The sequence below is a fragment of the Rosa chinensis genome, chromosome 7 (assembly GCF_002994745.2).
Source record: "Rosa chinensis cultivar Old Blush chromosome 7, RchiOBHm-V2, whole genome shotgun sequence".
NCBI classification, from domain to species: Eukaryota; Viridiplantae; Streptophyta; class Magnoliopsida; order Rosales; family Rosaceae; genus Rosa; species Rosa chinensis.
This window is the reverse complement of record NC_037094.1, coordinates 62,888,728-63,032,906: the sequence shown is the minus strand read 5'-3', so window position 1 is coordinate 63,032,906 and position 144,179 is coordinate 62,888,728. Positions and strand designations below refer to the sequence as shown.

Genomic DNA, 144,179 nt, shown 5'->3' with positions numbered 1-144,179 from the left:
TCACTTGTCCTACCAACTGTTGCTCTCCACTCTCTGTCAGGTCCAAGTAATAGAGTTTCCCCCTTCTAACATCATAACTAAGAATCTGCCTAGTCAGAATGTCCTGAAACACACAAAAAGAGGGATAAAAGGTCACAATACATGTTAGTGCTAGAATAATTTGGCTAACAGATAGGAGATTATATGCCAACGAATGAACAACTAACACAGACTCAAGGGTTAATGTATTAGATAGAACCACAGAACCTTCTCCGGTAACCAGAGTTGGAGTACCATCCGCCGTAGAGACAATGTCTTGAGAGGTGGGTTTAAGCTTTTCTAAGAGACTAGGATCATTAGTCATATGGTCAGATGCACCTGTATCAATTATCCAAGAACTATTCATAGATATCTTACTCTTCATATCTGACTGTGCTACGTTAGCGGAGGCATCAGATAGGTGATCTTCCTCTGTAGTAGCAACGACAGCTTTTCCGAGGTTCTTTCGCGGTTTCTTGGTGAAATCCCACCAATCAGGGTAGCCAATTACTTCATAGCACCGTTGCTTGCTATGACCCAAAACTCCACAGAGCGGATACTTTGTATTTGCATATGGATTTATGTTACCGGGAGAATGGCGTGGTGGAGGAGTTAAGAGACTTGAGGAAGGACCCATTGAGTAGAAAGCAAGGGCCTGCACGTGACCAAACAATTGGTGCAGCAAGACTTTAATCAAATAGCAGAAGGTCTTGTCGGCTAGGAGTGCTACAGCTTGGCTTGGAGCAGGAAAGGTTGACGGCTTGTCAACTAGGCTTAAACAATTATGCAGGACGTTTAAACAATTATGCTGTGGCTTTCAAGATTGTCTAGGAAAGAAAAAAGAGTAAAAATATACTTGTGATAGTGGAAAAATAAATTGGATTGGGTGGGGTTTTTGATATGGTGATGATGTGGGCTACTTTTGATGCGGTGATGTCACTGTGGGGTTGTACTTACATAGGCATTTGCAAGCATAATTAGCTATAATGAGTCACGCTCATGCTACCCCTAGCGGTACATACTCCAGCCAAAGGAGTGACCTACAGGAACACAGCCAAGCAGGCTACCGCCTGAGCCCCGGCTTGCCCCCTGATCATCGCTGACGCGCCGTGCCAAGATAGCATCAGAAGCTGGGACTGAAACATATCAGTCCCACATCGAAAACATGGAGAAGATCAGCTCTCTCCTCACCTATAAAAGGTTCTCTCCTCTCTCCTCATAAAATTACACATTTAATACTTACCTACTGTTACTTTGTCAACATAAATACATTAACTAACTTAGGCATCGGAGAAAAGAAGACCGCCCAGCGCGGTCTCCCTTTGACGCCCTCTGTATTTCACTTGACAGGTAGTGGGAGCTCTGAGAGTATCATAGGTAGCGGTCCGCCCATCGGACTAGCGTTAACAAAGGTTTAGCTACTGCTGAACTTTAAACATTAACATTGGCGCCATCTGTGGGAATCCTTGAACAGAAGTCCATCCCACCACAACATCCACCATGACTAACGGTAGCAGGGGAAACGATGAGGAGCAAGCGGATCAATCCGCCAACCCCCATCCCACAAACCCAACGATCAACGTCAATCCAGCGGTTAAAGTTAACCGAGCACTATTCAACACGCCGGTCAACCCTAGCGGGGAACCCCAAGCTACTTCCCAGATCATACCAACCCAAACTACAGTGGAGGCTCAGCCGAGCGACAACCGCCCACCGGTGTAAGACCTCGCCCCGGTGTAAGACCTCGCCGCTATGTATGAGCTGGCACTAGCGGACTTTCACAAAGCAAATCGAGAGCGCGAGCAGGAACGCAGAGAAAAGGCCAAGGCCCAAAAGCAGGTGGCCACGCTGATGTCAAGATTTGATGAGCTGAAAAAGGTGCTGGAAGCAAACGGCAACCAAGCGCAAAGTGAGCAATTGCGGAGCACCAGGCGCAGTCAGCCCAACACCGGCGGGTTGGTACCCGGACCAATCATACAGATGCAGGTACCGCTGAACCCACCAGAGCTACGGGGAATGGGACCACCTCCTCCACCCCGACTAATGTTGGAGCAGGAGGAGGAGTCACAACCGCACACCAGCCGCTCGACAATCAGGGTTAGAACCGAGGGTAATATACATGTCCCTAGGCGAGAGCTGGTTCAACGAAACATCCAGGCGGGACCCGATGGAGACACAACCGCCTTAATAATAGAGCATATGCAACAACTAGAGCAAAGGCTAATCTGGGCCGAGGCAGGCACCCCAGCACCAATACCAAATCCACTCTTTGCGTCCAGATCAGGACCATTCAGCTCCAGGATCCTGCATGCCATCCGCCCGGCGCAAGCAAAGACACTAAAGATGTCACATTACGGCGGCATGACTGACCCCTTTGTCCATATGGACACCTTAAAAAAAGTCACCAATAACAAGGGGTTCGATGACGCCACCCTTTGCCACTTGTTCAGCAAAACGCTGGATAGTGAGGCAATGAGTTGGTTTTTTGAATGTCCGCCAGGGTCCATCGACTCATTCCATGCACTATCAAATGCTTTCCTCTCTCGGTTCATCCTGTTGGCGGCCGGACACCACAATACAACTCAGTTATTTAGCCTCAAGCAGGGGGCGGAGGAAACGTTTAAGGCGTTTGTCACCAAGTGGCAAGCAGCAACGTCCCAGTGCTGCGATCTTGATAAGACAATGGCGCTGGCAGCTTTCAAGCAGGGACTCCTCAAGGGGCCATTTCTCTATCACCTCAATTACAATCATCCAAACGCCGCTTACGACCATGTCATGAGCGAGGCTGTCATCCATGCACAGGCAGAATTAATCACATATGGAGAAACCCCCCCACCACCACCAACACCTGTAAAGTCCACCCAACGCTCCGCCAGCCATCAGGAAACTGCTACCAAAACCTCTGCTGCACCGCCAACTGATAAGAAGAGAGAGTGGCAACAGGGCAACCACCAGAGCAAGCGGTAGAAGGACCAACATTACAATATGGGCAACCGCTCATTCCATGGGGATAACCATCATAAACAGACGGAGTCATCCCAGCGGTACCCAGTGTTTACAGTCCTCACGGCCTCATACAAGGAAATATACGACCAATGCAAGGACCAGATCCCGCCACCACCCCCAAAAAAATACCCAAGGGTATGAAAACCCAGAAACACTGGCAGGTGGTGCAAATATCACGAGGAAAGTGGCCACAACATCAACAATTGCAATGCCCTCAAAACAGCCATTGAGACCTTATACCGAGACAGAAAGATGGAACAATTCAAGGTGCACCAACCACCACCCGTGATCGCCAACATTGTACTTACATAGGCATTCACAAGCATAATTAGCTATAATGAGCCACGCTCATGCTACCATTAGCCGTACCAACTCCCGCCAAAGGAGTGACCTACAGAAACACAGCCAAACAGGCTATCGCCTGAGCCCTGGCTCGCCTCCAGATCGCTGCAGACGCTTCGCCACGCTCCAACGCCAAGTTGGCATCAGTAGCTGCAGAAGCTGGGGACTGAAGCACGTCAGTCCCACATTGAAAACATGGAAAAGATCAGTTCCCTCCTCACCTATAATAGGTTCTCTCCTCTCTCCTCATTGATTACGCAATTAATACTTACCTACTGTTACTTTGTCAACATAAATACATTGACTAACTTAGGCATCGGAAAAGAGAAGACCGCCCAGCGCGGTCTCCCTCTGTATTTTACTTGACATGTAGCGGGAACTATGAGTATCATTGATGGCGGTCCGCCCATCGGACCAGAGTTAGTAAAGGTTTAGCTACCGCTGAACTTTAAACATTAACATTGGCGCCGTCTGTGGGAATCCTTGAACAAAAGGCCATCCCACCACATCCACCATGACTAACGGTAGCGGGGGAAACGCTGAGGAGCAAGGGGATCAACCCGCCAATCCCCACCCACCAACCCCACGATCAACGTTAATCTAGCGGTTAACGTTAACCGTGCACTATTCAGCACACCGGTCAACCCCAGCGGGGAACCCCAGGCCAGTTACCAGACCCCGCCAACTCAAACTACAGCTGAGGCTCAGCCAAGCTGCAGCCGGCCCCCGGTGCAGGACCTCGCCGCTATGTATGAGCTGGCGTTAGTTGTAAGGCCCCGTACCTTAACATCTTTATGAAACACGTTTTTATCGGGTTTGACCGAGGAGTTGACTTTTTAATTTGTCTGTTATGTCGGATTTTTCCTTGAGTACGTCGTAGGTTATAAAAAAAATTTAGTTGGTGGACACACACTTTGAATCGATCGGATTTTTTACGGGGAAGTTGTGAGTTAAGTGTTTAAGGTACTATTCCTTATTAAAATTATTGGTTTTGTTTAAAGAAAAGGGAATAGGAACTTTTTTTTAAAAGGAGAGAGAGAGAGAGTGAAATCGGGAGAACCCGATTCCAACCCCCCCTGTTTTTCTTCTCTTCCGTCTCTTCGCACCCGGAACCGATTTCCGGCCGATCCTCCGCCGCCGGACCTCGTTGGACTCACCTCCGGCCACCGCAGCTTCCTCTCTTCACTGTCTTTCATCTCAGGTAAGTGATTTTAGCTGGGTAGCCTTGATTTGATTGATTGTGGGGGAAGATTGCCGTCGGGTTTGAGAACCTCCGGCTGGGTTTTCGATTTCCGGAAATCCTTGTGTTTTTGGTTCGCTGGGAAGGATTGAACACTTTTCCGATCTCCTTGTGGCTTGTTTTGGCCGGAGGAGGTGTTAGGGATGATGAACAGTGGTGTTGAACAGTGGCGGTCGGGTTTTTCCGATTTTGGGTTGAATTTTCGACCCCTTCTGCCTAGTTTTAGTTGTTGTTGCAGGTATAAAGATTGTTGGGCTTGTTGAGGAGATTGTGTTGGTGAATTTTGGGTGACCGGATTTGAGTATTGGAGTGGTGGCGCGTGAAACCACGCGCTGCTGATAGTGGTGATGCTGAGGAGGCTCTGTCAGCCCCTCCAAAACCCATTAATGTGATTTTGAGTGTTATTTCAGATTTGAGGTTAATTGTTTGGAGTTTCTTGGGAATTAAATGTGGGATTTGGATGTTTTGAATTTTATAGTTGATGAATCTTTTGGCTAAATCTCTTGATAGAGTACTATTAATGTTATTGCGAAATTGTTCTATTTTGTTGAGGAGTTTGCAGTGGTGTTTGTGGTTTGGAAAAGAAAAATTTAGAGAGGATTTGAAATTTAGAGATGGATTGGTGAATGGAAATAGGGGAAGTTAATAAGGAATTTGGAAATTTTGGAAAGGATATTATGTTTATTTTGGTGTTTGATTTTGGTCAAGGAATCGAGTTTAAATAGTTTAGATTATCGAAACGATCCTTGTGACGGTTAAAGATTAGGCTAAGACGTTAAAGTGTGAGGAAATTTCCGTATTCAAGAATGTAAATTCCAAATTGAAGAGTGAGATTTCTTTAATAGAATGAATACTATTTCTCAAAGGAAGGAGTTTTGATCTTGAGATTGTTTCCGCTTTAAGGTTAATTATTATGTCCATTTATTTCAGGACGTACTGAGCCCTCGAGCGAGGAGGACACGAGCAGGCAGCAGGTTTAGCTGCGGGACTACTTGTGAGTGGACCTTTATTTTTATTTAAATAATGCATGCAGCATGGTATTAAGTTTTGAAATGGATTGTTATTTGAGTAGATGTGATTTTATGGAAAGAAAAGGATTTAAAAAGGAAGCAGTTGACAAGGAGGCCAGTTTGGCACATGCGTATTTTACCTAGTTGGCAGTCCCTTCTAGGTAATAGCCTGGTTGGCAGTCCCTTCCAGACTACAGCTCGGTTGGCAGTCCCATCCGAAGCGTCATCTGGTTGGCAGTCCCTTCCAGATGACATGAGGTAGTAGGCGGCAGTCCCGTCTACTACCCGTGGCTAGTTGGCAGCCCCATCTAACCACCGCCTCCTATTCCGGTTGGCAGTCCCTTCCGATGCTTCATCTGGGTGGTAGTCCCTCCCAGATGGCATGAGATGCCTAGGAAGCAGTCCTTCCTAGTCATCAAATGAGTTTTCTTGGAAAAAGGATTGAGTTGGAATTTCATGGAGTCTCGCTGCATGATGGTTTTGTTAAAAAGAGAAATGGGAAAGCATTCCATTAATTGTTTCAGATTTTGTTTCGGTTTCGTCCACTCACTCTAATGGATTTTATATGTTATCCCCTGGGCCATTTGTTTTCAAATGCCCAGATTTCAGATTTGCCGAGATCGCGTCCAGGCTCTAGAGACTTTGGAAATCAGCGCTTCCGTTTTTGTCCGTAGGTTATTACTTAACCTACCTTGTATGATATCGGCTTAGTTATTAATGTTGCTCTGATAACCCTTTTTAAATTTGATGGATGTTGTTGTTCGGATTGTTGTTGCTTACGGAGGTTATGTTGGGATTTGAACTTTCCGAATGTAATATTTGTGCTTGGATTGTAAATATGGTATTGTAGGTTGAGTAGAAGTTAAAGTTTTAATCATGTCCAGGTTTGTGAAATTTTGGGTAGCCCATATTTAGGGGAGGTTCTGCCAAATTTTCGGTAGGATTTCGCTTAACGTGGTCCCCGCAGGCTCGTATCCAGGTATTTGGGGTGATTCCTGGGTCGGGTCCTGTCAGTTGGTATCAGAGCACTAGGTTATTAGATTCTGTGGCCGATATCTTCTTATAGTTGTCTTACATGCTTGATAGTATTCAGTACCTTCCGAGTGATGGCCCGACTGCAGCGGTTCCCCATCATATACTCTTCGGTGCTGACGTACTAATCAAGTATGTAAGATAGTTGTTGTTGGTGTAAATATTTTGGTGTAACTCAATTATGGGAATTTCAGGTAGAATGAGACGCGGACGCAGATCTCGTGCTGGTAGGAACCATTCACCCGCTGGTGAGGGTGATGATGAGCAAGTCCCTCGTGGGTTGTTACGGACCGTGGAGCGGTTGTTTGAGCGTTTTGCAGCTGCCCTCCCCAACCCTACGACTGACTATACTGTGGAGCGTGCCAGACGCCATGGGGCGTATACTTTTTCCAGTGCTCCTACGGAGTCCGTAGCAGGAGATTGGATTACACGCATGGAGAGAGTATTTGAATCCTTGGGTTGTCCAGCTGCTAGGAGGGTTCCTTTGGCTATTGATCTCTTAGACGGGGATGCATGGCTATGGTGGTAGGGTACCAGGAATATGGGTTTTGACCCAACTACCATGACTTGGGAAGAGTTCAAAGCGGAGTTCTTAAATCGGTACTATAATCAGGCCTCCCAGCATCGTCTCCGATTTGATTTCATGCAGTTGAAACAGACTGAAGAGATGACTGTGTTGCAGTATGAGGAGCGTTTCATTGCTTTATCTCGATTTGCCCCTGCGTTGGTGGCGACAGAAAAGTTGAAGGTTGATCAGTTTATCAATGGCCTCCTACCAATATATCGAGATTGGTTGGCGCCTCACGATTATCCGACTTTTAAATTAGCTGTGGAGGCTGCTATGAGGTGTGAGGCTAGATATCTAGACGGTTCCCGACCTTTGGAGATTGGTGGTCCCAGTCAGGGGCCATCCAAGAGAATTGCCTCTAGTTCGGGTTCTGCATCGTCATCAGGCAGTAGACCGAGCAGTTCAGATTCTAGCTCTCGTCAGCGCTTCAGGGGACGCTTCAGGAGGCCTGGGCAGACAGGTAGGAGACAGTCCCGGGGTGGCACTGCTAGTTCCAGTGGAGGTTTTGGTAGACAGGCGATTCCGAGAGACTATCCCCAGTGCGCTACTTGTGGTAGACACCATGCGGGCCCGTGTCAGGCAGGTGTGGGGACTTGTTACCAGTGTGGCCAGTGGGGTCACTACAGGAGAGAATGCCCTCAGTTGACCCAGGGAGTCCTCACTACGACTGGTCAAAGTGTGGGTCAGACCCCTGTGGGTGCTGCTAGTACAGGTTCTCATGGCAGTTTGTCAGGCAGGAGCAGTACTCAGCCGGGTCGTGGACAGAGAGGGCGTCCAGTGACCCAGGCCCGTCTACATGCTATGACCCAGCAGGAGGGTCGCACTGCACCGAACGTCATTATGGGTATGTTAATTGTTTTTGGCCAACCAGCTTTCATTTTGATTGATCCTGGAGCCTCTCACTCCTTTATGTCTAAGAGGTTTTCTTTCTTTGCTAATGTGCCCCCATCTCTCCTACTCGGAGAGTGGCATGTTGTTCTACCATCGGGGGAAAGACATAGAATTGAATGGGTATATCGTTTTTGTGGAGTGTTTGTAGAAGGAGTTTGCTTAGAGGCGGACTTGATTCCATTTGAGTTAGTGGAGTTTGATGTAATCCTAGGGATGGATTTCCTTCGGATGCATCATGCCTTAGTGGATTGCTTTTGTAGTACTGTATTATTTCGGAGTCCGGGTAAGCCAGTTGTCACCTTTTATGGTGAATGGGAGGTTCTTCCATCTTGCATAATCTCAGCTTTAACTGCTAAGAAGATGTTGAGTAAGGGTTGCCAAGCTTATTTGGCACATGTGGTGAATTCAGATGCCGAAGTTATGGATCTTAGCCAAATTCCGATTGTTGGTGACTATCCAGATGTATTTCCAGAAGAATTGCCTGGTTTGCCCCCGGTGCGAGAGATAGACTTTACCATTGATTTACTTCCAGGTACAACACCCATCTCTCAAGCACCTTATAGAATGGCACCGGCGGAACTGAAGGAGTTATATATTCAGTTGCAGGCGTTAACGGATAAAGGGTTTATACGACCTAGTGTATCTCCCTGGGGTGCACCTGTGTTGTTTGTGAAGAAGAAAGATGGTACTTTAAGGCTTTGTATTGATTACCGGAAACTAAACAGGGTGACTATAAGGAATAAATATCCCTTGCCCCGCATTGATGATTTGTTTGACCAGTTGAGGGGTGCTAAAGTTTTCTCAAAGATTGATTTGAGGTCTGGTTATCATCAGTTACGGATTAAAGAGGAGGATGTAGCCAAAACTGCTTTTCGATCACGTTATGGTCATTATGAGTTCCTTGTTATGCCTTTTGGGTTGACTAATGCACCTGCTGCTTTCATGGATCTCATGAATAGGGTGTTTCGCCCATATCTTGACCGCTTTGTGATTGTGTTCATTGATGACATATTGGTTTATTCTAAGAGTGAGGAGTTACATGTTGAGCACTTGAATATTTTGTTGGAGACTCTGCGGCTACACCAATTGTATGCTAAATTTAGTAAGTGTGAGTTTTGGCTCGATCAGGTGACATTCTTGGGTCACGTCATTACAGCTGCTGGTGTTAGTGTTGATCCCAAAAAAGTAGAAGCAGTGTTGAATTGGGGGAGACCTACCAATGTAACGGAAATTCGTAGTTTCTTGGGTCTTGCTGGTTACTATCGACGTTTTGTGCAAAACTTTTCTAGAATTGCCGCTCCTCTTACCAAGTTAACGAGAAAGGGTGTCAGATTTGTTTGGTCTGAAAATTGTGAGCGGAACTTCCAAGAACTTAAGGGTCGGTTGACTAGTGCTCCGATTCTATCCTTGCCTGATGATAGTGGGGAGTATGTAATTTACAGTGATGCCTCTAGACAAGGCTTAGGCTGTGTTTTAATGCAGCATGGTAATGTGATTGCTTATGCTTCTAGACAGTTGAAGCCACATGAGTTGAATTATCCTACACATGATTTAGAGTTGGCAGCTATTGTGTTTGCTCTTAAACTGTGGAGGCATTATCTGTATGGAGCCAGATGTCAGATTTTCACTGACCATAAAAGCCTCAAGTATGTGTTTACACAACCAAATTTAAATTTAAGACAACGAAGATGGATGGAATTGATCGAAGATTATGATTGTACTATTGAGTATCACCCGGGTAAGGCGAATGTGGTGGCGGATGCACTTAGTAGGAACCCATCTGTGACCTTGTCATATTTGAGGACCACTCGAGTACCCCTATTGTCAGAGTTGAGGTCTACGGGGGTTGAGTTATCGGTTGATGAGGTTGGTACTCTGGTGGCTAGTTTCCATGTGAGACCAGTATTCATTGATAAAATACAGGAAGCTCAGCCTCTTGATCCAAGAATTGAAGGGATAAAAGAAGGTGTCCGTGGTGGTTGGCAACTTGAGTTTTCTATTCGAAGAGATGGGACATTGATGTTTGGAAAGAGACTTTGTGTTCCTAATGTTGAAGCACTTAAACGAGAAATACTTGATGAAGCTCATAACTCCGCGTATGCCCTGCATCCTGGTGGTACAAAAATGTATCGGACTCTCAAAGAGTATTTTTGGTGGCCAAACATGAAAAGAGAAATTGCAGCCTTTGTGAGTAAATGTCTTGTGTGCCAACAAGTGAAAGCGGAAAGGCAAAAACCGTCGGGGTTGTTGCAACCTTTGCCAATTCCGGAATGGAAATGGGAACATCTCACCATGGATTTCATTTACAAGTTACCTCGTACGCAGGATGGTAATGATGGTATTTGGGTGATTGTAGATCGACTCACCAAATCAGCTCATTTTCTGGCAGTTAAGGAAATCTTTAGTTTGGATAAATTGGCAAAGTTGTATGTGGACGAAATTGTAAAGCTTCATGGTGTTCCCGAGTCCATTGTTTCTGATCGTGATGCTCGATTCACATCAAAGTTTTGGAGGAAGGTTCACAAATTTATGGGAACAGAATTACAATTTAGCACTGCCTTCCATCCTCAAACTGATGGACAATCTGAGCGGACTATACAGACTTTGGAAGACATGTTGAGGTCTTGTTCTTTACAATTTAAAGGAAGTTGGGATAAACACCTGGCTTTGATGGAGTTTGCATATAACAACAGTTATCACTCGAGTATTGGTATGGCTCCCTATAAAGCTTTATATGGGAAACAGTGTAGGACCCTCTTGTGTTGGGATGAAGTGGGAGAGAGACAACTTATTGGTCCTGAGATTATTGAAATCACAACAGATAAAATTAAGGTGATTAGAGAGAGGCTCAAGACGGCTCAAAGCAGATAGAAGAGCTACACCGATAAACACAGGAAGCATCTTGAATTTCAAATTGGTGATTGGGTTTTTTTGAAATTATCTCCTTGGAAGGGTGTGGTCAGGTTTGGTAAACGAGGGAAACTAAGCCCAAGGTATATTGGTCCCTATGAGATTGTGGAACGAATTGGTCTTGTCGCTTATCGCTTGGCTTTACCTCCACAACTATCTCAAGTACATGATGTTTTCCACGTCTCTATGCTTCGCAAGTACATAACTGATCCTTCACATGTGTTACCAGCTCAACCCATTACACTTACAGAAGATCTAACATATGAAGAAGAACCAGTACAGATCCTTGATCGTCGTGAACAAGTACTCCGAAATAAGGTCATACCTTTGGTTAAGGTATTATGGAGGAATCACCTGATTGAAGAAGCTACTTGGGAACCAGAGGATCAAATGAGACAACAGTATCCACATCTTTTTCCTTGACAGGTATAATTTCGAGGACGAAATTTTATAAGGAGGGGAGAATGTAAGGCCCCGTACCTTAACATCTTTATGAAACACGTTTTTATCGGGTTTGACCGAGGAGTTGACTTTTTAATTTGTCTGTTATGTTGGATTTTTCCTCGAGTACGTCGTAGGTTATAAAAAAAATTTAGTTGGTGGACACACACTTTGAATCGATCAGAGTTTTTACGGGGAAGTTGTGAGTTAAGTGTTTAAGGTACTATTCCTTATTAAAATTATTGGTTTTGTTTAAAGAAAAGGGAATAGGAACTTTTTTTAAAAAGGAGAGAGAGAGTGAAATCGGGAGAACCCGATTCCAACCCCCCTGTTTTTCTTCTCTTCCGTCTCTTCGCACCCGGAACCGATTTCCGGCCGATCCTCCGCCGCCGGACCTCGTTGGACTCACCTCCGGCCACCGCAGCTTCCTCTCTTCACTCTCTTTCATCTCAGGTAAGTGATTTTAGCTAGGTAGCCTTGATTTGATTGATTGTGGGGGAAGATTGCCGTCGGGTTTGAGAACCTCCGGCTGGGTTTTCGATTTCCGGAGGTCTCCGGCCGGAAATCCTTGTGTTTTTGGTTCGCTGGGAAGGATTGAACACTTTTCCGACCTCCTTGTGGCTTGTTTTGGCCGGAGGAGGTGTTAGGGATGATGAACAGTGGTGTTGAACAGTGGCGGTCGGGTTTTTCCGATTTTGGGTTGAATTTTCGACCCCTTCTGCCTAGTTTTAGTTGTTGTTGCAGGTATAAAGATTGTTGGGCTTGTTGAGGAGATTGTGTTGGTGAATTTTGGGTGACCGGATTTGAGTATTGGAGTGGTGGCGCGTGAAACCACGCGCTGCTGATAGTGGTGATGCTGAGGAGGCTCTGTCAGCCCCTCCAAAACCCATTAATGTGATTTTGAGTGTTATTTCAGATTTGAGGTTAATTGTTTGGAGTTTCTTGGGAATTAAATGTGGGATTTGGATGTTTTGAATTTTACAGTTGATGAATCTTTTGGCTAAATCTCTTGATAGAGTACTATTAATGTTATTGCGAAATTGTTCTATTTTGTTGAGGAGTTTGGAGTGGAGTTTGTGGTTTGGAAAAGAAAAGTTTAGAGAGGATTTGAAATTTAGAGATGGATTGGTGAATGGAAATAGGGGAAGTTAATAAGGAATTTGGAAATTTTGGAAAGGATATTATGTTTATTTTGGTGTTTGATTTTGGTCAAGGAATCGAGTTTAAATTGTTTAGATTATCGAAACGATCCTTATGACTGTTAAAGATTAGGGTAAGACGTTAAAGTGTGAGGAAATGTCCGTATTCAAGAATGTAAATTCCAAATTGAAGAGTGAGATTTTTTTAATAGAATGAATACTATTTCTCAAAGGAAGGAGTTTTGATCTTGAGATTGTTTCCGCTTTAAGGTTAATTATTATGTCCATTTATTTCAGGACGTACTGAGCCCTCGAGCGAGGAGGACACGGGCAGGCAGCAGGTTTAGCTGCGGGACTACTTGTGAGTGGACCTTTATTTTTATTTAAATAATGCATGCAGCATGGTATTAAGTTTTGAAATGGATTGTTATTTGAGTAGATGTGATTTTATGGAAAGAAAAGGATTTAAAAAGGAAGCAGTTGACAAGGAGGCCAGTTTGGCGCATGCGTATTTTACCTAGTTGGCAGTCCCTTCTAGGTAATAGCCTGGTTGGCAGTCCCTTCCAGACTACAGCTCGGTTGGCAGTCCCATCCGAAGCGTCATCTGGTTGGCAGTCCCTTCCAGATGACATGAGGTAGTAGTCGGCAGTCCCGTCTACTACCCGTGGCTAGTTGGCAGTCTGATCTAACCACCGCCTCCTATTCCGGTTGGCAGTCCCTTCCGATGCGTCATCTGGGCGGCAGTCCCTCCCAGATGGCATGAGATGCCTAGGAAGCAGTCCTTCCTAGTCATCAAATGAGTTTTCTTGGAAAAAGGATTGAGTTGGAATTTCATGGAGTCTCACTGCATGATGGTTTTGTTAAAAAGAGAAATGGGAAAGCATTCCGTTAATTGTTTCAGATTTTGTTTCTGTTTCGTCCGCTCACTCTAATGGATTTTATATGTTTTCCCCTGGGCCCTTCGTTTTCAAATGCCCAGATTTCAGATTTGCCGAGATCGCGTCCAGGCTCTAGAGACTTCGGAAATCAGCGCTTCCGTTTTTGTCCGTAGGTTATTACTTAACCTACCTTGTATGATATCGGCTTAGTTATTAATGTTGCTCTGATAACCCTTTTTAAATTTGATGGATGTTGTTGTTCGGATTGTTGTTGCTTACGGAGGTTATGTTGGGATTTGAACTTTCCGAATGTAATATTTGTGCTTGGATTGTAAATATGGTATTGTAGGTTGAGTAGAAGTTAAAGTTTTAATCATGTCCAGGTTTGTGAAATTTTGGGTAGCCCATATTTAGGGGAGGTTCTGCCGAATTTTCGGTAGGATTTCGCTTAACGTGGGCCCCGCAGGCTCGTATCCAGGTATTTGGGGTGATTCCTGGGTCGGGTCCTGTCACTAGTGGACCTTCACAAGCCGAATAGAGAGCGCGAGCAGGAGCGCAGAGAAAAGGCTGAGGCCCAAAAGCAGGTAGCCACGCAGATGTGAAAATTTGACGAACTGAAGAAGGCACTAGAAGAGAACGCTAACCCAGCGCAAAGCGAGCAGTCGCGGAGCACTAGGCGCAGTCAGCCCATCACCGGCGTATTGGTATACGGACCAATCATACAGATGCAAGTACTGTTGAACCTACCAGAGCTACGAGGAATGGGACCACCTCCTGAACCTAGACTAATGTTGGAGCAAGAGGCGGAGTCACAGCCGCAGACCAGCCGCTCAACAATCAGGGCCAGCACCGAGGGTAATATGCCTATCCCTAGGCGAGAGCTGGTTCAACGGAGCATCCAGAAGGGACTCGATGGAGACACAACCGCCATAATACTGGAGCGGATGCAACAATTAGAACAAAGGCTAATCCGAGCCGAGGCAGGCGCCCCAGCGCCAATACCAAATCCACTCTTTGCGTCCAGACCAGGACCACTCACCGCCAGGATCCTGCATGCATCCGCCCGGCACACTCAAAAACACGAAAGATGTCACATTACGGCGGCATGACTGACCCCGTTGTCCATCTGGATACCTTTAAAAAAGTCACCAATAACAAGGGGTTCGATGACGCCACCCTCTGCCACTTGTTCAGCGAAACGCTTGATAGTGAGGCGATGAGTTGGTTTTTTGAGTGCCCGCCATGATCCATTGACTCATTTCATGCCCTATCAATTGCTTTCCTTTCGCGGTTCATCCTATTGGCTGCTAGCCACCACAATAAAACTCAGCTTTTCAGCCTCAAGCAGGGGGTGGAGGAAACATTGAAGGCGTTTGTCACAAGGTGGCAAGCGGCAACATCCCAGTGCCGCGATCTCGACAAGACAATGGCACTGGCAGCTTTCAAGCAGGGACTCCTCAAGGGGCCATTTCTCTATCACCTCAATTACAATCATCCCAACGCCGCTTACGACCATGTCATGAGCAAGGCTGTCATCCATGCACAGGCAGAATTCATCACATATGGAGAAACCCCCCCATCACCACCAACACCTATAAAATCCACCCAACCCTCCTCCAGCCATCAGGAAACCGCTAACAAAACATCTTCAGCTCCTCCAACTGATAAGAAGAGGGAGTGGCAACAGAGCAGCCACCATAGCAAGCGGCAGAAGGATCAACATTACACCAAGGGTAACCGCTCATTCCAGGGAGATAACCGTAATAAACCAACGGAGTCATCCCAGTGGTACGCAGTGTTCACTGGGTACGAGGAAATATACGATCAGTGCAAAGACTAGATTTCGCCACCACCCCTAAGAAAAATACCCATGGGTGGGAAAGCCCAGAAATACCGGTAAGTGGTGCAAATATCACGAGGACAGCGGCCACAACACCAACAATTGTAACGCCCTCAAAACAGCCATTGAAACCTTATACCTAGACGGTAAAATGGAGCAATTCAAGGTACACCAGCCACCACCTGTGATCGCTAACATTGAGCCCTTGGGCCGCATCAACACCATCGACAACGGTGCTCCAATCACCAATATGTCTCACAGGGCAAAGAAGCGTTACGCACGTGCCAACAACCCCAAGGAGGTGTGCAATATCCGCTATGAGAGGTCCGCTAATCTCCCTAAATCTGGTTGGGAGCCCATTACCTTCTCAGAGGAGGAGGAGCGCGGAGTACATCTACCCCACGACGATCCATTCTTGATCGACGCCATACTCGATAAATGGTCAGTGGGAAGGATCCTTGTCGACAGCGGGTCTGCTGTAAATGTCATCTTCAACAGGTGCTACGACAAACTCCGGCGGAACATAAAACTACTGCAGGATCATGAGCCATTGCTTAGCTTCTCCTGTGACGTCACACAGCCATTGGGCTCTGACTATATGCGACTGGTTATCAGCGCCAGTCCACGAACGGCGGAGATCCACACGGAATTCATCATTGTGGACTTTTTCAGCTCATACAATGCCATCATCGGTCGACCAGCACTTAACAAACTCAAGTGCATCATCGCCGAGTACATGCTCCTCATGAAGTTCCCCACTCCCAATGGAACAGGCTGTGTGAGGGGAAGCCAACAACTGGTACGAGAGTGCTATTCCACAACTGTGGCACGATCAGCACGCCGCCATGAAATCTTAACATTGGGAAATCATGCAGCGGCGCCAGATATCTTCGAAGACCCCAGAGATGACGAGAAGAAGTATGTCAAAAAGGAGCCTGTCAACCCGAAGACATCCTTAAGGGTTATCAGCATCTCTGACGAGCACCCTGAGCGAATAGTCCGCATCGGCGCTTAGCTCGATCCAGAGGTAGCGGCTGAACTCGCCCAGTTTCTACGTGACAACGTCGGCGTCTTTGCATGGTCCTACACTGACATGCCAAGCATCTCCCCCGAGATCATCACTCACAAATTAAGTATCAAACCATCCGCCTACCCTACCAAGCAGCGGCGGAGGGCCTTTGATGAAGAAAGATACCGTGCTATAGGAGAGGAGGTTGCCAAGCTCCAGAGCATTGGATTCATCCGCCAAGTAAATTACCCGCAGTGGATTTCCAACTTGGTCATGGTCAAAAAACCCAGCGGAAAGTGGCGAATGTGTGTCAACTTCAAGAGCCTCAACAAGGCATGCCCCAAGGACAGTTTCCCGCTACCCCGCATAGACCAACTGGTCGATGCAACCGCTGGGCACGAGCTACTCAGCATGATGGATGCCTTCTCCGACTACAATCAGATCAAGATGCACCCTGGTGACCAAGAGCACACCTCCTTCACCACTGACAAAGGCCTATACTGCTACAATGTCATGCCGTTCGGTTTGAAGAACGCCGGGGCAACTTACCAGTGGCTGATGAATTATATGTTTGCAGAGCATCTGGGCAAAATCATCGAGGTCTACGTGGACGATATGTTGGTAAAAAGCATAAAGGCCAGTGGACACGTAGCAAACCTCAGAATTATATTCGCCATTCTCTTGGCCTACGGTATGCGCCTCAACCCAGAAAAATGCTTCTTCGGCGTCACCGCTAGCAAATTTCTAGGTTACATAGTCAATGAGCGGGGTATAGAGGCCAACCCTAACAAGGTACAAGCCATCCTCAACATGAAGGCTCCAGAGTGGAAGAAGCACGTTCAGAGTCTCCAGGGAAAACTAACCGCCCTCTCTCGGTTTATCTCCAGACTCACTGACAGATGTCTCCTATTTTTCAAAGTCCTGAAGACAACCCACAAGAAGGTCATCGACTAGAACCCGGACTGTGAGACAACATTCCAAAGCTTAAAGGAGTACTTGGCGGCAGTACCACTCCTCTCCATTCCTGTACTGGGGGAGACACTATACATATACCTAGCGGTATCACAAACAGCGGTAAGCTGCGCCATTGTCAGGCGGGAAGGCCAGGATGAGCTCCCCGTATTCTATGCCGGCAGAGGCATGAACGGGGCCGAAACAAGATATCCACCCCTGGAACAGCTCGCTCTTGCACTCATCATCACCGCTAGGCGCCTCTGCCAGTATTTTCAGGCTCACATAATTCATGTCTTAACGAATCAGCCGCTGAGGCAAGTAATGCAGAACCCTGAGCACTCGGGGCGCCTCAGCAAGTGGGCCATCAAGCTCTGCGAGTTCGACATTGATTACAAACCAAGAGCCGCCATGAAGGGCCAAGCGGTGGCGGACTTCATTGCTGAGCTCACTAAGCGGCAGGATGATCCCAACATAGAAGCACAGCCCAGCACAGCAATGATAACCGCCGAGGAGCTAGCCCCTCAGCAATCAGACTAGAACCTACACGTGGACGGCTCCGCCTGCGCTAAGGCCAGCGGCGCAGGAGTTATCCTAACGGGACCAGGGGGACTAGACGTGGAATACACGTTGAAGTTCAATTTCAAAGCCTCAAACAACATGGCGGAGTATGAAGCCCTCATTGCCGGCTTACTCCTCGCCATAGACTCAGGAGCTGACAGCGTCAATATATTCAGTGACTCTCAGCTTGTCGTTAACCAGGTCAACGACAGTTTCCAGGCCAAGGACCAACAGTTGGCGGCATACTTGGGATACGTCAAGACGTTCCTCAAAAAATTCAAATTTCACACCATCACACAGATCCCCAGGGAAAAGAACGCCAAGGCTGATTCACTGGCAAGACTAGCAACCGCTCAGCCACACCAGAATCCAGCGGACACAAGGGTGGAGTATCTTGACAGGCCTAGCATCACAAAAACCCTAGCGGAAATCTTCAACATTGAGGTCAATCCCGGTTGGATGAAAGAGATCATAGAGTACAAGCGCAATGGAACATTGCCAGAGGACAAGGTCGAGGCCCGACAGCTCAAGCGGAGAGCAACCCGCTACAACATCCAAAATGGTAAGCTTTACCGCCAGGGGTTCACCCACCCCAACCTCCGGTGTCTAACCCCAGAGGAAGGAAAGGTCGTACTGACAATGATACACGGCGGAGAATCTAGCAACCACTCGGGCGCCAGGTCCTTGGCCAACCGCACAATGCGACGAGGCTACTTTTGGCCCGCACTCGGCAATGACGCCAGGCGGATATCAAAATCTTGCCACAAACGTCAACAATATGCTGATCCCCCACATGCCCCGGCGGAACCACTGTCGATCATCATTGGCCCATGGATTCACTCGACGTGGGCCTTGACTTGATGGGCAAATTCCAAACCGCCAAAGGCCAGTTCAAGTATATCATTGTTGCCATTGACTACAATAGCAAGTGGATCGAGGCAGAACCACTAACGGTAATAACCACCGCAAGGTAACTCACTTCCTCTGGAAGAACATCTACTACCGCTATGGTGTCCCCCACACCATCATCACAGATAACGGCACACAATTCAACAACAAGGAACTCATATCTTTCACCGCTAACTTGGGCACCAAGATGAGTTTCTCATATGTCGCTCACCCCCAAACCAACGGCCAAGTCAAAGCAGCAAATAAGATAATCAAGAAACTGCTAAAAAAGAAACTCGACAACGCCAAGGGTTTATGGGCGGAGAAACTGCCGGAAGTTCTATGGGCCATCAGAACTACCCCAACTTCTGCCACTGGTGAAACACCATTCTGCATGATGTTCGGAACTGAAGCCGTCCTACCCATTGAGGTAACTCAACCTACCGCCAGAGTCGAAGGCTACTGCCCCGAGACCAACGGCAAGGGCGTCAACCTCGACAGAGACCTCCTAGAAGAAAAACGACAGAAGGCCCATTTGCACAATCTGCAAAACAAGCAGCGGGTATCGCCTTTCTATAACGCCAGGGTCAAGGCCCTAAACCTCCAACTGGGGGACTGGGTAATGAAGGAAGTCATTCCACCACCAACGGCACTCCGCCCAACTTGGGAGGGTCCATACAAAATAGTGGAAATCGCTAGCCCTGGCACATTCTACCTGATGGACAAGGATGGCGTCACAACTACCCACCCTTGGAATACCGAACACCTTCGGTATTACTACAAATAGTCATGCCGCTACCCTAGAGCATCTTGACTTAGCTAAATTTTTGACTCAATATTTAGCTAAGGGAAGCTACCCAACGGGTACAACCCCGCTTTTTGTAAACGCTGACATATCAGCTATCAATGAAACGAGGAATTATTCAAACCATTGTCGCCAAGTCCAAGCACAAGAATCAACTGGCAACGCCAACAATATTCGGCGGACTCCGTCCGCTACAACGTGCACTTGAAACAATTTTAATCCCTTTAATGTTTCACTATCGCAAAAACAACAGTCAAAACTCTAGCGGTTCATAAGTATGCAAACAATACAATCAGCAAAGGCATCCACACTTGAAAAAATCTCAAGCAGTACAAACTTTATATTAGGGGTCGGGACTCCCCGCCCAAGAATATTGTTCAATTACAATAGACCTTAGCGGTGCAAAAAAAAGAAAGAAAGACAAAAGCCTCAGCGACACTACTTCAGGTACTGGAGCTATCTTTATGGCTGAGGGGTATCAGCGGCAGCCTCGCCCTCTGGCAGCGGTTGTTGCTCGGACTGACGGCTCGTCTGGTCGGACCCACGGGCGGTAGGACTCGGCGTTAAAAAGGTACCGTCCTCTCGGGTGTGGGCAGCCAAAAAGCTAGCGCGGGAGACCTCGGACTGAGTAGGAGGAGGAGTCCGCTGAGAGTCTTCCGCCAGACGCATACCACTCTCACCACTACTCAAGCGGGAACCTTCAGCCTCTGCGGGAACCACATCCCTCGTGGGCGGTGCATTCTGACTTGGCGGCCCGGCAGGCTGGGATGCCTTGACCCAATCGATAGCGCCCTTCTGATTCAGCAGTTCCACATTGGCCATGGCACCGACCTTCGCCGCCTCGGTCATGGCTTTCTTGTATTGCTCCGACTGCTTGAACTTTTCCACAGCGGCAGACGCCGCACGCTTCCCCTCCGCTCCCAGATGGCTAGCCTCATCCTCCAGCCTCTTCACCTCAGCAGACTTAGTGGCAGATTCCCGCTGAAGGATCTCAAATTTATTTGCCTTGGCCGCCACCTGATCCTTCAGCAGGGCCATGTCTTGCTCTAGCTTGGAGACATGGTCATTCCGCTCCACGTCCCTCGCAACGGCCATAGAGAGCTTGCCGCGGGCATCAACGGCATCACATTCTGCCTTGGTCAGGCGCTGCTCCGCATCCGCCAAACTGTCCTTGGTCTCCGCCAGCTCCCTCTAGAGACCCTCAATCTCCTCCCTGAGTTGCCGCTCCACCAGGGGCTGCTTGGAGGCTGCCAAGAACAACTCATGTAGCCCAACGGACAAGTGCCCGAAGGCTGAGCTATAGGGTGACTGTTCAATGGCGGTTGAGCGTACGATTCCCTCCAGCCCACCGAAACCCAACCGCTGGCAGAGGTCGAAGATAAACTCCCGCTCAAGCTCCGTCAGGAATTCAGCATATGCGGCAAACGAGTCGAGGTCACTCGGTTGCACCTCCAGCCCAGCAGCCACAGTTGCCTTCAAAAGGGCCTGCCTTGCCTTCTTCTGCTGGCGGACCCCAATGGTATCCTCATTGGCCGCATCATCCACGTCGACTAGGTCGTTTCGTTGCAGCTTCCCTTACGGTACCAACCGTGTCACACCGGCGGCGACAGGGAACTCTCCCATCTGCGGCTCCAGCCCCGCAATAGTCACTGGCTCCTTGGAGGGCGCCACCCTCTCCTTCCTCAACCCACGCCTAATGGCTGGCACCCTCTCCTTCTGCTGCACTAGCGCAGTAGAGACATTGCTTCCACCAGCTCCCGCCTGCACCACTGGCGAGCCGTCGGGGCCGAGGTGGGAGTGAAGCGGCATCGGTAACACCACCGGCGTCTCGGACTAGCTCACCGCCAATGTCTCCGGGTCCACAACTGTACGTTGGGCCGCCAGCCCAGAGGCATACATGCTCTCCAGAAAATTATTGATCTCAGCACGGTCTATAGCTTTCTAGAACGCCTCACGACTAGCTTTGTTGCCCAGCGGAGAATCTTAAAAAAAAACAACGAGTCAGCCCGACGGTAACCAGACTAAAACACTCGTCAGCGGAAGATACTTACCAAGGGCTCGTATCAACTATTGATCGACCAACAGCTCCCACCCGGTAAGTAAGCGGAGATCTGGGAAATTGCGGTTCTGCCAGCAACCGCGGATCCTTGCCAAGCGACACTCCTCTTCGCGCGTTAGACTATAGCTCAACCCCGCTACAAAAAAAAAAAAAAAAATCAAGTGGTCAGTACAACAATTACGCAAACAAAAATCAACTCTAGCCAGCGGCAGACTGACAACCTCGGATAGGTTGGAATTCCGACTTAATCCTGAAGGTCGGCTCTCCATCGTTGGACTCGGCCTGGTATTCCCATCCGACGGTGGCAACACAATAAGTCCCCCACCAGGGAGACATGGAATCCTTTAAATTTTCGATTAGCTTCGACGCTCCCTGGCGGCGGCTCAGATTCACTTGCCCGCTGCATCCTTGGCGCTTCACGTACACCAACTCATAGAAGTGCAGCACCTCCGCCACAGTGGGACCCTCACAACCACTCAGGCCCCATAGCGAGTTGAGCGCCATCAGCAATCGCCACATGTTAGGGAAAATTTGCCCAAAGGCTAGGCCAGACTCGCAAACCAAGATTTGGAGGTTGGGTAATAGTGGGAATGTCACGCCTTGGCGGAAGATCGCCTCATGCACGGCAGCGTGCCCCACTGGTAGGATCGACGCTCGCTTGTCCTTCAGCGGTGGTGGCAGCTTCACCACACCCGGCAAGCAGAACACCCGCTTCACACGGTCGACGGCGGCCACCGTCATCGGTCCTCCAGCCTCATTGACTGTTGTGCCGTCACTGAGAACCCACGCAGACTCAACTTCTTCCCCACCAGTCTCCTTCATCCCACCACCGGAACTGATCGCAGCGCTGTTGCTCGCCAGCCTCTCCTCCAGCCTGTCACGAGCGGCGACATCCTCTCTCACCCTTGAACTCTTAGGGCGACCAGCGCGACCCATGCCAACTTTCCGGGGTATGGTCTGTAAGGGCACGATGTCTAGCGGTTCGGACAGTGAGATTCCTGCAGGTGTAGACAGACGCAACGAGTCAATAAACACCCTATCCGCCACGTTGAGCGACACGTCAGATCCAGAATCCTCACTGCTCGAAATCTCTACGACGCTAGCCATCCCAATCCCTAAAACCCAAAGCCAATCAGTGCATACAAGATCTAGGCTATCCCTATGTCAGTTGTACCCAAGAACATCAAGAACAATTTCCCAGAAACTACCAAAACAAGAACACAACACATTCGTACAGTCAGCTCAGATTTGACCATCTAGGAAATCCCTAAAACCCCATCTCGCTATCAAACACCAAAAATCACCCCCACAACCCACCTCACACCCTCATACCATGTCAAAAAGAACAGAGCACCCTAAATCGAAAACCCAAAAAAATAGACGAAACCAAACACAAATTCAATGGAATAGGGGTGAGATTCAGGGTACCAACCTTAAAGATGAATGCTGTGGCGAAATCAAAGGTGTGTCTCTGCTTCAGATAACTTTCATGCTTCGACGGTCGACAACTTCACAAAGTACTAGTAGTCTACTTCTCATAACACAGGGCCAAGCATGAAGACGACGATAACAAGCAAAAGTTACAAAGTGTCAAACCTACAGATTTCCCCCCATTTTATGTCCACATCAAGTTAATCTCGGTCATCCTCTGAAAAACGACATCAGACCACAACCGTACACGTGCCCCACAAGTGCACTTACTCTCCGGATTAACCGAGGCACTTACAAAATCTATAATTACTCGCAATAATGACGAGGTGACGGGCGTGCTGAAGAAACGTTATCGCGCACGCTAATCCAATACATGTACGCCACGTGTCAGGAACCATCACACGAAGCGTCTGTCCAAGATAACTATCGAAAAAAGAAAATCAATCATCGGAACACTTGGCGAGATAGTCTCCGCTAAGCGCAACTCCGCTAGTGAAACTTCTCCCTTTCCATCTTACAACCGAGATAGTCTCTGCTAAGCGCAACTCCACTAGCGGGAACTTCTCCCTTTCCATCTTGCAAGCGAGATAGTCTCCGCTAAGCGCAACTCCTCTAGCGGAACTTCTCCCTTTCCATCTTGTAAGCGAGATAGTCTCCGCTAAGCGCAACCCGCTAGCGGAACTTCTCCCTTTCCATCTTGCAAGCGAGATAGTCTCCGCTAAGCATAACCCCGCTAGCGGAACTTCTCCCTTTCCATCCCTCAACACCTGGGAAGACAGTCGCCGCTGACCACAACGCCATGCACCAGGCCACTGCCAGGCAGGTCCTAGTGACAATTCCGGCCACTTATCATCAGCGGAGGGACTTCCGCCAGCGGCGATTCCCGAGGCAACACCTCACTTTGACAACGACCGCAACACAGCGTTGCAGTCAAAACATGATCCTCCGGGACAGGTAGGGGGATGCGTCAACAGTCTCCGACGGCCCTGATCAGGCATGTTGACCCCCGCCACTTAGGTATCACAGATTGAGTTCGCTACCCAACACCCTCTACTCAACGCAGCTCCCCTCAACAAACAATACGCCGGCCAAACGGAGGTCTATCTTAGCCGGGGAGTGGGGGACTCCCTAGGGGACTAGCAGGGGCCCACCCGGAAGGGTATAAAGCTTTTACTCAGTAAGTCCATGGTTGACAACGCACTAACGCTAATTATGCTTTGCAAGACTGGCGGAAGCAACGCTTCGAACCGTTAGGCAACTCCCCAACCAAGATTACCCTCCTTTACTGGGGACTTGGGGGACTTGTCCTTACATAGGCATTCACAAGCATAATTAGCTATAATGAGCCACGCTCATGCTACCACTAGCGGTACCAACTCCAGCCAAAGGAGTGACCTACAGAAACACAGCCAAACAGGCTATCGGCTGAACCCTGGCTCTCCTTCAGATCGCTGCTGACGCACCGCCACGCGCCAACGCCAAGTTGGCATCAGTAACTGCAGAAGCTAGGGACTGAAGCACTTCAGTCCCACATCGAAAACATGGAGAAGATCAGTTCCCTCCTCACCTATAATAGGTTCTCTCCTCTCTCCTTATTGATTACGCAATTAATACTTACCTACTGTTACTTTGTCAACATAAATACATTGACTAACTTAGACATCGGAGAAGAGAAGACCGCCCAGCGCGGTCTCCCTCTGACGCCCTCTGTATTTTACTTGACAGGTAGTGGGAACTATGAGTATCAGTGATGGCGGTCCGCTAAACTCCCAAAATCTGGTTGGGAGACCATTACCTTCTCAGATGAGGAGGAGCGCGGAGTACATCTGCCCCACGACGATCTATTCTTGTTCGACGCCGTACTCAATAAATGGTCAGTGGGAAGGATCCTAGTCGACAACAGGTCCGCTGTAAATGTCATCTTCAACAGGTGCTATGATAAACTTCAGCGAAATAGAAAGCCACTGCAAGATCATGAGCCATTGCTTATCTTCTCCGGTGACGTCACACAGCCATTGGGTTCTGACTACATGTGACTGGTTATCGGCGCCAGTCCACGAACGACGGAAATCCATACAGAGTTCATCATTGTGGACTGCTTCAGTTCATATAATGCCATCATTGGTCGACCGACGCTCAACAAACTCAAGTGCATCATCGCCTGATACATGCTCCTCATGGAACAGGTTGTGTGAAGGGAACAGGTTGTGTGAAGGGAAGTCAACAACTGGCACGAGAGTGCTATTCCACAACCGTGGCACGATCAGCGCGCCGCCATGAAATCCTAACAGTGGGAAATCATGCAGCGACACCAAATATCTTCGAGGACCCCAGGGACGACGAGAAGAAATATGTCAAAAAAGAGCTTGTCAACCCAGAAACATCCTTAAGGATTTTCAACATGTCCGACCAGCACCCTGAGCGGACAGTCCACATCGGCGCTCAACTAGACCCAGAGGTAGCGGCCGAGCTCACCCAGTTTCTACGTGACAACGCCGCCGTCTTTGCATGGCCCTACGCTGACATGCCAGGCATCTCCCCCGAGATCATCACACACAAATTAAGTATCAATCCATCCGCCTACCCTGTCAAGCAGCGGCGAAGGGCCTTTGATGAGGACAGATACCGTGCAATAGGGGAAGAGGTTGCCAAGCTCCAGAACATTGGATTCATCCGCCAAGTAAATTACCCTCAGTGGATTTCCAACCTGGTCATGGTCAAAAAACCCAGCGGAAAGTGGCGAATGTGTGTTGACTTCAAGGGCCTCAACAAGCCATACCCCAAGTACAGTTTCCCGCTACCTCGTATAGATCAACTGGTCGATGCAACAGCTGGGCACGAGCTACTCAGCATGATGGATGCCTTCACCGGCTACAATCAGATCAAGATGCACCTTGACGATCAAGAGTGCACCTCCTTCACCACTGACAAGGGCCTATATTGCTACAATGTCATGCCTTTCGGTTTGAAGAACGCCGCCGCAACTTACCAATGGCTGATGAATGCTATGTTCGCTGAACATCTGGACAAAATCATCGAGGTCTACGTGGACGATATGTTGGTAAAGAGCATAAAGGCCAGCGGACACATGGCAAACCTCAGAATCATATTTGCCATTCTCTTGGCCTACGGTATGCGCCTTAACTGAGAAAAATGCTTCTTCGGCGTCACCGCCAACAAATTTCTAGGTTACATAGTAACTGAACGGGGCATAGAGGACAACCCTGACAAGGTACAAGCCATCCTCAACATGAAGGCTCTAGAGTGGAAAAAACACGTCCAGAGTCTCCAGGGCAAACTAACCGCCCTTTCTCGGTTTATCTCCAGACTCACTGACAGATGTCTCCCATTTTTCAAAGTCCTGAAGACAACCCACAAGAAGGTCATCGACTGGAACCCAGACTGTGAGGCAGCGTTCCAGAGCTTGAAGGAGTACTTGGCAGCAATTCTGCTCCTTTCTATTCTTGTACAGGGGGAGACATCGTATATATACCTAGCGGTATCACAGTCAGCGGTAAGCTGCACCGTTGTCCTGCGGGACGGCCAGGATGAGCTCCCCTTATTCTACGCCGGCAGAGGCATGAATGGGGATGAAACAAGATATCCCCCCCCCAACCGGAGCAGCTTGCTCTAGCACTCATTGTCGCCACTAGACGCCTCCGCCAATACTTTCAGGCCCACACAATCCATGTCTTAACAAATCAACCGCTGAGGCAGGTAATGCAGAACCCTGAACACTCGGGGGGGGCCTCAGCAAGTGGGCCATCGAGCTTAGCGAGTTCGACATTAATTACAAACCAAGAACTGCCATGAAAGGCCAGGCGGTGGCAGACTTCATTGCTGAGCTCACTGAGCGATAGGTTGAACCCAACAAGGAAATTGTAACCGCTGAGGAGCCAGCCCCCTAGCAGTCAGACTGGAACCTACACGTGGACGACTCCGCTTGCGCCAAGGCCAGCGGCGCCAGAGTCATCTCGACTGGGCCAGGGAGACTAAACGTGGAATACGCATTAAAATTCAACTTCAAAGCCTTAAACAACATGGCAGAGTATGAAGCGCTCATCGCTGGCCTACTCCTCACCATAGACTCAGGGGCTGACAGTGTCAACATATTCAGCGACTCCTAGTTAGTCGTCAACCAGGTCAACGACAGTTTCTAGGCCAAGGACCAACAATTGGCGGCATACTTGGGTTACGTCAAGACGCTCCTTAAAAAATTCAAATTCCACACCATCACGCAGATCCCCAGGGAAAAGAACGCCAAGGCTGATTCACTAGCGAGACTAGCAACCGCTCAGCCACACAAAAGTCCAGCGGACACAAAGGTGGAATGTCTTGACAAGCCAAGCATCACAAAAACCCTAGCGGAGATCTTCAACATTGAGGTCAATCCCAGTTGGATGGACGAGATCATCGAGCACAAACGCAATGGGACATTGCTAGAGGACAAGGTCGAAGCACGACAGCTCAAGCGGAGAGCAACCCGCTACAACATCCAGAATGGCAAGCTTTACCGCTAGGGGTTCACCCACCCCAACCTCCGGTGTCTAACCCCAGAGGAGGGAAAAGTCATCCTGGCAATGATACACAGCGGGGAATGTGGAAACCACTCGGGCGCCAGATCCTTGGCCAATCGCACAATGCGACAAGGCTACTTCTGGCCTACGCTCGGCGACGACGCTATGAGGGTATCAAGATCTTGCCACAAATGTCAACAATATGCTGATCTCCCACATGCCCCGGCGGAACCACTATCGATCATCACTGGTCCATGGATTCATTCCAAAGGCCAGTTCAAGTACATCATTGTCGCCATCGACTACAACAGCAAGTGGATAGAGGCAGAGCCACTGACAGCAATAACTACCACCAAGGTAACTCACTTCCTTTGGAAGAACATTTATTGCCGCTATGGTGTCCCCCACACAATCATCACAGACAACGGCACACAGTTCAACAATAAGGAACTCATATGTTTCACTGCTCACTTGGGCACCAAGATGAGTTTTGCATATGTCGCTCACCCCCAAACCAACTGCCAGGTCGAAGCAGCAAACAAGATAATCAAGAAGCTGCTAAAAAAGAAGCTTGACGACGCCAAGGGTTTATGGGTGGAGAAGCTGCCGGAAGTTCTCTGGGCCATCAGGACTACCCCATCTTCCGCCACTGGGGAAACACCATTTTGTATGATGTTCGGAACTGAGGTCGTCCTACCTATTGAGGTATCTTAGCCTACCGCCAGGGTCAAAGCCTACTGCCCTGAGACCAACGGCGAAGGCATCAATCTCGATAGGGACCTCCTAGAAGAGAAACGACACAAGGCCCATCTGCACAATTTGCAAAACAAGCAACGGGTCTCACGTTTTTATAACGCCAGAGTCAAAACCCGGAACCTCCAGATGGAGGACTGGGTAATGAAGGAAGTTATTCCGCCACCAACGACACTCCGCCCAACTTGGGAAGGTCCATACAAAATTGTGGAAGTCGTTAGCCCCGACACCTTCTACTTAATGGACAAGGATGGCGTCACAACGACCCACCCGTGGAATACCGAACACCTTCGGTATTACTACAAATAGTCAGGCACCTACCCTAGAGCATCTTGGCTTAGCTAAATTTTTGACTCAATATTTAGCTAAGGGAAGCTACCCAACGGGTACAACCCCGCTTTTTGTAAACACTGACATATCAGTTATCAATGAAACGAGGAATTATTCAAACCATTGTCGCCAAGTTCAAGCACAAGAATTAAAGGGCAACGCCAACAAAGCGGGGTTGGAACATCGTGCACTTGGAACAATTTTAATCCCTTTAATGTTTCATTGAATCACAAAACAGCAGTCAAAACTCTAGCGGTAAAAGCAACATTCAAACAACAAATAATCAAAAGGCATACGACACTGAAAATTCTCACACTTCCATCCATGCAGGGTTGGGACTACCCGCCCAAAAATAGTCAATTACAAAAAAAAAAAAAAAAAAAAAAAGAGCAAAAGTACATATGCAGGCCTTGGCGGTATTACAATACAAAGGTATCGAGGGCAACGTCTTCAACAATTTTCAGTACCGCCCTGCTCACCCTCGACCGGTGGTTGCTCCTCACACTCGGCCGGCAGTTGCCGCGCGCCTATACGACTTGTTTGGTCGGAGCCATGCGCGCTAGGGGTCATGATGGTCCCGTCCGGCCAGGTACGATCTGCCACAACATTGGCCCTGGAGACCTCGGACTGGGTAGGCACCGGAATCCCCTGGGAGGCTTCCGCCGGGTCATCATCACTCTCCCCACTGCTGGAGCGCAAGCCGGGCTGAGTCGCCAAGGACCCGCCCCTGGGGCTGACGGCTTCCTAGGTATGCTGGCGGACCCGGACGCCTTCGCCCAATCAATGGCGCGTTTTTATTCAGAAGCTCCATGTTGACAATAGCACCGGCCTTCGCCGCATCCATCAAAGCTTGCTTGTACGCCGCAGACTGCTTAAAGGCATCCACAGCGGCGGCCTCAGCACCGCTCCTCTCCGCCACCAGCTGGGCAGCCACACCCTCTAATCTTTTTACCTCGGTGAATTTGGCCGCCATCTGCTCTTTTAGTTGAACTATGTCCTGCTGAAGCCGGTTGATGTGATCATTCCGCTCAAGGTTTTGCTCGATGGCAATTTTCAGCTTGCCGCAAGCATCCGAGGCATCGCATTCCGCCTTGATCAGCTACCGCTCCTTATCCACCAGTCTGGCTTGAGAATCCGCCAGTTCCCCCCGCAGGACTTAGAGCTCTTCCAGCAACTACCGCTCGACCTCGGGCTACTTCGAAGCCGCCAGGAAGAATTCGTGCAACCCGATGGACAAGTGGCCAAAGGCCAAGCTAAACGGCAACTGCTGCAGCACCATTGGACGGACGGACGGTCCCATCCAATCCGCCGAATCCTAGCCTCTCACAGAGGTGGAACAAAAACTCAAGCTCCGGGTCAACCAGGAACTCGGCGTACGAGTCCAGGTCGCTCATTTGCACTTCCTCGCTGGCAGGCGCAGTCACCTTGGGCGGAGCCTTTCTTGCCTTCTTCTGTTGGGGGGCACCGATGGTCTTCGCGTCGTCTCCTTCCTCTTCTTCATCGATGTCATCTTGGCGACGCTTCCTCTGAAGCACCGCCCGTGTGGATTCAGCGGCGGCAAGCCTCGACCTCCTCTGTGGCCCCAACCCCGCAATGGTGACTGCTTCCGCCGGCGGTACCACTTTCTCCTTCTGCGGCCCACGCAGGCTAGCTGGCATTCTCTCTTTTTGCTGCACGGTTCCAGCCGGAGCCTTGTTCTCGCCGGCAGCCCCACGGTCCACGTTAGTTCCCGCCAGAACGACGGGCGAACCGTCGGTACCAAGGTGAGAGTGGTGCGGCATCGGTAGCACCACGGGAACCTCAGACTGACACAGCGCCAGTGTTTCAGGATCAACAACGGTCTTCTGGGCCGCCATCCCAGAGGCGTACATGCTCTCCAAGAAGTTGTTGATCTCAGCACGGTCCATGGCTTTCTCAAACGCCTCGCGACTCGCTCTGTTGCCCGACGGAGAATCTATACAAAAGAAACAGTTAGCCTGACAAAACAACGAACTAAAACACACATCCGCGGATGGTACTTACACCCACCCGGTGAGTAGGCGAAGATCTAGCAGGTTGCGGTTCTGCCAACAGCCTCTAATTCTCGCCACGCGGCACTCTTCGTCATGCATCAGGTTATAGCGCAGACCCACTACACAAAACAAAAAAAACCGAGTCACTACAACAGGAATTATTGTTCAACAAAAACCAACCCTGAGCAGCGGAAGCCAGCGACAACCTCGAATAGGTTGGAATTCCGACTTAATCCTGAATGTCGGCTCCCCCTCATTCGACCCCGCTTGATACTCCCATCCGGCGGTGGCAACGCAGAAAGTCCCCCGCCAAGGTGACATGGAATCCTTCAAATTCTCGACTAATTTGGGCGCCCCCTAACGACGACTCAGGTTCACCTGCCCACTACAACCTTGGCGCCGCACGTATATTAATTCATAGAAGTGTAACACCTCCGCCACGGTTGGACCCTCACAGCTGGACAACCGCCATAGCGAGTTGAGCGCCATCAGCAACCGCCACATGTTAGGGCAAATCTGCCAAAAAACGAGGCCAAACTCGCAAACCAAAATATGGAGATTTGGCAGTAGAGGGAATGTCACTCCTTGGCGGAAGATCACCTCGTGCACGGCGGCATGACCGGCTAGCAAGACCGACGCTCTCTCATCCTTCAGCGGCGGTCGCAGCTTCACAGGGCCTGGCAGGCGGAACACCCGCTTCACACGGTTGACGGCGGCCACCGTCATCGGCCCTCCAGCCTCGTCAACCGCTGTACCGTCGCGGAGAACCCAGGCTGACCCAACCTTTTCCCCGCCAGCCTCCCTCACCCCATCAGCAGAGCCGCTAGCGGCGCTATTGCTCGCCATCCTCTCCTCCCGCCTTTTGTGAGTAACGGCATCCTCTCCTGCCCTAGAACTCTCAGGACGACCAGCAAGACCCATGGTAACTTCCCAGGGCATGGTCTGTAGTGGTGCAATGTCTATCGGTTCGGACCGGGAAGTTCCTGTAGGGGCAGACGGACGCAACGAGTCAATAAACACCCTATCCGCCACGTTGAGCCACTCGTCAGACCCGGAACCCTCACCGCTCAAGATTTCTACGACTCTAGCCATCCCAAAACCCTAAAACTCAAACCAGTCAGTTTGCATAGGATCTAAGCTATCCCTTTATCAGTTGCATCCAGGAGCATCAAGAACAATTGCCCAGAAAATACCAAAACAAAAACAAAACGCACCCATATACTCAACCTAGATTCGACCATCCAGCAAATCCCTAAACCCCAACTCTCTATCCAACACCAAAACCCATCCCCAAAACTCGCTTTACACCCTCGGAGCACACCAGGGAGGAACAGATAGTACCCCAAATCCAAAAACCCAGAAACTGACAAAAGCAAACACAGAAATCCAATAAAACAGGGATGGGATTCAGAGTACCAACCTCAAAGGTGAAGGCTTTGGTGCGACCGAAGGAGCTTCTCTTCACTGCAGGAGATCTTTGTGCTTCAAAGATCGATAACTTCACGGAATGGTAGCAATCTCCTTCTCGGAAAGCAGGGCGAAGCTTGAAGACAACGACACTATATAAAAAGTACGAAGTGTCAAACCTCCAGGTTTCCCTCTCTTTTATGTCAACATCAAACTAATCTAGGCCGTCCACTGAAAAACGACATCGCACCACAACCGTACACGTGCCCTACAAACGCACTTACTCTCCAGATTAACCGAGGCGACGCCTCGGTTACAATATCAATAACTACTCGCATTAATGGCGAAGAGACGGGCGTGCTGAAAAGACGTTATCACACACGCTAACCCAATATGTGACTACCACGTGTCGGGCATTGTCAAACGAAGCGTCTACCCGAAGTAACCACTGACGAGGAAGACTACGAATCGACGGAGTCTCTTCTAAGCGCAACTTCGCTAGCGGAACTTCTCCCTTTCCATCTTGCAAGCGAGATAGTCTCTGTTAAACACAACTCCGCTAGCGGAACTTCTCCCTTTCCATCTTGCAAGCGAGATAGTCTCCGCTAAGCGCAACTCCGCTAGCGGAACTTCTCTCTTTCCATCTTGCAAGCGAGATAGTCTCCGCTAAGCGCAACTCCGCTAGCGAAACTTCTCCCTTTCCATCTTGTAAGCGAGATAGTCTCCACTAACGTAACTCCTCTAGCAGAACTTCTCTCTTTCCATCTCCCAAGCGAGCTAGTCTCCGCTAAGCGCAATGCCGCTAGCGAGACTTCTCCCTCGGCACCTGGAAGAAAGATCGCTGACCGCAACACCATTCGCCGGGCTGCCGCCAGACAGGTCCTTGTAACATTGCCAGCCACTGATAGTCAGCGGAGGGACTCCCGCGAACCGCAATTCCCGAGGCAATGCCTCACTTTCACAACGAAAGCAACGCGGCGTTGCAGTCAAAACAGGGTCCTCCGGGACAGGTAGGGGGACGTGTCAACACAGTCTTCGACTACCCTGATCAGGCATGTTGACCCCCGCCACTTGGGTATCAAAGAGTGGGTTCGCTACCCAACACCCTCTGCTCAGCGCAGATCCCCTCAACAAACAATACACCGGCCAAACGGAGGTCTATCTTAGCCGGGGAGTGGGGGACTCCCTAGGGGGCCTAGCAGGGGCCCACCCGAAAGGGTATAAAGCATTTGTTCAGTAAGTCCATGGTTGACAACGCACTGACGCTAATTATGATTTTGGAAGACTGGCGGAAGCAACACTTCAAACCGCTAGGCAACTCCCCAACCAAGATTGCCCTCCTTGACTAGGGACTTGGGGTACTTGTACTTACATAGGCATTTGCAAGCATAATTAGCTATAATGAGCCACGCTTATGCTACCCCCAGCGGTACCAACTCCCGCTAAAGGAGTGACCTACGGGAACACAGCCAAGCAGGCTACCGCCTGAGCCCCGGCTTGCACCCAAATCACCGCGGACGCGCTGCGCCAAGATAGCATCAGAAGCTCCAGAAGCTGGGACTAAAACATATCAGTCCCACATCGAAAACATGGAGAAGATCAGCTCTCTCCTCACCTATAAAAGGTTCTCTCCTCTCTCCTCATAAAATTACGCATTTAATACTTGTCTACTATTACTTTGTCAACATAAATACATTGACTAACTTAGGCATCGGAGAAGAGAAGACCGTCCAGCGTGGTCTCCCTCTGACGCCCTCTGTATTTCACATGACAGGTATAGGGAGCTTTGAGAGTATCATAGGTAGCGGTCCGCCCATCGGACCAGCGTTAACAAAGGTTTAGCTACCGCTGAACTTTAAACATTAACAGGGGTAAAGTTGATGTGGTGATGGTCAGATTGATAGTGATTCAAGAATTGTTTAGAGTTTCGAAATTCAGGTATGTTCTTCGAAATTCGGGTTTGAAGTTTCAACAGAGTACGGTGCAAGTTCAAGCATTGAACCTGCTCTGATACCAAGTAGAAAATAAGACTTCAAGGTATTTAGAATGCTTCAATAATATTCACCCCCAAAGAATAGGGGTTATAAAGTGATACAAGAGTAATCCTAATAAGACACTATCTCCTACAATTATACAGAGAGACAAAATCTATATGTACAAGGAAACTAAATATTTAGAGGATATTCTACATGTATCTTGATCGAATTACCTTGCACCAACAGTCAGCCCGTGGTTTTGCTCAGCAAAAAAAGGATCAATAAGAATATTGAGAAGTCAAGCACAAATCTCTGACCCATAACACGTTCAATTATCCGCTGAAACCTGTAAGTTCAACCAGTAGATAGCTGCTGATAAAGCATGTTGTCCATTTAAAGATACTCACCACTATCAGAAGAGTGACTAACTGACAACAAATATTTAGGCTTGTTTGACTTCAATTTGTAATAATGGGAAAGCAACCTAAAATGCTTGAAACCAATGCTAGCAGAAAATTACATGCTTTAAAGAAAAAGGAAAAATTGGAAACCCCGACCATTGGAAAAATCATGGGATAACCCCGACCAATCCAAATAGAAAAAGGGAAAATTGGAAACCCTAAACAAAAGACTAGAGAGATCAGAGGTGTTTCAAAGAACTGTTCTAAGATACAACTATTTATATCCAATGGCTAGCACCCCATGAACTAAATAAAAAGAAAGGAGGGAAGGGGGGGGGGGGGGAGAGAGAGAGAGAGAGAGAGAGATCAGTGGCGTTTCAAAGTACTGTTCTAAGATACAACTATTTATATCCAACGGCTAGCACCCCATGATCTAAATAGAGAGAGAGAGAGAGAGAGAGAGAGAGAGAGAGAGAGTTGATCAACACACTAGGGTGTCAATTAGTGAATTTAAATTCGGTACAATTTCTGCCTTTTTTGGATCATATGCACTCTTTTCTAATGTAATATATTTTTCACATATTTGTTGGTGAAACAGGTTTCCATTTTCTTTCCAATTGGGATACTAAATGTTTCAATTGCATGCTTTTGTTTCTAATCTAAGTATTGTCAACCTCATAATTTTGAATGTGTCAATTTGAAAACTCCATCTTGATATCTTAAATCGAATTGGCAGAAAACCACATTAGGCTATGTAACTAGTTCCTCATTGGGGTTCCCAGCATGCAATATATTCAACTGAATCTATGGCCTCGCAAGCTTCCCTCGAGTTGGAGTGATTAGAGCAGCAGGCCAAAATCCTCAAATGGTAAATCTTTTCTCATCTTGCTCGGCTGTTGACGTAAGCCACCAACTCAGACTTGCTAGACTGTTTTCCTGCTGTCTATTTACTAGACTGACTACCACCTGTTTGCTTGTCAACAAAGTCAAGAAGTCACAGCCAGAACTTTGGACCAGGGTTCTGGGTTGTGACTTGATTTCAGGGAGTACTGGCTAACCATATCAGGAAAAAGTTTCAAGCAGTCCTAGTCCTCCCCCATGTAAAGGGGCAGGAGGTGGAAGATCCAATCTTGCAACCGCATCCATTGAATCGAAGCTATTCTGAGGATGAAATAACATCGATTTAACCTTCAAATATGTGAGGAGCATGTTATGATGCTTTCCACCAATTACATTTATCAACATGAATGGAGGATTTACATTGACAAAAATGCAAAAGATATGAGTTAACTTATTGTTCAAATTAGAAGAGAAGAAACAAAATTGAAATTTTAAGAACAGGGGTGGAAAGTGTACTTAATCCTAAAATTTAATACTTGACTTGTACAAAATTACATGACACGTAGCACTCAAGCATTACTTTAGTTATTGACACGCGCCAAAAATTGGGGAAAAAGAGCTCTGCTATTTTTTATAAGAAACTTATATCTATATATATATATATTGTGACATGAAATAACTAAGGGCACGTTTACTTACTTGGAATGAGAGGGAATGATTACGGGGTAAAACCAAGGTTCTAAAAATCGGCCTAGGTGGCCGCCTAGGCGCTCCATGCCGTTCTTCTTTTGGCCTAGTCAATCAAGCTAGGCGTCGGGCTGAAAATCGGTAGCCTAGTAGGCCTAGGCGGGTCTGGCTGGGCGCTTGGCGGTTAGGGCCTAGGCGTTTCCTCCATTTCTTTTTATAACCTTTCAATCCTTAAAACCAAATTGACGAAACCTAAAACGCTAAAACTCTAAATCGCCGTTTGGCCCATCGCTCCTCTCTCTCCCTCTTTCCGGCACGGCCGCACAGGCCCTCTCTTCTCAGCCTCTCTCCGAGTTGCCGATGACGCCATATGCCCATGACTGTCGCTGATTTTCTGGTAAAGTGGTAAGTCGAAATTCTACCTTTCTGGGTTTAACTGATGGAGTGATGGGTAGTCGCTGATTTGCTGGTAATCTGTAGATCTGGTAGTCGCTGATGGAGTGATGGGTATTTTATTTTTTATTTTGTTTTGGGTTTTGGGTGAATCAAAATTATTGACGAGAGCACCAAAGAGCACCAAAGGATCCTGTTGAACCCAAAAAGGTTCTTAAAGCAGCTCAAGAACACGGTGCCCAACATTCCAAGTCAAACTCGTCCTCACCACTCACGACTCACCACCATTGGTATTATGTAGTTCACCCTCGTTGATCCAATTTAGAAATTCACTGTGTTTCTGTTATGTATATTAGTTTGGTAATATGAATTACTAAGTTGCTATGTACTAATGGAGTAATGGGTAGTCGTACATTAGAACACGAAGAAGAAGTTGTTGTGTACTAATGGAGTAATGGGTAATATGAATTACTAAGTTGCTTTGTACTAAAAGTTGCTATATTAGTTTAGTTTATGTATCTGTTTTGACTTCTTATTCGAAATAATGAGATTTGGCAATTTTGGAATTGAATAGCATCTGTTTTGGACCTTTGGTAATTTGGATGGGAGTATGAATCAATTGATAGTTTGTTTTGGAGTTTGGTTACTATCTCTGGTTTGAAATAATGAAATTTGGCAGTTTTGGATGGGAAATGAATAGCATCTGTTTTGGTAATTTGGATGGGAGTTAAATCAATTGATAGGTTGTATGCTCATTTTTTAATCTGTTTTGGTAAACTGAAGTGTATATATAGAAATGGTTGATTGGTTATTAAATTAATGGTTAATTTTTATTTATAAAATTATATGTTATAAAAAATAACAATAAAATTAAAAAAATTAAAAACCGCCTAGGCCCCACTACCACAAAGTTGGGCTTTACACACTTTTGTTATTGGTGTGTGTTGGGCTTCAGACCACCAATGAATGGTGTGTAAAGGCAATACACACCAGCCCAGTCACTATTGGTTTAGGGGTTGCTAAAGATGCCGTGACAAACACCCATGGGTCACTATCATTTTGTTGGTGCCAGCACTGTTTAGTACTGTTCACATGATTGGTGAGTATGGATCAACACACCATTGTTGTAATTGGTGGAGACCATATAATAGTCAACTATTGGAAATAATTGACAAAAACGATCAGAATACCACTATAATTAAAATTGGTGAGTGTTATATTTAATTGTTATTTATATCAACTCACTATTAAAGCAAATGGTGAAAGTCCTATATTTATTTTAATTATAAAATATTAATGCATATTTATTTTGATTTAATCCATTTATTCATTTCTTTTGAAATCGTAAATTCTATTTGGTACTGTTCAACCATTCATTTTAACGATATCTGCATTCCCATGGAGGTTTGTCAATATATTCCAGTAACAATTAATATGAAATTCATAAGCTATATGAAGTACTAACAATCGTGCAAGAAACAAGTTGATAGATATATAGCAACGTGCCCAAGTTTACAGCATATACATCAATTACAAATAGTCATTGTTCAACCTGCTTAAACCTGCATTACAGAGCATCCATGCTAATAAACAACCTTCCTGTGTTGATCTCAAGTAGAAACAAAATGAACTTGATCATAATTCCTTCACAAAACATATGCATTTCTCTTTTACTTCAGCATCACCAATACTTCCCATTTCAGCAAGCTATATCAGCACCAACAAAACATAAAAGAGAAATGCATAAACTTGAGAAATTCTAACCAACTTATGAGGATTCACAACATAGTAGCTACTGTTGTAGGAAGCTGTGGCCTATAAACCTCATCCAAGCTTTGCATGTTTTGCTGCACAATGGAAGGAGGGATTGGCACAAGAGGTGTTTCAATTTCCTCAACACTTGATGTTGGGAGGGAGCTGCTGTATGTCCCTATTCCAGATGGAAAACTCAGATTTGTTGGACCACACATTGGGATAATATTATTAGGAGATAACCCTGCAGTGAGTAACCTTTCAAACATAGCTTGTTGCTTCTGCAATTGCATCTCCAGTTGTTTCATTTTATCAGTTGTCGTCATCGCTTGCTTATTCATATCCTCTCTTAGCTTATCTTCTCTCTCTTGGCTCTCTTTCCTAATGCAATCCAATTCCTTCTCATGTTCTTCTCTCAGTGCTTGAACCTGCAATTGAGCACTTCCGTTTTTCACCAACACATCAGGGACATCATGAAGTCGGACTCCTAACCCAAATCCTCTAACTACTCCATATTTCTCCTTTCCAAGCACAGAAGCATACACTTCACTTATCTCAATGTTACTAATGGTTTCAGGAAGCTGATTTGCTCTTTTAGCATCTTTGATGCCACTGATCTTCTGCCTCATATCCATCTAGAGAAGACAACCATATAGTAATTAAACACAAATGCATATATTCTCAATTCGAATTTGTTTCCATTACTCAAAGGCCTATCTGATAGACACTTTCAGTTTATAATCAATAATGTGAGGTCGGTTAATGCATGTGATGAGCCCGATGAGTGCAAACCCAAACCCTCCAAACTGATCCACAACTAACTTCATAGTGCAAAACGTGTAAAACTCTGGGCAAATTAATTTTGTTGGATAGAGATCAATCAAAGTATAAATAGGATCATTTCAAACTGTGTAAATAGTATTATGGTGTGTGAGTCTATACACACACACACACACACACATATATCATAAACTGGACAGATTGAAAAATGTAGTTAACTCACCATTGCTTTCTCTGACTCTTTATCCACAGGCTTCCCATTGGATCGTGTGTGGGTTAGCTCAAACAAGGTGCATCTATTAGGTTCCAGACCTTCATGTTCTCTCTTCTGCAACCAAAGGTTATATGAATTGTTAGCACCATCTTGAGTGTTGTATAAGTATTTTCATGTTGTAGACTAGATACAAATGAAGAGGAGAGTCAAGAAAATGTCAACAAAGAAGCAAAGTCAGCCAAATTCACTTGAGGGTTGTTAGTAGTCTGTTAACCAAAACAGAAAGTGGTTTAGCTAGTTAATCACACTAGCTCAGAGCCTAAGCAATAGTTATGTACTCATCCATAAATACAATGTAATGAGACAGATGTAATCATCAAGCCTAATCAATACAACTTCGTCTTCTTCCTTCAACCTTTTCTCTCTTCTGCTCTCAATCCCTAACCTCAGATCTACTATCAGCACATATATCATTAAATTTTGTTGTATGAATAGCAGTTTATAATATTCTTGTTTATGGACTGCTTACATATTGGTTCCTCACTTGAGCAAACGTTCTTGTTCCTGTTGTGTGGCTCATTCGTTTCTTTGCACGATTGCCCTTGTTTGCAATTGTTCGGCGCTGCATCAGTACAAACAATCAATTGTCATGCATATAGGATCACATCAATACGGTAACCTAACTATATCATTGATCACTTAGTTTCCATATATGTCATACATAGTGTCGATGATACATGCACAATCCCAGTCTTTAGTTTTCTTTCTTGACCTGACACAGTAATCCCAGTTCCCACACAACTTATTTTGCCTCCTATATGTGAAACTCTCCTCGGTACTTTCCATTCCACTTATATATCTGTCATGCCCTAACCTACGTAAAAATAACATTTTTCCTCCTTGTACTCTTAGCTTATAAACTGAAAGAACTATACAGTACTATATACGCAAGTTTCATGTAACTACAAACTATGTATAAAACCTGTGTATGTACATGCAGGTAGTGTTTCATGTGTAAATACATGTATATATGGCATATTAAAGAGTCAAATACCTGTCCCTTTGGCGTCTCCCAATAGTTAACGAGTTTGGCCCATTGAGTATTGTTTACCCTTTTATCACCACACTGGAAACGCTCCTCAGTTCTCCAGTTTGGAGCATACCAAACCTGTCGAAGTGTTGCTTTGTAGTGCTTCCAGCGATCATTCAATTTTCTCTCCGTTGTATATCGTATCTTCCTAATTTTCTTTCTAGTATCCGGATCAGACCAATCAATGGTTCTCTAGTGGTACAAATAAGTGTTACCAGAAAATATGCGAAATAGGTTAATTCCCAACTACTGCAATAAGGTATTAGCATATACAAAAAATTGAGTTTACGAAATGAATTACCAGCTTAGATTTTACCTTTATCCTGGACCAAGCCTCATCTAGAGCTTTGCTTTTCCTAAACTCACGCCAGTCCAAAACATCTAGACCAAAAAGAGTGTGGTCTTTCACCATTTGACCCAAATGACGTTGCCACCTTGCAACTGTTAGTTCTGGTTCCACTGCTTGACCATGATTGTTAAATTTCATGATCTCAAGAGAACCTCTTCTTCCCCAATTTGGCTTGTTCTTTCCTCGTGGTCTGTTCGCTGTATTACCATCCTCATCTTCAGAATACGTGTCATGTATAGCTTCAGTCACAAAATACTCCATATCATTGTGCACATCGTTGATGGTAGTTTGTTGAGTTTCCTCATATGAGAGACCCATCTCTATGGCATTGCCATCATCTTCAGCATCAACTTCCATGTATGCATCCATCTACGAAGCTCATCAACATGTACAAGTATGTTAGTACTCATTACAAACATGAACTTGTAAACTGAATGAACAAATACAGACCAAGTATATTACAAGTATCATTTTCAAGAACACACTGTACTCATATATTTAATTATCATAACCTGAGCAACAACAACAAAAACAATAGATGAACACTCATTTCCCAAATTAACATGTATCTTACACAAGCAACCTTGAAGAACCAAAATGCCTGAAATATATTATCACTTTGAACAGACATTTAAAAAGTAACATGCATTAGTTTCTAGACTTTGGTACTTTTTTTATTACAGTCACAAGCTATATACCTCTACTGCTTGAGCAGCTTCCACCAATTCCTAGGTATCTCCAATAAAATGTTTGAACTGGTAGTCTGGTACTTGTCTCTTTCTTCTGCAAACCATAAACTCAGTATGAAAGCCTGTTTACATCTTCTATTAGAAGATAAGTAAAGCCACAGTGACCAATTAATCAAAATAAGTGATGTTTTTGAGAGGCAATCTCATAACTTTTGCCGCTCAACCTTTACGGTAATAATTCAAATATCTAATCTCCTACTGTATCTGTGGTCCTTTAATGGACACATGTAAAAGGCTAATTACCAATGGTTATACACAGAGCACATGCAACAAAATACACCTCCCGTTAAGATGCACGTATTTAAATTCAAAGAATAAATGGGATATTCAATTTCATTGCTACGTTTTTATATTGTTATGTTGACCATTATTCTTGTTCCTGTTGATATCTATCTTTGATACCAAGCCAAAAGATAAGATTCCTCCCCTTTATCAGATGTTTGTCAGGAACTTGACAGATAGCAGATATTCCTTCATTTTGATTTCAACATGTGTCCATTATCTTTATTAGGCCTTATGATTTCAACATCTGTCCACTATTAAAAATGGACTTTCCCTTCCAAATAAAAGTGATATGCAGGCTCTATACGATCTTTCTGCATTATTTGAGTCTTACAAGTTCTTACACCAAGATATCCACCATGGCATCCACAAGAGAGCCTTTATCAGAAGCAGCAAAGGCAAGGTTAAGACGTCATTTGGATTTTGATCAATATAGAGAAACTACCGGCAACGATGCAATTCGTAACACGATGCTCAATCTTATGTATCCACTCGTATTCCAACCAGGTGTTGCTCGGAATCTTCCGATCGTAAATGAAGCAGCACATTCTGATCTAAGGATCAACATCAATGAGCCTCACAACTTTGGTACTTTCAATGGCAATGTTGCGCCTACGGACGCTACAATTACTGGTAAGACAGAAGTTTTATATGATGTTCCTGACACTCCTAAGGATGTTAGAAAAGGTAGCAATACATGTGAGCATAGCCGAATCTATCGTAGGCCAAGGCCTCTTGTGAATCCGGGTGAATCAAAATTCCCTAAATCACATCCGAAGACCATATGAAGAAGAGATGAGAGTATTTTGTTGGAGTATTAAGACACATATGGTACTGCGGAAATGGACCTGTTGCTACTGGGTTTTCTTCCAATTTCAAGTGGCAGCTAATAGAGATTTTCTTGCATTGCAAATGCATGTTTCTGATTTTCAACTGCTCATGACAATTGGTTATTTCAATATGATGTACTGTTTCTGCTTCTGTAGTTTTCCATGTTGTGATCATGTCTAATATAGTTTTTTATTTACCTACATGTTAAATATTATGATTTTCATGATTCTGCAATACTTGAACATATTACAATATAGTTCAGTTTGGTGCCAAGATAAACATGCCTAATCATATGAGCAAGTTGTGATACATAAAAAAAACAAACAAAACCAGATATATCACATGATCGAATAAGGTTTAGGTAGTCTTTTAAAAACAAATAAGTACCTTATGATAATAATGCTGCTGCCTATTAACAATACAGTGGCTCACAAAAACTGTGAAGACTATCCACCCATTCTTGCATACGCAACAAAACGCACAAACTTGTGCATCCCAAGAGCATTCAGTTCTATATCCAAAAAAAAAAAAGAGCTTTCAGTTCACTAAACTTAAATTCCTTGTCACAAGTATCCTACAATTAAGATAATGTCACAATTAAAACCACTGCAGATCGAAATGTAATCACTATATAGGATGTTAGTAATGCAAGCCTAACCTTAGATTGCAGTGCTGCTGTATTCAATTCCATCAATCCCTAATAGTGTTCCAACAATGCTCTCACAAACATTTTTTTCTATATGCATCACGTCTAAATTGTGACGGAGAAGCAAATCTTTCCAATATGGCAACTGGTAAAAGATACTCTTTTTTTTCCATTGTCCAGAATAGGCAGCCGGTGTCCCTTTCTTCTTTCGAGCCGATCGAACGTTAGTCCCTTTACCAAACTTGAATGCAAGCCAGAAAATTGGATGAGAGATTCGTGAACTGAAAGTGGAATAGGAGCAGTTCTGTGTTCCTCTTTTCCATTAAAAGGTCATCGATGAGTTCGCCACCGATGGTTGATCGGAAGGAAATGTTTCCCATGTAGCATATCTTTTGACTGTGCTTTAACCGAAATGAGGTAGAGTCATCACCACAATTTGGACAAGCCTTGTATCCCTTTGTGCTCCAACCTGATAGATTAGCATATGCCGGAAAATCATTTATTGTCCACAAAAGTGCTGCTCTCATGGTGAAACTTTCTTTTGCGTGCACATCATACGTTTCTATGCCAACTTCCCATAAAGATTTGAGTTCATCAATCAAAGGAGCTAAATACACATCAATGTCATTCCCGGGAGCCTTTGGACCTGGAATTATAAGTGACAACAGCATGTATGGCTTCTTCATGCACAACCAAGGAGGGAGATTGTAAATGGCTATCACAACAGGCCAAGTGCTATGGGACAAGCTCATCTGCCCGAAAGGATTGAAACCATCGCTTGCTAAACCCAAGCGAACATTACGCATATCTCTTGCAAAAGAGGGATGTAATCTGTCCAGCTCTTTCCAAGTGGGAGAATCTGCTGGGTGTCTCATTAACCCATCTTTTGGTCTTTCAGTGCCATGCCACGACATAAACTTAGATGTTACCCTCGACATATAAAGGCGCTGAAGACGTGGTATAATTGGGAAGTACCTCAATATTTTGGCTAAAACTTTCCTAGTCTGGTTATTGTCATCAATTGTATCTACTAGATACCTGCTTTCTCCACATGAGGGACAATACTCAAGATTCGCTGTATCTTTCCAGTAGAGAATGCAGTCATTTGGACACGCATCAATCTTCTGATAAGTTAAACCAAGACCAGTGATTAACTTCTTTGTTTGATACAAACTACAAGGTAATGTCTCACCATCTGGAAGTATGCTTTTAATCAACTTTAAGTTGAGGGACAAAGACTTATCGGACGACCCTGTAATGCACTTGATCTGGTACAAGCGGACAAGGAATTAATTCCAGTTTGCCCATTTTAGTACAACCTTGGTACAAACTTATGTTAGCCTCTTCAATCAAATTGTAAAATCTCTCTGCATCTGATGGTCTCACATTAGTGTGTGAACCGTCCTCACCAACATACGGTGAATGACAAGGACTGTTGGTGGCAAATACATCAGTCAACATATGAAGCATGTCTAAAGGTTCATCTTGGACCTCATATTCTTGTTCCATCTCATCAACGAATACAGGCTCTGGTAGAGCCTCACCATGATCAACCCCCAACATATCCTCATAAACAGGATCCATGCCATCCACCTTCAAGTGCTCCTTCACCGTAGCAGGACTAAATGAATCCCGGTCGCAACAAATTCGACATGGACACTTAATCAGCCCATCTCGTCCAGCAACGCGCAATGAGTGTTGAACAAAATTATGCATACCAACAAGATATTCAGTGCTACACCTATTACACTTTACCCAGGATTTATCCATTGTAACTACAAAATTAAAAAAACTCAAATCAGTAAAATAAAGATAGAAGTCTATATAGAACAGAGAGATAAAGAATAGATTAGGAGAGGGAATTGATGGATCAATTCGGGGGAGATAATCAATCAAGTATTATTCTTTATTTATAACCCAGTAGTTGGCACTTCCTATCTTCCAACTACCATGTAATTGGGAAGGAATTATCAGAACGGTTCAGGATTATATGCCCATCGATACAGACAGGAATATGAAAGAAAGTTGTGATAGGCCTCATCAACGGGCCGGGCCGGGCCCGGCCCGGCCCATTCATAGCGGGCCCGGGCCGGGCCGGGCTTCATTGTAAATCAACGGATCCAAGCCCGTCCATATAAGGCGGGCCTTGCGGGCTTTTTCGGGCCGGGCCGGGTAGCCCACCTTTTTTCGGGCCGGGCCGGGCTTTTCTATAATGCATTTTATTGTGCAATATTTAGCCTCATCCACATCAACTAATTTTACTCAACCTCATTCAACTAATCTTGCTTCTAGATCATCTCAGGTCATATTAAGGATGCTATTTTTTTCCTTTTAAAATTTTAAGGGGTTTGGAACCTAGCCGAACTAGGAGGCTCATCCCCACGCCCGTTTTAATGTACTAAAATAAAAAGACAGAATACAAAGTGTCCCAATTTACAAATTACAACTTAGAACGAAAGCAAATTATTAATACAATTTCTATGAATTTATCTAATTAAGCATATTGTCTTCCATTCAGACTTGGTATCATTGAGGTTCACACTTAGAATCTGCCTGCAGCCCTGCATAATTGGTACATCCCTGCAAAAAATTCTTGAAATGAGCCACTTATTTGTAATGCACGGACTACACAGAATACCTAAAACTCCAGCTTTATTTCTACTTGGGCATAAAATTGAACATGCTTATTACTGTTACATATATCTAATCTGCAAATTTTAGTAATAGCAAGCAACTCACAGTTTCAAATGAACCACTTCACACATATAACTCCTTATAATCTTAACAACACATGTGAAACAAAACCACTGACCAAAAACATCAACAAAACCAGTACCTGCTCGATTAACACCTCAGAAAACAAAGTTTTGATTTTTCTCAAACCAAGGCTGATCCTTTGTTTGCTCTTACTCATCCTGCAATGTAAGAGATCACAATCAAAACAAGCAAATAATTAATCGTACAACAACTACATAAAAATTAATAAGTGGCAGATCAAAACTCCATTACAATCGAAAAAGACTTGGTCGAGACTGAGACAGAGTCGAAGGGCTGGACTGAGGCCGTGGTGGTCGGAGACTGAGGCCGTGGTCGAGACTGAGACGGAGGCCGTGTGAGAGTGAGTCGAGACTGAGAGAATGGACTGAGGCCGTGGTCGATCGGAGACTGAGGCCGTGGTCGATCGGAGACTGAGGCCGTGGTCGAGACTGAGACGGAGGCCGTGTGAGAGTGAGTCGATCTGAGAGAATGAGACAGAGCCCGTGGTCGATCTGAGAGAATGGACTGAGGCCGTGGTCGATCGGAGACTGAGACGGAGGCCGTGTGAGAGTGAGTCGATCTGAGAGAATGAGACAGAGCCCGTGGTCGATCTGAGTGAATGGACTGAGGCCGTGGTCGATCGGAGACTGAGGCCGTGGTCGAGACTGAGACGGAGGCCTGGAGGCAATGGATGGAGGGTTGGAGACAGCGGCTGAGTGACCTGAGTCGAGAGAGAAAAGTCGTGAAATAGCGATAGGGAGATAGGGTTTTGATTTTAGGTCAAATACGGCAATACGTATACGCTGGTGTGAGACTCAGAGACTGTGAGAGTGAGACAGGTGGTCTCCATTTTCCAAATCCAACGGTAGAAAATTAGGATTGGAATCATTGGATTCCCTTTCCAAATCCAACGGTTATTTTTATATCATTCTAATTTCTAAAAACATATATATCATTTTTGTATTTTACATAATATCACACACACTCCAAAGAGCAACCCATATCAATTCAAATAAAATGGAAAAACCGACCGTTAGATGAGTTTATTACAATAAATTGTGCGTGTGGTTAAAAATTTAGTCAATTTCACCATAGTTTTGAACCCGATCTAATTGGTCAACCGTAGTCACTTATATGTTTTCTTGGTTGACCAATGGCGTGACAACCTCGAAACGTGCTTATTTTTTCACATCACGTTTGTATATATCCCATCTATGGATGTACTTGGACATAAGATACAAAAATATAATTTTAATTACAAACACATTGACATATACCAATTTTACTCCTAAAGTTGTATGACATATACATTGCATTTAAATTGTTTAGGTTCATTCTAAAGCAACCATGAAGTGGAAAATGAATTCAGAAAAACCAACCGCTCGATTGAGAGATTGTAATGTTTTATGGTGGTTGTAGAAAATTCAGCTAATTTGGTTATCGTTTAGAATTCGATCAACTAGGTCAAACTTAGTTACTCTTATAAACCTATATTTATATATCATACACTCCAAAGAGCAACCCATATCAATTCAAATAAAATGGAAAAACCGACCGTTTGATGAGTTTATTACAATAAATTATGCGTGTGGTTAAAAATTTAGTCAATTTCACCATAGTTTTGAACCCGATCTAATTGGTCAACTGATTACCGATATGTAGAATATATATATATATATATATATATATATATATGCACATATTCTATATAGAATAATAGAAGTATAAGAACTTCCACACACACACACACACACACATATACATATATATATCTCTATATATATTATTATATTATATATATAAACACACACATATATAAATATATATACATATATATAAACACACACATATATATATATATCTCTATATATATATTATATATATAAACACACACACACATATATAAATATATATATACATATATATAAACACACACACACACACATATATATATATCTCTATATATATATTATATATATAAACACACACACACATATATAAATATATATATACATATATATAAACACACACACACACATATATATCTCTATATATATATTATATATATAAACACACACACATATATAAATATATATATACATATATATAAACACACACACACACACACATATATATATCTCTATATATATATTATATATATAAACACACACACATATATAAATATATATATACATATATATAAACACACACACATATATAAATATATATACATATATATAAACACACACACACACACACATATATATATATATATATATAAACACACACAAATATATACATCTATGTGTGTGTGTGTATATATATTTATAAACACACACACATAACTACAAATATATATATATATATATAATATTTTACGGGCTTTTACGGGCCGGGCCTAGCGGGCTTTTACGGGCCGGGCCTAGCGGGCCTTTGGCGGGCCGGGCCTATGGGCCGGGCCGGGTTTTTGCGGGCTTTAGGCGGGCCGGCCCTCGGCCCACCAAGGCGGGCTTTTGCGGGTTTTTTGACGGGCCGGGCCGGGCTAAAAGCCCTCCGGGCCGACGGGCCTCCATCGGCCCACTTGATCCGCGGGCTTTTTGATGAGGCCTAAGTTGTGATTCATGTACATACCTTTTGAATAGTGAAAAGTTGAGGCGGCGATTTTGGGTTATTCAATGTAACTCTTCCAAATGATCGAGTCAATTGATGGAGGAGGACAAAACATGTAGAAAAGGCGGGAAGAACCGGCTAACTTTTGGTAAGAAGAAGATACACCCAAATTGCCATCTGGGATTCTGGGTTGTCAAAATTTGAGATTTCCAACCACCATTAGTCTCCCAAGATATCTCCCCATCTTTAATTAAGGAGTGCAGCACAATATAATTTTTTAATGATATTTTATTACACAATATTATTGCTTAACAAAAGTTATTAGAAAAAAATTATAAACAATTAACTCTCACCTTTCAAACTAATGGTGACTTTCAAAGCACACCAATAAATTCTCATTTGTGGGTCATTAACCTATTTAATATCAACAAACACAAGTATTGGAAACAATTGTTGAGTGCTGCCACCATTCCTGCAAAAGTGGGGAAAAAATGGTATCTATAGGCCATATTTGTGGTAGTGCCCCTAGGCGCTAGTCTCCGGGTTTCCGCCCGACTAGCGCCTAGCGTTTTTTAGAACCTTGGGTAAAACTATTCCTACGTTTACTAACACATAAAAGAATCGGAATTGTAACGACCCGTATCTCAATTACCAGTTTACTAGTCATTTGGACGGTAAACGACTTTTATTTTCACTTTTACTATCGTTTCAGTACGTTTAGTGGCACTAAAAGTCGACTTTTTGTTCGGGTCAAAATTTGAGAAAATTTCCTTCATGAAAGTTGTTGGGGACGTTAAACCGAGCGCGTGCATATGTAGTGCGTAAAAATCGGAGTTCGTATGCGAAAGTTATGGCAAAAAATGTGGAATTTACTGTTCATGGTAAGTTGTATATATAAATGGAAATTTACTGTTGGTAGATTTCTATTTTCAGAAATCTACCCCAACCGGGTAAGTCTCCTTTTTCTCTCTCCCCGACCCTTTCTCCCCTCTCGGCCCGATCTCGTCCACCTCCGGTTGCTTCCTCCTCCGGCCGACCCAGGGCACAATCCGGCCACCCCCAAGCTCGGTTTCTTCCCCTTGTCACGTCTGTGGAGGTAGTTTTCGACGATTTGACCGGAAAAGCTCGGATCGAAGCCAAATTCCCTCCGGCTGCAGTTTGAAGTTTTTGCCGATTTCCGGCGATTCCAACCACCTCCGGTCCCCATCTCGCCGTCGAAGGTTCGGTTTTCATCACTGATCATTTCCCCTATGGCCTTGTATCACGATTTGTTGTGTAGATGCCGAATCGACGAATTGAAATTCTAGGGTTCTTGAGGATTTCTGGGTTTTTGTTCATTGATCGATTTCGGCCGTTTTTAATTGTTATTTGGGAATGTTGTAGTTGAGAAGTTGAATCAGTGTGTTGAGGAGGTGCTACTGTCAAATTTTGGTGTCCATTGGAGTTGGTGGCAGTGGCGGCGGCGCCGCCACTGTGGGCGGCTGTAACGGCGGCTAGGGTAGCTTTTTAATTTCAATTTCTGGCTAGTTAAATTCTATAATTATCATAGAGCTTGTATGTGAAGTTTGGTGAATTTTGGAGGAGTTTGGAATTGTTTGTGAATTTCCGAAGTTTGGGAGTTTCGGTTGTTGAATTGTGGGAATCCGACCTTCGGATTTCCCTTGTTCCGATATGGAATACATCAATCGACGGATGGATATTAATGGTGAAGTTTGATTGGGTGTGGAAGAGGATTGGAGAAGTTGAGGTTTTGGGTTTTGAGATTTAATTATTGATTATCGTAAATATTTAGCAATTTGTTGTTTACAGATTATAATTGTGTACAGGACGTGATACCGACCTATCGCTCGACGAGGATCCTTACGCTTGGATACCACGTTAGCCGTATATCGTGAGTGGACCTTTGATTTTAATTGATGCATGCAAATTAAATTCCGCAAGTTTTAAGTTATTGATTTATCAACTTATTTATCGAGCATTTTATTTTGGTTTGGATTATTGAATGTTTTATTGGTTTGAACTTTTGAATTAAGATTCGTTATGCTCGATTTGAGGATTTTGTTTTATGCGGATTCGGAAATTTATACTATTAATTTTATATTTATATTCAGCTCTTGGAGCTTTGTAAGAGATTTACGAAATAAGAATTCGAGGAAGCAAAACTTTATACTTCTTTATACCCTACTTATTTTAGAACTTGAGATGATCTTGGCGTGCGGGGTCACGTCTTTATACACTTGGATTCTTATTTCGTGAGATATGTGGGGAAACTATACAGATTTATTGGCTTTCTACGATCTTCTTCCTCACCATACGCGGGTCATGTGAATAGGTCTCCTCCTCACTTACTTTGTGTTTGTGAGTGGCAGTGAGGTAGCTTTCTCCTCCTCACGTGGGTGGTAGTCGAGGTGATATTCTCCTCCTCACACAATCTATGTGTGAATGGAAGTTGAGGTTATTAGTTCTCCTCCTTGCACAATCTATGTGTGAGTGGCAGTCGAGGGTAGGTTGAGCCTGAGGGGCTCCATTCCCGTATGGTGAACCCATTTTCCCCATATTCTTTGTTGTTGTTCTTGACTAGCGGGGCTAGTCGGTCTTTTCTTAATTATTGCATGCATCGGGAGTTTTATTGAGATAATTGTGGAAAAGTATAAAACCCTTTTTCTTTCAATTATTTATTTTGTCCACTCACGCTAACGTTTTTATATACTTTTCCCTGGGCCCTTCGGTTTCAAATGCCCAGATTGCAGTACTGTTGCTCGGTGTACGAGTGTGAGCCATAGTGACCGCACCTGCTTCCGCCATCACCTTCTGTAGGTTACCTGGTTAACCTACTGTATTCCTTGTCTATTTATATTCCTAGAATGCTCTGATTACTAAGGGATGTGTGACCCAACTTTGATGTATTATATTTGGGGTCTATGACCTAACTTTGGTGATTGTAGTAACTTATACCCTTTGGAGATTATGTTTAATGTTTTTAACTTTGAGATGGTTTGGATGAATTTGGGAGCAGGGTGGCTCCAGGAGTTATGGTTGGATTATTAGAAGTGAATTATTAGCTTTCAACAGGATTTTGGGTTACCCATTTTTAAGGGAGGTTATGCCGAAATTTTTGGTAAATCTCCTTTAAAGGTGGGTCCCGCAGGGCCACTTCGGATTCCAGGGTGGAATTCGGGGCGGGTCTTGTCAGTTGGTATCAGAGCATTAGGTTGTTAGGTTCTGTAGACTTCCTTATTTCCTACTACCTTATATGCTTAGTGGCGCCTAGTACCTCCCGAGTGATGGCCCGACCGCGGCGGATCCCCATCGTATACTCTTCGGTGCTAGTGTGTTCATTATGCATGTAAAGTAGATAGGTTAATATCCTAATCCTTGAGCCTTGTTTTCCTTCTCTTCATCAGGTGCTATGCCTCCTAGACGCCGAAGACGTGAGGAAACCCCTCCTGTTGATGATGGGGGAGATACACCGCAGAATCTTGCAGATGCGTTTGGACAGTTCTTTCAGCAGTTTGCTGCCGTACTCCCCGGTTCACGCACTGACTATACTGTGGAGCGTGCTAAGAGAAACGGGGCTCAGACTTTTGCTTCCGCCACATCACCTGTAGAGGCTCAGCGGTGGCTTGATAGGATGGAGAGAGTGTTCTCCCAGATGGAGCTCCCAGAGGACAGGAAGGTTAATTTGGCGGTGCAGTTCCTGGAGGATACCGCCTGGCATTGGTGGACTGGTGTTGTCAATGACCCTGCAAATGCTGGCCCGATGACGTGGGATATGTTCAAGGCCCATTTCTGTGGACGGTACTTTAGTGATGCCCACCTTAATCGGATGCAAGACCAGTTCTTGAGCTTGGTGAAGAGGGATGAGCAGTCAGTGTTGGAGTTTGAGCAGGAGTTTCTCTCTTTGGCCCATCATGTGCCGGATTTGGTTCGTACTGAGCAAAGTAAGATTCGTAGATTTGTCTTGGGACTTGGAGGAAAGTTTAAGGATAAGATGTTAGGCACACCGTACCGTAGCTTTGCTGAGGCGATATCTTATGCCATGGACATTGAGTCAGACTCACCTGCTGGATTTCACCCTAGGGATTCTGGCGGCCCTAGCCAGGGTCCATCTAAGAGGGCTGCTTCCACTTCTGGTTCAGGATCTTCTGGAGGTAGTAGATTTGTCAGTTCAGACTCGACCACCTTACCGGATTTTGGAGGACTTAATGTGGGAGGTGGACAGTCTGACTGGCAGTTCAGTGTCAGCACAGGTCAGTACGGTGGTACCTCAGAGGGATTCCATACTTGGAGGGATCGTTCCCAGCATCAAACGAGAGATGTGACGTGCTATCAGTGCGGACAGCAGGGTCATTATAGAAGGGATTGCCCTACATTGACTCAGGACGCTACTCCAAACGTCGGTCAAGGTTCTAGTCATGCATCAGGAGGGTTATCTAGCGGCACTCACACTAATTCAACCAAGGGCGACACTTCCACCAGTTCTGCCAGGGGCGGCACTCAACGGAGTAGTGGTCGTCGTGGACGTCCAGCGACACAAACAAGACTTCATGCCATGGTTCAGCGAGAGGATCACGTTCCTCTAGGTACTACCGACGGTACGATATTCCTAATCTTGAGTTATTTATTTCTCTTATATTGTTTCACCGGGGGATGGTATTCAATAGAGTTGGTTTAGTTAAGCCTTTAGTCGTTCGTGTAAATTTCGAGGACGAAATTTTTATAAGGAGGGGAGATTGTAACGACCCGTATCTCAATTACCAGTTTACTAGTCATTTGGACGGTAAACGACTTTTATTTTCACTTTTACTATCGTTTCAGTACGTTTAGTGGCACTAAAAGTCGACTTTTTGTTCGGGTCAAAATTTGAGAAAATTTCCTTCATGAAAGTTGTTGGGGACGTTAAACCGAGCGCGTGCATATGTAGTGCGTAAAAATCGGAGTTCGTATGCGAAAGTTATGGCAAAAAATGTGGAATTTACTGTTCATGGTAAGTTGTATATATAAATGGAAATTTACTGTTGGTAGATTTCTATTTTCAGAAATCTACCCCAACCGGGTAAGTCTCCTTTTTCTCTCTCCCCGACCCTTTCTCCCCTCTCGGCCCGATCTCGTCCACCTCCGGTTGCTTCCTCCTCCGGCCGACCCAGGGCACAATCCGGCCACCCCCAAGCTCGGTTTCTTCCCCTTGTCACGTCTGTGGAGGTAGTTTTCGACGATTTGACCGGAAAAGCTCGGATCGAAGCCAAATTCCCTCCGGCTGCAGTTTGAAGTTTTTGCCGATTTCCGGCGATTCCAACCACCTCCGGTCCCCATCTCGCCGTCGAAGGTTCGGTTTTCATCACTGATCATTTCCCCTATGGCCTTGTATCACGATTTGTTGTGTAGATGCCGAATCGACGAATTGAAATTCTAGGGTTCTTGAGGATTTCTGGGTTTTTGTTCATTGATCGATTTCGGCCGTTTTTAATTGTTATTTGGGAATGTTGTAGTTGAGAAGTTGAATCAGTGTGTTGAGGAGGTGCTACTGTCAAATTTTGGTGTCCATTGGAGTTGGTGGCAGTGGCGGCGGCGCCGCCACTGTGGGCGGCTGTAACGGCGGCTAGGGTAGCTTTTTAATTTCAATTTCTGGCTAGTTAAATTCTATAATTATCATAGAGCTTGTATGTGAAGTTTGGTGAATTTTGGAGGAGTTTGGAATTGTTTGTGAATTTCCGAAGTTTGGGAGTTTCGGTTGTTGAATTGTGGGAATCCGACCTTCGGATTTCCCTTGTTCCGATATGGAATACATCAATCGACGGATGGATATTAATGGTGAAGTTTGATTGGGTGTGGAAGAGGATTGGAGAAGTTGAGGTTTTGGGTTTTGAGATTTAATTATTGATTATCGTAAATATTTAGCAATTTGTTGTTTACAGATTATAATTGTGTACAGGACGTGATACCGACCTATCGCTCGACGAGGATCCTTACGCTTGGATACCACGTTAGCCGTATATCGTGAGTGGACCTTTGATTTTAATTGATGCATGCAAATTAAATTCCGCAAGTTTTAAGTTATTGATTTATCAACTTATTTATCGAGCATTTTATTTTGGTTTGGATTATTGAATGTTTTATTGGTTTGAACTTTTGAATTAAGATTCGTTATGCTCGATTTGAGGATTTTGTTTTATGCGGATTCGGAAATTTATACTATTAATTTTATATTTATATTCAGCTCTTGGAGCTTTGTAAGAGATTTACGAAATAAGAATTCGAGGAAGCAAAACTTTATACTTCTTTATACCCTACTTATTTTAGAACTTGAGATGATCTTGGCGTGCGGGGTCACGTCTTTATACACTTGGATTCTTATTTCGTGAGATATGTGGGGAAACTATACAGATTTATTGGCTTTCTACGATCTTCTTCCTCACCATACGCGGGTCATGTGAATAGGTCTCCTCCTCACTTACTTTGTGTTTGTGAGTGGCAGTGAGGTAGCTTTCTCCTCCTCACGTGGGTGGTAGTCGAGGTGATATTCTCCTCCTCACACAATCTATGTGTGAATGGAAGTTGAGGTTATTAGTTCTCCTCCTTGCACAATCTATGTGTGAGTGGCAGTCGAGGGTAGGTTGAGCCTGAGGGGCTCCATTCCCGTATGGTGAACCCATTTTCCCCATATTCTTTGTTGTTGTTCTTGACTAGCGGGGCTAGTCGGTCTTTTCTTAATTATTGCATGCATCGGGAGTTTTATTGAGATAATTGTGGAAAAGTATAAAACCCTTTTTCTTTCAATTATTTATTTTTGTCCACTCACGCTAACGTTTTTATATACTTTTCCCTGGGCCCTTCGGTTTCAAATGCCCAGATTGCAGTACTGTTGCTCGGTGTACGAGTGTGAGCCATAGTGACCGCACCTGCTTCCGCCATCACCTTCTGTAGGTTACCTGGTTAACCTACTGTATTCCTTGTCTATTTATATTCCTAGAATGCTCTGATTACTAAGGGATGTGTGACCCAACTTTGATGTATTATATTTGGGGTCTATGACCTAACTTTGGTGATTGTAGTAACTTATACCCTTTGGAGATTATGTTTAATGTTTTTAACTTTGAGATGGTTTGGATGAATTTGGGAGCAGGGTGGCTCCAGGAGTTATGGTTGGATTATTAGAAGTGAATTATTAGCTTTCAACAGGATTTTGGGTTACCCATTTTTAAGGGAGGTTATGCCGAAATTTTTGGTAAATCTCCTTTAAAGGTGGGTCCCGCAGGGCCACTTCGGATTCCAGGGTGGAATTCGGGGCGGGTCTTGTCAGTTGGTATCAGAGCATTAGGTTGTTAGGTTCTGTAGACTTCCTTATTTCCTACTACCTTATATGCTTAGTGGCGCCTAGTACCTCCCGAGTGATGGCCCGACCGCGGCGGATCCCCATCGTATACTCTTCGGTGCTAGTGTGTTCATTATGCATGTAAAGTAGATAGGTTAATATCCTAATCCTTGAGCCTTGTTTTCCTTCTCTTCATCAGGTGCTATGCCTCCTAGACGCCGAAGACGTGAGGAAACCCCTCCTGTTGATGATGGGGGAGATACACCGCAGAATCTTGCAGATGCGTTTGGACAGTTCTTTCAGCAGTTTGCTGCCGTACTCCCCGGTTCACGCACTGACTATACTGTGGAGCGTGCTAAGAGAAACGGGGCTCAGACTTTTGCTTCCGCCACATCACCTGTAGAGGCTCAGCGGTGGCTTGATAGGATGGAGAGAGTGTTCTCCCAGATGGAGCTCCCAGAGGACAGGAAGGTTAATTTGGCGGTGCAGTTCCTGGAGGATACCGCCTGGCATTGGTGGACTGGTGTTGTCAATGACCCTGCAAATGCTGGCCCGATGACGTGGGATATGTTCAAGGCCCATTTCTGTGGACGGTACTTTAGTGATGCCCACCTTAATCGGATGCAAGACCAGTTCTTGAGCTTGGTGAAGAGGGATGAGCAGTCAGTGTTGGAGTTTGAGCAGGAGTTTCTCTCTTTGGCCCATCATGTGCCGGATTTGGTTCGTACTGAGCAAAGTAAGATTCGTAGATTTGTCTTGGGACTTGGAGGAAAGTTTAAGGATAAGATGTTAGGCACACCGTACCGTAGCTTTGCTGAGGCGATATCTTATGCCATGGACATTGAGTCAGACTCACCTGCTGGATTTCACCCTAGGGATTCTGGCGGCCCTAGCCAGGGTCCATCTAAGAGGGCTGCTTCCACTTCTGGTTCAGGATCTTCTGGAGGTAGTAGATTTGTCAGTTCAGACTCGACCACCTTACCGGATTTTGGAGGACTTAATGTGGGAGGTGGACAGTCTGACTGGCAGTTCAGTGTCAGCACAGGTCAGTACGGTGGTACCTCAGAGGGATTCCATACTTGGAGGGATCGTTCCCAGCATCAAACGAGAGATGTGACGTGCTATCAGTGCGGACAGCAGGGTCATTATAGAAGGGATTGCCCTACATTGACTCAGGACGCTACTCCAAACGTCGGTCAAGGTTCTAGTCATGCATCAGGAGGGTTATCTAGCGGCACTCACACTAATTCAACCAAGGGCGACACTTCCACCAGTTCTGCCAGGGGCGGCACTCAACGGAGTAGTGGTCGTCGTGGACGTCCAGCGACACAAACAAGACTTCATGCCATGGTTCAGCGAGAGGATCACGTTCCTCTAGGTACTACCGACGGTACGATATTCCTAATCTTGAGTTATTTATTTCTCTTATATTGTTTCACCGGGGGATGGTATTCAATAGAGTTGGTTTAGTTAAGCCTTTAGTCGTTCGTGTAAATTTCGAGGACGAAATTTTTATAAGGAGGGGAGATTGTAACGACCCGTATCTCAATTACCAGTTTACTAGTCATTTGGACGGTAAACGACTTTTATTTTCACTTTTACTATCGTTTCAGTACGTTTAGTGGCACTAAAAGTCGACTTTTTGTTCGGGTCAAAATTTGAGAAAATTTCCTTCATGAAAGTTGTTGGGGACGTTAAACCGAGCGCGTGCATATGTAGTGCGTAAAAATCGGAGTTCGTATGCGAAAGTTATGGCAAAAAATGTGGAATTTACTGTTCATGGTAAGTTGTATATATAAATGGAAATTTACTGTTGGTAGATTTCTATTTTCAGAAATCTACCCCAACCGGGTAAGTCTCCTTTTTCTCTCTCCCCGACCCTTTCTCCCCTCTCGGCCCGATCTCGTCCACCTCCGGTTGCTTCCTCCTCCGGCCGACCCAGGGCACAATCCGGCCACCCCCAAGCTCGGTTTCTTCCCCTTGTCACGTCTGTGGAGGTAGTTTTCGACGATTTGACCGGAAAAGCTCGGATCGAAGCCAAATTCCCTCCGGCTGCAGTTTGAAGTTTTTGCCGATTTCCGGCGATTCCAACCACCTCCGGTCCCCATCTCGCCGTCGAAGGTTCGGTTTTCATCACTGATCATTTCCCCTATGGCCTTGTATCACGATTTGTTGTGTAGATGCCGAATCGACGAATTGAAATTCTAGGGTTCTTGAGGATTTCTGGGTTTTTGTTCATTGATCGATTTCGGCCGTTTTAATTGTTATTTGGGAATGTTGTAGTTGAGAAGTTGAATCAGTGTGTTGAGGAGGTGCTACTGTCAAATTTTGGTGTCCATTGGAGTTGGTGGCAGTGGCGGCGGCGCCGCCACTGTGGGCGGCTGTAACGGCGGCTAGGGTAGCTTTTTAATTTCAATTTCTGGCTAGTTAAATTCTATAATTATCATAGAGCTTGTATGTGAAGTTTGGTGAATTTTGGAGGAGTTTGGAATTGTTTGTGAATTTCCGAAGTTTGGGAGTTTCGGTTGTTGAATTGTGGGAATCCGACCTTCGGATTTCCCTTGTTCCGATATGGAATACATCAATCGACGGATGGATATTAATGGTGAAGTTTGATTGGGTGTGGAAGAGGATTGGAGAAGTTGAGGTTTTGGGTTTTGAGATTTAATTATTGATTATCGTAAATATTTAGCAATTTGTTGTTTACAGATTATAATTGTGTACAGGACGTGATACCGACCTATCGCTCGACGAGGATCCTTACGCTTGGATACCACGTTAGCCGTATATCGTGAGTGGACCTTTGATTTTAATTGATGCATGCAAATTAAATTCCGCAAGTTTTAAGTTATTGATTTATCAACTTATTTATCGAGCATTTTATTTTGGTTTGGATTATTGAATGTTTTATTGGTTTGAACTTTTGAATTAAGATTCGTTATGCTCGATTTGAGGATTTTGTTTTATGCGGATTCGGAAATTTATACTATTAATTTTATATTTATATTCAGCTCTTGGAGCTTTGTAAGAGATTTACGAAATAAGAATTCGAGGAAGCAAAACTTTATACTTCTTTATACCCTACTTATTTTAGAACTTGAGATGATCTTGGCGTGCGGGGTCACGTCTTTATACACTTGGATTCTTATTTCGTGAGATATGTGGGGAAACTATACAGATTTATTGGCTTTCTACGATCTTCTTCCTCACCATACGCGGGTCATGTGAATAGGTCTCCTCCTCACTTACTTTGTGTTTGTGAGTGGCAGTGAGGTAGCTTTCTCCTCCTCACGTGGGTGGTAGTCGAGGTGATATTCTCCTCCTCACACAATCTATGTGTGAATGGAAGTTGAGGTTATTAGTTCTCCTCCTTGCACAATCTATGTGTGAGTGGCAGTCGAGGGTAGGTTGAGCCTGAGGGGCTCCATTCCCGTATGGTGAACCCATTTTCCCCATATTCTTTGTTGTTGTTCTTGACTAGCGGGGCTAGTCGGTCTTTTCTTAATTATTGCATGCATCGGGAGTTTTATTGAGATAATTGTGGAAAAGTATAAAACCCTTTTTCTTTCAATTATTTATTTTTGTCCACTCACGCTAACGTTTTTATATACTTTTCCCTGGGCCCTTCGGTTTCAAATGCCCAGATTGCAGTACTGTTGCTCGGTGTACGAGTGTGAGCCATAGTGACCGCACCTGCTTCCGCCATCACCTTCTGTAGGTTACCTGGTTAACCTACTGTATTCCTTGTCTATTTATATTCCTAGAATGCTCTGATTACTAAGGGATGTGTGACCCAACTTTGATGTATTATATTTGGGGTCTATGACCTAACTTTGGTGATTGTAGTAACTTATACCCTTTGGAGATTATGTTTAATGTTTTTAACTTTGAGATGGTTTGGATGAATTTGGGAGCAGGGTGGCTCCAGGAGTTATGGTTGGATTATTAGAAGTGAATTATTAGCTTTCAACAGGATTTTGGGTTACCCATTTTTAAGGGAGGTTATGCCGAAATTTTTGGTAAATCTCCTTTAAAGGTGGGTCCCGCAGGGCCACTTCGGATTCCAGGGTGGAATTCGGGGCGGGTCTTGTCAGTTGGTATCAGAGCATTAGGTTGTTAGGTTCTGTAGACTTCCTTATTTCCTACTACCTTATATGCTTAGTGGCGCCTAGTACCTCCCGAGTGATGGCCCGACCGCGGCGGATCCCCATCGTATACTCTTCGGTGCTAGTGTGTTCATTATGCATGTAAAGTAGATAGGTTAATATCCTAATCCTTGAGCCTTGTTTTCCTTCTCTTCATCAGGTGCTATGCCTCCTAGACGCCGAAGACGTGAGGAAACCCCTCCTGTTGATGATGGGGGAGATACACCGCAGAATCTTGCAGATGCGTTTGGACAGTTCTTTCAGCAGTTTGCTGCCGTACTCCCCGGTTCACGCACTGACTATACTGTGGAGCGTGCTAAGAGAAACGGGGCTCAGACTTTTGCTTCCGCCACATCACCTGTAGAGGCTCAGCGGTGGCTTGATAGGATGGAGAGAGTGTTCTCCCAGATGGAGCTCCCAGAGGACAGGAAGGTTAATTTGGCGGTGCAGTTCCTGGAGGATACCGCCTGGCATTGGTGGACTGGTGTTGTCAATGACCCTGCAAATGCTGGCCCGATGACGTGGGATATGTTCAAGGCCCATTTCTGTGGACGGTACTTTAGTGATGCCCACCTTAATCGGATGCAAGACCAGTTCTTGAGCTTGGTGAAGAGGGATGAGCAGTCAGTGTTGGAGTTTGAGCAGGAGTTTCTCTCTTTGGCCCATCATGTGCCGGATTTGGTTCGTACTGAGCAAAGTAAGATTCGTAGATTTGTCTTGGGACTTGGAGGAAAGTTTAAGGATAAGATGTTAGGCACACCGTACCGTAGCTTTGCTGAGGCGATATCTTATGCCATGGACATTGAGTCAGACTCACCTGCTGGATTTCACCCTAGGGATTCTGGCGGCCCTAGCCAGGGTCCATCTAAGAGGGCTGCTTCCACTTCTGGTTCAGGATCTTCTGGAGGTAGTAGATTTGTCAGTTCAGACTCGACCACCTTACCGGATTTTGGAGGACTTAATGTGGGAGGTGGACAGTCTGACTGGCAGTTCAGTGTCAGCACAGGTCAGTACGGTGGTACCTCAGAGGGATTCCATACTTGGAGGGATCGTTCCCAGCATCAAACGAGAGATGTGACGTGCTATCAGTGCGGACAGCAGGGTCATTATAGAAGGGATTGCCCTACATTGACTCAGGACGCTACTCCAAACGTCGGTCAAGGTTCTAGTCATGCATCAGGAGGGTTATCTAGCGGCACTCACACTAATTCAACCAAGGGCGACACTTCCACCAGTTCTGCCAGGGGCGGCACTCAACGGAGTAGTGGTCGTCGTGGACGTCCAGCGACACAAACAAGACTTCATGCCATGGTTCAGCGAGAGGATCACGTTCCTCTAGGTACTACCGACGGTACGATATTCCTAATCTTGAGTTATTTATTTCTCTTATATTGTTTCACCGGGGGATGGTATTCAATAGAGTTGGTTTAGTTAAGCCTTTAGTCGTTCGTGTAAATTTCGAGGACGAAATTTTTATAAGGAGGGGAGATTGTAACGACCCGTATCTCAATTACCAGTTTACTAGTCATTTGGACGGTAAACGACTTTTATTTTCACTTTTACTATCGTTTCAGTACGTTTAGTGGCACTAAAAGTCGACTTTTTGTTCGGGTCAAAATTTGAGAAAATTTCCTTCATGAAAGTTGTTGGGGACGTTAAACCGAGCGCGTGCATATGTAGTGCGTAAAAATCGGAGTTCGTATGCGAAAGTTATGGCAAAAATGTGGAATTTACTGTTCATGGTAAGTTGTATATATAAATGGAAATTTACTGTTGGTAGATTTCTATTTTCAGAAATCTACCCCAACCGGGTAAGTCTCCTTTTTCTCTCTCCCCGACCCTTTCTCCCCTCTCGGCCCGATCTCGTCCACCTCCGGTTGCTTCCTCCTCCGGCCGACCCAGGGCACAATCCGGCCACCCCCAAGCTCGGTTTCTTCCCCTTGTCACGTCTGTGGAGGTAGTTTTCGACGATTTGACCGGAAAAGCTCGGATCGAAGCCAAATTCCCTCCGGCTGCAGTTTGAAGTTTTTGCCGATTTCCGGCGATTCCAACCACCTCCGGTCCCCATCTCGCCGTCGAAGGTTCGGTTTTCATCACTGATCATTTCCCCTATGGCCTTGTATCACGATTTGTTGTGTAGATGCCGAATCGACGAATTGAAATTCTAGGGTTCTTGAGGATTTCTGGGTTTTTGTTCATTGATCGATTTCGGCCGTTTTTAATTGTTATTTGGGAATGTTGTAGTTGAGAAGTTGAATCAGTGTGTTGAGGAGGTGCTACTGTCAAATTTTGGTGTCCATTGGAGTTGGTGGCAGTGGCGGCGGCGCCGCCACTGTGGGCGGCTGTAACGGCGGCTAGGGTAGCTTTTTAATTTCAATTTCTGGCTAGTTAAATTCTATAATTATCATAGAGCTTGTATGTGAAGTTTGGTGAATTTTGGAGGAGTTTGGAATTGTTTGTGAATTTCCGAAGTTTGGGAGTTTCGGTTGTTGAATTGTGGGAATCCGACCTTCGGATTTCCCTTGTTCCGATATGGAATACATCAATCGACGGATGGATATTAATGGTGAAGTTTGATTGGGTGTGGAAGAGGATTGGAGAAGTTGAGGTTTTGGGTTTTGAGATTTAATTATTGATTATCGTAAATATTTAGCAATTTGTTGTTTACAGATTATAATTGTGTACAGGACGTGATACCGACCTATCGCTCGACGAGGATCCTTACGCTTGGATACCACGTTAGCCGTATATCGTGAGTGGACCTTTGATTTTAATTGATGCATGCAAATTAAATTCCGCAAGTTTTAAGTTATTGATTTATCAACTTATTTATCGAGCATTTTATTTTGGTTTGGATTATTGAATGTTTTATTGGTTTGAACTTTTGAATTAAGATTCGTTATGCTCGATTTGAGGATTTTGTTTTATGCGGATTCGGAAATTTATACTATTAATTTTATATTTATATTCAGCTCTTGGAGCTTTGTAAGAGATTTACGAAATAAGAATTCGAGGAAGCAAAACTTTATACTTCTTTATACCCTACTTATTTTAGAACTTGAGATGATCTTGGCGTGCGGGGTCACGTCTTTATACACTTGGATTCTTATTTCGTGAGATATGTGGGGAAACTATACAGATTTATTGGCTTTCTACGATCTTCTTCCTCACCATACGCGGGTCATGTGAATAGGTCTCCTCCTCACTTACTTTGTGTTTGTGAGTGGCAGTGAGGTAGCTTTCTCCTCCTCACGTGGGTGGTAGTCGAGGTGATATTCTCCTCCTCACACAATCTATGTGTGAATGGAAGTTGAGGTTATTAGTTCTCCTCCTTGCACAATCTATGTGTGAGTGGCAGTCGAGGGTAGGTTGAGCCTGAGGGGCTCCATTCCCGTATGGTGAACCCATTTTCCCCATATTCTTTGTTGTTGTTCTTGACTAGCGGGGCTAGTCGGTCTTTTCTTAATTATTGCATGCATCGGGAGTTTTATTGAGATAATTGTGGAAAAGTATAAAACCCTTTTTCTTTCAATTATTTATTTTTGTCCACTCACGCTAACGTTTTTATATACTTTTCCCTGGGCCCTTCGGTTTCAAATGCCCAGATTGCAGTACTGTTGCTCGGTGTACGAGTGTGAGCCATAGTGACCGCACCTGCTTCCGCCATCACCTTCTGTAGGTTACCTGGTTAACCTACTGTATTCCTTGTCTATTTATATTCCTAGAATGCTCTGATTACTAAGGGATGTGTGACCCAACTTTGATGTATTATATTTGGGGTCTATGACCTAACTTTGGTGATTGTAGTAACTTATACCCTTTGGAGATTATGTTTAATGTTTTTAACTTTGAGATGGTTTGGATGAATTTGGGAGCAGGGTGGCTCCAGGAGTTATGGTTGGATTATTAGAAGTGAATTATTAGCTTTCAACAGGATTTTGGGTTACCCATTTTTAAGGGAGGTTATGCCGAAATTTTTGGTAAATCTCCTTTAAAGGTGGGTCCCGCAGGGCCACTTCGGATTCCAGGGTGGAATTCGGGGCGGGTCTTGTCAGGAATGATTCCGGGTAAAAGTATTCTTGCATTTATTAACACACGAAGGAATCAGAATTGATGTAGGTAACTAAAGTAATGCTTGAGTGCTACGTGAATAACTAAAGTAACACATGTCACACTATTTGAATTGCATATGATCTGTCATAACGTATTATCTGATTAACCCTCGTACAAGGAGACAAAAAACAGTCTGATATCCTAATCTGAGCCCAAATGCCCTAGAAAATCATCTTCCAAAAGTTACTTAAAAAAAAACAGTTAAAAGTAATCGCATTCCACCTTTACTATGTTTGAGCTATCATAAATAATGCAAGATGTATAGTGAAATAACATGAATAGAATTCAGAAATCCTATCACTTCTGAAACAAACATCCAGTAGAACACATATGGTCCGCTCCTGTGTACAAAAAATGACAATATATAATCCTGGGAAGAAAGAAGTCAAAACTGCCTAACGTAGCTTTTATTGCTTAGAAGGGTACTTTCTAATGTGTATATTTAGCAAGTGTTTGCTTAGATTAAATGAAACATGTTCAAAAAATATGACTCAAAAGGATCGAGCAAGTTTAAAAGGGAGAAAGGAAAAAGCACATGATATGATATGGTACCAAGTAAAAAGCACCAGAAGCTGCCAAATTAGTATATCTCCTCATATGGAATCAAGGTAACTATAAGTCATGTACATGCAAGAAATCAGTCTCACTTGAGTAAAGCTGATATTAGAGTCTGTTGTGCGGAAGCGTCAAACAGGTATGAAGTATCAGAAATATGAAAAGATAAATTAATAGAAAAAATCCAGAAAACCAAAGATTTACGTGGTTCACCCCAAAATCAAAGGGTTACATCCACGGGCGGAAACGGTAAGGAGATTCCACTAATATCAAAAGGAGATTACAAAGTGTTTAGCACTCAAATCCAAAACCCAATTACACCCGAATACACTCACGGAAAGAGAAAGACCAAATAGAAGAACAACTACCTCAAATATATATTGTCGCTCACAAGAACAAAAGTAACAAGGCAAAAGGTAATTTTCTATAGAACCCCAAAACTGCGGCTACTTCTCAATAACCCTAAGTTGCGGCTTTTTCTTTTCTCTCTCACACCTTAATTGGTGACAGAAAGCATATATTTATATGTGCATGAGACATATTCCAAAACCTAATAGAATTAGGTTAATCATGTGGGCCTAGTCCAAAAGATAATTGATGGGCTTATTAATTTAAGCCACAAACCAACATAGTCCACATAAACATCTGCACCATCTCTAGCAAAAACAGGATCTTCAGCAACCTACATCTCAAAAAACAAGGGAATTTGAGAAGGCACAGCAGGTTCCCAATCATAAGTCTCTACATCAGAACAGTGAAAGCAAGTCTTCCACTTGATCAAGTTCATTTATTATCGCTTTAATCATATGTATCTTCCAGCTTGGATGATATGTTAGACTTGTTTTGCATGCAATTCCAGCTTGTTCTCTTCTTTTGGGTGGGCATAAGGGGAAAATTAAGTTCTCCATAACATTCAGACCTTTTAAAACATGCCATAATGTACATGCATAGCAATAAGTTAAAAATCAGACCAAACAATGCCATAGTACAGCAAAGAAAAATGAGGGTTTTCTCTCTCTTAAACGTTGATCCATAAACCTTATCAACAAAGTTTTATAACTGTCGACACTAATTGTGATGGAATCTCACAAATCTGCATAGGAACTTAAAGAGAGAATATAATATTAGAAGGGAAAAAAGTAGGAGTATAACCTTTAGCTTATTAATGTATAACCAGCCTGGCTGACTTCCCCGTGGCCCACTATTCCCAGCCTTTGGTACGCGGATTGTATCTCCAGAATCCACAGCTAGTCCATTTAAGACAGGAGAGTCACATAAATGGATTCGGCTCCTCTAAAGTGAGTAAGTCATGAAGTTACGTGAAGTTCATAAAATCTCCAACCTCAATGTAATCTAATGGCTAGAAAGATATCCACGTCACTTAGAATTCTTTTTTTAACTTTTTTTTGGAAGAAATTTTGTTTTTTACGTTAATCTTATTTAATTTGATTAAAAAAAAACTTATTTAATTAATTTTTATTTTTTGGCCAATTCAATCTTCATCTTTTGCTCCCTGTGTTTCTGTATCTACGTATCAATGGATTTCTCAAAACAGAAAAACTAGGGAGATCCATGGTCATGGGTGAATAAAAACTAAATAACATTTGCAATTCTCTTCTCAAACCTTCATACTCCACACATTAAGACTCTTGCATGCAGCCAACAGATGATACACAAAAATATAAATTAGGGATCGAATGCTTCCCCAAAACCAACAATTATACATGGCAATTAGAAACCCATCATCAATTAAAAAAAAAAAAGTAGGGATGCAAAGCACCAATCGTAGTGAGAGTGAAAAGAAATTAGGTTCAACATTCATTCACTCTCTTTTCTGGGGTTGGATGCAGTTCGTGAAAATAGGCCAAAAGATAAAAGTTAATCAGATGAGATCAATGACTGCAATTTATTTTCTAAAAGAAAAAACATAGAATTTATGTTAATGTGAATCATAATTTCTTTTGGAAAGAAAATGTGAAAAAAGAATTTGATATTTATGTTAACTGACGTGGATATCTTTCTAACCATTAGATTACATCGAGGTTGGAGATTTTATGAATTTTATAAAATTCATGATTTGCTCACTTTAGAGGAGCCGGATCCCACATAAATACACTTTTGTTTTTATATGATGATTTCTGGACATTAAAGCTGCATTATCCTTCAAACAGAAGCATCTTCTAACGACTCAAGTTTACCGTCTTTGAAACCTACGGGGCACCAAGTTTCAAGTGCAGCACTCAGTATGCTTATCTAGAAATTTTATCACTCAACAATTTTCAAAGATATTGTTATGTCAGACCTCAAATCCATGAGAAACATGCAGATAGTGGCTGTATTTGTCACTGGGAGAATAAATTGAAGGAAAGAGTGAGGCTAATATTATGAAACATGACCCAAACAAGATAAGCTTCTTTCTTATAAACTCAATATAGTCCTCACGATTCTCTGAACATGTATTCCTTGAACTTGTAACATACATCACAAGATTTTCTAGAGCCAAATGATAGTTATTAACACACATCTGACTGTCTACATCACCAAAAACTTATGCTACGTACTCCTCTCATCAAAATGGAAAAACTATACCAACCTGCTGGGATGGTAACTTCAACCTCTCTTGCACCTTCAACTATCCCTAATCCTCCACATGACATACAATGTTCCTGCATCAGATAAATTAAATGCCAATCATATAATCTGGAGGGAGCAATCAAGATCAGTGGAGTTATTTACTGGAGTTCACATTATACCTTGATTATTTGGCCTGACCCTTTACAAGTACTGCATGTTGATGTGAACGGAGGAATTGTAACCTGGCAGAAAATTTGAACAATATCAGACACTGATTATAAAGATTTAATCATTTGTCATATGTCTAGAAGACCAAAGAAATGAAACTGTCCTCACAAATCAACTCCTTCCAAAGAAATATCCCATAAACATCCTGAGTGTGGATCTTCAAAACCTACTGTTAGGTCCATAATTACCTAGTAATTATTCCCCTAATCTTGCATTTTTGCTTAACCTTTGTATTTATTTATATATATTTATTATGTTTTCCTTATCATGCTAGGAAATGATGGAGAAGCTTGGAAATGCATTAAAAAGTCAATCTTAGCACATTTTCCTACTCCGGCTAGGAGAAACCGAGCTAGGCAAGGAAGGAGGAGCGGAAGACTGAACAAATGAACTTCAAATGAGTTGAAACTTTCCAGATCCATTCTAGACATCAAACGATCGGCACAAATTTCTGACTAAAAGATGAAAACTGCAAAACCGGACCTGTACTGATACCGGCAGAATTTCCGGCCAAATCACGACGAACGAAGCTCTAAAATTTTACCTGGATGATCTACACTCATGGAGGAACATTTGGTATGAAGAAGTCAAAGGCCAATTCTGAACTTTCGGTGGAGATTCAATTGAAGGAAGAAAAGAGAAGAAAGTGCGCAAACGGACAAAAAATGGGTCAACGGTGGTCAACGCCGGATTCCGGACATTTCCGGCCGAGTTGGCCGGCCGAAAACATGTGTGGAGGACAGGAAAGAGCTGATTAGGGTTAGAGACTTTAGGTGGGAAGACTTTAGGTCTAGGTTATTTTGAAATACAAAAGTTGAAAGATGACAAGTGGTCCAATTCTTACACCTTACACCTTTGTCTCCCATTTATTACCTTGTTCCCCTACACAATGACCCTTCTACCCTTAACTTTTCTCCTCCATCAAAATATCTATAGGCTTCCTAGGTCATTTCTATATGAAGTCAAAGACTAGATATACATTTTGTGCTTACACATTTGTCAATCACATCTAGCCCTTCATTTCTTTTGATCTCCACCCTTAATTTGAATTGTTTTGGCCTTTAAATAGCCCTTCCTCTCTCCCCAAAACCGTGCACCCCCTTGGCTCTCTCATTTTGGAGCATCAAAATCTCTCTTTTATCTAGTTTTAGGTTAGTTTTTCATACCTTGTACATAGTTCTTTGAGTTTGTGTGAGAAATAGGTGTGTAGGCACTTGAGTTTCACCAAAACCGAAGTTACTACACACTCTAAATCAATCACAACACTTTCTTTCACATATCCAAGCCCTTGTTCTTCCTTGTTCTTGATCTTTGTGGATGGGTATGGTGTTTTGGGTTGTAGAAACCGAAAATCCCATACCTTGGAGCAATTCTCTATCATTTGACATCTTTAAGAGCTAGGTGGGAGGTTGGGTAGTTCTTCTCTTTTTCTCTCCTTGTCTCTTTAATTTGATGTTCATGGCTTGTATTTGTAATAACATGTGTTGTGAGTAATTGGATTTGAGGCTAGGGCTAACCCTAGCCAACTTATGTGCAAATAATGTAAATTTTCATGTGGTTTGATGTTTATGCATGTTTCAAATTTTTTGGCTACTATACTTTCATGTATCCTAAGTGTGCTTATAGATTTATCACCTAGAAGCATGCTTTAGAAAATTAATGAATCGAAAACATGAACTTGATAAACTCTTGATTACTTGAGCATGTGTAGCTGAATAGGTGGTGGCTTAGCTTATTCCTACGGGAGGAACTAAGTTGCTTGAATTTCATACCTTGAAATTAAAGCATGATGTTGTGAGTTTAGGTTCTAGAAGAATTTAGGCTCACGACACCATAGGCCATTTTGGATCCGGAAGATTTGAATGGTATAAAGGTTGTGTAATTTAGCTTTGCTTCGGAAGAGATTGTTAAATTGCATGACTAGTTGGTTTCTTAGTAGCTTCATCAAAGCACTAAGGGGAAATTTATCAAACCATGTTATTACATTAATCTTGGGTTACATTTTGTGCATGAGTAAGGTTAGGTGCGATGCCTAAGTCTCTATTCTTCTCATTGATTTAGTCTCTACATTTTTATGCATTTAATTTTCCTTATCCAAATTAAAATTAACCAAGCCGCTCACTACCACAATTGTTAATACCATCCTCATGATCTTTAGCTTCCAAAGGGCTAAGGTTGTGAACTTGTAAAAAGGTAGACTTTACATGTGTTTTCTAGGTTTATTTTCACGGTTATCTAGCTAGGGTAGAGTTACTCAATCCCTTGGATACGATACTCATACTTTTCCCCTTTACTAAAACTTGACCTCCTAATCTTGGGAGTAGGAGACATCATACACCAAATTTGCATTTATTTTATACTCAATGATGTCCCGAACACCTACTCTACCAATACCTCTGCAAATAGGACACACTTTTGTCTTGGCCTTTAGTGGATAGCCACGCCCATCTGCAACATGAGATAAGAAACTAGAGAAGTTATGCAAATTCATTATCAAATGGAAAATATGGAATGGAGCAATGACAACCTACAGATTTAAATTTCACAAGAATTTGACTATCTTCTATGACATTATTTAAAACAAAAAATAACAGTCCCAATAACTGATCGAGAGAGATTTCAGATTTGATTCAGAATGGAGTTATTTATAATGTACCCTCCCAAGAACTGAGTTTTTCTTATTGTCATATGAACCCAATTTTCGGTCATAACACTTAAATTCGATAGTTATTTGTTCCTTGCACCTTTGTTCTATTGTTGTCCCAAATTGATGGCTGATAGGAAAGGTAAACTACTCTCAAAACATCTTAAGTACGAACTTAAATATAAGTGTACTGAGAGTTTGAGACTTTAAAATAGGACTTTAGAGTCCAAAATATCGTATTAATTAACGTTCCTTAACAATGGTATTGTTTCCAACACCCAATGACAATCAGACTTCAAGACCGAGCCTCTGACTCCGGAGTTTGACCAAACCCAGACGCAGACCCCAAGTTCCAAGCCTCCAGAGTCCAGCCACCACTCCTTTGTTAGGTTTGGTGCCTATCCCTCCTTGGTAGAGATATTTTGCATGGCATGAATACATGGTATTAATTGTTTGTGCATTCAAGGTGACAACTTATGCATGGAAAATTGGTACATGGTCAAGTGCATGCATTGGGTATAAATGAATGGTCAAGTTAATGCATTGGGAAGAAATGCATAGTTAAATTCATGTTTTGACCTTTTTAGTCTTCTTAGGGAGTTAATGTGGGAGGTGGGTGGTTGATTCATGTATGAGCATTCATGAAGTGAGTCTAGAGACTTCCATCAATGGTATAAATAGATGAAGCTTGTGTGGAGGCAAGCAAGGAGAGGTCTAGAGCAACTCTAAGGGTCTTCGTGTATAGAAGCAAAGTGAGCTGTGTTCAAGAGTGTGAATAGCTCTTGGGGTAGAGTGATCTTCAATTCTAGGTTGAGAGAGGGTGTACAAGGGGTATCCTATTAGATACAAGGGCTTGGGTTGGGCATAAACTTAAGCGGTGTAATCTTGTACTTGTGTAATTCTCTCATTAGTGAAGGTGAAACTCTCCGAGGACGTAGACAAGGATATTGGCCGAACCTTGTTAAATCTTGTTGCCTTCTTGGCTTGGTAATTTCTTCTTTCTATCTCTAATTCTAGTACTTGCGTGGCGGAGGGATCAATTTCCCTAACAAGTGGTATCAGAGCTTCGGCTTATCGGTCGTGGGCTGTTCGTCATGGCAAGTTCTAGTGTCTCACATTTCAAGGTGGAGCAGTTTGATGGAAAGGGAAATTTCACTCTATGGCAAAGGAGGGTGAAGGACATCCTAGTTCAACAAGGTCTTGCAAAGCCTTTGAAGGGAAAGGATGCTAAGCCAGAGAAGATATCAAATGAAGATTGGGACGAGTTGGAGTCCAGGTGTGTTAGCACTATTAGGCTTTATATTGCTGACAATATTATCAATAATGTTAATGATGTAGATTCGGCACCTGAGCTTTGGGAGAAAATGGAAAAGCTTCATCTTGGGAAAGGCTTGCAGACAAAGTTGAATCTTAAGCGGGATCTCTACAAGCTCAAGATGGGAGAAGGTGCGAGTCTCATGGAGCACATGAATGCTTTCAGAGGATTGGTAGATCAACTAGCAAGAGTTGATGTGAAAATTGAGAAAGAAGATCAAGCCCTTCTACTTCTTACCTCACTTCCCGATTCGTATGAGAATATCATCACTACAATTTTGTATGGTAAGGATACATTAAAGATGGAGGAGGTGGAATCGACTTTCTTAACTCACGAGAAGCGGAGGAAAGCCGATGATTCCTAAGGTTCCGTCTTTGTTGCTCATGATCAGAATCAAAGGGGAAGGTCAACTGCCAGGGAATCTAGTGGACATAGCAGGTCTAAATCCAGGGGCAGGGGAAAGGGCAAGCAATGCTACAAGTGCAAGGAGTAGGGACACATAAGGCCTGATTGTCCGTTGTTGAAAGAGAAAGATGATAATGGCTCAGATTGCTCCTTGGCTGGTATAGCACAAGCATAAAATGATTTTGGAGAATTTCTCACAGTCTCCAAAGGTAATTACACTTGTTCTTGACGTGATTGGATATTGGATACTGGTTCTTCTCATCATCTTTGCTCTAGGAGAGAATATTTTGATACGTTCCAAGAAGTTAAAGGATTTGTGACTTGGGGAGATGGCACAAGGCGTCGTGTCATGGGTGTTGGAACGGTGAAGATCAAGATGTTTGATGGAGCGGTTCGCACTTTGGGTGATGTTGTGTACGTCCCAAGGTTCCGGAGAAATTTAATATCCTTGAGCCAATTAGACTCCAAGGGCTGCAGAGTTTCGTCAGCAGGGGGAGTTATGAAAATATCACGTGGTTGCATGGTCCTAATGAAGGGAGAAAAGTGTGGAAGTATGTTCCGTCTGATAGGAAAAACTCAAACCTCGAAGGTTGAAGGGAAACGGTGTGCACAAGGATGCAGGTACCTGAAGCGGGTCTTGTTTGCGAGCATAGCAGAGACTCCAGTTACAAGTTTCTATGTTTCAGACGATGGTAAGAAGGTAAATCCTGCTAGGAAAGTGGTCAAGTCGAGGTCCCTCTTCAGAGTCAACAAGTGATAGTTGTCTCGAGGCAATTACACATGGTATTAGCCGATTGAATCAGGGGGAGCTAGAACCACATGTAATTGACTCTGATTATGTGTAATTGTGCAACTAGAAGGCCAATGAAAGACTTGTGGGTATAACAAGTTGTGTCTCAGATCGAGATGACTTCAAGGATTGAAGTGGTGGTGCGGAGCTCTCCACCAAAGTCGGGAGGGGGAGATTGTTGGGTTTGTTGCCTATCCCTCCTTGGTAGAGATATTTTGCATGGCATGAATGCATGGTATTAATTGTTAGTGCATTCAAGGTGACAACTTATGCATGGAAAATTGGTGCATGGTCAAGTGCATGCATTGGGTATAAATGCATGGTCAAGTTAATGCATTGGGAAGAAATGCATAGTTAAATTCATGTTTTGACCTTTTTAGTCTTCCTAGGGAGTTAATGTGGGAGATGGGTGGTTGATTCATGTATGAGCATTGATGAAGTGAGTCTAGAGACTTCCATCAATGGTATAAATAGATGAAGCTTGTGTAGAGGCAAGCAAGGAGAGGTCTAAAGCAACTCTAAGGGTCTTCGTGTATAGAAGCAAAGTGAGTTGTGTTCAAGAGTGTCAATAGCTCTTGGGGTAGAGTGATCTTCTAGGTTGAGAGAGGGTGTACAAGGAGTATCCTATTGGATACAAGGACTTGGGTTGGGCATAAACTTGAGCGGTGTAATCTTGTACTTGTGTAATTCTCTCATTAGTGAAGATGAAACTCTCCGAGGACGTAGGCAAGGATATTGGCCTAACCTCGTTAAATCTTGTTGCCTTCTTGGCTTGGTAATTTCTTCTTTCTATCTCTAATTCTAGTACTTGCTTGGCGGAGGGATCAATTTCCCTAACATCCTTGACTCCAAACACTAAACCAGGAAGTTGGACCCAAGCTACTGGCCCACAGTGGGACACCATCCTGAACACAAGCTACGGCCTAGATCTGACCTTTGTATTTTCAGATACCACATCTAAAGGCAAAGTAATGGGAAATTCCAATGTCACACAAATCAATAAGGAGCAAAGTTACACAAATCAGTAAGGAGCAAAGTTTTACAAAAGGTGGCTTCTTCTGCAATAGGTGCACTAAGACTATGCTTGATTCTTATATCTCTACACATTCAAATATCTAAACATAAGAAGAATAAAATTAGAATATCCCTGTATAACAATTACAAAGACTTGAGAAATTAATTAAATAAACAAATATATATGTGATGAGCAATGTTTCCGATACAAGAAATAACGTTAACATGTGAAACCTCTGGTATAAGGAGAGGTTTTCTAAAGACAATATGATCTAAAAATATGTAATCAACTCACCTCAATAATGATGAGCCCAATCGTGCCACCATCTTCTACAGCTGTATAAGCGAGATTGAGAGAGTTCGGTCCGTTGCTTTAGATCTGTAGATTTGGAATTGCTTTCTTTGTTTCTGCTCATTATCTCCTCTTTTGTTTCTACTCATTATCTCCTCTAATCTCAGGTACCCAATACAATTTGTTTAGGAATTCACTCTTAGTGGTCCTATATTATCAGTTTTGAACAAGTGAATTCATGTCTGGGTTTGTTTTGGATTGTTCATCGGCTTATTCAGTGGATTGATTTGTTCATGTTTCAATTGCTCTGATTTGTTCATGCGATTGGTTTTGTTTTGAATTGATTCATAGATAATTGATTCAATTGATAAAAGGTAACTTCTTTTTTCGGTCAATTTTGTTCGGTATGGGCTTTTGGGATTTTATTCGATTAAGGGTTTTGTGTGCGATTTAATGAGCATGGGTTCTCAGCTCATCATCATTTGAGTACGAGGTCAATTGGGTTCTCAGCCACCGTCAACACTTTTTCTTTGATCTTTCTATGTCGCCACCTCTTCACAACTTTTAACTTTATTTTTTTTAATTAATTAATTTTTTTTTTTTGCCACACTTTGATACCAAGCTCATGTTAATAATTAAGTTTCCTTCAATCTGCAACACTAGCACCACATTCACTTTTTCTTTGTGCTTTGTTAACTCCTAAAGGATTTTAATTTTGATGAACCCTTTTGTGCAGGTGTAAGGCAAAGACAGCAGCTGCAGTCAAAGTTCCAGGGTTTCAATTTGAGAGTGAGCCTCTGTCTATTTATACTCAAATATGTAATACTGCCCTATCTACTATTATTGATACTCAAATACATCCAAAACTCTTTCCTTCTGAAATTTGAACCTGAAGTATAGTATAGAAAATATGTATCAAAATGTAGATGCTGATATTTTGGTTTTTGAGATTGATTGGAATGAATTAAGTTCTGATATCTTCAAAATGATTGATTACCAAAATTTTCCAATTTATCAGAACAAAAAGCTTTTTTCTTTCTTTGTTTTGTTAATTAAAGTATCTGTTGTAGCTTTTGAATATCTACGAAAGCAGAAGCCAAAGCTTTTTCGCACTGTGAAATCAAGAGAACAAATGAAGGCCACAGTATTTGTTAAATAGCATATAGTTAACATAGCATTGTTTGTATTAAATAGTGGAAATACAGTGCCACATGTTATAACTTTAATTCATTTTTAAGTTGAACTTTTCTTTGTCTTTCTCTTTATGATAGGTTCTTCATCAGACTATCAACTGAGGACTATGACTTTGACAATGCTTTTGGGGTTCTCTGCCGTAGCAGGTTTTAAGTTCTGATTTTTAGTGAAGATGCTACTAAGGTAAAGACATACTAATTTCTCTATTTTCATCCTTTTTCCTTTTTTTTGTCCCTAATTCCTTTAGAATTTTTATTTTTTGTTAGCTGATTTCAATATTTTTTGTTATATGTTTTATTTCTCAACTATTTTTTTGTTATTACCTTTTCTACAGCTTCCTCTGCCATATCCTAAAGTCGGATATCTTACTGTATTACCAGTACGGAAACCAATTGCACGTCATAGTGATTGGCTATGACCACAATTTATTTTGAACAATGAAGGACTTCAACAGGTAATTCTTTATAATGATTCATAATTCTTCACTTACTTAGACTGTGTCTTAAGAAAAGAAAAATTACGTGCACACCTGAACCCTATCTAAATCCCTTCAGCAGGTCACCAAAGGTGACGAAAAGCAAGCAGAAGATCAGGAGATACAGCTATGAAAGTTAATATTCCAGATATATGTTCTGTTACAGTTTGCCACCAGATATGAAATCAATAAAATTTATGTAAGGTTTCTCTCCTTGATTGATAAAATGATTAATCACTGCAGCTATTGGTATCTATTATTATACTTTTGATAACATTGCAAACTTACACTAGAAATTGTCCCTCTCTCTTTCTCTCTCTCTGTTCAATATTTTCTCTTTCTCTATGGGCTTTGTGCTCTGAATTTGAGTTTGTTTTCTAATTGGGTCTTTGATTTTTATAGGGGGTACCAAATTTCTTGCCGCAGTTTATCGACCAAAAGCAGGGACAAAGAAGAATGAAAATCCTGAAAAAGCTTGCATTGAGGTTATTTGGAAGCCTAAAACAAGCCAGAGTGGTCAGTTTCTGCAACTATATTTGTGCTTTGTGGTAATTTACATACAATAGCTAAGTTTGCTCACTAAGTTTGGTGAGTTCTGTTATTGCTATCTAAGTTTTGCTAGATTTTTTTAGCATGATATAGGAAAAACATAAAGGGAATATGACATGATATTGAAAAGGACCTTGCAAAGCATCTGTATATAGACATTGGACTGTGTTACTTAGAAGGTATGAATTGCCAAGACGTGGAACTCTGTTTTAGTTTTAAGCCTTAGCATGGAAATGCTTCTCCCAATTCAAAGTTATGCATTAAAGACAAATAAGCAAGATACTACTGTAGTTTCTCCAACCCATAAGATTATTGATTCTGCATCAGAATATTATGCGTTTTGAAAAAAGAAATGACGAAGGAAAGCCCACATTACACTGATGGGGTTCACTCTTCTCTCTTCGCTTACTGATTCAGCGAAGCACAATAGAACAACTTCAAGTCTGAGATTATTTGAGGATCTCTACTTACAGAGGTTGCTCTTTAGGTTAGTCAAGTAACTAAATCTATGTTTTAGTTGAATTTGTGATCTTCTTTCTCACATCAAATGAATTTCCTTTCTAACATTCAATCATTTTCAAAGACAAGTTTTTCTTTTCTTTGTTTCTCCTTACTATTTATTTTTTCTTTATCTAACTTTAGCCACTGAAAATCTGATCCAACTGTAAATATTAGCACTGAATTGATTCAGTAGCATGTGTTTTTTTATTAATGTTGACACTATTTTGCAAGTTTGTTGACTACTCAGCATTTGATGACCATGGTTTCTACTGTCTTTGGCAGAGTCAACAAATGCCTTGGTTATATCTAAGCATACCTGTAACGCCCCAAGCTGCACCTCACCAGCTTAAGCACGTCACAGTGCCGCGAGCCTCTAAAACATAAACCGAACGCTCGATTTACATTCTAGAGAACCGCTAGGCATTTTGTTTGAAAAACTTTTTGTAAAAACACAGCGGAAGCTATAAATATTTTTGAGGTGAAAACCTTTGAGTTGCTAAAATTTATTTCATTCGTCTAGAACTTGAAATGAGTTCTCACACAAGAGGTACGAACTTCAAGGAAATGAGAACTCAACCAACATTGACACAAGGCTAACTATTAACAAGTCTCGGAATACGAAGTTCGAGAAATAGAATTTAGAATAAGGTTCAAACGACGATTTACCGAACTTGTTCTGCACACCCAGCTCCTTCCGCTATTGTCCCGTCACCAGTGCACAGTACCTGCATCCACACTGTTGTAGGGGTGAGCTTTCGTCCTCGCTGCTCTACACGAACTCTACCACGACTAGGTTTGAAACCAGTAAATATATATTTGGGATCCCAGTATGAAAATAAGCTTAAACCAAATATTTAAAAGAACGACAAACTTTATTGATTTTCAACTTGAAAAACCGATGCATGATGCTTAAATAAATACGGCGCCAAATCCAAGTATTACCTGATGGCCGGTCCCATAGACCCACTACACGACCTTACCTCAAATTAATTTATCACCAGGTAAGCGTAGCGAGAGCGTCCACTACCTAGCTACACACACGTACCGGGCCTGTCATTACGATCGGAATACCCGGACGACCGGCGTAACTAACCCTCCGGAGGTTAAGGGGATCGAACCCAAGGAAGTCAGAGCCACCCTTCGCTCTCAAGCCATCACATTTCTCACATGGTTTGGTTAGTATGCATTGCATTTGAACATGACCAAACCATGCCAACTAACATGCATTATTTAATAACAATATAAGAAAATCACTAACCGAGGAGAGTCCTGAAACCCTACCTGGATTCCGATGCTTTCTCTCACGTACTCCGAGAGTCGCGAACCTTCTATTCCTCGGGTAACTGGAGTCCTAAATTCCGACATTTCGACCGTTAATAACCTATTGAACAATTATATGAAATATCAACGATTAATAAATCGTCCAACCAACTTTTCCTGGTTTGACCAAGAGTTGACCAATTTGTCTACGTTTCACCAATCGAGACCGGTTCGATAATTAACTCAAATTACCGAACAATGACTTGATATTACGATATCAACCCGATATATTAGGTGCACCAAAACTTTACTCAAGCCACCCAATATATATAAATTCCTTTTCTTTATTTATTTATTACTATTCTAACATATGCACAAGCAAACCAATAACAATCTCGTCAACCAAAGATCCCAAATTTACTTAACCATTTCGTCACATGGTAATTCAACAGAATTTACTATGGACACCCATAATATTACTTTAGGCCACTTCCACCTCATAATTTCAATTTAACACTAATACCCAATACTGGTCTTGAACAAAAGGCATCAACAACGTCATTCAACCAACAACCACAGCAATACTGACAAAACATCAAGCTTGATTACCAAAATTCATTCAAATCAATACACAATAACTCATTCTCCTCATGCCTTCTAGTAATTCGATTTCAACCATAGCACAACAATTTCATCCAATCTGTCAAGAGCACCAAAAGTGCAAAACTTCAATTCGTTTTTACCTTCTGTGGTAGGACTTGCAGGTGGAGAATCCAAGCCTATACTCCAACTCGGCAGCAGCCCACTAAGAACTGAAGGAGGAACTCGAGGATGAGCCTGTATCCAAGCCTCGACGTCCTCAACCCAGGAATCTTCGGAGTTAAACTCCCACACAAGGTCAGGCCTCGTCCAAAGAAGCATTCGAACCAGAAACCAAGCCCAAAAGCGTCGGAAAAGTCGCCGGTGTCGAAGAACACGTCGGAGCCGTAGCTACCCAGAATCATAAATCATCAAAACTTAATCTAATTCGAAAACTAAGTGTAGAAACGTGTAGAGCATGACGAGAGGATGAATTTCCATACCAAATGCATCCCAAACGGTGACCGGAGTCGCCGTAATTCGTTGAGACTCGCCGGAGGTTCTTCATGCTTTGGATCGTTGATTCTCAGTTCACAGTCGCTGCATGTACAATCTGAGATCACAGGGACGTAGGCACCATCGAGAAGAAGCTGTTGCCGGTGGTCCACCGCGGAGAGGTGACCGGAGAAGATATTTCCAATCGGACCCAGTCGCGGGTCGCGTCAGTCTCGGTCAGAGAACTCTGGTTCTCTCCCTCTCTCGATCCTTCTGCTGTTGCCACTAATCCAGATTTATATATATAGATTGATCAAATTAGCGGTGGACGGCCATGATCAAGCGGTGGTTAATTAACGGCCCAGATCGCATCAGGACAAATACTATTTATTTAAAATGAATTGCCATAATTTACAAACTTTGGAAATTCATTATAAATACTTCGGGTGTCCGAAAAATTCCCCGAAAATTCTCACGAACTCGTCGTGACGTGTACTTTATTATCCAACTCCTAAATTGAGGATTTCACTTTATGAAAATTTCTGAAAATTTCCTCGAGCACCCTGACATTTATCGAGATCGTTGAATAATTTCTCGTACGATCTCCCATAAGCTCAATACATTTTTCCGGGGCTCACAATACCATTCTACTTCGTGTAGAGGTAGTGAGTAGCAGCTCATGTCTTTCTATAACAACAAGGCAAACCGCTAATTTTCAAGCCAACATCCATCAAACGGTTCTCATTATTGTCTTTCATCTATTGCTTTATTAGACGATACATACCAAGTTTGATTTGAAGTTATTGATTCCACTGAGAAATTCGTGTAGCATGTTTTAATCATCCTTTAGTACAACAGAAACATTCTGCTATGTAATGTTATCCCAGTAACATATAATAATAATTCCCGCAGCAAAGCGCGGGAAAATGTTACTAGTTTATTTACTATATACTAAAACTCCTACACTATTCATTCTACTGTTCATCTTGGGGGTCTGAAACGATGCTTTTACCCTCTCTTTTTTCTTAACTACGGCCCTGCCATTCAGTCGTTTTAGAATCCTCTCTCTTTTTGGATTTTTCGCTCGCGCGGAGAGAGAAGAGTGCAGAGGAGTACTAAGGGAGAGAAAAGGAGAGTTTGTTTCCGCCATGCCCAGAACAGCCCAATAGAAATCGGAGAAGCTGATCCAGGAATTGTATTTGCCTAATCTACATCAGTGTAACTTTGGGTTAGGGTAACAGAGCGAAGAGGAATACCAGGAACTTAGTTCGTAGAAGATGTGCAGCCCTATCTCACCCAGACTGGCTCTGACTGTAAATCCATCCTCGCTTTTCTCCATGAAAGATCTGCCCATTAAGATTTATTTCTTTCTTTCTCAAACCCCAAGTCTTTTTCATCTTGATGATCCAGGTTTTGACTCCTGTAGTTCTAATCGATTTCCCAAGTTTGAAGCTTTGCACAACTGACTTGCTAAAACTTAATTGGGATTGAAGTGAATGGATATATGCAGTAGTGAGAGTCTATTGACAAGTATATCTATAGGTGACATCACTGAAAATACAAAGAAGTATATTTATTAGTGAGTTTGTTGTTTCCTTTTCTAGAACTTTGTATTGTAGCTGTTATCTTATTCCAATTTTGTCTATTTGACCTTTGATCATCCGGGTCATTAGTTGTTTGCTGCACTTAGTTTCTATTGTTTGGTTTGGGATTTTGGATAACACCCATTATTGAGTAGTTTGTAGTGATTTTATAGGGGCTAGATTGGTAGAAGTTGGGAAGATAATCTGGATGTCGGTTTTATTGCATTGAAGGTAATTGTGTTTCTTTTTCTCCCCATTGCCACTAATTTGGTTCTTTAACATGGGCTACCATTCTTTTGTCCCATGCTATAGGTGATATTGCTTGGTTTTGATTACACAAGTGGTGACTTATAAAAAGTGGTTTTAAATTTTGAAAGGCAGTGGCAAGACATTTTGTGAGGCTGGAGATATGGTGTCTCTCTATCATTTCAGCAAGAAAAACGAAAAGAAGGAAATAAATTCTTACAGTATGTTTTTTTTCTCTCTCTTTCTCTCTCTGTCTCTTAATTCTGCTGTTATCACGTATTAGTTTGTGCCTCTAGCTAGATGTGTTTTGCTAAGTGGTGGTTATTAAGACAGGAAAAATAAGATACATGTTCTATTCACTATTTAGTAAGTGAGGTTTTGGCTCTTGGTTCTTGGCCTTTAAAGAGCTTTTGGTTATTCCTATGCAGATTATGAGGGAATGGAGGAAATGAGGACCCAAAAGGAGCCTAAACTGATAGGGTGACAAAACTTGCTCCTCCTTCTTTCTTTCTTTGTTATTTTTTCTTCCCCTGTTTCTGCCTTCTTTGACTTATTTTGTTTCTGTTCCATATTCTAGATAAGTGATACAAAAAGAATGGGTTTGTATGAGCAATTAGGAGTGGCTAAGTGACAGATTTTGTTTAAGCAAAGTATGCATGGCTTCTTTCTCTTTTGTTTTTTTTTTTTTTGTTCTTAATGTTGCTCATGTTGCTATTGAGATTGGTGTGTAATTTCCATTGTGATCCAATAACATCGTTGATTATACGCATTTATATGCGTGTAATTATATCTAAAACACTATAAATAAGCAAATCCCCATGTCAATTAATATGTAATTAATCCATTTTTATTTACTGTGTAGAAAATAAGCGAAGTTGTGGATTTCGGAAAAAGTTGTGCGAAATTGGAGTTAATTGAAATTACCGACAAAAAGACGAATTGCCGATGTGGTCAACTACAGTCAAAGCCAAGAAAGAAGCATAAGGCTATTACGCATAGTTATGAGTATGTGCGTGAAATTACAAGAAGAAGAGGGAGGAAATTGAAGAAAAGTGTTAATTAATCGCTGATTTGATTGATTAACTATTGATTTGGTTAATTAATCATTAATTTGATTAAGTAAGTAAGAGAGTTGAGCAACATTGCAGCATGTGCAGATTTGTATATAATTGGTTGAAAACCAATTCAGCTTTGACATGTGGCACCCATGGTTTAATTAAACCATGATTCTCACCTCGTCCATCCTCTTCTTCACACACCGATTTTCTTCCCTCTCCCTCTCTTTTCTTGCCACGTGGCCTCATCCTCATCTATTCCATATTCTCTGCAACCACATAGCACAGCCACACACATATATATAGACCCATAACCCTACAGTAGCCGCAGCAGACCCGAATTCTCTCCTCCTTCTCCAACAGTGCCGAACCCACCTCCTCTCTCTCTCTCTCTCCTCCATTTTTAAATGGGTTAACTACAAAGCACTACCAGACAACATATTTTTTGACAACTAAGTCCACAACCTTTTCCACTATACAATTAAGGACAGACACTATTCTCCTTTTACCTTCTTTGCTTTTTACATAGTATCAGCTACAGTACACAGTATCAGCCTATTTCTTTTCCAAACTAACACAGTATCAGCCTAAGGACTAGCCTTCAACATGCCACAATTTCACCTAACGACTTCCTGTCTAAGCGGCTACTACCAGGGCGGAATCACTGCTGCCTTAGTATGATAGGGGTCATTTTTTATAGAAAGACTGCTACTGCTTACTGACTGCTACTGCTACCAAAACATAGATGCAAAAACAGTAAAATATTTTTGTGACAGAGTACTGGGCACAAACTGAATTTATTTATTCAAACATAAATACAGATACAGAACCCAGAGCCTCACTCTTGGGCAAACAGCTAGAAGCTGTTTTAGCTACTCATAACTGATTTACAAACACTTACTTGTAATAGAAAGCACACTGTGTCCACAGACGGACTGCTACTGCTACTGAGATATGCTGATCTTAGAGATTTTCGAATATAGAACTAATGCCTTTCTCTTCGAATGCCTTCTAAGGGAAGCTAAAGCTCCTTATATAGGGAGCGGAACTCAAATTACAATTCAAAACAACAAAATGTACAGAACGACTCCGTGATTTCCTGCTTTCCTTAGTGCTCCTGCTGGTGGAGGTCGACCGGGGAAAAAGCAGATTCCTTTAGGTGAAATGTTTTTCACCTGCTTTTTGAAAAGCAAAAGTCACTTTTAGGAAAAATCCAAAAGGACTTTCGGTGTTTTCTACACCTGCTGCTTCACATGTTCTCGTCGGTTTCTGAATTGTGACCAAGGACAAACGAGTCGTTATCTGCCTGGGCCATCCTTACTGTTGTTGCATTGTCTTCGACATCTGTATCAACATACATCTTGTAGTGGTTGTCAGTTTCAAGTTTTTCCACCCATCGTAAGCATGCCAGTGTCGAATCTATCTCTTTTCTGGTAAGAGATAGAAACAAGTCACTGCTGACTACGTCAGGATGATCGTAAGCAGTGATGATAGTTTTCTCTCCTGCTGCCAGGAAGGTATTGTAGGTATCCTCAGAGATGATCTTTTTGATATATTCTAGAGTCATGGCTTTCATCCAAGGGATGCTTGAGTTTGGTTGGCCATTGTACCCTACACAGGCTGGTTGAAGATATTTCCTTTGAATAATTCTTACATAATGATAAGGAGGAATATATTCAACTTCACCGTTTGCCTTCTGGATCCATTCTGGAGGAGTGGATCTGAACTTCAGTCTAAGCATACAGTCATTTTTTCTTACATTTTTGACTGTATTAACAATGATAGGCGGCAAACCTTTTAGATCATCATTTGTTTTAGTCCACAGATTATGGACAAAACCATTTTCAACAAGCCAGAGCTTGTGTTCTTGAGGATGTTCACTCTGAACATTAACCAGGTATCTTCCAACATAAGGACCTGAAACAATAAAGAGAGTTGGAGGAACTAGGTCTTCTGGATTATGTCTTCCTATCAGACTGTGGAATTCATGCCAGTCTGATTCATTAAGTGCCATGACAGGAACTCTAGCACTTTCTGGACTTTCAAGGAAGAGAATTTTTTCTTTTCTTACAGCACTCTGCTGTATATGACTTTCTTCAAATTGTGGTCTGGCGTTCTCATATAGTTCTTCAGCTAGTGCAAAGAGTGCCGGGAACATTAGACCACTGCTTCTTTCTTGGAAAGCAAATAAGAGATTATCTAAGATTGCCTTCTGGTGATAAGCTAGTCTCCTGCCAGTTCTGAACACAGGAGTGTCAAAAGTTCTTAATTCATAATTAAAAACATTTATGACTCCAGTTGGAGTTGGTCTGCTTTTTGGCAAAGCAGCAGCCGTCAACGGTCTTGATGAGCCTTTACCGTCTGCCGTTTGAGACGGGCTAGCCAATCCTTTACCCTGGGATTGATCAGTTGAGGCTAGTCCTTTAGGACTTAGCAGAAACCTTTTAAGAACTTTTTCTTTGGTTTCCATAGGATCTTCTTGATGCTCATGTTCTTTCCCAGTCCTTCTGCTTCTGGGATTACGACCTTCGTCGTCTTCTCTTTGGCTAAACATTGCCATTTCCCTGGTCAATGCGTCTGGAAGATAATTCTTGTTTCCTGCAATTAATTCAACATTATAATCATATTGGTTAAGAAATAATTGCCAGTTTGCTAATCTTCCTCTATCAGCAGCTTTATCAAGTTTAAAATTTTTGAAATTCTTTACTCTGGCACAATCGGTGCGGACAGTAAAGGTTTTTCCAAGAAAAGCTGGTGAATTTAAAATCGTTTTCTTGACAGCCAAAATTTCTTTTTCCCCTGTGGGATAATTCAGTTCTGCAGGGCTGAACTTGCCACTACAAAATTTGCAGATCTTTTCAATGTTAGTTCCAGGCGCTCTTGCCAGAACAACACCGGACCAGTAATTATCGCTCGCATCTGTCTGGAGGATAATTTCATCATTCTCTTCTGGTTGTTGGAGAGGAGGGAGGTTTTTGCAGAGATTTTTTATCTGCTTCACAATCTTTTCATCATCTTCTGTGAAGTTCCATTTTCTTTTGGAACTTGTCTTAGGAGATAACATCGCTGTTAACCCTGAGATTTTAGGGATGAAATCTCTCCCATAATTTATGACACCAAGGAATCTCTCTAGACTCTTAGCATCAGGAATTTTGTCTGGGAACTTCCAGATCTTTTCAAGAATATGAGGTTGGAGTTTTATTACTCCATTTTTGATGTTTATCCCTAGGAAATCAACTTCATCAAGGATAAAGAAGATTTTCTTTTCACCTAGGATGATTCCATGCTGAACTATCAGCTTTACTACCTCATGGAGGTGTTTCATGTGTTCTTCTTTGTTTTTGGAGAAGACTAGGATGTCATCTATGTAGACGACGCAAAACTCTGCCACATGCTTGAAGATGTTGTCCATCTTTCTTTGGAAGATTGAGGGAGCTTGCTTTAGACCAAAAGGCATTACTAACCATTCATAATGGCCTTGTGGTGTTCCAAATGCAGTGAGAGGTATGCTCTCAGGATGCATCTTGACTTGCCAGAAACCCGACTTTGCATCGAATTTCGAAAAGACTTTGGCTCCTCTGAGCTGGTTGATCAGTACTCTTACTTGAGCAATTTGATAACCATCTTTGACAGTCTTCTTGTTGACATCTCTGTAGTCAATCACCATTCTAGCTTTTCCTCTTAGAGTTTCTGCATGATTTCTCACGTAGAATGCTGGAGCATGATGAGGGCTAGTGGAAGGTTGAATCAATCTCTTGTTCAGGAGATCTTCAATATCTTTTCTGAATTCCTTTTGATCTTCCTCTTTGTAATGAGGAATGGCTTTGACATGGCAGATAGCATTCATGTCATGCAATTTCAATTCACAGACCACTGGGTCTTTTTCCCAAAACTTTTGAGGATTTGTATCCACATTCTGCTCGAGTAGTTTCTTGATTTTTTCAAGAGTGGGAATTTGCTGAGACTCAAGCTTATTCTGAAAGTGCTTGAGGTTGTGTTCATGGATGAAACTAGCTTCTTCATCTTCACTGGCTTCTTCTTCTTCTTCTTCTGAAGATTCTTCAACAAGCAATTCTTCTTGTTGTTTGATTTGGAGTATGGGCTCGAATTTGGGTTTGTAGGGGGGAAGATCACCACTATTCTGTTGCGATCGCTGATAGTGAGTAGTAAAATCGGGACCTACCACACTGAATGCATGTGTGAGTCGGTCTGCCCAGAACACCCGTCCTCCTTTCCTGAAGCCTATCGCTTCTTCATCCTGAATAAATCTTTGTTGGAGAATAAAATCATTTCCTAACAGGAAATCAGATCCTTGGCCTTCTGACTGCCAAACATTCTGGATGATAAATGTTCCTCCACCAATGGTGATATGAACATTTTTTGCTACTTTCTTCATGGTGAGATGGCTTCCATCAAATGTAACACCAGTAGCAGACTTTTTCTTATCTTCTTTCCAGAGTTCATCTGGAATTGCAAATCTCTTTGCAACAGTAAAACCTGATCCATTATCTACAAAGGCATGTAGATGATATTTCCTGTGATCAGGGAATTTGAGTCCGATCTCTATGTAGTTGCTGTATCTACTTGTAGAGACGACTTTCGATTGGTGAGGCTCATTTTCTTGAGCTTGCTCTTTTGGAATGAATGGTTTACATTCTTCTGAAACATTTTCCTGCATGGGTGATTTATCTTCACTATCATCCCAGTTTGTAGGAATTATCTCTTTGATGTCTGGATCACTGAACCAGGACGGAGGATCATATCTGATTTTATAATCATACTTGCCAGAAGGTTGGCCAAGTAGATCCCATGTGTCAGTAGCCTCTTGTCTTTCTAAGAGATGTACCGTTTCTGGTGGTTTTACCAGTTCTACATTTTCTGGTATTTCAACCAGTTCAATATCTTCATCGACTTTTTCTTTATCGACGATTTCTTCCTTTTTCGAGGAAGACGGTTCCATGGTTTCCTGGAAAAGAGTTTCAATTTCTTTTGCCTTTTGCTCGGCAAAATACTCTTCATATTCTTGCTTAACCAATTGGCTGACAAGACCATTCTTGGTTTTTCTTCTCGCTTCAGCTATGAAGCATTCTTTGTGATAAGTCTTCTTAGACTCTTCACAAAACATTGGGAGACCATTCTTTTCATGACAAAAGCAGTAGTCACAAACGAATGTACCAGGGTTCACCTGATAAGAAGACATGAAGGATTCTGTCTTGCTTTCTTCCCAGTTTTTTATTCTCAAAACATTCAGTTGTCTAGATTCGAAGTACTCTACTTCAGAATCAATCTCAGACTCTTCTGATGAACTTTCTTCTTCTCCAGACCAGGCAGAGTAGACTGACCTGTCGTCATCTTCATCATCAGAATAGGCTATTTCGTAGCCTTTCATGTTTGCTACCTCTACTATTTGCTCATATTCTTCAAAGAGAGCCTTAGTAGATCTTTTACCCTTTTCCGGACATTCATTTGCATAGTGTCCTTCAGCTTTACACAACCAACATCTGCAAGCTTTCTTGCTAGGCTGTTTATGCTGATGAGTATTCTTCTTTTTGAAGAATTTCTTTTTAGGATCTTCATCCTGTTGCTTTTTGTAATTGGAACTTCTCTTGAATTTCCAATTCTTCTTCTGATTACTCTTTTTAAATTTTTTAGAGTAATATTTTTCTTTTTTCTTCTTTCTGTGGAATTTGGAGTCATGGCATCCCCAGTTTGTGGGCATATCTAATATTCCATAACAGAAATTTTCAACTCCTTTGAGTTGTTTCTTGGCCATCTTAGCTCTAAGATTGGCTTTGCATTGCTCTTTCAGTAATTGCCGGATTCTGTCGGCAATCCCTCCAACTGAAAATCTTTCAATTGGTTTTTCAGCTATGCTTTCTCTCACAGCTGTTCTCCATGGTTCAGGGAGTTTTCTGTGCAACAGATTAACTAGATCAGTATTTTCTAGTTCACCAATTGTACAGTAGTACTCTTGAAACTCATTCAAGTATTCTTCGAAATATCTCATGTCACAGATTTTAAGAGCATAGATATTCGATTTTGCCGTTTCTTTGGCCTTTTCACTCAGATTTGAAAGATCTCCACAGAACTGATCATACAGTGGTACTGCAAAATCATACGGAGATTTTGAATTTTTGATTTCTTCCAGCCAGTCTTTTCCTCTGGCAGTTTCTTTGAAAGATAGGTAGTACTTTTTTGCTACTCCAGTGAGAGTAGTTTCATAGTACACCTGCAGATCTGGTGCTTCAAATTTGCCAAGGGTGAGTGCAGAAGCCATCATCAGGCTATCTACCCATTGGTCAATGGTTTTTCTTTTGTCTAGACTCTTGTCTAGATTTAACCATATGCCATAGTTCGTGATCGGAACTCTAGGCAGATTGTCCTCTGGGACAAATCTTTGAGAATTTCTTTCTCCTTTTTTACCCGTGGGGGCTTTCTGAAATGGGAGTTTTATTTCTTTTTTTTCTCTGCTAATGAAAGTTCTGGAGCTTTCTCCTTCTTCCATTTCAATATCTTGATAAGGAAAGACTTTTCTTGTCTTTCTGAATTTGTATTCTTTCATTTCTTCGATTAGTTTTTCTAATCGTTCAGGATTTTCGCAATTCCCAGCTTCTTCATAAAGATCATAGAGCTTCTTAGTTCTGAACATATGGACTGGTCTGTTCAGATCAGCTTCCAATTCTTCTTCAGAAATTGGCTCTTCAATAGTGGGTTTTATACCACTGACACTAGCTTCTCTAGTGCTGTAGCTTCTTCTTAGAAGATTGTTCTTGTTTATCCTGAGATTCTCAGGACTGACATCACTTCTTCTGTGATTGTCAAAATTAAGACTAATTTCTCCAGTCTTTCTACTCTCGTAGATCTTTGCTTTTGCTCTTTCCGGCTGCTTCTTTGGACCGGATAATTTCCATTCAAGAGGAAAAGTTACTTCATTCCAAGTAACTTTGTGGATTTGTTGTGAATGGTTCTTCTGATTGGTGAGGAATCCAGTAGTAAGACCTGGGATATTTGTTATCCTTGTCTTAGGGGCTACTGTAGTACTCATCAATTTATAGTATATTCTATATACTATAGCAAGTTCTTGCATATCTTCTTTCATGGATATACCATCTGTCTTGACTCTCAGTCTGAGACAATGAGCTGCATCTTTCAAGCTGGTGGTGAAGTTGGGGAAGCAGTTGAAATATGCTACTTGGTCGCATAAGGATGCTTCGAGTGTTCCCAACAGACTAGCTTGGAAGTCTATTAACCTGTTGTCCTGTAGGACACATAGGACCGAACAGTTTATGCCTTCACGTGCAAGCAGATTTATGCCTACTTGGACTGCTCCAATATGCATAAATTGATATTTTTTTGCTTGAGCTCTAGCAACTTCTGAAGGAGTGATTAATAGAAGATCAGTCTCTCCTCCTGCTGTAGCTGGAGTTGTAATTTCCAGAAGTTTAAAATAATGGCTATCCATTAAATCAAACTTTCCCCTTTTGTAGATTTGTTTAAAATCTAACTTTGGGATTGAGGAATTTTTTACCTCTTGTTCGATTTCGTTGAATTCGAATTCTTCAGCATTTAGGAGCTGTACTCCCTTCTTTTTCCCAAAGATGCTTAACATCTTCATTTCTCTATTTTCCGGATTTTCATACCGGATACTAGTCTGACTAGTAGATGGTTCCAGAAAAATCATATTTGGAATACGATTTGTGTCTGGTTTTTCTAACGGTTTGAATCCATTAGTTTTCTTTTTTACTGTAGGCACTTTCTTGTCCTTCAGTATATTTTTCATGATATCCAGCGTTTTTTGCTGTTCATTGACTTTTCTACTGACAACTGTCAGCTTTTCTTCTTCCACTTTTGGAAGTTCTTTGATATAATCCAGTTTGTTTTCCAATCTTTCTAATTGGTGGATTATAGCAGGTAATTTTTCTAGATGAGTTTGACATCTAGATATTTCTAGTAACAACTTCTGATATTTCTCATCAGAAGATTTCAATAGAGAATTTATTTTTTCTAATAACAATTCTGACATTGTCCCCATTAAGGAGGGGTTCTCCTTGAGCTATTTTACAAGCTCTGATACCAGTGATGTGCGGATCTAACCAATGCTCAAATAATCAAGAGGTTTTTGTTCCTCTTCCAGAACTTCTAAGAGATTATCTATCTCCTCTTCTATTCTATATATTCTAGTCTGTAGTCTATAGATAATATCCCAGTAATTGGGAGAATCTCTACTAAGATTATCTCTATAGGTTTTTAATTTTCTCAATTTCTCTCTCTCCTTTTGCAGTTCCTTAGTAGTAATTTTGCAAATAGCGATCAACTCAAGTCTATCAATAATCGAAATTATGAATGGTGAAAATAACCGTTTACCTTCGAGTATAGAGGATGGATTTATACCTGCAATATGGTTAAACAAACAAATTCAAAAGCATGGGCCCACTACGCTCCGTCAATTTTATTTTTACCCAAGGAAGAGATAACTATTAAGGAAAGTAAAAGACTTACTAAAGACAAAATGTCCTTAAGTGTAAACTTTTGTCCTTAGATGTATAAAATCAAAAGTGGAGGAGTTATTTGTGTTTTGGACTTCTACTAGGGGGGTCTTTGTAGTTTGCTATTTTTAAATCTCTTACCATTTTCTCTCACCCATCACCTCACACTCTCTCCTCTTCCCTTCTTCATTTGTTAATTCCAATCTTTTGGGATTGGGCACTCAAGGCCTCAAGGGAATCATCATCAAGAGTACCACACCTTAATTTGGGTAGTTGGGTGAAGAAATTGCTTGATTCATACTAGCTCATAGCTAGAAGTGAACAAGCTAACTCTCCCCTCTCTTCCTTATTATCTATTTCATAATTTTTATATACTTTTGTTGATGGATTCTTGTATGGGATGTGAGTAGTTTAATTTTGGGAGTTAGGGTTGTGAAGCCCTAACTCATCTTATATAAATATTGATGCTTTAATTTTAATAAATGCAATTTTCATTGTGTATGCTTTAAATCCGAATGTATTGGTCCTTAGAAGCATGTTTCTAGGCTTTGTCACCCTTTGAAATTATGTTGTGGGCAATTGTGATGAATAGATTGATAAATTGACAACTTATTGGTCTTGTTGCATCTAGGATTTAAGTGTGGTAACCATTAGCTAGCTTAATTGTAGCTAAGCTTGCTTGGGTCTCTATTATCTTGCACTCTAGGCCTCTAATTTTAGATATTGCGGCCTTAACCGGCGTAATGCCTAAGTTAGAGAGTTGATTGTGGCCCTAACCGGCATAATCGATACACCGAAAGGATAATTGGTTTAGTAGCCTTGACCGGTACTAAATACGGGACTTAACACATATAGGAAATGCATGCATTTGTGAAATTGACATCGATATTTGCAAGAGAGTTAGTGTGAATCACCCGACACTCCCATGTTCCCATTAATTTGAAAATCCAAATTTAATTTCTTGCTTGATAATTAGTTGTTTGATTTTACTTTAGTTTGCATTTAATTTAGTTATTTCCCAATTAAAAACTCCCAAACAAAATTCTACCTTCCATTGTGCATAACTCATTTGGGCTACAAGTTAGTGGCTTTGATTAGGCTTAGTGTGAGCTAAGCCGAGCATTGCCGAGGCTTGGTGCCTTGTGAATATTTTATTTTACTTTATTTTATTTTTATTTTTACTTTTTCATTGTATGCTTTTGAGTCACTCTAGCGCCAATTACCTCGGTTAGGTCCAACACCTAATCCCCGAGGTACGATAATCAAGGTTTTAATACTTCCCTTACTTGACAACGATTCGTACGCTTACGAGAGTTTATGAGCCAAGTCAATCGTTCTGAAATGTATGAAAACTGATCAGTTAATGTGCTGTGCATCTTGAATTGAAACTGATCAGTGTTGTTGTGCATATATATATATATATATATATATATATATATATATATATATATATATATCAGAGCAAATACTAATAACTCCTGAATTCATCCCTTGAAAACTTATCAGTATCTGCTGTGCATCTTGGTAATTTATGTCGGATGGTAAAGGGTGAGAAGCAGATTCGTATTGAAAGACGTTATTAGACAATCAATATTAGTTCGTGTATACACACACAAATAGGACATATATCATGCTTATTAGTGAGAGCTCAGTCAATATATACCAACTTTGACATCAAAATCAGATAGTTCATATTCAAATTTTAAAAATCATATATATATGTATATATTAAGCTAATCTAATTAGCTACATTTCTTGAAGTCTTCATTTTTATGGTCAAGATTGAGAATGAAATCATGAAGATATATATACATATATAAGATGCTGATCATAAGATTCCACCCATTTACATGAAAACGGATTAAATTTGTGTATGCGCATGCTACATTTTTGTGATATTATAATTTGCACATAACATCAAAGTACAAGGAAATACCTTGCTGGTCAGTTTGTGTAGCAAGACCAGGAACTTTTTGTTGCTAATATTGTCCTCTATGATATGCCTTTCCCTTTCCAACTATTTACCAGACACATTTCTTTCAAGTGTTCTTTCTATATATACTACTGCACTTTACCTGTAGCATTGTGATATGAGATAGCAATCTTTCTTCTATTGCCTGCTGGCGCAAATACCTTTACTCAGGGTCTGTTGTTTTTATTATTTCAGTTTCCTTTTTTTTTTTCCCTTTTATGGCTTAGGTTGGAACCAACTATAGGATCTTCTCCTCCGCCCACATTTGAATGAAATCACACAAAAATTAAGAAGCTAATTATAGAAAAAAGGACTAATTTGACTTTGCCTCCTCCAACTTTGGGTCGAAAATCATGTTAGTCCCTGATCTTTTTTTTTAATCAAGTATACCCCTGTACTTCCGAAATTCATCTTCCGTATCCAATCTGTCTAAATGAGCCGTCAAATGGTGATGTGGCACCGACAGGCAGACCCACTTTTCAGTCTTTCAATCCACAAGAAGGGCAAAATGGGCATTGCCACCCTTCCTGATGAAATCAATCCATTTTTGCTTCTGGGTTTCTGTATGAGAGCTCGAGCCGCTCCTCCACCACACTTCTCTAAGCACCACCGCGACTCACCTCCACCACCATCACGCTCCCTAGTCTCCAACAAGTCAAAACCAGAATTGATTTGGACACCCACATCTAACTTCTCTCAAATATTTCTCAACCAATTCGTTGTTGTGTTCTAATCCCTTCTGATCTTCTTTTTGTTTTTGAGATGGGTACCAGAAAGAAGAAAATTGACAGAGTAAAGAACTACCAGTCATCCCAAAATGAAGTCTCTGCCATTTCACTTGTTTCATCCTTTTCCAACTTCTCCTTAACATCCTTCAACATTCTAACACAGAAATACCAGAAGCATATGGAAATCTATAAACTTTACTGAGAACTCAAACCAAAAAGAATTTCAGATAAACCCATGTACGAATAATAAGGAAAGATGAAAACTTTGACAAGAAATGTGAGATTAAACAAACCATAGTACCATACCTCTCGCATTCCTCCTTACGAGCAACCAATCTGGTAGCTACTTCCATTTCTTGTTTCATCACTTCTTTGGTAAGATGTTGGAAATAGCTACTTCCACCACCACAGCAGAATCTGACTTCTCCACCACCACCGCCATCCTCCACGCCCTCCTTCTTCCAAATCTCATCCATAAGCTCAATCTCATCCATAAGCCCAGATATTGCTAGTTAATGGATTTTCACAATCCAAATAAAGCAAATATCCCAATTAAAACCAAAAATTGGAGCTTTACTGATTCATCTTGCGAGGCAGCGACGGCTACAATTGGCCGGCACCACAACCTCCGCCGGTGCAGAGACAGCAAGCCACAACAGCCGAGCCCTTTCGAAACCTCAATCGGAGCTCCTCTGTAACAGCAAGCACTGCCGAATTGATCGAATTGCCGAGAACACGGCGAGCGGGGTCGCCGCCGCCGCCACTGCCTTCTTGAAGCGAGAGCTTTGGGAGTATGCTCTGGGGTGCGAGGCTTGGGTTTTTGCTTCAGTTTCACAGGGAAGGTCTTGGAGATTCGATCTGGGTATTTAGTGATTGAAGCACTCGAGGCTGCGAAGGAGGAGGCAAAGGTGAAGGCTGAGGAAGAAGCAAAATTGAAAGCAGAGAAGGAAGCAAAGAGAAATATGAGACTGCTAATGAGCAAGTCAAATGTAATGGAACATTAGCTGAAGGAAGATTATTTGAAGAAGTTAGAAAGAATGTGTTAAGATGGAGATGGGTTTAGGTGATCGGGTTGGAAAGAAGATAAACTGATGAAGATTGTGATTTTTTTTTTTTTTTGGTGAATTAAGCCCAAAGGTTATTTAGGGAATTTAACCATTTATGTGGGTCCGGACGCAAAAAATGTGTCAGCCAGTCTATGCCACATCACTATTTGACGGCACATTTAGACGGATTGGGCACGGAAGATGAATTTCGGAAGTGCAGGGGTATACTTGATTAAAAAAAAAGATCAGGGACTAACATGACTTTCGACCCAAAGTTGGAGGAGGCAAAGTGAAATTAGTCCTAGAAAAAACTATCACAATTTATAAGCTAACCTGTGCCTTCAATAATAGAGATCGCAGCATAAGTGGGCAAATGAACTTGGTTTTTGCCAAACTCAGTCACAGTTTGTGAATTACAATGTGTTCTGGTTTAATTTATCTTTTACTAATTTTGTCATGCCTTTTTTCAATTTAGATTGTTCACAAATAGTCCATTTCTTTTCCATTTAAGACTACATTTCGTTCACAAACAGTGACCTTTTCTTTTCTTAGGTGGAACTGGCAAGAAAATACTTCAAGGGATGAATTGTCTTTAGATTTGAAAGGTACTTTTTTCATCTTTTTTAGTTTTGATGTTAACTTTAGTTACATTTCTGATGTTTGCAGTTTTTGATTAGAATTTAACTCTGTATTTCAATCTTTGAGAATATATGCTATTAATGTACTTCATGTAACTTGAAAATGACCATTTTTTTCATACTGCCTAATAAGAAGGGTTTAGTTGAGTTTATATTTTCTATTATCTGTATCTCTGAGGCGACCTTAATTATCTTTGCCCGTTTTCATTGTCCTTTTTTGTTTGTATTTGAATGTGGTATGGTTATGTTGACAACTGTTTAAATCTAAAAATGCAGGAAAGAAGATATACTGGTGACATTGTGGGGGGATACCGCCACCTGCACTTGCAGTTTTCACAAGCCTCAAATTGAAACAATATCAAAGTAAGCCATACTAACTATCATTATGTCATTCAGATATGGTATCACAGAAAAATCATACTTTTATTTGATCTATTTTATATTAACTTCCATATATTCGGTATTCTAGACAAAGTTTCACTATCAAGTACAGGAAGCACTTTCTACATCCTCAATCCTGACAAGGTTTCACTATAAGAAAGATTTATGCTCGGATGGGTGAATATGTACAATAATTATGAAACTTAGGACTTCATTATATTTCTGTTAGTTGTTAGTTCAGTTAGAAAGAAAGCCATGGATAATTGAAAATAAGCTGTTTTATTACAAAAAGAATTCCTTTTTCTTTTTCTTTCTTCAGCACCAGCCTCTATGCACAGCTATATATTGAAGGCTTCTATAATTTAAAGATGTCAAAAAAAGAAGCAATTAGGCTTTCAAATATATTTCTGCTAACCTCATTAGTCATTAGAGATGCCAGTTTCAAGACTAAGTCTGAAACAAATTCAGTGATTGAGGTAATTAATCAATAGTAGTAATTATTTACTTTTTTGGTTTTCCATTCAAACGTAATTTCTTTCTCTTATGTTAGTTATGTGTGGATCTCCCTTGCAGCTCTATTTTCAAGTTGAGTGGAAATTGGTGATCGAGTCCCCCAGATTCATTGATAGAGATTTTAGATGAAATTGTAGAGGAACCACTTCAATTAGCAAAGATGATTTATGGAGGTTGAAAGTATTACTTATATATATTGACTAGATAAAAAAATTTGGATTTGGAAATATATATTCTGATGTATATGTCTTACCATTTTGTAAATATTCTTCCTTCAAAAAAGAATAATTGTATGCATGTACCCTTAGCTCTGTGCCATACATTAGTTTTCTACATGCATTTTGTTGTCATTATTACAAGTCTCTTGATCTTGACAAATGAATGCATTCAGTTTATTGCCATGCTTCAACTGGATGAATGAACTCATTAACAAGCCTTACATACAAAATTGTTAACAAAAATCCCGCAGCAATGCGCGGGTATCATTTCTAGTGCATTAAAAACATTAAGCACTTGAGCTTAAAAATACAAAAAGACAATCACATGACAAGTGCAACCATAGGTGGAGCAACTTTACCTGAATGTCAGGTGCAACTTGATCGAATTCATGTTCAAAGATCTGGTGACCTTATTATTGTTTCTTTTCTTCTTCATTAGATTTCAGGCACAATTATCATATACATGCACCACTATGTACTCTCTCTAAACAAAATAGCTAGTTACTCACCTTCAATCAGCACTTGATAATATTAGGACAAAAAAAGTATGCTGGACAATTAAGGTAATTGGCTCCTAGATTTTGGGTAGAACAACCACCTTAATTTGTTTTTCTTCTTATTATACATGCATGAGGCAACAATGCATTAAATAAACCACAAGTTAGATAATACAAAACTAGCTTCATTTTACATGCAAAACTAATTCTGGAACTGTAAACTGTTATGACTCTCTGAACAAAACTTTTCTTACACATCTATTCCAAAAATCAAAAATTTTGTGTAGATAGAGTTCCGCTGTAGCTCTAGTTATTATCCAATATCTTAAAGGTACGCAAAGATACACCAATGATGACAACAGCTTCAATACACATACGACAAGACGTATACATACACACACCTAGATTAATATTGATTAGCTTCACCCATTTATTTGACTCCTGCTTTGACACACGTTGCTAGTCTCTTGCTCCTGCATCGCTCCTGCATCACCATTAGCTCATCCTTGAGCTGCGATAGAGACAGTTATCCCCGCGCGTGGACGACTCTCAACCTTGGAGACACCAAATCAACGATCAGGATCATCACATAGCAATATGCTTCCCTCACACGTAGACCTCTCTATATTAGTACATTACTTCTCACATTATCAAACACAAAATTTTTAGGCAACTAGTGAATTACGGTCATGCAAATGGAAACCACTGAGGATGAGCAACGTAAAGCCGCCGCCCTGAAAAGGTTGCTGCTCATTCTGAGCTGCGTATTCTTATCCATAGGCACCTGCGGCGGCCCTTTGATAATGCGCCTCTACTTCATCCACGGCGGCAAGCGCGTCTGGCTTACGAGCATGCTCGAAACCGGTGGCTGGCCCATAATCTTCGTCCCTATAGCCATAGCCTACTACCACCGCCGCAAAAACCAAGCTCCAACTGAACCACCAACCAAGCTCTTCTTCATGAAGCTCCCTCTCTTCGTTGCCTCCGCCGTCATCGGCGTCCTCACCGGCCTTGACGACTACCTGTACGCCTACGGTGTCGCCCGCATCCCCGTCTCTACCACAGCCCTCATCACAGCGGCTCATCTGGCTTTCACGGCCTTGTTTGCCTTCATACTTGTGAAGCAGAAGTTCACGTCGTATTCCATAAACGCCATCGTGTTGCTGACGGTGGGGGCGGCGGTTCTGGGCCTCAACACGAACTCGGACCGGCCCGAGGGGGAGTCGAATGCGCAGTACATGCTCGGGTTTATGATGACGGTGTCCGCGGCGGCGTTGTATGGGTTTGTGTTGCCGTTGGTGGAGTTGATGTACAAGAAAGCCAAGCAGAACATCACGTATGCTTTGGTTTTGGAGATTCAGTTGGTTATGTGTTTGTTTGCTACCATTTTCTGCACTGTTGGGATGCTGGTCAACAATGATTTCAAGGTTAGTACAATGGTTTTTCAGATTTTTTAGCAATTGCTGCAGTACTGCATTGACTACTCTATATTAGTCCAATTTTTTATTTAACCAAAAACCGAGAATGGTCCAGTTTTTCAATTATTACGGTGGGATGTGACTCTATTTATTTTTTCAATGATGAGGATTCAGAAAATTATTTTGTGCATATCTTTTTAGACGCTGATAATAGTGTATGAAAATACTCGAACGAATAAAGTGTTGAATCTACTATTAAACCTTCATGCCAGTGATGTAAACTTGGATGGAAAAAATACTTTTATGAAACTTATAATGCGTGTAGATAAGATAACAATACTTTATTGCTCGTATTTGGTTGTTTTCGTTTCTGAATATGGATTCTTCTTTTCGGACTTTTACCATTTATGGACTAAAAGTTCTTTGGCAATGGATACTCCGTACTCATTGGCCAAAAATCTCTGATACTATGATCATACAAAAGCGAAGAATGATGATCTCGTTTTCTCAAGTTGTGGTGAGAAATATTTTTTGACTTGTAGCTGCTTGATATTTGGTGTTTAAATTTTGGGAGATTATATATGTGTACTTCGAATCTAATTATAGATTTAAACGCTGTCTAGGTAATTCCAAGAGACGCAAGGAAATTCGAGCTTGGGGAGACTACCTACTATGTGGTGCTTGTAGTGAGTGCTATAATCTGGCAGGGTTTCTTCTTGGGAGCCATAGGAATCATCTTCTGTGCCTCGTCTCTACTATCCGGCATCGTAATCGCTGTTCTGCTCCCGATAACAGAGATCTTTGCTGTGATTTTCTACCACGAAAAGTTCCAAGCAGAAAAGGGCGTTTCTCTTGTGCTCTCCCTCTGGGGATTTGTCTCATACTTCTACGGCGAAATCAAACACAACAAAGAAAGCAAGCGAGTTAAGAAAAAGGAAAACAATAAGGACAGTAGTGGCCAAGACACAGAAAACCCTCAGTCAGTTCCAAATCCATGACAGCACAAGCTGTATTTCTGTGTTTTCTTCCTGGTGGATTTTGTGAACAAGGCTTTGTGAAGTAGGCATTTTCAAGGGGAAAGGCTGCATATGGCATTATATGCTTCATGTTTCGGCCGGCAAACCCATCATTTTTTACTCATTTTTTTCCAATGGTATTCACATATCTTGGTTGGAATAAAAGTTACATACAGAACAGAAACGTCGTCAGCCACTTAAGCCATTGCTGTGTGCGTGTGATAATGAAAGGCTCTTAGAAGGATCGGATGCCTCACCAACACCAACTCTTGAAATACAAAATCATTTCAAGAGCGAAATGCCTGCCAAAATTCTAATTGCTTAATATGTTTCTTTCTATTCCCTCATCCTTTTAGGTTAACCAAGAACCTACTAACCATTCTCGTAATTTAAATATTTTCATCTAACATTTCAACCTTTTATATTTTAAAACATAATGAGATGTTTGTTTTCCATGTATTAATTACAGTTCATCACAATTATTCTAATTGTTGTTAAAACTGTGTATTTATTTTGATACAATTAGAAGCTCAGGTAAAAGTACATTTAATGAAGAATGGAGTGAACAAGGATGGAACAACCTAACATGTCATACGCTTGGAAAGAAAATTGTTTCCAAACCTAGTCCATCAAGTTGGTCAAACAATGCTGTCACTTGTGACAATGAACACGTATTTCTTTATTGAGATAGTGTCGAGAAAAACATGCAAAACAACAAATTACAAAAGTGACTTTTAAAGCCACCAAGGAGATTTTTCATATTTTCATCCCTATGAGGGTCCAAAGCACTACATCATGCACAAGAAAGTCTATACGTTAATCTATCTTTACAATTTGGACAGCTGCGTAAAATAGACTTAAAGTAAACAAAAACTCACACACACTCGCATTTTCCTTGCAATCTATCTTTTTATTTTCTCTTCCATTTTGGATAAGAACAGAAAGGAAAATAACAAAATTATGAGGAAATATCTTACTGGGATGAAGACAATGAGTCGATGACAATCTATTATTACACAAAGGAAACTAACAAAATTGTGAGGAAATATCTTACTGGGAAGAAGACAATGAGTCGATGACAATCAATTATTACACAAAGGAAACTAACAAAATTATGAGGAAATGTCTTGATGGGATGATGACAACGAGTAGATGACAATCTATTATTAACATCGCTTAAGAAAGGACTCTTGACATTTGAATCTCTTTGTAAAAGCCATATCTATCACATGAGTAGTTTATGGAGTCCAATTATTTGGCGTGAGTACAGGGTTAAAAGCTATAGGAGTCATCTTATCGATTTCATCCTCTGGTATTGTAAACATCAGGATTCTACTCAGTAACAGTAACTGAAAACCCTAGTATCGTTTCTACCAAGTTCAAAACACAGCAAGACAAAGAAAACAAAAAAATAATGCAAAATATTATAGTTTTTTGAAGGTCAAACATTTATATGAATTAGAAGTAATTTTTATCATGTAAATTTTCCTCCTGATAAAGCCTGAAGGAGTTGTAATTAACTTGCACCGGCCTTCATTCCTACAATAAAGAAGACAAAACGTCCAAAGTCAACTGCAACAAATCAAGGGTAAATCAAGTAATGTGGGATGCAAATGAAAGTGCAAATGCAATTGACGAGGGAAAAGAGTTAAGCTTCAAAGACACTAATGCTCAAAACAGCTCAAACACAATGACATAAAATGTGGCAAACGATGTCCAGAGACCCAGATTTTCAAGTCCGCCACAATGATAATGTGTCAAGGAGACTTTATTTCATGCAGCACAGAAGTGCTGTTTCCGACTAAAGCACATTCTCAATTCTTTGGTAACACAGGTAAGAAAGTGCACACCACTGCTAAAAAGGTGTTACCTCTGCTTCCAAGAAATAATTTCACAGCAAACTGTTTCATAGACTAATAATAATATCACTACCATATCAGATACTAACATTATTTGCTCAACATCAACGACTGTAAAACTGTGATACTAGGAACATCTTTCATCAGAAGTTTTAAATGGAAATATGGACACTGCTAAAAGCAATTACTCTCACAACAATTATAAATCAAGGTTGCATTTACTGTAACAAGAAAGTCAAAGTAAATACTACGCAGCCTGATGTCTAAGCTTAATTGGCATAGAGGAGACTGCTTTCACAACCCAATTTTTTATGCCAAGGATACCATCAAATTTTAAAACCAAAACATCTCAAAGTTTCCAAGGGCAATGAGGATTCGCTAATTATCTAGGTTCCTCATCAAATTCTCTGTAACTTGTGAAAAAAAAAAAAAATGACAATCAAATGAGATTCAGTGTGAAGATTTCTAGATAATTATACAAGACAATCACTTGTTAAACTTAAGGTAGCCACTTCTATTCAACCATTTTTTGGAAGAACATTGTAAAATGAGAAAGTAGTAGACTAAATAAAAGGAAAAGCAATGTGCAGACAATGAACTATGCCAATAACTTGGGGTGTGGGAATAAAATTGGTACCTTCGATAAACAGAACTCCAAAGAATGGAAAAGTCAGCAAATCTCTACAGCAATGACAATTGGCCTATGTATCTTGATCGAATCGCCTTGCGCCAACAGTCAGCCCGTGGTTTTGCTCAGCAAAAAAAGGATCAATAAGAATATCGAGAAATTAAGCACAAATCTCTGACCCATAACACGTTCAATTATCCGCTGAAACCTGTAAGTTCAACCAGTAGATAGCTGCTGATAAAGCCTGTTGTCCATTTAAAGATACTCACCACTATCAGAAGAGTGACTAACTGACAACAAATATTTAGGCTTGTTTGACTTCAATTTGTAATAATGGGAAAGCAACCTAAAATGCTAGCAGAAAACTACATTATATGGGATAACCCCGACCAATCCAAATAGAAAAAGGAAAAATTGGAAACCCTAAACAAAGGACTAGAGAGATCAGTGGCGTTTCAAAGAACTGTTCTAAGATACAACTATTTATATCCAATGGCTAACACCCCATGAACTAAATAAAAAGAAAGGAGGGAAGAGAGGGGGGGGAGGAGAGAGAGAGAGATCAGTGGCGTTTCAAAGTACTGTTCTATGATACAACTATTTATATCCAACGGCTAGCACCCCATGATCTAAATAGAGAGAGAGAGAGAGAGAGAGAGAGAGAGAGAGAGAGTTGATCTACACACTAGGGTTTCAATTAGTGAATTTAAATTTGGTACAATTTCTGCCTTTTTTGGATCATATGCACTCTTTTCTAATGTAATATATTTTTCAAATATTTGTTGGTGAAACAGGTTTCCATTTTCTTTCCAATTGGGATGCTAAATGTTTCAATTACATGCTTTTGTTTCTAATCTAAGTATTGTCAACCTCATAATTTTGAATGTGTCAATTTGAAAACTCCATCCTGATAGCTTAAATCGAATTGGCGGAAAACCACATTAGGCTGTGTAACTAGTTCCTCATTGGGGTTCCCAGCATGCAATATATTCTACTGAATCTATGGCCTCGCAAGCTTCCCTCGAGTTGGAGTGATTAGAGCAGCAGGCCAAAATCCTCAAATGGTAAATCTTTTCTCATCTTGCTCTGCTGTTGACGTAAACCACCAACTCAGACTTGCTAGACTGTTTCCCTGCTGTCCATTTACTGGACTGACTACCACCTGTTTGCTTGTCAACAGAGTCAAGAAGTCACAGCCAGAACTTTGGACCAGGGTTCTGGGTTCTGACTTGATTTCAGGGAGTACTGGCTAACCATATCAGGAAAAAGTTTCAAGCAGTCCTAGTCCTCCCCCATGTAAAGGGACAGGAGGTGGAAGATCCAATCTTGCAACCACTCATCCATTGAATCGAAGCTATTCTGAGGATGAAATAACATCGATTTAACCTTCAAACATGTGTGGAGCATGTTATGATGCTTTCCGCCAATTACATTTAACAACATGAATGGAGGATTTACATTGACAAAAATGCAAAAGATATGAGTTAACTTATTGTTCAAATTAGAAGAGAAGAAACAAAATTGAAATTTTTAAGAACAGGGGTGGAAGGTGTACTTAATCCTAAAATTTAATACGTGGCTTGTACAAAATTACATGACACGTAGCACTCAAGCATTATACATAATATATATATATATATATATATATTTCTTATAAAAATAAATAAATAAAAAGCATTTGTAAGGTAAACTGCTCACCAGTCTGTATCGTTGGAGTTGCTGTTTCCATGAATTATCTCCTCCTTCACAAATTCTTCTAATATTGCATGTTGACGTTCATTTATTTTACTTTAGAAACGGAAAAAAAAAACAATGAGACAAATGTATAGTCATAACTCACAACCGTAGAAAAGTAATTATATTGTAGACTATTAAGAAAAATACATCAAACCCTGTGAGTATACACAATCCCAACTTTTTGCTAGAAATAATTGTCAGAAAACCATAAATAAAGTGTTGACTAGATATGAATGCATGCAATTGAACCAGAAGCAGAAAAAAAGAAGAAGAAAAAATGCAGCTTACGTCGGAAACTGGACTCGAAAGCGAACATATTGGTCTCCATGGTGAACTAGGAAACCATGCTTCGGTAGTCCTGCAACAACATCCAAGGTAAGCAAATTTTAACAAAGCAAGGTCTAACTTTTACAAAGTGCCAAAAGAATGCTTTAGTAACCTTTGCCTCTTAGTACAATGTGTTCTCCAGGCTGAACCCCCTTTGGTATCTGAGAGGTTCATAATTACAAGGAAGAATCAGTATCAGTATTAAACTATTAATTAAGCCAATGAAGCTTAGGGTAAAATTTTCACAGTCCCATTGTTTGCTCTTCTTTATTAAAGTTGAAGAATAAATAACTTAATATACAGAGGACAAAGTAGTAAATTCTTTATAAAAAAAAAAAAAAACAAACAAAACAAATTTAAAGCATTACCCACATTTTGTGGAAGCAGTAGAAAATAACTGCTCTCAGAAGCAATAAGTGCAGTTTTCATTTTTATTTTTTAATATACTGTAGTTTTTTTTTAGAATTAAATATACTGTAGCTTGAGAAGGAGTAATTTACTTACCTAAATCTAATTATAAAATTATTAACAAAAAGATTTGAACAAATCTATCAAAATAAAAATAAACAAAATAGGGCCAATTGACACATGCTAGAGGCTAGTGTAGACCAAAAGGATAGTGGAAGAGAAAGAACAAGACTAGAAAAGTAAGAAAACTTTATCTGTAAAGAATTAAAATGAAGACAAAACTCTTACTTTTACTTCTGTCTTCCCGGTTAAAGTTGGCACCTCAACCTTACCACCAAGAATAGCCTGAAAAATTCACTATCAGCATCAGGAGTAATATCCAAGCCTTGAAACTGCGAAATAGTTAGTTACACAGGACAATACAATAAGGATATTGCCCTTGACGCCTACAGGAAAGACCAAGTACTTGCATTAGATAGTTTTACCCCTGTTTAAGGAATAGAAGGCCACCAAATATTTTAGATCAGTCAGGAAAGTTGACATAAGCAAAGTGGCCCCTGAAAGTAACAAGTATATTTCCCATTTGGACACTTTGTAGTTCATACCGATATAATTTTACTAAACACTACTTAGTTATTTCATGTCACAATAGTTGAATTGCATATGATCTGTCATAACGTATTATCTGATTAACCCTCGTACAAGGAGACAAAAAACAGTCTGATATCCTAATCTGAGCCCAAATGCCCTAGAAAATCATCTTCCAAAAGTTACTTAAAAAAAAAAACAATTAAAAGTAATCGCGTTCCACCTTTACTATGTTTGAGCTATCATAAATAATGCAACATGTATAGTGAAATAACATGAATAGAATTTGAAATCCTATCACTTCTGAAACAAACATCCAGTAGAACACACATAGTTCGCTCCTGTGTACAAAAAATGACAATATATAATCCTGGGAAGAAAGAAGTCAAAACAGCCTAACGTAGCTTTTATTGCTTAGAAGGGTACTTTCTAATGTGTATATTTTTGCTTAGATTAAATAAAACATGTTCAAAAAATATGACTCAAAAGGATCGAGCAAGTTTAAAAGGGAGAAAGGAAAAAGCACAGGATATGATATGGTACCAAGTAAAAAGCACCAGAAGCTGCCAAATTAGTATATCTCCTCATATGGAATCAAGGTAACTATAAGTCATGTACATGCAAGAAATCAGTCTCACTTGAGTAAAGCTGATATTAGAGTCCACATAAACATCTGCACCATCTCTAACAAAAACAGGATCTTCAGCAACCTACATCATCAAAAAACAAGGGAATTTGAGAAGGCATAGCAGGTTCCCAATCATAAGTCTCTACATCAGAACAGTGAAAGCAAGTCTTCCACTTGATCAAGTTCATTTATTATCGCTTTAGTCATATGTATCTTCCAGCTTGGATGATATGTTAGACCTGCTTTGCATGCAATTCCAGCTTGTTCTCTTCTTTTGGGTGGGCATAAGGGGAAAATTAAGTTCTCCATAACATTCAAACCTTTTAAAACATGCCATAATGCACATGCATAGCAACAAGTTAAAAATCAGACCAAACAATGCAATAGTACAGCAAACAAAAATGAGGGTTTTCTCTCTCTTAAACGTTGATCCATGAACCTTATCAACAAAGTTTTATAACTGTCGACACTAATTGTGATGGAATCTCACAAATCTGCATAGGAACTTAAAGAGATAATATAATATTAGAAGGGAAAAAAGTAAGAGTATACCTTTAGCTTAATGTATAACCAACCTGGCTGACTTCCCCGTGGCCCACTATTCCCAGCCTCTGGTACGCGGATTGTATCTCCAGAATCCACACCTAGTTCATTTAAGACAGGAGAGTCACATTAATACACTTTTGTTTTTATATGATGATTTCTGGACATTAAAGCTGCATTATCCTTCAAACAGAAGCATCTTCTAATGACTCAAGTTTACGTCTTTGAATCCTACGGGGCACTAAGTTTCAAGTGCAGCACTCAGTATGCTTATCTAGAAATTTTATCACTCAACAATTTTCAAAGATATTGTTATGTCAGACCTCAAATCCATGAGAAACATGCAGATGGTGGCTCTATTTGTCACAGGGAGAATAAATTGAAGGAAAGAGTGAGGCTAATATTATGAAACATGACCCAAACAAGATAAGCTTCTTTCTTATAAACTCAATATAGTCCTCATGATTCTCTGAACATGTATTCCTTGAACTTGTAACATACATCACAAGATTTTCTAGAGCCAAATGATAGTTATTAACACACATCTGACTGTCTACATCACCAAAAACTTATGCTACTCCTCTCATCAAAATGGAAAAACAATACCAACCTGCTGGGATGGTAACTTCAACCTCTCTTGCACCTTCAACTATCCCTAATCCTCCACATGACATACAATGTTCCTGCATCAGATAAATTAAATGCCAATCATATAATCTGGAGGGAGCAATCAAGATCAGTGGAGTTATTCACTGGAGTTCACATTATACCTTGATTATTTGGCCTGACCCTTTACAAGTACTGCATGTTGATGTGAACGGAGGAATTGTAACCTGGCAGAAAATTTGAACAATATCAGACACTGATTATAAATATTTAATCATTTGTCATATGTCTAGAAGACCAAAGAAATGTAACTGTCCTCACAAATCGAATCCTTCCAAAGAAATATCCCATAAACATCATGAGTGTGGATCTTCAAAACTTACTCTCCCAATACCTCTGCAAATAGGACACACTTTTGTCTTGGCCTTTAGTGGATAGCCACGCCCATCTGCAACATGAGATAAGAAACTAGAGAAGTTATTATGCAAATTGATTATCAAATGGAAAATATGGAATGGAACAATGAAAACCTACGGATTTAAATTTCACAAGAATTTGACCATCTTCTATGACATTATTTAAAACAAAAAATAACAGTCCCAATAACTGAGAGAGATTTGATTCAGAATGGAGTTGTTTATAACCCTCCCAAGAACTGAGTTTTTCTTATTGTCATCTGAACCCAATTTTCAGTCATAACACTTAAATTCGACAGTCATTTGTTCCTTGCACCTTTGTTCTATTGCTGTCCCAAATTGATAGCTGATAGGGAAGGTAAACTACTCTCAAAACATCTTAAGTACAAACTTAAATATAAGTGTACTGAGAGTTTGAGACTTTAAAATAGGACTTTAGAGTCCAAAATATCGTATTAACGTTCCTTAACAGTGGTATTGTTTCCAACACCCAATGACAATCAGAGACTTCAAGACCGAGCCTCCGACTCCGGACTCTGACCAAACCCAGACGCAGACCCCAAGTTCCAAGCCTCCAGAGTCCAGCCACCACTCCTTGACTCCAAACCCTGAACCAGGAAGTTGGACCCAAGCTGCTGGCCCACAGTGGGACACCATCCTGAACACAAGCTACAGCCTAGATCTGACCTTTGTATTTTCAGATACCACATCTAAAGGCAAAGTAATGGGAAATTCCAATGTCACACAAATCGGTAAGGAGCAAAGTTTTACAAAAGGTGGCTATTTCTGCAATAGGTGCACTAAGACTATGCTTGATTCTTATATCTCTACACATTCAAATATCTAAACATAAGAAGAATAAAAATTAGAATATCCCTGTACAACAATTACAAAGACTTCAGAAATTAATTAAATAAACAAATATATCTGTGATGAGCAACGTTTCCAATACAAGAAATGATGTTAACATGTGTAACCTCTGGTATAAGGAGAGGTTTTCTAAAGACAATATGATCTAAAAATATGTAATCAACTCACCCCAATAATGATGAGCCCAAAAAAAAAAAAAAAAGCCTCACCACAAGAATCGCAGGGAACATGTGCAGTGACAGACAGATTCTTTGTGCATCCTCTAGCAGCTTCAGAAAAAGAGAGAGACAGCTCCACCTATGAAATGCATTAAAAACATTAAGCACTTGAGCTTAAAAATACAAAAAGACAATCACATGACAAGTGCAACCATAGGTGGAGCAACTTTACCTGAATGTCAGGTGCAACTTGATCGAATTCATGTTCAAAGATCTGCAGTATCAAACAACTTTCAGAATAATGAAGATTAGAGATTCCAACTACCTGCAGTAACAGGCTACATTGAGATTTAAAATAGAACATGGAACTGAGATACCTCTGAGAATATTTTATGAAATGAACTGGAGAAATGAGGTTTAAAACCATGTCCAAACCCCTCTGCATCAGCAGTAGAACCATGTGTTTGATAATTATATCTAAAACCTTCTGCATCACCAGTAGTATACCCACTTGATTGCTTCTGCATGGAACACAAAGTATAAAGATATAACTGAGTAAAATCTAAAGATTATATAAGTGGTATGATCTTGGTTGCAGAGGAACAATTGAAGTTTCATTGATGAAGCTCAGTATGAACACCAGTTTGCTTCTCTTTCTTCCAAATACAAACATAACAAATGTGCCGAAAAAGGAGAACAATTACAAATGAATGTCTAATGTGCACAACAAATATTAACAAGTGTTATACAACATCTAATAACAACGAAACTGTGACATGTGTATTTGAGAGAGGGAGAGAGAGAGAGTTATTACCATGTCATATTCTGCCCTCTTTTCAGGATCTTGCAATGTCTGGAATCAATAATGAAAAAGAAAACAAAGAATAAAATTTTTACATGCACAATTTAGGAAAACTTGGAAACTATTCCAGATTTTGGTAATAATGAGATATGAACACATAAAAGAGACAGCTCTGAAAAACTCGTATAGGAGGTCGGCAAATTTTTGCTCTAGTCACAAATCAAACCTCATAAGCTTCTCTTATCTCTTGAAATTTTCTCTTATAAGAAGGATTGTCCCTGTTTGCATCAGGATGGTATTTTTTGGCCAGCTGCATACATATTCAGTGTCAACAGCTTGAACTGATAATAAAAACTGCTAAAGTAATGGCAGGAGACGGTCGTATTTACTCAAACTAAAAATCTGGCATGGCTTTAGCGATGCATAACGGTCAAAGTAAAACCATATAATTGATAGCCCAAAATTGATACTCAACTCAGCAGTAATCCCAGATTAACCCTTTAACCAGATGGGATTTGGTAAGGTATAGAAAACTTATCATGGATGAACAAGCGAGAAGGGACACCGTTACATATTACACTACCAAGATGACGTTTATAATATAGATACTCCGAAAAGTTATTCAATCTACAAACAGCAAGTTTGACCATATCCTAGCAACCTTCCCCTCGCCCAAGAAAGAAACATCAGCAACAATATGGCACAATTTTGATTTTTTTCTTTTTCTTTTTCTTTCGGTGCAAGTACATGGCAGAGTTTACATTTCAATTATGTAAGGATTTATTCCAGACAGAAAAGCTCCTCCAATCCACACCTAGAGCACTTCCTCTTACAAACAAGCAAATGCAGTTCTAACACGATTTCCACAATGTGGCAATGAACTCAAACCACTAATACATTTTCCGCAAAACCTTATTACTTTCATACATGCAAGACCTCAAATCACCCCCAAATCTTCCAAAAAAACTAAAGGCAATCAAATATTTACATACTGACCGTGCGAAAAGCCTTCTTAATCTCATCTTTGCTTGCGCTCCGAGAAACGCCAAGAGTTTCGTAGTAGTCTCGTTCCGGTGCGCAGCAAAACCCTGACGCATGGAAATAACGATTCCCAAACGAAGTAGCGAAACCAGCTACGGAACCAGAAGAGCTGCTCAAACCTAATTTCAAACATCCATAGAAAAAAATTAAGAACGATTCTTTCGCCACGGAACAAATTACAGAGCTAAGAAGTAGGAACCAGTCAAGGTGCTCACCTTGTGTTCGATACAATGCCTCGGTCACCGAGCAAAGCCTCCGTTGATGAATGGGCGATTCTCCGGCCAATGACGAAACCAAACGCCTCCGGCACTGCGTTTAAACACATTTGAATTGCTAAGAATAAACGGAAATTGATGGAGAAAACGGACTAAAGAGGCGAGCTGAGCTGGGCTTTACCAGGCCTAGCAAGCTCAATTTGCGCATAATGTCAGAGGCGTCAGCGTTTTGTGAAGTGGATTCTGAAAATTTCGAATTTGGGATTTTGCTCTGGAAATTTGAGTGGAAGAAGAATCGAGAAATGAAGAATCGGAACGAACGACGGTCCAGTCCAATTCAGTCATTCACGCGCCGACAGGGTTTTGGTTTTAGTTACCCAAAACCTTTGTTATACCATGCGTGCTGCTTACGAGAAGCCAACGACGCCGTTTAGCTCAACCCAATCAAAATTACTAAATTCTCCTCGTCCTTTATATAACCAGCTCCTCACACTTTTCTCAGTCCTCACACTTCACCAGCTTTCCATGGCGAGCCGTTGGTCCGTCGCCGGTCTGAAACGGTGGGTCCCACATTCGGGCGCGTGGAGGCAGATGTCATCACTGCGCTCTCCGTCTTCGCCTGTAGCCGAGCTCAAGAGCAAGATTTTCAAGCTCAAAAATCCGGAGCTGTCCGCAACCGCCGTGGTTCAGGATTGGGTCGATCAAGGCCACAAGGTCTCCGTCGCCGAACTCCGCCGCATTTCCATCCAGCTCTTGAAATCTCAGCGCTTCGGCCACGCTCTTCAGGTTTTCAAGCTCTCATATTATTATTTGCTGGAATTTCTGTTTATTTGAAAATTGCGTTTGTGAAATTGAAATGAAATAGCATAATCATGGTGTTGAGTCTGAACTAGATTGTTTCGGTCGTTACTATTAGGTCCTAAAATGCATGCAAACTCAAAGCAATTTCCGAATGTCGCCGGTGGATCATGTCATAAGGTTAAAATCAATCATCAAAGTAAATGGAATGCTGGAAGGTGAAGAGTATTTTGAGCATTTGACTGATACGGCATCTCGAAAAGCAGCTTGTGTTGCTCTTCTGCATGGTTATGTTGTGGAAAGGGACACTGAAAAGGCTGAGGCTCTGATGCAGAAGCTCGGTGGGATGGGGCTGGTAGTGAGCCCTCATTTGTATAATGAGATGATGAAGTTGTATATGGCCACGGCGCAGTTTGGGAAGGTACCGCTTGTTATACAGCAAATGCGGAGTAACAGGATACCTTTAACTGCTCTTTCGTATAATCTTTGTATGAATGCGTGTGCAGAGCTATCTGGGGTTGCTTCGGTTGAGATGGTTTATAGAGAAATGGTGAGTGATGAGAATGTTCAGGTTGGATGGAGCACGTTGTCTACTTTGGCCGGTATTTATATGAAAGCAGGCCTTGTTGACAAAGCCAGATTGGCTTTGAGAAATGCTGAAGAGAAGCTGTCTAATAGAAATCGCCTTGGTTATTTCTTCCTCATTACACAGTATACGTCGTTAGAGAGTAAAGAGGATGTTCTGCGACTTTGGAGAGCTAGTAAGAGAGTAGCTGGGAGAATTCCAAGTACCAATTACATGCATATATTGTTGTGCTTGGTGAAGCTAGGCGATATTATAGAAGCCGAGAGGATTTTTAGGGAATGGGAGTCCGTTTGCTTTAGGTATGATGTTCGAGTTTCCAATGTCCTTCTAGGTGCATACATGCGGAATGGGATGGTGGAAAAAGCCGAGTCATTACATCAGCACACATTGGATAGAGGCGGTTGCCCAAATTATAAGACATGGGAGATTCTTATGGAAGGAAGGCTGAAAAACCAAAACATGGACGAAGCAGTTGAAGCAATGAAACAAGGATTCGCAATGTTGCAAGACTGTCATTGGAGGCCATCAGATGATAATGTTATGGCCTTTGCTGATTATTTTGAAAGGCAAGGAAAATTTGAGGATGCAAATTGGTATATAAGAGTAATCCATAACTTTGGTTTTGCAAGTTTGCCATTATACAAATCATTGCTAAGAATGCACCATTCTGCTCAGAGGTCAGCTTCTCACATCCTCAAGATGATGGAGAAGGACAGAATTAAGATGGATGAGGAGACTTCTGCTCTTGTCCATGCTCTCAATGTCTGTGTATAATAATTATAATCCTACTTCATGGTAGTAATCTCAAAGGGGACAGTTTACCCCTCCGATTGTTTCTATGTGGACCAAAGACTCGAAAGAAAGTGGAATCATTCATAAAAATTGTAGATTGCTTAATGTTGGAACATGAAAAGCATAATTGCTTGTGTGACACATCCATGGGTATTGATTCAGGGATTTGCTTTTGTTAAAGCAGAAGGAAAGATTGGTCAAAACGTTTCTCCAGTTTTCTGATATGAACAGAAATAAGCAGATGCTGGGCCTCTATGTGGATTGTAACTAAAGATGGCTGCTTTTTGGGTCGTTTAACCTTCCCCAAGACCAGCAGTCGACAGACAAGATACTTATCAGGATTTGTGAAGGTACTAAAATTTTCTGCATTTATTTCATCAAATCCTGCTAACAATGCAAAATATTTTCACTCTTGTGAATCTATTTGTATATCAAGAACTGCGCTGAGCTCACGTTATTCTTTATATATGAATGGTACACATGCTAAATCCAAGGATAATTATGTGCAGAAACCGTGCAGAAATGGTGGCAAAATCTTCAACTTGATCCTCTTGATCCTCCAGTCAACATCTTGTGAAAGCCTTTGTTGTGCTCCAGCAGTTTATCTTGAGGTGGCAGGCATTCTTTAATAATTGGAACCTCGAGAACTCTTTTGAACCAAGTGTCAAGCACTGGCATCGTCTCAGTATCAATTAGATTTACCGTATCAATTAGATTTACCTCTGCAATCTCCTCGACCAATCTAGCCCATATTCCAATCCACCCAGCGGCTATGTCCACAAAGCCTATGCTTTCACCCCCAAAGAATTGCTTTTCCCCAAGTCCACTTTCCAGAATCTTGAGATTCTCTCTAGCTTCTTTTGCAGCCTTCTCTTTCTCTTCCCCTTTCTTTGTGAATGCACTCATGATTCCTGGCGCACACTGAAATGAAGATTGATAATTGTTATTATGGTCCTTAGAGTAGAGTTATAAACTTGTAATGGTATTACAATTTAGCTTGTTCTACTACCTTCTCGTCAACAAATTTGGCCCAGAAGCGCGCCTGAGCTCTTTCATAGGGATCTTCTGGCAGGATTGGATTTTGCTTCCAAGTCTCGTCGAGGTATTCAAGTATAACCAGCGACTCTGCTATAGGCTTACCACCATGCACAAGAACTGGTATCTTTTTGTGAACAGGGTTGTACTTCAAGAGCAGGGGACTTTTGTTTGGGAGGTCCTCTTCAACATACTCGTACTCGATCTCCTTCAGCTTCAAAGTCCATTTGACTCTGAGGGCAGAAGGACTTGCCCAGTTACCCAGCAACTTCACTCTTTCCCCAGACATGCTTAGTTTCTGTTGATCATATTCCTGAACACAAGCCAATTTATACACATCTTAGTTTTGGGGTAATGTCATTGCTGATGTCAACATGGAAAACTCTAGATTTCAGAGGGATTGGTCTTTGTATTATTTCGTGGTTGCTTCACCTCTCATCCATGGAAAATGATCAGGCAGTCACAATGATTGAGGGGAGAAACTTTCGCAGAAAATCTTGATGGTTAACCGAAGCGAATCAATCAACGGTGGCTTTCTTACTGTCTATTACCTTTTTGTTTTTCCTTTTAAACTTGGAAACCTTCGAAGACCTAGTAGACTTTTCTCTTCTAGCTTCTTCTTTTTAAGCTAATTTAACTACAACTAATGTCCTCAAAGAGAATATGATCAAGACAAGATAATAATACAAGGGTAATTTCCATGAACTACACACGAAAGCACAAATGCATCCCAAGAATAAATGCCCCACAGTTCTAGTACATATTTATTTCTTTCGGGGTCTGGGGATTATGAGGTAGATCCTCTAAAACTCTTGTGCTCTCTTGTGCTCCAAACTACGAAGTTACAGAGACGACAGTGCTTGTGCCACATTGCGAGATATTCGATCATGTATTGGCTCCTGAATAGAAGAAGCCCGTATTATGTCACTATTATTTTGTACCACAAAAATAGAATATCAATCAAAACAAGGTCTTTACCTCTGTTGAAGGCATCTTGAATTTTGATTTTGTAATTGTCTCATACAAGAAAATATATCTGCAATTGTAAAAAGAAACAACAATGCATTACACGAGTAACTACAACATATACTGGTGGATATAAAATATCAAAACTTGCACACACTTGTATGGTGTTGATCAGACAGTAGCTCAGTTACACGTTAGAGGAGAAGCACGGAGAGGGGTTAACAAGAATAATTCCAGTAATTTATTGGGCTAAAGAAGAATTCAGCAAATAAAAAACGAGGCTTAATGAGCATTCTCTTAAGTTTAAATAGACTCCCTATACCTTTCAGAAAAAATGGACTTCCTATAGACAACCAGAATCATGATAATCGACCTTGACCAAAAAATCTGACTAGCATTGCAATGGAAGACATGCAGAACCAGTGAAAGAGAAGACTGAAACTTTCTTAAGGCCACAGTGTTGGCAGATGAACAGAAAGGTAAACAACATATCAAGCATTAGTACTTCAGTATATCCCTTGATATGATTTATTTGGAAAGGATGACCTGACAAACTCTCCTCATCACACAAGATGCGGAAAACCGTGCTGGTAGGCATTATATCTAACAATTCAGTTGGTTTTCCATTAAAAATTTGGATTATCAACTTCAGCTTCTAGCAAGTCAATCAGGAGTTTTCTATCAACTAAGGAAGGGTTTTGAATCCAATCACCTATGACACGCATTGTCACTTTGTACCTAATGACAGATTCACTACACTACACGGCACATAACCAGCATATCATTGCAACTGTGGAAAAGATATCAACAATAATGTTTAGTTGTTTGGCATGATCTTGTTGAAATTATTATACAGTCTAAATAATGGCAAGGCACAATAGTCAAGTGACATACCGCCAAGATAGTTCACGAACAAGTTCTTCAGTGGCATCAGGGAGGACCTAAATTTTTGTATAATCAGAGTCATATTTGATTTTTATACATTCTCAAACAGAACTAGAAAATATGATTGGATTTTATGTCACTCACCTCATCTTCATATGGATTGCAATGATCTTTAAACCACAACCTCAAGAACTCCTTAGAATCAAAGTTTAAATGTCAGCAATAAGCTGATAAAGAAAATCTTTTATAAGACCACAAGTGCAAAACAACATCATACGTGATAGTATGAAATACAGTACATACCTTATCAACATTCTCAGGTTCAAGACCATTCCGAAAACGTTCCTCATAAGTATGTGCAATCCAATATCTGCTTGAATCAGGTGTATGCACCTAGAATAGCAAGAAAAAACCAAAGTCACCTCCAATATCATTATTAAACTGAAATGTGAATCGTGAGTATGGAGGAATGATAATTACTTTAGACATGACAACGTAATACCTCATCAATCAAATGTATGGAACCATCCTGTCCCTTTCCAAATTCATACTTTGTGTCTACCAATATCAACCCATGCTCTAAAGCCACACGCTGCGCCATTAGAGAAATGATAAAATTGGTTACCTTGGCTGAGTTTATCATACAGATAAGAAGCCGATAGATCAATATAGTGACCTACATGTGTGTATGATTAACTCAGCCAATATTATTATTCAAATTTGATCGTATATGATCTATAACAAAATTACACCACAAAGCCAAAAAAGTTTAGTCCAAGTGTCTAGGCATAAACTAAGCAGTGCGTGTAATTTTTAAGGTCCGATATCAAATCCTGTGACATACTTCTAAGGAAAATAAAGCTGTAGAAACGAATCAAAAGATGTGATGGTCATGCTTCATCTTCCAACTTGCCTCATTGTCCTTCATTCTATTCCATGTTTTGCACTACATAGTAAGTCTATACGATCCCATTCAGATACTGCATACTTTAATTGAGGTAGTCCCATTGTGTTTTCAGATAACTACATTTGCAGAGGTCCATAACTTAAGAAGATACCAAGAAAAGCAAATTACCTGTCCATACTCGAACAAGCTTAATGCTTTCCGACTTACTTCATCATAATCGGCTTGACTCATCAGTCCACGTTCAATTATCTGCAAGAAAATTGCACCACACATATTGAGTAATCTGACTGTATGGAGGAGAGAAAAACATAACACATGTCATACTTCCCAATTGGATAGAAAATCTAAGACTCCTTGCTAACTTGGTTTCATCACCAGCATGAACTTCTCTCGCATTTTGACTTGGCTTAACATCCTTCACTAACAAGCTTGGCCGCCTAATGGCCCTTACCTAACACGCGTCTCTCTTCTCCTTCCCTTTCTCCTTTTAAGTGACCAAAAAATATCAAAGACCAACCTCATCTGGAGTAACAGGAACATCATGATCTGCAGCCTTAGTTGTTGGTGTGAGTATATTTGCAGGAAGCTTTTGGCTTTTTACCAAACCTATAACATCAATAGATCATCAGACAAAAACTTTAGGAGTAGAAAGAAAACAAGACATTGATTACAAAACGCACCGTCTGGAAGTACATTGCCACAGTAATTTCGAACGCCACTTCTGTAGACCGTCCATAATGATGTATCAGTACTTCCAGTCACAAAACCTCTTACTACAAATTAGAAGCAATCATTATGACGACTTAGAGAGTAATGAATGTATAAAGACTGCAAGTACCCTCATCGTCGAATAAGCCAAAACCTCTGACATGGATATCATACTATGCAGAATGTGGATTCAATAACAATCAATATCCACTAACATTATGCAATAAGCTTATAATGGGATTTTTATGGCTATCTGCAATATGTGGTTTAACATAAGATCTCTTCACGATTTGTTTGCAACAACCCTAAACTATCACTCTAATAGTCTCTTTACAGTTGTTTCCTGCCAAAACTTGCACTTGTATTCTTATCTGGTTTTGTTATCTTCGCAATGCACAAGGTATGTATGCATAACTTAGCTAATTTTCTTACAAACAAATTGAATATTGCATGCAACAATTGAATACTACAAAACAAATATTCTATGGATAAGATGGAAGCTTCGAACACGAAACTTCAAAACTAAGATATACGTGGGAAAATAATTTCCTTTTCACAGAAATTTAAAACCATAATCCTGATCTTATACTCAGAATGGCAAACACAAGTATTCCGGGACAATAAGAAAAGATACCAACAATTCAATTTGTGGTAATACGGGGCATGTATCAGAATGTCAATTTTCAAAAAAAAATTAATTTACATCTTGAAACAATGCATTGATTATGAAAGATCTTTAATGCAAACTATTGCTTTCACTAAAAGTTAGCATCTTCCTGTACTCACAATTTTGTTTGCAACATATTATGATAATAATATCATACCCACAAACTCCACTGGAAAAACAGAACATTTCTTTGCAATTGTTACATTTTCGTGTGGGACTGATACAACTGCATTTGACGTTACATGTCGAGTTTTGTCAAACCACCATAAACTTGTTTCATTAAGGACCTAAAAAGACAGAACCAAAGAAATTCAAATAGTGTTACTAATAATCTATCACCAATGTAGTGAGTATATTTTAATATACAGACTTTCTGACCATTCTTTGTTCTTTTTTCATAACAAATTAAACTAAATCCAATAAACAGAACTGACATCTATTCATTTCTTTGGGATGGTAACTGGTAACTGGAAACTGACCTGGCCTTTAAAGGGAATGGAAGCAAGAATTCTATCAAATGCACTCTGCCGATCCGTGGTGACCATAACTAGATAATCCCCACTGTCATAAACATCCCTAACCTGGAAAACAGAGAATCAAGAGTCTTTCTTTAATTAACCAAATGCATTACAACTTCATAACAACCAAAGACTGCAATGTGATCAAGGAAAGAAACATCTATAACCTGGAACACATAGAAGTAAGAGTCTTTCTCTAAATAAAGAGAATTACAAACCCACAAATGGATTGCTCAAAGAAAACTACAACACCCCAAAACCTCAAAAAGTGAGAAAGGAAAAACTAATAATCACTGAAAACTTTAGCTCAAACTCTAGACAAAACCCAAGTTGTTTATTGAGCCCAATTAACTATATGCATCAAAAAACATAACAACAATGAACAAAATGAAGCAAAAAAGAAAGCTTTTGATATATACCTTGCCTCTGATTTTGGATTTGAGGCCAGGAACTGTGAGGTGGAGGTTGGTTTCAGAAAGACAGTTAGACAATGAAGTCCCAATGGCGCCAAGCAACTCTTGTTTACGAGTACCGTTGAGCAGAGCATCTAGGGGCGGTTGATTTTGGGCCGCCATGGCCGAGACCGAGAGTGTTGGGAAACTTTTGGATTTGGGTTTTGGGGTTTTGAAGGAGGAGAAAGAGGGGTTGGGATTTGGGAGCTTGGGGATGAGGGTTTTGGGAGGGTTTAAGGTTTGGGTATACTGACCCATTTGGTTTTGGAGTTTCACTGAAAACTACACTTGCGACAACTAAACTAGTAACCAAGCAATATACTTAGGATTCAAAATTTGGAAACACTCTGTATTTGACAGAAACAGAGACAACCAAAGAAAGAGAGATGGAAGCTTAGCGATGGCGACGAGATCGAATATGAAGGGTTTCTACTAGAAAGAAAAGAAAAGAAAGAGTGTAACCAAAAAAAAAAAAATAAGGGTTATTATCACAAATGGTACCTGAACTTATCCTCTATTTTATTGATGGTACCTGAACTTTAATTTTGATCACAACCAGTACCCGAACTTTTCGATTTCATTTTAAATGGTACCTAAGGCCATCTCCAACCCAAAGGACTAAAAATGGCCCTGGGGCTAAATTTTAGCCCTAAATTCTGTACTATTCATTGATCTGACATCAACCGTCTCTAACCCATCAAGGCTAAATTATAGCCTTAAAATATATTTTAACATTTTGGATTGGTTATATATATATATATATATATATATATATATATATATGTGTGTGTGCTTATTTTTTTAAGTCAATTGACTTATAGTAATTGAAATAAATTATATGATAAAAAATATTTTTGCGGTTGTATTTTTTTTTTTAAAGGTAATTAAAAACCACTTTATTCAGCTTTATGTCATTCTTTGTCTTCACGTACAAAACCACTTTATTCCATTTCAAAATTTTCTTGATATTAGACTTAGATGCATTACAAGACTTGACAAGGAAAATTTATTAATAAAAGATAAAAGTTACAAGCAAAATTTATTCATAATAAATAAAAGTTACAAGGAAATTTTAATAGATTATAAAAATTTATTTGGGCAACATTAATTACTCATCTGAGTCATTGAATGGCATTTCCGGGCGGTACTCATTCGACGTCGAACTGGATGACGGAAACAACTCACGGCGCCGAATTTTCTCCATTATCTCCCTTTTCTTTCCGTCATAATACTCTTTACTCAAAGGAGTAAAATTGATGGTTTGCATTGCTAAAATAGCTTCTTCCCTATCACGTTCTCTTCTCTCTTCCTTGAGTCGATCTCTTCTTGCTCTTTCCTCCTTTGATTTCTAGAGATCTTCTCTTAGTTGATTTAGGTGTGCCACCATTTCTTCTCCAACGTTACTTTCGGCTTCTTTTCTCTTGGCAAGTCTTCTTCTTGCTGCATTTCGCCCAATTGGCCTAGGATTTTCAGTTGGAAAAGTTGTTGGTGGAGAATGACTGGAACTTGTGATGATAGGTTCAACATCATCATCTAATTGGAATGAAGAATTTTGTTGTGATGTTGGTGTGTTGTAAATAACTTGTGGTGTATCTTGAAAAGTCGCCCAATTACATTCTTTGGCCAATTTGTAACAATTGAGAAAATTAAAATTTTTTCCTCTATTGTCGTCCCGAAAATACTCTTCGGCTTGGCGTTTCTATAAAATGTATGTTGTAAATTATGAGCATAATTAAATATAATGTACATAACAATATGATACAAAATTTGTGATAATAACCCAAAAAATAATTATGGTAATTTTTGTTTTTGTTTTCCCACTTTTCGGTTTTCTTTTTCTTTTGATTTTTTTTTTTGGGTTGTCAATAATTCCCAACTCCAAAACCTTTGGCCTAGTAAGTTGTGATCGGATTGAGTTGGTATGAAAAACTGAACCGTATCCCATGAGTTAGCATGAGTATATTCTTATCAAACATGTAAGGGAACCTTCCACTTTGTTTCAATCTCTCGTCTCCTTCAATCTGAGATGGAGACTCCTTGTCAGCTTGTCTCCCTTGATCTTACGTTGAATCTTGTTCTTGACTTAAGAAAGTAACAATTCAACCCAACATCAAAGTCTCAATGGTCAAGTAAGCTGAGTATAGACAAAAAACATATGAACGTAAATTTTTTTTCCATGAGTGTTCATTAAGACATAATCGTGTTGATTTCTTGAGCAATTATTCAATGGTCTTAGACAACCACCTATCATTACCATGTGGTGGTCATGAGGTGAAAAAAAAATTAATAAAGAAAACAGTCAGAAATAAATACAGGCTATATAAATCAATGATATTAACCCAAATTTATACCATGATTCATAATATATAATAATTTTTAATTTCACTCGTCTTAGGATTTCACATAATCAACCGAGAATAAAGTTCATAAGCGTAGAAATTTGTAATCACTTAATTATTTTTTTTCTAATATTTTTACTATTATTTTGATCGATAAATTCACATCTCAACATGATTATCCGGCAGAAATTTCTTACTTCTAGTCATTTCCTATACAGTAGGCAAATCCGTGCGGACGACATGTACCAAATAATCTAGCGAACTCTACATGTGCCACTCCCCACCCCACCCATGTCTCAAAACGACATATCACATCACATGTGTCAAAAGGTTTTCCTGATAGTCTTTTTCCAAAGTAAAACACAAGTGGGAGTACTAGGGATGGCAATGGGGAGGGTAGGGTAAGGGGATTAAATTACCATCCCCATACCCGATTTCATTCTTCATCCCCATACCCTCCCCAATCCCCGTAATAAGATACTGGGGATTCCCCGTCCCCGTCCCCATTGGGGATTAGGTCCCCATACCCGCCCCAATCCCCATTAACAATATTACCAATTTATTATATAAAAATTTATACAAACAATTATGAATTGTAAAATATGAAGTTAAAATTGAACATCAAAATAAAATAAATTTCTTATTTCAATCAAGGAAAATTAACATGTTGATAAAAATCTTTTATTAAAAGAATCTTCCTTTTTTTGAACATATTTATTAACAGAATTTAAATATTGACAAAAAGATTAAGTTTACATAAATATTTATTTATAAATAATATCAAAAATATATATATAATAAATATATATATGTATTTCTTATAATTCTTATTGGGTGGGTATGGGGATGGGGATCAAAATACCATCCCCGCCCCGTACCTGATTTCAAAATTCGAATACTGGGGATCCCCATCCCCGTTACCCGATTTTCCCCGAATTTCTCCCCATTAGGGTCGAATACCCGATGGGGATTTTTGCCATCCCTAAGTGGGACACGTCGCTCAGTTAAAATGGCGCAAAAAAAGACTAAAAGCCCAAACCTTTTTTCTTTGGACAGTTAAAATGTCGCACAATTTGGACACGTTGCTCAAACTGGGCTTCACGAAGACTAATAGACTATGCTTTTTTTTTTTTTTTTAATTTTGTGATTTTTATGAGTCGAAACTAGGGCTGTCAATTCCGACACGACCCGATAACACGACTCGAAACCCGCACGAAATAAAGAGGGTTGAACCCGCACGATTAAAAAGCGGGTCAACCGTGGGTCAACCCGCTATGACCCATTTAATAAATGGGTCGGCTACGGGTTAACCCGCCAACACGAAGTGAACCCGTATAACCCGATTATGTTATACTTCTTCTTGAAATTTTGGACGTTGGGAGTATTTGATCATAGGATTAGACTATTTGAAATATTTTGCTTTATAATTATTGGATTTAATTATTTATGAATATATATAATTATTTATATTCTTAGTCTTGTGGAGTTTTTAGTGAATTTAATCAATTTATGCATTTTTTTAGTTAAATGGGTTGCATTGTTGACCCTTAAATGGGTTATTTTGTCTAACACGACGCGACCTATTTGTTAAATGGGTTAAGCGGGTTGGAAATGGGTAACCCGTTTAATAAATAGGTTGGGTTTGGGTTTAAATTTTTGACACGATTATTAAATGGGTTGGGTTTGGGTTTGTATATTGCGACACGACAAATACCTTGACCCGACACGAACCCAACCCGACACGACCCATTGACAGCCCTAGTCGAAACCCTATTAATTTTCAACATTTCTTGATTGCCAAAAATAAAATGATTCGAACAATTATGGATCTCTTTTGATAGTAAAAGAGAAAAAATATTATGAAGTTTACATTTGGTTAATTTTCTTAATTGGAGATGAAGTTCTTGTTCTTATGGTTAATGTATAATGATGAATTAAGTTTCAAAAACATATAAGATTGTGAGCTGACTAGTATATTTGGTATTATCGTGTTGAACGAAACGTAAATGTCTCCTCTACATTTATATTTGGTGAGAATTAATGTCATATTCACGATAAGAGTTCAATTCTTTCTTTTCTCTACTCTATTTAAGAGGGAGTTGTATGGAGTCTACTTAGACATTGTGAATCCGTATCCACATTTTACTAAAGATTGCTATTAAAATTCCAACAGTGAGAAATGAAAGAGGGCAAATGAGTTATATACGTACAACATGCCCATCCCAAACATTTGGGATTCAAGCTTAGCTAGAGTGACATCAAAATTCAAACAAAGCTACTTAACAAATGAAAAACAGGATTGTCATGAAAGAAGCTAGATGGTTCCTCATAAGTTATTTTTGGACTGTCTACTATCTGTTTTATATATATAGGCCTGATCTACAGTGGTCGTCCACACTTCGCTAAAGTGTGGACGTCGACGCTTCTGCGGCGTTTCAGGTGGTGACGGCAGCTTAGGGCTTGCCGGATGGAGGCGGGAGGCATCCCATACTGTTTTGGGCAGCGGTCGAGGTCAGAGGAGATCGAGGTTGCAGATTCTGGGCAGCAACCTGACCTGCAGCGCTGCAACCTTGTCGCCGGCGACTCCACCAAACTGTAGACTGGTCCGTCCGACCCCTGGCCTCCGTCCAGCAAGCGACGCCGAGCCGTCGCGGCCTGAGCAGAGTTACAGCATCGACGCCCGTACTTTAGCGAAAGTGCGAACGTCCTCTCTCGATCGGCTTCGTGTGTGTGTGTGTGTGTGTGTGTGTGTGTGTGTGTGTGTGTGTGTGTGTGTGTGTGTGTATATAGGAATAATTTAGAGTTATTCCAAGAAAATCTATAGATTATTGTTCTATGTCTATATATATATATATATATGGGGAATTTGATTCTACACCCAAATTGACACACCTCTTTTAGAATAAACCCATCCATAAGAGTGTTTTAATATATACCCAAACCAATTAATTAAATTTATGCAAAATAAAAAACCTATTAAATAGACTAAATAATAAAACCCAATGTTGTTAAGAATTACTGAATCTGCCACTTTCAAATTCCCATTCACCTATTAAATAGGATTGATAATAAAATCCAATAATGTTGCTGATGGAAGTCGATCATGAAACGGCTGCCCATAGACGTCGCCCAGAATTACTTAACCCTTGATTTCAGCAATTGATAATTCTCCTCTGGATTGGAGGTTACGTAACTTCACATTGAAAAGTGTAATATGCACATTCAAAGTTGGTGTCAATATCTCTACAAGCTTGTGATATAAATGGATTGCACAATCAGAGATTGGTGGGTTGTCTGTGTTCGACAGCATATCCGATTGGTACGGTTGATGAGTATTGTGATTGCTATCTATTCAAAAGGTGTGTGTGCTCCTGACGAAGAGGTATTTGTTTTGTGATCATTCTAGGTTTTTGATATTGAGTAGGTATGATAGACTATACAAGTTCTTGATTGCAGGTTTTTGTTTCATCTTCTTATTTCTCAATAGATACTACAAGTTAATTTTGATGGCTAAAGAGTACACCCACCTGGAATTTAGGTGCGACCTTCTCAAGTTTGGATGTGTTATGACCGACGAGTTAAGGGCTGAAATTACTGAAGTGAAGCTTGATCTGATTGCACCCTCCATCATCTACAATAAGTCAATAACATGGACCCTATTATGGAAAATTAATGAACATGGAATATTGATTCTATACCTACGCCTATTGGAATGGGGAATCAAATTTCATTCAAAAAAAGGGAAAAAAAAGAAAAGCAAAATGACATACCTTGATGAGAGGATGTTTAATCACTACATGATAGGAATACCTCCACAAAAGGATGTTTAATCAGATTGAGAAATCTACGAAATCTAATAGCAATATCTACACAACCACATCTACTTAAAAATAGCAAATATAAAGATCAAATCTGAAAGGAAGAGATATACAATAATTAAGACAATTAATCTTTTTAAATAAGGAATATCTACACAAACATATCTACTAAAAAATGATTAAGGCAATTGATCACGTTGACATATTTAATAATAGGATTATCTACACAAACATATCTACTAAAAAATGGCAAATATATAGGTCAAATAAAAAAGGAAGAGATATGCAATAATTAAGGCAAGTAATCGTTTTTAAATCAGGAAAAATAAATTGATGGTATTAAATTCTAATTTGTGTTTATAACTGATGCCATATTTAAATTTAAAAAAAACACCTATATTTGAGGAATTTTTTCCTTCTTCGACGAGAAGGGTAAAATAGTCAAACTAAAAATAAAAGAAAAAAACTTAATTATAGACTTAAAACCTATACGGTAGGTTTAATTATGTGAATGGGTGTAGATTAAAAGAAAACATATGATTGGGTTTCCCTTAAAAGGAGCTTCATTTTTTGGGTTTTTTTCTAATTTTCTCTATATATATATATATATATATATATAGGAATAATTTAGAGTTATTCCAAGAAAATCTATCGATTATTGTTCTATGTCAATTTTCTTGGATGATAGTATAATCCCATGTTTTTGGAATTTACTACATAGAATTTGAAGATGTTTTTTATGATCTTCTCTGTTTTTAGAGAAAATTAAGATATCGTCTATGTAGACAACACAGAAATCTTTAAGGTCTTTAAAGATACTGTCCATCCATCTTTGGAATACCTGAGGGGCAATGTTTAACTCGAAAGGCATAACATTCCAGTGGTAGTGTCCACATGGAGTACTAAAGGCAATTAATGGTTTTGACTCCTTTGTTAGTTTTAGTTGCCAAAATCCTGAGTTACAATCAAATTTACTAAAAATTTTAGCTCCTTTGGTTTGATTGATTAAAACATCTTTTCGAGGGATAAAGTATCCATCGAACTCTAATTGCTCATTTAACCGCTTATAGTTGATTACCATACGTGCTTTTCCTCTTTTAATTTCTGCATGGTTTCTTACCATAAATGCAGGACTAGAGTGTGGGCTTATAGTTTCTTCTATGAGATTCTTTTCCTTTAACTCTTTTATTTGAATATGAAATTCATTGATATCCTGTTTGGTATAGATCATTGGTTTGACCCGTATTATCACTTCAGGATTTCAAAGTTTAAGTGCACAATATCTTGGACTTTTTATCCAGAGCTTTAATGGATCTTCACTAAAGTTTTCTTCTAGAACTTTATATACCCAGTGTGTTTCACTAAGTACGTGAAGTTTTGTTTCTCCAAATTTTGTAGAGTAGTTAGGTTTGGTAGGTTTTGTATTGTCTAATGTCCTTCTTCATTACAAATGTAGCATCGCACTTTTTATGTTTAAGATTTTTTCCCATCTGCTTTTTCTTTCTGATGTACTTTTTCTTTTTTGAAAATTTTTTCTTTTTAAATGGCTTCCATTTATATCTTCTCTTTTTCAAAGATGTAGTATTGAGTCAAAGTCTTTAAAGTTGGTTAATAAATTTAATTTTTGTAGTTTTCCTTCTGGAGATCCTTCCCACTGTTTTAACCACTGCAAAATGTCTCCTTGCAATGTTGCTGCTATGTAATCTAAGAATCTTTCTTTTGTCCATGTGTTTTTATAATTAGTTATTAGAATGGACATGGATTGTGCCCAGTTTTCTATTGTTTTTTCTTGATCTTTAAAAGGTATATGAGTTAGATCAAGATATGTCCCGTTTTGGGCCACTGTTTGTTTATTCATATCGTCTCTTCTGGTATAAGTTGGACTTGGTTGGTCCATAGGTTCATTTTTTATTCCAGAAGATGAAGCATAATTTGTCGTTTTAATAAAATCATCATAAGTGTCATCTTGAGTGTTTCTCAAGTATTCTGAATTCAAAAGCTTCTTCGTTAGTAAACTCTGGAAGAGATTCTTTAGCATTTCTTTTCTTTTGAGTGTCAGAAGTTTTTTCTTCTGTGTCAGTGTCTTCATCACTTAAAGTATTTATTTCATTTTCATCTTCTTGTGACTGAAGATGTTGTTTCATCTTCTGACAACATATTAATGTTATAGTTGAAATAAGAGAGCAAGTTTTCATATTCTAAACAAGTTGTTCTTATTTGGTTTAAAATATGATTTCTTTCTTCAATTGTTGACTGAGGATCCTTATAGATTGTTTTCCAATAGTCTAATACTTCAACTATATTATTATATTCATCTTGATTTGGTTCTTTGTTTTGAAGAACCATTACTTCTTCTGTTCCGTAGAACAGTCTGGGGATTTGGTTATCTCCATGGTAACTCATCACATCTTGTTGTAAAATAAGAGTATTAACTGTTTTAGTTAACTCTTGTATTTGTTCTTTAGTCTCTGTTTTGAGATCTATGTCTACAATTTGAGCAAGAGATTGAATTTTTTGTTCAATCTTGCTTGTTGTAGTACTTAAATTAGAAAGTTGTTGTTCATCAACTTTTTCACTATGTGTTTTTTGATTTTTTGATTGCATATGTAACATATCACAAATAGAATTTACAGTACTACTAAGAACAGAAATATCCTTATTATAATTTTTTGGAATATGTAAAGTATGATCATAATTTTGTTCATCATATAAACATTCTAAGGGTTCTGTTACAAAAAGTTTCGCCATTAATATTTCATAGATGGTACCTAAAACCGGTTCTCTCAGGTGCTTAAGACCGATTCCCAGAAAGCCTGACAACCACCACTTGGTTTATACGGCTATGTAGGGATATGAGCTTTGAGAGAGTATGGGTTTTACTATGAAATATGAGTGACAAATCTTTCTATAACAAGATTTTAGTTTTAACAGATGAACAAGGTAATAAAATAACAAGATAATAGACAAAAAGTAATTTACATAGTAAGAACACCTACTGGATGGATATGTTGCTTGAGTTTCCTCAAGCTTGAAGCTTGATCACTATATACAAACTAGATCTTGAGTAGTTCTAGCTCTGATACCACTTACACACTTACATAAAAGGAGAAATTTTATTTATATACCTGTGGATCATAACTCCCAGGATTTAGCAATCCTGTGGAGAACAATTCATGAGCTAACCAGGCTCCCTCAAACATCAGTAAAAGAATTAGATAGAAATATTGTTGAATTGTTTATATATATAAATATATATATATATATATATATATATATATATATATACAGATCCGATCCAGAGCGGAGCTCCACTTTGGAATTAACGTGTGAAGTTCGAGTTTTGGGTCACTTTTCGGTCGCATATCCACATCTCAACCGTTCAGTTTTTAGGTACTAGTGTATAGATCATCTCTGCAAATTTTCAACCAAATTGATGATCGTTAAGGTATCTAACTCGCTTAAACCAATGGACGGACTGAATCTGTCAACCTGAACCGTACTAGCTTTAAGGCAGTTATCAATACCTTAACGATCATCATTTTGGCTGAAAATTTGCAGAGACGATCTATACACTAGTACCTAAAAACTGAACGGTCGAGATGTGGATATGCGACCGAAAAGTGACCAAAAACTCGAACTTCACAAGTTAATTTTCAAAGCGGAGCTCCGCTCTGGATAGGATCTGTATATATATATATATATATATATATATATATATATATATATATATATATATATAGACATACAGGGCCCTTCTAGTAAGGGATCCCTTTTCTAGGGATAGGGCATTAGACCACTTTTCGATCATATTTTGGCATCTCAACCGTTTAGTTTTAGGTCCTAATGTGTAGATCACCTCTGTAAATTTTCAGCCAAATTGATTATCGTTAAGGCATTCAAAACAGCGATTTACAATTATATGTATGAACGGTTCAAGTTGGACAAATTCGGTTCGTCCATTGATTTAGTCTAGTTCGATACCTTAACGATCACCAATTTGACTGAAAATTTGTAGAGGTGGTCTACACATTAGGACCTAAAAACTAAACGGTTGAGATTACAAAATGTAATAGAAAAGTTGATCTAATGCCTTATCCCTATAAAAGACCAAAAAAGGGATCCCTTAGTGGAATGGCCATATATATATATATATATATATATATATATATATATATATATATATATATATATATATATATATACAGATCCTATCCAGAGCGGAGCTCCGCTTTGATATTAACGTGTGGAGTTCGAGTTTTGGGTCACTTTTCGGTCTCATATCCATATCTCGACCGTTCAGGTTTTAGGTGCTAGTGTATAGATCATCTCTGCAAATTTTCAGCCAAACTGATGATCGTTAAGGTATCTAACTCGCTTAAACCAATGGACGGACTGAATCTGTCAACCTGAACCGTACTAGTTTTAAGGCAATTATCAATGCCTTAATGATCATCATTTTGGCTGAAAATTTACAGAGACGATCTATGCACTAATACCTAAAAACTGAATGGTCGAGATGTAGATAGGCGACCGAAAAGTGACCAAAAACTAGAACTTCACACGTTGATTTTCAAAGCGGAGCTCCGCTCTGGATAGGATATATATATATATATATATATATATGATTGTCAACTATCTGTTTCTCAACATCTGCAAAATGCATTCTAAATTCCAGGTATCTTCGCTGTCTGGTGAATCCTCTTTCCCCTGTGAGTCGTCGTTCCCTTGTGAAAAGTCAAGTGTTGTGTAAGTCTGGATACCAATTTACCAATGCCGTGTCTGCTACAATCCAACCCCAAACTGTTTTGGGCAGCGATCGAGGTCGGAGGAGATCGAGGTTGCAAGTTCTGGGTAGTAACCTGACCTGTAGCACTGCAACCTCGTCTCCGGCGACTCCACCCGACTGCAGACTGGTCCGTCCGACCCCTGGCCTCCGTCCAGCAAGCGGCGCCGCGCCGTCGCGACCTTAGCAGAGCTACAGCGTCGACGTCCGCACTCCTCTCTTGATCGGCTCCGTATATGTGTGTGTGTGTGTGTGTGTGTGTGACTGTCAACTATCTGTTTCTCAACATCTGCAAAATGCATTCTGGATATCTTCGCTGTCTGGTGAATCCTCTTTCCCCTGTGAGTCCTCATTCCCTTGCGAAAAGTCAAGTGTTGTGTAAGTCTGGATACCAATGCCGTGTCTGCTACAATCCAACCCCACCCTCCGACCCCCCCCTGCCCCCCCCCCCCCCCCCTCGCTGTGTTGTCTCACTTCCTTTTTATGCTCAGCGATTTCAACCTCTTCCTTTTAAAACTCGAATGTGGCATGTCCTTGCGCTTACTGTCTATTGTGTGTTGTATTGACTGTAAATCCTGGTGGAGCAGTAATGGCTTCCGATTTAGATTGACATCTTCGAAGAGGTCTTCTCCTGTGGAGGTTTATTCTTCCCCGTCTCCACAGCTTGTCTAGGACACGGAGCAAGGTCTGGGGGTAATCCAAGTTGATTTGTTCACCATATGTGGAGTTCCAAAAGGTGATGGTTGGCTGAAATTGACAGTTTTGAGTGATAAAGAGTTTTCTCAAGGATGGAGGCCTGGAGTTTGAGAAATGCATAATCAAAGACTCTTGGAGGCTGACTTCGTCTTAAACAATTAAGCATTTCGGTCCATAGGAGTTGAAATTGCTCACTAGTGCCCTCATCCTGCATTTCCATGCATGAATCCCAGCCACTCAAGCAGTGGACATATGAAAGTACAGATGCAAAGTTAAACACTATAAGCTCTGCTTGAAAGCTGAAAAGAAAATTCCATATTTATCCAACAATAAAGAAATGCAAAACAATAAATGAAACATTTGGAGAATTCAATATCTTGATCAGTAACCCCATTAGAAGATACAAATATTAAAGCAACTTCTTTAGGACACACATGAAACACACTAGTAAAAAAAATTCCTACACGTATGGGGCTTCAATTTTTCAAACAAACTGTTCAGTTTCTTCAATAAAAAGAATCGTAGACACTCATTTTCGTTTAATAACTAATTTGAGCAGATGCGTTTCACTTTATCTAGTACCAACTATTATCTGAAATTGCTTCAAATTGGGAGAAAATGAAACGAGACACAGAGCACGTGACATTATACCAAGAAGCACACACCTCAAAGAAGGAAACGAGATGCTGCTTCAAGTGAAGGGACCTGATGAAGAGTGCCAATGTAGAATATAACCTGCAACTTTCACAGGAAATAGAGACATTGACATTCCTGGAACTGTACAACTAATATCAGAAAAAAAGAAAAACGAAAGAGAGATATAGTGAAGGTTAAATGTGACCTCAAATATAGAGATATATAAAAACTTCCATTCACACCTCAAATATAGAGGAAAAAGAAATTTTCTTGTGAATTTCCATTACATCCATTCATGTTTAAATAATGATTAAATACTTGTTACTCCTTATAAAATAATTTAGTCTCTCGCCTTCTAAATTAAACAGGTTAGTCCTTAATCTCTCAATTCTCATACAAAAGGTCCATTCTGTTAACTAGTAGAAAAGAATACTTCAATTCAGGGTTAATTTGATGATTCTATTCATCCCATAATGAGGGTATACATACAAGTACAAAGGAGTAGTCTAACTCTAATAAGAAACAATCTTTCCATAATTACAGGATATCCTAATTAAATAAAATCCTAATTATATATAGATTTACAGCGATTCTACACTCCTCCTCAAGTTGGTGCATAGATGTCTATCATGCCCAACTTGTCAACTGAGCTGTCAAATACCTTCCTAGACACTCCTTTAGTAAGAACATCAGCTAATTGCTCCTCTGAGTTTACAAATGGAAAGCGAATAACCTTTCTGTCAAGAATTTCTTTAATAAAATGACGGTCAACCTCCACATGCTTTGTTCTATCATGCTGAACTGGATTATGTGCAATCTCAATGGCAGCTGTATTATCACAATGCAAATCCATAGGCTTTTTAAGCTTGTAACCCAGATCTTTCAAGACATTATGAATCCATAACATTTCACAGACTTTGTGTGCCATACCTCAGAACTCAGCTTCTGCACTTGATCTGGCAACAACTTTCTGCTTTTTGCTATGCCAAGTGACAAGGTTCCCTCCAACAAAAGTGAAGTACCCAGATGTAGAACGTCTGTCAATTTTATCACCAGCCTAATCTGCATCTGTATACCCAACAACTTCCAATTCATCTTTTTTCTGAAACAGTAACCCTTTACCTGGCCATATTCAAGTACTTCAAAATACGAAAGACTGCATCTATATGCTCTTAACTAGGACAATGCATAACAACACTCACAGCATAAGCAATATCAGGTCTAGTATGTGAAAGATAAATCAACCTTTCTACAAGAAGTTGATACCTCCCTTTATCAGTTGGAACTTGATCAGGATAGATAGCAAGTCCGTGATTCATCTCAAAGGGTGTCTCGATGGGTCTGCAGTCCAGCATCCCCTTTTCAGCAAGTAAATCAAGAACATATTTCCTCTGTGAAAGTGAAATCCCCTTCTTAGACCTTGCAACTTCAATACCCAAAAAATACTTCAGTTGTCCCAGATCCTTCATTTCAAACTCCCTGGACAAATACTTTTGCAATTCATTTATCTCTTTCGGATCATCCTCTGTAACAATCATGTCGTCAACATACACAATAAGAGCTGTAACCTTACCATTCTTGCGCTTGATGAACAAGGTATGGTCAAAATTGCTCTGTCTGTATCCAAAGGCTTTCATGGACTTTGAAAATCTTCCAAACCAAGCTCTTGGAGACTGCTTTAGGCCATACAAAGACTTCTTCAATTTACACACCTTGCCAATGTCACTTAGGAAATTCTTAACACCTGGGGGCACATCCATGTACACTTCTTCCTCCAAATTCCCATTAAGAAACGCATTCTTCACATCAAACTGGTGCAAGGGCCAATCTTTGTTTGCTGCAAGTGAGATTAGAATCCGCACAGTATTAATCTTTGCCACAGGTGCAAAAGTCTCCTCATAATCAATCCCATAGCGTTGTGTATATCCTTTGGCAACCAACCTCGCCTTGTATCTATTAATAGTTCCATATGCATTAAGCTTCAGAGTAAATACCCAACAACATCCTACAGTCTTATTTCCAACCGGCATAGGTACTAGCTCCCATGTTGCATTCTTTTGAAGAGTTTCCAATTCTTCATTCATTGCCTTTGTCCATTTTGGATCCATCAATACATCCTGCACGTTACTAGGAATAGATACAGTAGATAATTGATCAACAACAAGTGCATGTGACCCAGAAATCCTATGGTTAGACATAAAATTAGCTATAGGGTATTTAGCTTTGGCTTTGATATCTGGTTCATATTGTTTCTTAGGAATTCCCTTGGTAACCCTTTGTGATTTCCTAGGTTCGACATTGTCTAACCCAGAGGACTCATTAAAGTTTAGGGGTACCTGAGGTGGATCATTCTGACCGGGATCTTCAGTTGGTGATGCAGAAAGGGGAATATCTTGTGTGTGAGCTTCAGATACGTCTTGATTTTGATTCAAACTATTCAGGAAAGTCGTCTCTTCTGTCTCGGAACTCACAACACTCTGTTCGGCAGTTACATTTTCTATTTCGGAATTCGAGACACTTCGTTCGGCAGTCGCATTTTCTGTTTCGGAATTTGAAACACTTCGTTCGGTAGTCGCATTGTCTGTTTCGGAATTCACAATGCTCTGTTCGACAACTGCATTTTCTGTTTCCGAATTTCTACCTTCAAATCTATCCTCCAAATTTTCCAAGTCTTCAAAGACATCAAAATCAATAATAGAACGAGGATTCCCTTCACAACCTCTCTCCCCCTGAAGGGAAGACTGAGAAGCTCCCCCTGAGTAATAAGGCTCGGATTCACGAAAAGCAACATCAAGAGAGACATGTATAGTGCCAGTAAGAGAATCATAACACCGATAACCCTTCTGGAAGTCAGCATAACCAACAAAGATACACTTACGGGAACAGGAATCAAGCTTGCTGCGTTGAGGCTTGGGAATATGAACATAGGCTGTGCACCCAAACACCCGGGGCTCCAAATTAGGCATAGAAGGGATGGTCAAAAGTGTATGAAGCTTCTGATGAGGATTCTGAAACTCAATCACCCGTGAAGGAGTACGGTTGATAAGATATGCTGCTGATTTTACTGCTTCTCCCCAATAGGACCGAGGTACATTCATGCCAAACAAGGAAGCACGAACAACTTCCATTAACTGCATGTTCTTCCGTTCTGCTAAACCATTCTGTTGAGGAGTATAAGAATTGGAGGTCTGATGACGAATTCCATGTGACCGGCAAAACTCAATCATAGGGCCATTCACAAACTCTCCACCATTGTCAGACTGAAACACTCTAATGGATTTTTGATACTGAGTTGTCATCATTTTGTGAAATTCGGTAAACATCCCAAATACATCACTCTTATTCTTCAGTAGTGATACCCATGTCATGCGAGTACAATCATCAATAAACGTTACATATATCGAGCTCCAGAAAGAGAAGGAATTTTCACAGGACCCCAGACATCAGAGTGAATTTTCATAAAAGGAACAGGACTTTTATTAAGACTTGGTGAATATGAAACACGGTGGCTCTTGGCTAGTTCACAAATGTCACAATGGAAATCCAAATCACTGACAACAAAAAACAAATGAGGTTGCAGCTTCTTAAGATAACTAAAAGATAGATGACCTAAACGGCGATGCCATAACCATACAGCTTCCTTCGCATTCTCTACCCCATTGATCTGATTAGCTTGCCCCAAAAGATGCTTCTGGGTCTCTCCAGTCTCTGTCAGATCCAAGTAGTACAATTTCCCCCTTCTAACACCATAACCAAGGATCCGCCGAGTCAGAATGTCCTAAAACACACAGAACGACGGATAGAAGGTCACAATACATGCAAGAGCTAAAATAATTTGACCAACAGACAGGAGATTATAAGCTAGTGATGGAACAACTAAGACAGATTCAAGGGTTAATGTATCAGATAAAACAATAGAACCTTCTCCAGTGACCGGAGTTGGAGTACCATCAGCAGTAGAGACAACAACTTGAGGGGAATGTCTAAGGTTTTTCACAAGATTAGGGTCATTGGTCATATGATCAAATGCACATGTATCAATTATCCATGTATTATTCAAAGTAACCTTACCCTTCATACCTGATTGCGCTACATTAGCGGAGGCATTGTCTAGATGCTCTTCCTCTGTAGTAGCAATGGCGGCCTTGCCCAGATTCTTTCGTGGTTTCTTGGTGAAGTCCCACCAATTAGGGTAACCAATCACTTCATAGCACCGCTCTTTTCTATGACCTAGTTCCCCACACACAATGCACTTTCCATTTGCATATGGATTTGGTTTACCTAGAGGACGATGTGAAGAAGGACTTGAGAAGCCTGGAGGAGGACTTGGTTTGCGTTGGACAGCCATAACAGAAGATTCAGTAGGTATCGAATGCCTCATAGCCTGTTTCTCTGATTGGACCTTGCGAATGTAAGCATAGCTATGCTCCAAAGAGAATTTAGGTTCCTTGCGCAGGATTTCTCCACGCACCTGATCATACTCTAGGTCAAGTCCACTCAAAAACATGTGAACACGCATCCGGGACATCGCTGAGGTCTCTTGAACTACAGCTGCAACATTATCATTCTGAGAGGCCACCCTTTGATCAATCTCCTGGAACATCGTCACTAACTCATTATAGTAGGTAGGAATATGCCGTCCATTTTGCTTTGCTTCAAAACACTTCTTGTTCAATTCAAAGATCCGGGTTTCATTAGAATCATCATAAAAAGTTTTCTCTACAGCTTCCCAAATATCTTTTGCAGTAGGGAGACGAATATACCTGTTCATAAGAGAGGACTCCATGGAGTCAATGAGCCAACTTTTCACCTTTTCATTGTCCGTGACCCAAGCTTCATACTCTGCAGAATTTATGGTGGGTTCAGCCTTCACACCGGTCAGATAACCAACCTTCCCTCGTGCTCCAATGCGAATCTGCATGAGAGGAGCCCATATGGTGTGTAGTTGGATTCATTCAAGACAACACTTGTTGGGAACGCAGAGTTGTCTTGTTGGGTGGTGTAGTGGTGATGGATGACTTGTGAGGATGACACCATTGCTTTCTCGGGATTTGACTATTCGCCTTCAATTACAGGTCCGGCCATTAAGGAATTCGGGATTTTTGCAGGATTGGGTTTTCTAGGGTTTCAACGTTTAGAATTCAATGGTGGTGGTATGCAGCGGTTTGTGGTGTTCTTCAGGATTCAAGATTCAAAGGATGCAGCACAAGTTCAAAGGATTGAACCTGCTTTGATACCAAGTAGAAAAGAATACTTCAATTCAGGGTTAATTCGATGATTCTATTCATCCCACAATGAGGGTATATATACAAGTACAAAGGAGTAGTCTAACTCTAATAGGAAACAATCTTTCCGTAATTACAGGATATCCTAATTAAATAAAATCCTAATTACATATAGATTTACAGCGATTCTACATAACTCTCCGTCTAAAACTTCTGTTATGTCGTTGACATGGCTGTTTCTGCCTTGTCAACTCAACTCGATGGGACCTATATAAAGATAAATACCTATTATAACCCTGAGTTCCTCCCCATTTATTTTATTTTTTAATTCTTTTTCTTTTTTCTCAATGCTTCCCTTCTTCATCTTCCTCTACCCGAACGCCGGAAAACAACGGCCATCTTGCTCGCTTGAGTCTGTATCACCAAGAACAAAGCTAAGATTGTCTCCAATATCCACCATCTAGAACACCACCAAAAAGCACACAAATTAATCAAAACCAACCACAAAAAAAAATAGTCTATCAAGGAACTAATTCTTAATTATACTCCAAAACTTGGTCAGCAATCAAAACCCAGGTCATCATAAAGTTCAAACCTTTCTATTCATTGACTAACATCCTTTGATTCCAGTACTTCATATTGACCAAAAAGGAAATGTTGAAATAAAAAATTTGAATAAATAACACCCTTCAATTCTAATAAAGTTCATACCTTTATGTTCATAAGAAGAATCAGAGCTTGAGCAACATGCAATCTGAGACTAGAGGGAAGCGTTTGAGAGGAGGAGTGGAGAAACTCAGAGAGCTATGAGGGACATTGGTCCAATTGGGCTAGGTAAAAGGGGGTGACATGGACCAGAAACATTTCCAAGTCGGCGAGGTCCTTGGCCATGGTGAGGTCGCTGTCGCCGCTGCCGGTGAGGGATTTGAATCCGAAATCAGCGTATTGCTTGAAGAGCTCTAGGGACGACTTTAATTGGTTGTGCACTAGAAGCAGCTCCATTTTGTACCCTTCCGGGTCGCACTTCATCTTGGATTGAAGTGTCGGCAAGCTCATCCTTTTGGAGCTTCGACCCGAGGGACGAGAGGAGCTCTGGCGAGAGGCCGGTCATGTAGTAGGAAGTCATTTTAGGGTCTTGTCTTAGCGCCTCCTAAAACAAAAAAGAAAATGGGAAGATAATCGTTGTTTTCCAGCGTTCGGGTAGAGGATGATGAAGAAGGTAAGCAAAGAAGATAAAAAGAATAAAAAATTCAAAAGTAAAAGGGTTTTTGTCCATTTACCCCATTTCTAGGGATTTTTTTCCCACTTACACCATTAAGTTTTTTTAATTCCTTCTTACCCAATACACTCTAAGAGAGTTTTCCCTAACACCCCATTAAGATTTTTTTTTAAAATTTTTTTTTAATACCATTTTACCCCTCACCTCTTTGTTACTTAAAGAGAGAGAGAGAATGGAAGAGAGAGAAACCATAGGAGACTTTGCCGGAGCCCGTCACCGGCCGCCGGAATCCGGTCACCGGTGGCCAGAATCGTGCCAACTTTTGCAGGAATCCTGTTGCCTGTCGTCTGATTCCGGCCAACTTTCGCCGGATTCCGGTCACCGGCCGCCGCCCATTGGACCTTTCAGAAAACCTCACCAGAAATATTTATTATCCTAATAGACATCTATTGCCCACCAATAAAGGGGCAATAGACCTCTATTGCCCCCAATAGGCGTCTATCAACCATGTATTGCCCCCCAATAGAACTTTTGGTCTATTGCCCCTCCATATGACTTTTGTTTGCGGGAATTAAAATTAATTTTCCTAAAATTAGACAAATAAAACTTTGATTAAAGAAAAAATACTAAAAGATTACATCAATTTAAAACATCTATTGCCCCCCAATAGATGTCTATTGGCTCCCAATAAAAACTTTTTTTTTTCTTTCTTTCTGGGCTTCTGCCATATTTTATCACAAAAAAAAAAAAAAAAAAACTGGTTTGGGCACCCATAAACTAATCTGGGCACCCAGAAATTGATTTGCAGTCGAACTCAGACCCACCAATCCTCCGGTGAGTCGACCTCTCCCAGGGGACCTACGACGCCTTCAACAATGACGCCAACTCCAAGTTCGCATGGTCCAGCCGCTACGGCCCTGCCTCCTTCTTCGACAAAGTGATGCTCCAAGATGCCACCAACTGCGAAATCGCTTCCTTCCTCTAATCCACTGCACGGGCCAGCGTCCCAGAGGCCTTCCTCCTCCACTCTATGTCCCACGAGTTGTGGGACCACGAGATCTGAGTTCTCCACCGACGAGGTAGCTCTGACTAGAGCTTCTTTATCTTCTTCAGGCAAGGCGGCAGAGAGAGAAAGAGAGAGAGAGATAGAGAGAGGAAAAAGAAGCCGAAGTCAGAGCCAGCAGAGAGAGAGATTGAGGTGAAAGTGAGAGGAGGGATGGCCGGCGATATCGTCCTAGTCAGTCTGTGCCGGAAGTCGTCTGCCGTTGTGACCGAGTCGGAGAGAGAGAGATCGAGGTGTGAGAGAGAGAAGACGTTTGAAGATTGAAATGGCACGATGTAAATTCATTAATTAGGTTAGGGCAAAATTGTCATTTTGTTTTAAATTGGGTTAGTGAGAATAAAAATCTATTGCTGGGGTAAGTGGGATAATTTTTCTCATTTTGGGGCTTTTGGTCAAGGACCCAAAGTAAAATAAATAAGAAGGAACTTAGGAAGCAAGTCCACCCGTTGAGGTTGGCAGGTCAATACTATTCACTGCTTTTTACCTTTCATTTCCACCATTTTTCTTGATTAGTCAGATACTGTTCATAAAAAGTCACCGAATGTCAGTTGGCAGGTCAAGAAATTGACCCAGAAAGTGACACAGAGTGATTTTTTGTGAACAGTATCTGGCTGGTCAAGAAAAAGGGTGGAAATGAAAGGCAAAAAGCAGTGAATAGTATTGACCTGCCAACCTCAACGGGTGGACTTGCTCTAATAGGTTTCTACCTTTAAAATGGGTCACACCAAGCTGAGTTGGCAAGGCAAGAATTGCCACGTCAGCGACTTAACAAAGTTTTGGATGGAAAGTTAACGGAATGGACATTTTGTATAAGAAATTGAGAGAATAAGAACTATTTTGTTTAATTTAGAAAGCGGGGGAGTAAACTGTTTTATTGAGAAAAGTATAAGGAGTAACAAGTATTTAATCCAATAATGAATTTTTTTTTTAAGAAGAATAATGAAATTTTTTATTTACACATCTGTGTGAACTCATTTACACACGGACAACTGTGTGAATAGATGAGAAAGTATCTTAGCTTTCACACTAAAATCTGTGTAAATTATTATTTCACACAAATTTTTGTTGTTATTAGTATTAGGGGTGGGTTCGGTTCGGTACCGGAGCTGCAAGCCCAAAACCACCTACCGTACCAGACTAATTTGGTACATAAAATCTTCTCCCATTACCAGCCACAGAAGTCGGTATGCCAACAACTCGGTATACCGAGAGACTCGGTTGGTAGGGCTTCCAACCGAGTTTATAATTAGGCCATGATTTGACCAGAGCCCAAGAATTGAGCCTGCTAGGCAAGGCAAGCCCAGATCTTGCATAGTCAACCCCAACCCGCCACCGCCACCACTGCCATCCCTCCACCACCGCCCAGATCGCGCCGACTCCTCTGTCGGCCCACCATTGTCGGACTAGCACAAGGAAACTATCCCTAGCCTCCGCAGACCCAATTCAACACCACCTAGTCCGCCGCTTCAGTCGCCAACCCCAAACCAACAACAATGATCCAACCTCTACTGCTCGTCGAGGCTTGGTCGTCACAACTCCCCCAAACCGAAGGTTGAGATCCGTTTCAATCTCCTCCGACCCCAAACCAGCAACCAAGTTCCAAATCCCAACCCCTCTAGGTTTGCAAGATCCGAAACCCCACCCCTCACCCCCCTGAACTCTCCTTCCTCCTCCCATCTACCATCGTCGCCTACGGCCAGAGCCCGTCCGACGACAGCGGGGGTGACAGCAACAAAGTTTGAGGGCTGATGAGCTTGGATTCGAGAGAGAGATTGAGGTGAGAGAAGCACTTTACAGGTTGCTATTTGTCAAGAAGAAAAAGATAAGAATCAGAAGGGATGGGAAAGAAGAAGAAGAAGAGAGACAGAAAAGACGGGAAAAGAAAGAAAAAGAAGAAAGAAGAAAGAGAAGAGTCATCCAAAAAGAAGAGAGAAGAATAAAAAACTAAAAAGAAGAAGATAAGAAGAGAGAGAGAAGAGATGGGGAAAAGAATGGAAAAGAAGAAAGAAGAAAGAGAAGAGAGAAGACTCAGAAGAGAGAAGAAGACTGAAGAATAAAAAATTAAAAAAATATGAGTATGATACATGACTTCAGTACGGTACGGTACACCATGTATATATGAAAATTGAAACCATTACCGTACCGTGTATGTGGAGTCGGTACGGTTGTACCGTACCAAGACTTCGGTTACCAAGTTTTCGGCTACCAATTCACTTGGCTTGGCTCTGATGCGGTTGGTACGGTTTGATTCGGGAGTATTTGCCAGCCCTAATTGGTATGGCATCAATTCATGTGGGCCCAATTCTACTAATTTTATACGGTTATCTGTATGTAATTGTCTTTCACAAGGATATGCATGAGTGTGGAATAATCTGTGTGACTAAAATCTTTATGAGTTGCCCATTTTCCTATTAGTGGAGGTTCCTGAGTTTATTTCGTTAAGATAGGTTGCTAAGGTTCCCTATATTTGAAATCGAAAGTACCTGTGAAGAGATTGTTTTGGTTCAAATGGTTGTTTAGTTTAATTTAATTTTTCTTTTTGAACCCCACCCCTCCCTGCTCTTGATCGTATTCTAATACATAACCTCTCAAATTGGAAGTCACTGTCTTACCACCCCACCAAACACACGCACCCCATTTAATTCAATGTATATGGAAGTATAACATTAAAGATTGGTATAATATTTTGACGAAAAAAAATGACTGGTATAATATTATGGCAATAGTTGGGAGAACAAACTATGGACTTTGAGTGTGAAGTCAAACAGAGAAAGACCATGAAACCTCTAGTGAAGTGAGGTTTGGGAGCTCAAATATAAAGAATATTTCTCGACCTCTCTCAGTCTCTAAACTCTTATCCCTCACTTTCCCCCGTGTGCATTTCAAAAACAAGTCAATTTCTATATTGAGGGTCCTTCATATGTTCATATCTCTCTTCTTTGAGATGGCTAATCAAATCAACCAGGAAACAAATGTAATTACTGATTCCAGCAACCTACTACTTTTTCATCATCTATAACAACTTAGCAGAAGCTCCATATATTTATAGAATCATAGAGTAAGCTACTGTACCAACTTAGCTAGTATAAACTATGATCAACCTATACCAACAATCTACAACACAAAAATTTTGAAACTAATTCTAGCAATAACAACAAAATTCCAGCTTCAACAACAACAAAAACTTATACCAACAACAAAATAGTCAAATTTTATAATACCACACACATTTACACAAAACTCACCAAGATTATAACACAAAACCGGAAGAATAACAAAATCAAAAATCAGAACATACCCTCCTGGGGCTTGGAACGAATCATGAACCGTTCAAACCACCGGCTACTGTTTAAGTCCACGTGCTCCTCACGGCGAATTGGCCTGCGTTGGTCTTCGATTTCGCGAATCGACCACTGCAACTCTAGGCTCAAGAGGAGTTGAATAAACCATAAACTTTCTTGGAACAGGCAAAATCCTATCCACAATGATGAAGGAATTCTGGTATATGGTGAGGTGAGATGTCAATTGGCCAGTTAAATATATTGTCTATGAGGTGAACCGTTTGTTGACCTTCGAGAGCTCACTGTTGGTCTATTCACTACAAAAAAAGGTGTCATTCATAGCATATCACAATAGCGTTTTTTTTTTTTCTTTTTTTTTTTTTTTCTGAAAATGCTATCAATCATAAGCTTATAATATTTCAATAGCGTTTACAATTTTTAAATGCCATTAAATGAAAGTAAACGCCATTAAATGATACCTATACACGAAAACTGTGAGCCGGCAGCCAAAAATAAAAGGAACGCGGAGTTAAAATTTTAAATTGAAGCTGTGAACAGTGAGCACTGCACACTCTTGATTAACTTTTCCAGATTTTTGTTGAAAGACTTCAAAAAGCTCATTGTTGGTCTGTCGCACACTATTGATTAACTCTTCCAGATTTTCGTTAAAAGACTCGGCATTCATTATGAGCTACAAAACATCAGGTTAGATGTCTTTCAAAAGAGACAAGAGCTACTAGACACCTTCTTCTGTTGAAAGCATGCTTGTGAAGTTGATCTTTGCAGTCATAGCAGCATCTTTTCTTTCAAGAGTCGTCGACAATACTCATTTCGGTGGTTCTGGCTTGCCGGAAATCTCCATCGGTGAGCTCGAGTCGAACTTTTTCTCAGGCGGCTGCTTATAATAGCCCGCTTGCCAAAAACAGAAACCCAATCCCACAAAAAGCAGTGCAATAACGGCAAGGGCATAACCGATTGTAAACTTCTGAGCAAAGTCAATTTCTGTCTCCGGCTGCCATTTGGGGTTGAAAGAAAGCTTTTTAGAGAGAGCTTTCTTAGCAAACTCTCTCCAGACCTCATCCGGAGAGATATTCTGATAAGGGCTTAACTTAACGGTGAGAACATTTCTTGCCTAAGTCCAATCTGATTTCAAAACAGTAAGAGGTCTGTTTTTTTTTCTCAAGACTTGAGAAAACTGGGTTGCTGCCTACCGATATCAGGCACACTGCAATAGTATATAGACGATGCTTCAGCTCGTTCAGCTGCAAATGCGTTGAGTGGGTCTAAGTTTGACTTTGGGATTAATTACAAAATACGCCCCGAACTATGAGGCTATTTTCATTTGCATAGCCAACATTTGCATACCTTGAGTTTCATTCGGTTAGCATTTAATACCATGATCACTAACACCGTTAAAATTTACTAATATTTAAGAGTATTTATGCCAATTCATCATTTTTGTAATTAAAATTAAAATTTCTTCATTGAACTTTGTTATTAAATTTTTTTTTTCAATGGGACTTTTCAAGGGTTGCTCAAATCTGAGAACACTTTTCACATATGTGCACCAAGACCAATGCGTTGTTGTGATTGAATTGTTTCTTGTTGGGTTCTAATTGATTTAATTATTTTAGTTTTGGCCTTATTTTCTTAGTTTGTTTTGCTTGACATATTTATTTCAAAACAAAATATATATGAATTCTTCCAGTCATATTTCATACATAATAATATATGTTTCAAAAAAAATACTGTGTATTGTAATTTTTTAGTGTTTGTTGAATATTTTTGACAAACTACTAATATTTGTAATTTCAAAAAGGACAATATTATTTTGTTAAAGTAAATATAAATTCATTGAAATGATGGAAATGTCCTTGATTTTTAACGGTGTTAGTGGTCAGGGTATCAAAATGCTAACGGAAGAAAACTTAAGGTATGCAAAAGCAAAAATTTGATAGTTGGTTTTGAAAATGAAAATAGCCTCATAGTTCGGGGAGTAGTTTGTAATCCTTGAGTTTATTTTGCGGCCTGTGAAATCCATTAACCTGGGAGCGAACCAAGCTGATTTGAGGGCCGAGAATTCAGAAAAGGTGGCAGAAAATTCCTAAGATAATTGCTTGGGCGCGCATCCTCAGCAAATACTCCATCTCTATCTGCAAGAATAGGAGCAGAACGACTATTCTGGTTTCATCAAGGAACTGATTACCAATTTGAATAGTGCTCTTGAAATTTTGAATCATTTGAAGGTGGCTCTCCCTCCATCTAAACCCCTGCCTCATCCACTAGGTCCTGATGGCCCAGATTTCTCCCCTTTGGGAAATCAATATATATATGTGCGATCTTCGATGAAGAACATAAGACTCTATCTTTCATTGATAGTGGAATTGGGATGAATAAGCAAGACTTGATGGAATTCATAGGCATTTTGGGCTCATCTGGTAATAGGCTTTTTACTAAACAAACTGGTGTGAAAGTACTTGGAGAGGATGGGATGGATTTCTACATGAGTTTTGTTGTGTCTAATAAAGTATATGTCACCTCTAAGCATCCTTTGGATCAGCATTTTCTCATGGAATTCAGTGCACCTTAATGAAAAATATTGTGATTAGTATTGCTGGTATGGAGTTCTAAAGATGTATTTCAATTTAGGGGTAAAGGCTGCAACATATATAGTGTATATATGAATGGGTAACAGATGAAGGAAAAGCACATTGGGAAATGTGAAACGGTCATCCTAAGGTGAAGCAAGTAGTTAATCTGATGATACACGAAGAAAAATGCAGCTGGTATTGGTTGGACAAAAGATGGGAAAGGTTTTTATATCACCACAGACTTCTATAGTGAGCACATATCTTAGAATGTTAATGTCAATGAGTATCTAAAGTAGCTGAACAGACTAGGGTTTCGATACAATTCTTCATATCATAAGCCTTTTGTGATAACACATCGATTGAGTTTGTTTGACAAGGCTAACCTCAAGAAATTGTTATCCATATCCAATGTGTACAAGAAGAAAGCAACAGCCGTGAAAGCAGAGAGCACTGAGGAAAAGAAAGAAGAAGAGACTGAGTTCAGCAATGAGGAAAAGAATGAAGAAGAGAACAAGGGGACCCTCAAGGATAATGAACAAGAGTCATGAAGCAAGAAAGATGAGGGTAGCGGCACTCAGCAAAATGAAGAAGAACAAGGGAAGGAGCATTGAATTACAAGAAAATAGAGCTGAAGTAAATGAAGATGAAGAGGATTAGGTGGTCTTAGCTAGCACACTTGCTATAATATGAAATATTAAGACTAATTTCTTTTGATTGTTTGCGTATGACATTGCCTTAGATCTTTTTATTACTATC

At 41.0% G+C, this 144,179-nt stretch overlaps 6 protein-coding genes and 2 long non-coding RNA genes across 22 annotated transcripts; 4 read left to right on the top strand and 4 right to left on the bottom strand.

Moving 5' to 3' along the window:
* Window positions 1-34,274: 34,274 nt before the first annotated feature.
* LOC112175723 (chaperone protein dnaJ 1, mitochondrial) lies at window positions 34,275-109,856 on the bottom strand. Of its 8 annotated transcripts, none has more exons than XM_040510161.1 (19): window positions 109,640-109,855; window positions 109,459-109,552; window positions 109,199-109,362; window positions 108,429-108,512; window positions 108,215-108,253; window positions 107,778-107,918; window positions 107,633-107,674; window positions 107,452-107,539; window positions 106,340-106,404; window positions 106,121-106,183; window positions 105,961-106,033; window positions 105,360-105,451; window positions 104,818-104,889; window positions 103,880-103,936; window positions 103,296-103,344; window positions 103,145-103,214; window positions 102,818-102,907; window positions 101,129-101,327; window positions 99,352-100,171 (listed from the first exon to the last, which is right to left on the bottom strand). In XM_040510161.1, the coding sequence occupies exons 1-18, from the start codon at window positions 109,664-109,666 to the stop codon at window positions 101,228-101,230; spliced, it is 1,410 nt and encodes a 469-aa protein (XP_040366095.1). In that variant the 5' UTR covers window positions 109,667-109,855; the 3' UTR covers window positions 99,352-100,171; window positions 101,129-101,227. The 8 variants fall into 8 exon arrangements, with proteins under 8 accessions (XP_024169218.1, XP_040366095.1, XP_040366094.1 ...); XM_040510160.1 differs by having other exon boundaries at window positions 99,352-100,204; window positions 107,778-107,921; window positions 109,640-109,854; XM_040510159.1 differs by having other exon boundaries at window positions 107,778-107,921; window positions 109,640-109,853.
* Window positions 51,149-62,600, top strand: LOC121050400. Of its 6 annotated transcripts, none has more exons than XR_005802862.1 (5): window positions 55,256-55,315; window positions 55,907-57,085; window positions 59,352-59,421; window positions 60,013-61,203; window positions 62,540-62,600. XR_005802862.1 is itself a non-coding variant. In XM_040510168.1 (4 exons), exons 2-4 carry the CDS (start codon window positions 51,805-51,807, stop codon window positions 55,920-55,922), a joined length of 1,260 nt encoding a protein of 419 aa, XP_040366102.1. In that variant the 5' UTR covers window positions 51,149-51,208; window positions 51,800-51,804; the 3' UTR covers window positions 55,923-56,067. The 6 variants fall into 6 exon arrangements, 3 of the variants coding, with proteins under 3 accessions (XP_040366102.1, XP_040366100.1, XP_040366101.1); XR_005802860.1 differs by having other exon boundaries at window positions 55,907-57,097; XR_005802861.1 differs by having other exon boundaries at window positions 55,907-57,097; window positions 60,013-61,191; window positions 62,540-62,596.
* LOC121050401 lies at window positions 65,699-69,803 on the bottom strand. The gene is made up of 4 exons (XR_005802864.1): window positions 69,717-69,803; window positions 67,274-67,336; window positions 67,114-67,186; window positions 65,699-65,767 (listed from the first exon to the last, which is right to left on the bottom strand). It is a non-coding gene; the product is annotated as an uncharacterized LOC121050401 (long non-coding RNA).
* Window positions 75,352-76,818, top strand: LOC112175725. Of its 3 annotated transcripts, none has more exons than XR_002926611.2 (4): window positions 75,352-75,430; window positions 75,531-75,650; window positions 75,854-75,967; window positions 76,784-76,818. It is a non-coding gene; the product is annotated as an uncharacterized LOC112175725 (long non-coding RNA). The 3 variants fall into 3 exon arrangements; XR_002926610.2 differs by lacking the exon at window positions 76,784-76,818 and adding an exon at window positions 76,094-76,188; XR_005802863.1 differs by lacking the exon at window positions 76,784-76,818 and having other exon boundaries at window positions 75,854-75,968.
* On the top strand, window positions 96,843-99,085 carry LOC112175724 (purine permease 3). The gene is made up of 2 exons (XM_024313454.2): window positions 96,843-97,625; window positions 98,240-99,085. Exons 1-2 carry the CDS (start codon window positions 96,888-96,890, stop codon window positions 98,612-98,614), a joined length of 1,113 nt encoding a protein of 370 aa, XP_024169222.1. The 5' UTR covers window positions 96,843-96,887; the 3' UTR covers window positions 98,615-99,085.
* Window positions 109,857-109,967: 111 nt separating the features above from the next.
* On the top strand, window positions 109,968-111,724 carry LOC112179002 (pentatricopeptide repeat-containing protein At5g27460). Its single transcript, XM_024317297.2, has 2 exons — window positions 109,968-110,244; window positions 110,375-111,724. Exons 1-2 carry the CDS (start codon window positions 109,984-109,986, stop codon window positions 111,614-111,616), a joined length of 1,503 nt encoding a protein of 500 aa, XP_024173065.1. The 5' UTR covers window positions 109,968-109,983; the 3' UTR covers window positions 111,617-111,724.
* A 249-nt stretch (window positions 111,725-111,973) lies between these two features.
* On the bottom strand, window positions 111,974-113,178 carry LOC112179004 (glutathione transferase GST 23). Its single transcript, XM_024317300.2, has 2 exons — window positions 112,644-113,178; window positions 111,974-112,555 (listed from the first exon to the last, which is right to left on the bottom strand). Exons 1-2 carry the CDS (start codon window positions 112,956-112,958, stop codon window positions 112,172-112,174), a joined length of 699 nt encoding a protein of 232 aa, XP_024173068.1. The 5' UTR covers window positions 112,959-113,178; the 3' UTR covers window positions 111,974-112,171.
* A 169-nt stretch (window positions 113,179-113,347) lies between these two features.
* LOC112179003 (phosphoribosylaminoimidazole-succinocarboxamide synthase, chloroplastic) lies at window positions 113,348-118,194 on the bottom strand. Its single transcript, XM_024317298.2, has 12 exons — window positions 117,740-118,194; window positions 117,282-117,383; window positions 116,960-117,089; window positions 116,108-116,200; window positions 115,945-116,033; window positions 115,596-115,676; window positions 115,023-115,112; window positions 114,824-114,913; window positions 114,665-114,715; window positions 114,530-114,576; window positions 113,648-113,705; window positions 113,348-113,568 (listed from the first exon to the last, which is right to left on the bottom strand). The coding sequence occupies exons 1-12, from the start codon at window positions 118,028-118,030 to the stop codon at window positions 113,512-113,514; spliced, it is 1,179 nt and encodes a 392-aa protein (XP_024173066.1). The 5' UTR covers window positions 118,031-118,194; the 3' UTR covers window positions 113,348-113,511.
* Between the last annotated feature and the right edge of the window lie 25,985 nt (window positions 118,195-144,179).

Bases quoted from the DNA above. Each gene is read 5' to 3' on its own strand.
- LOC121050400 (XM_040510166.1), top strand. From the start codon at position 51,805: ATGCCTCCTAGACGCCGAAGACGTGAGGAAACCCCTCCTGTTGATGAT. The intron at 52,991-55,245 runs GTACGATATTCC...TCAAATGCCCAG, and splicing joins TCCTCTAGGTACTACCGACG to ATTGCAGTACTGTTGCTCGG.
- LOC112175724 (XM_024313454.2), top strand. From the start codon at position 96,888: ATGCAAATGGAAACCACTGAGGATGAGCAACGTAAAGCCGCCGCCCTG. The intron at 97,626-98,239 runs GTTAGTACAATG...AACGCTGTCTAG, and splicing joins TGGTCAACAATGATTTCAAG to GTAATTCCAAGAGACGCAAG.
- LOC112175723 (XM_040510160.1), bottom strand. From the start codon at position 109,666: ATGCGCAAATTGAGCTTGCTAGGCCTG. The intron at 107,922-108,214 runs GTAATAACTCTC...TGTTCCATGCAG, and splicing joins AGAGGGCAGAATATGACATG to AAGCAATCAAGTGGGTATAC. The intron at 103,345-103,879 runs GTAAGAGTTTTG...TGAACCTCTCAG, and splicing joins CCGGGAAGACAGAAGTAAAA to ATACCAAAGGGGGTTCAGCC.
- LOC112179002 (XM_024317297.2), top strand. From the start codon at position 109,984: ATGGCGAGCCGTTGGTCCGTCGCCGGTCTGAAACGGTGGGTCCCACAT. The intron at 110,245-110,374 runs GTTTTCAAGCTC...CGTTACTATTAG, and splicing joins GCTTCGGCCACGCTCTTCAG to GTCCTAAAATGCATGCAAAC.
- LOC112179004 (XM_024317300.2), bottom strand. From the start codon at position 112,958: ATGTCTGGGGAAAGAGTGAAGTTGCTGGGTAACTGGGCAAGTCCTTCT. The intron at 112,556-112,643 runs GTAGTAGAACAA...TCTTCATTTCAG, and splicing joins CCAAATTTGTTGACGAGAAG to TGTGCGCCAGGAATCATGAG.
- LOC112179003 (XM_024317298.2), bottom strand. From the start codon at position 118,030: ATGGGTCAGTATACCCAAACCTTAAACCCTCCCAAAACCCTCATCCCC. The intron at 114,577-114,664 runs GTGAGTGACATA...ACAAAAATTTAG, and splicing joins GCAATCCATATGAAGATGAG to GTCCTCCCTGATGCCACTGA. The intron at 113,706-114,529 runs GTATGTCACTTG...TTACAATTGCAG, and splicing joins GTTCGTGAACTATCTTGGCG to ATATATTTTCTTGTATGAGA.